The sequence below is a fragment of the Melanerpes formicivorus genome, unplaced genomic scaffold, assembly GCF_026170545.1.
Source record: "Melanerpes formicivorus ecotype bairdi unplaced genomic scaffold, bMelFor1.0.p_v2 SCAF_27, whole genome shotgun sequence".
NCBI classification, from domain to species: domain Eukaryota; kingdom Metazoa; phylum Chordata; class Aves; order Piciformes; family Picidae; genus Melanerpes; species Melanerpes formicivorus.
The window spans coordinates 2,253,227-2,397,405 of record NW_027142379.1 but is presented as its reverse complement, the minus strand read 5'-3'; the positions used below and the strand labels follow the sequence as shown (position 1 = coordinate 2,397,405).

Below are 144,179 nucleotides of genomic sequence, written 5' to 3'. Positions count from 1 at the left end.
GCTTGCACTTTTATTTTGAAGAATGAAAACAAGGCAGGTTTGCCTTTAGAAATGTGGGGTTTCCTGTGCTGATAGCAACTCCCTGTCCTTAGGTTACTGGCTTTTTAATTTCGATTTCATTTATTTATTTCTTTAACATAAAGCAGTATTTCTTCCTGGTCCACAGCACAGAAACCAGAAGAGGCTCGCTGGTTAAAAGCTAGGTTGTTACCTGCTGCTTTCAATCCTGTTCTGCAGTATATTGTCTGTGCAAGTACACTACCATGGTACCTTCATCAGGTCCTGATGGGAGGAATCCTTTGGTCTCCTCTCTGGTTTGTAAATCACTCACCTCCACTGTCCAACCATGCTTCATGAAAATCATCCTGCTCAGATCAACAGATGGACTCAGGTAATGAATAACTCAAGATAGGAAGAGGCAAATTCAGATATCAGCCCAAAATAATTATTGGTACCTAACCACTTCTTAAATATGTAATTTTCCAGTTTCATTGAGTTCTTTTCTTACCGCTAGCATTAGCCTAGGAACCATCATGCTACACCAATCTTCCCTTATTTTTGCTGTGTAGATTACAGTCCCTTTGCAGTGGGATGGGGCTGCATAAGGCTCTGCCATTTAGATCACATAATTTTTACTAATAAGGACTAGAGGAAGCTATTGCCACTGTATTAGATGTGCATCATTCATCATCTTTTCTCCTCTTTCCTAAGCTACGACAGTGCCACTATTAGTGCTGACAAATACAGAAGCAGGGGTATAATTGTTGGTGATGGTGGGCGAAAAGAGGCTGCTTTTCTTGGTTGTAAGAGAGCATTTTCTGGCCAGAAATAGGACTTGCTGCCTGTTCCTTAGGGGCTGTTGGAGGCTGGACATAGATATGATGGCCATGCTTTGTACCTTAGGCCAGCAGGAATACACAATCTTGGCATGATTATTGTTTAACAGGCTATTGTTAAAAGATTCAGCTAGGGATGTTTTAAGAGGGAGCCATGAAACACTGCCAGTAATTAGGCTTCCAGAGCCTGTACATAATTACACAGGCTTAATGGTGGCAAGACTCCAGTGAATACCTGCAACAGGTAACAGTGCTGAATTAGGCTGGGGAGACAAAATATTCATAGCATGGGAAGATTAGCCAGGCCTTCTTTTCACCCTGGAACATCACACTTCTTTTTCCTTTCCCTTCACATTTACTTTTCTTATTTTTCTCTCTGTTTTCTGGTTTATGTTTATCATAGAATCATAGAATGGTTTAGGTAGAAGGTACTTTTAAAGGTCATCTAGTCCACCTCCCCTGCAGTGAGCAACGACATCTTTAACTAGAGCAGGTTGCTTGGAGCCCCAGACAGCCTGACCTAGAATGGGTCCAGAGATGAGACATCTGCTACCTCCCTAAACAACCTCAGACAGCATTTCACCACCCTCAGTATAAATATATCTTTTCATATATCTTGTTTAAATTGACTCTTTTTCACTTTAAAGCCATTACCCCTTGTCTTGTCACAGCAGGCCCTGCTAAAGAGATTGTCCCCATCTTTCCTACTGGCCCTTCAAGTGCTCAAAGGCTGCAGTAAGGTCTCCCAGAACCTTCTCTTTTCCAGGCTGAACAACCCCAACTCTTTCAGCTTGTCCTCACTGGAGGTTCTCATATCCCTCATGTCACCCCATTCCAACAGATCCATGACTTTCTTGTGCTGAGAACTCCAGAGCTGGACACAGCATTGCAGATGGGTTCTTCCCAAAGTGGAGCAGAGGACCAGAATCTCCTCTGCTGTCACACACCATTGTGCCTGCAGCATGCATACTCTGGACTCTTGCTCTCTGCCATCCCAACATCTCTCCCACTTTCCAGCGCATTTGGTGCATCAGAGAGAGGGAGTGCAGTGGGGTTATCAGCATCCCCAGGGATCCCAAATGAGCCAGTGTGAAATGGGCTGCTCCTGCTAGCGTGGGGACTGACATCCTCAGCGTAGTCCCAGTGCACCAGCAGTGTAGTTTGCCTGGAAAATCTGTCAGGCAAAATTTGTTAGGTTTTTCACAGCTCTGATTTCTCTATCCCCGAGAGTGTCTTTGCTAAGAGAAAGCATTGATTTTTGCCATCCAGCACACACACGTATGAATATGATTCATTCCACCCCATTCCTCAGAATAACTTTGGAGAGTTGTTCTCCCTGCTAAAATGAGCCTTTTCACAGTTCAGTATTTCCACCTAGCACACACAAAACAAAATTACCAGAAGTGAAATAAACTTTCTTTGGCTTGAGAAGAAATTTTATGTTGTTGTTGTTGGGGAATCTTGGTGAAGAAATAATCCTTACCTTCGTGTTACATCAATTTATATGTAAACAAAGCATATTTATTTGGTGTATATATATATAGGGTCAGCAGAAGCATAGAATGGCTTAGGTTAGAAGGCACCTTAGAGATTACCTACTTAACCTCTCTCACAACTAGACTCAGCTGGTAAAGGCTTCATCCAGCTTGACCTTGAACACCCCCAGGGAAGAGGCATCTACAACCTCCCTGGGAAGCCAGTCTAAACCTCCTCTCCCTCAGTTTAAAATCATTCCCTCTTGTCCTGTCTCTAGACACCTTTATGAAAAGTCTCTCTCCAGCCTTCCTGTAGGATCCCATCAGGTATTGGAGGGCAGCTCTAAGTCTTCTCCAGGCTGAACAACCTGAACTCCCTCAGCCTATCCTCATAGCAAAGGTGCTCCAGCCCTTGGATCATCTTTGTGGCCCTCTTCTGGACTCGCTCCAACACCTCTGTGTCCTTCTTATGATGGGGAACCAGAGCTCAGTCCATGAGATTGTACTAATGTAAGGAGTATCAGAGGCCACACTCCACCACAGGGACTAAAGATATTAAATCTGGCTACAAAACCAAGGTCTTATTCAGTGGTAAAACAACAATGTTTGTTTGCATTAGGATTTTCCCAAGTGTCTATTCATTTAACTTTGGTAGACTAAAACAAGTGCAATACTTGGTAAAGGTAATCTGGATTATTTAAATAATCAATTGTTTAGACATGGGGAATTGCAAGTAAAGGGCTGAAGAAAGTACCAGCAGAGAATCTGTGTAGCAGGAGCGCTGAAAGCCCTGTAGGCACACTCTTAAAACAAACCCCAAATAATCCAAACCCTGTATTTCATAATGGAGGAATAAATAAAATCATCTGTGCAGCATGGCAAGTGTTTGTGAACAATTACCATGCTGTAAAGATGTTCTAACATAGCAAAGCTTCAGAGAGGGGACCACTAAGGACATGAGCTGCTGAAGAAATCCCATAAAATTGATTGGATATTACATGGAGAGCTGAGTCATCATTTTATCTTATTACAATGCTTCTTATTCTGTCAGTTCAGCTAAACCTACAAACAATTCAACCTCTAGAGCTTTGATATTTTTAAAGAGACATTAGTGTAGAGAAGATGTCTTAAGGTGTTTGTTCCATCAGGCTGGGCTTGATATCCTTATTAAAAAGCATATATGGCTCACTTGATGAGAAAACCTTCTCCAGAGAGGGGGATTTTTCTTCATCTTGAAATCTGAAACATGAAGTTGAGTATAAAATAAAAGTGAAGAAGCAAGTCATGAAGCAAGGGACAGAAGGGGAAAATTACTTTGATCACGTTCAACTGGGAGTTTTTATTTGGAAAAGTAAAATGAAATACTTTGTTAGTAAGCTTATTAGACTTATTTATTATATTGAGGGAGGCCTTCCAATACCTGAAGGTATCCTACAGGAGGGCTAGAGAGGGACTTTGCATAAGGATGTCCAGTGACAGGACTAGAGGGAATGCTTTTCACCTGAGAGAGAGTAGGTTTAGACTGGATCTTAGGAAGAAATTTGCTAATATGAGAGCACTGGCACTCAGGAATGGGTTGCCCAGGAAGGTTTCATAGTTTCATAGTTTCATTCAGGGTTGGAAGGGACCACAAGGATCATCTAGTTCCAACCCCCCTGCCATGGGCAGGGACACCCCACACTAGATCAGGCTGGCCAGAGCCTCATCCAGCCTGCTCTTAAACACCCCCAGGGACGGGGCCTCAACCACCTCCCTGGACAACCAATTCCAGGGTTTCACCACTCTCATGGTGAAGAACCTCCTCTTCACCTCTAGCCTGAATCTCCCCACCTCCAGCTTCATTCCATTCCCCCTAGTCCTATCACTACCTGAGATCCTGAGAAGTCCTTCCCCAGCCTTCCTGTAGGCCCCCTTCAGATACTGGATGTGGATGAACACCTCCATGTGCGTGTTCAAGGCCAGGTTGGATGAGGCCTTGAGCAGCCAAATCTAGTTGAGAGGTGTCCCTGCCCATGGCAGAGGTTTTGAGCAGGTGGTGTCTAAGCCACTCTATGAAATCAATTCATAGAATCAGAGAATTGTGGCTTGAGTTGAAAGGGACCTTTAAATATCATCTAGTTGAAGGGAACTTATTTTGGAGGCTGCAATCTTAAATGTATATCTCTTTGCTAATGAAGTAATGAAGAATTAAAGAGAAGTGTGATTGCATTTTAGTCTTGTAAGGCTTGCATTTTAACAGAGAGAACGTGCTTTAGCATATGGGAAAGACAACTGAATCATAGCCCTCTTGAGCTCTAACTTGTAAAGAGCTATGGTCAGACTCTGGCTGGTTTTGTTATGGGCATGGCTGGGCAGTTACTGGTGGTAAAATATCAGCAGAGTGTTGGGTGAATACTGTGTGGATGAAGTCCTGGGTGCTGAACAGGAGCACAGGAGTGGTACATTTTGTATTCTGTCAACTGAAAGCTCCAGAAATCATGGCACGTGGTAACAGCTGGAAGTACAGGTTGGGAGCTGAAGATTTCAGTAGCACCCTCATAATCCTGTCAGATGTATGTAAATGTGTGTGTGTGTGTGTATAGATAGTTAAAAAGTACAAAAGTCCTTGCATTACATCCTGAAATGTTGGAGTAGCCACCTCACATGCTGTGCTTCTCCATTTCTATGCATCATTTCTACCCTGCTCTGACATGTAAGGAAGAGTGACACCAGGTGCTGGCTGTGGGCCTGCCTGGTAGCAGGAGACATTTGTGGAGAGAGCCAGAGGACGAGCTGCAGAGCTCTCTCCAGGACAGGCAGTGGGCAGACGGCCTGGCAGCCATCCTGCACTGCTGGTGGGCAGCTCAGCATCTGGGGCTGCCTGTATTCCAGCGACAGCACATATTTCATCTGACTTCTCTGGCAGGTGTGGGAAGGGATGTGCTTGTGGAGGATGGCTGTAGCATTCACAAGAAAAGGCAACCTTTTCAAGGATCAAGCATTGAGTTCTTTGCCTTGAAAAAAACCTTGAAGCTCAATATATTTTTTTTTTCTTCTTAAAGTCATAGAATGGTAGAGGTTGGAAGGAACCTCTGGAGGTCATTGAGTCCAACCACCTTTCATGTTAATAATAATTTTCTCTTAAGTTCAGTAGTGTCTGAGCCAAATTTTTGTTTGCTACTACAAAAGGAATGCTTTCTAGAGAGAAGCTTGGCAGGAAGAAAATGCTGTGTTCTAAACTATTTTTTTAAAGGTGCAGTTATCACAGAATCAAGAGTTTGGGGATAGGTGGAAACCAATCCGTGTCCTTTGCATTCAGTTACAGGATTTAAGAACTAAACCTGAGCTGAGGGCTGTGTTTCTCCAGGATTGGAGCTTAGATTGTATCCCTGGATAGAGGACTGTTTTTGGAGCGCTGTTTGCTTAGGTGATGGTTGTGCTGATAAGGTGTATGATTGGTGCTTGTAAGAGAGCTGTTCCATTTCAGATTTGTCATTGAATTGCAGTATGATTTTGAACCAGCTCAATAGGAGCTTCATCAATAAAATGCTTGATCATCCAAAGTAGGAAGCAGTAGATGATCAGTCAGGAAATTCAGAAGATGGATGCAGTTACTCAGATAGACAACCTTATCTCCTATCATGATGGGAGATGGTATGAAATAAAAGCTCATCACTGGCAGTTCAATCTCTTATAGATTTCCCCCCCCCTCCTAGAAATATTTCATAAGACCATTTTAAAATACATGCACTTATCAAGTACCACATGATGAAGTAATACTGAGTGCTCTAAGCTGCCCCCAAAAAAGAGAAACTCTACCTAGCCAAAGAAATTCAAGGAGAAATGGGTTATGTCCACAGACACTTGAGGGCATATTTAACTCTGCAATATCCATAGCAAGCAGTTTTTTTTCCATGTCTTTTAAGATGAGCAAAAATAAGGTGTGACTCCTTCTGATTTTCAGTGGGCTTTACATACTCAGGAACATGAGAATCCCATCCAAGAATGTTGTTGTTATGGTTTTTAAATCACTGATTTTCAATGTTTCACTGGGTGGTATCTAAAGGAAAATGGATGTGGTGTCTCAGAGCAATGTTTTCTTTGAGGAAGCAAACACAGCACAATGTTAGAAATGGAAAAGCAGAGCCTGATGTTACTGTGTTGCAGGATGTGTTCACTACCAAACCTGCTTAAAAAAATAAATAACAACATGAAGTCAGGTTGTCAGCTGTGCAGAACTTTGCCTGAGGGGAGTGTCAGGGATGAAAACACGGCTCTATGTCATCTTCTGCTGCAGCTCTCTGTACTTGTCTGAATATAATTCCAACTAAAACTCTGCTCTTGAGTGTTAATCTCCACTCCTTCTTACTACGGTGTGGATTTGCCATCTTAATGGTGATGTTGTTTCCAGCTCCTGAATTCCATTTTGAGAGTTAAAATACTAAAAGTCCAAGGTACTGAAATTGAGAATACATACTTCCATAATATTATGCAGCCACTTTCCTTGGTTATCAATTTACTACACAAACTCACTCAATGTGGCACAGGACAATCCAGAGTCCCAAAGCTGAAGTCCTCCAAGTTTAAAGTGACTAGAGTAGAGTAGAGCAGGTTGGAAAAGATCTTTGAGATCATCAAGTCCAACCTATCACCCAACACCATCTAATCAACTAAACCATGGCATAAAGTGCCTCATCTAGTCTCTTCCTAAACACCTGCTAGGACACTGCCAGTGGAGAGACTGCTTTGTATACACTAGTCCTCGTTCTATTGTTAGAGCTTTCCTTGCAAGGTGCTAAAATTCACCAACTATACTTAAATAAAGCAGGCTGGTGTTTGCCACTGATGTTTGTAGAAGAAAAGGGTTTTCTGAGGGACTGTAAGGAGCAGTGAACTCTCATTCTAGTCTTGGTAATGCTGTGTCACATATATTTTATTCGAGTTCCTGATCCGTTTTGACAACGTCTTATATATTCCTGCCTTAAAGGTCAAACCTGCTTCTTGCCAGTGATAACTGACAAAGGAAAATATCAATGTTTTAGCAAAATGACATCCATAATAGGTTAATCTCATCTTTATCAACTCAACTTGATGGGATGCTCTTGAAAAGTGATTGGGGATATTCACCATAAGCATTTCTGAGACTTTGAAAAGCTCAACTTAAGCTTCCATTATAACAGCCTGTACAACTGATCAATGTGAAATCTGGAAAATATTGGTGGATCAAGGCAGATGCCAAGTTTTCACCATCACCTAGGATTACTCTGTTGATAAACTGGGCTGCAACTGAATCTGCAAAGGTGCCCTCCAGACCAGAACAGGTTTTTAAGGACTTTACTGTTAAAAGAGCTCAAACAACCAAGCAAAAAGTACATTGTATTTTTCCAGTATGAGTTTCTGGATCTGAATAGTAGACATAGGGATTTTAAAACAGCTTGAAAAAGAATTTGAACTAACTCATTATATTTAATGTGTACCCATAGTGACATTGCAGGCTAGGCTGGTCTGTTCTGGAGAAAAGACTCGGGGAACTTTAGAGCTGCCTTTTAATACCTGAAGGGAGCCTACAGAAGGCTGGAGAGGGACTTTTCATGTGGGTGCCTAGCCACAGGTCAAGGGGGAATGGTTTTAAGGTGAGGGAGAGTAGGTTTAGACTGGATCTGAGGAAGAAAGTCTTCAGTATAAGGGTGGTAGGGCTCTGGAATAGGCTGCCCGGGGGGCTGTGGATGTGGAGTTAGAGATTGCCTGATCTCTAACATCCCTTCCAACCTGAGCCATCCTGTAATCCTATGATATAGTAAAAGTAATATGGATGAAAAGATTGAGAACAAGAATGATTGAGATAAGGAAAAGCAAACTAAATCCTCTATGACTCTTATCAAGGGACCTCTCTAGACACAATGGTTCACTATTTTCCACAGTTCAAGGAGAATGAAGGGTCACCAGATGAAATTATCACGTGACAGGTTGAAAAATGAGAGGTACTTAACCCACTGAACATACCACTGAACATACCACCACAGGCTGCTGCTGAGGCAGGAGGCTCATGTGAATTCAAGGAGCAATCACTCAGACATTCATGGGAAGGAAAAAACCAAAGAAAATCAATACTAACTAATCAGAAATTTCTGCTATGACCCAGTAAATTTCCAGTAAAAGGAGGACTGGAGCCTGGGAGAGATCAGACCACAGCTCACAATAAGATGGCTGTAGATTTAAACTCTCCTGGCATCTCTGTGGGCCACTGCCAGAGACTTGTTATTGGGCTCGGCAAACCCAGTCATATGGCTACATGTTTTTTCTTGCAGCCATTTTACTGCTTTCAGGATGGTAGATGACATGATGTAAATTACAGCTTTTGTCTAGGAAATCACATTCCTTTTATGCTGAGTAGGAAATAGTCCATCTGTTGGGAAAAAAAGTAAATAAATTGTAATTTCCATAAACATTCTTAAAAGTTGCTTTCCCTCCAGTATGTCTGCAAGCCTGAGCTCCCCAATAGCCAGATGAGTTTGGGAATCATAGAATCATTTAGGTTGGAAAAGATCCTTAAAATCATTGAATCCAGGGAATTTGAATCAAACTTTGAGCTTTTGGAATAAGCTGATAGAACATCTCCATCCCTTACTGGATCCCAACTTGCCATCTCACTTCCAATTTTTGTCAGGATCTGAGCTGCAGCATCTCAGCAGGATTTGTTCTTACAAGCAGGGATGGAGTGGGAAGAATCAAATCCCAAGCAAAAGGGATTTCTCTCAAAATTCAAAATGCTTTTAAAGAGTTTGGAGATACCACTAAGCCTGTATCCAATATGTAATGTGCCCATGCTTTTCCAGCCAAGAGGGAAAAACCATGGAAGCACTGCAAGACATAATGCCTGTACATGCAATGACACATTTCACCCATAGTTACATTGGGATTGTATGTGTGCATTGCTCATCATAAAAGTAGCTCCAAAAAGGACAGATGATATTTTTGTATCAACCAGGGCTTGAGCTGCCCACAAAAATAATACAATGTTGGGCACTTCAGACTGGTGAGAATTTCAGCCAGCTCAGGAGTGATGTACGCATCCTCTTGTCTAGGAGAGATATGCTTTGAAAGGTGAGAAAGAAAATGCAGGATTAGGGAAAAAAGAAAAGTAATTTAACTCTGTAAAGAATCAATCTAAAAATGATATACAGAAAAAAAATAACTGTGCCTTGTCATAAATAATATTAAATAAAACAGAGAGTGAATTGAAATTACTCTTTAGGAGTGCAGTTCAGAAAGACTTACTGTCAGAGCCGTACCCTTCTACTGCCAAAAGCAGCCCTTGTAAATGCTGTAAAAGTGCTGAATACAATTTATAGGTTCACTTTTACTACATGGGGATGACACTAACATGGTACCATGATTATTAATTATAACAGTGCAAAGACCATCTGTGACTCGGCTTCTCTTTACTGATAGATGTGCTGAAGGCTTCAGTATAATGTATGGATGCCTTCATTCACCACCATGCTACTCCAGTTTTGAACTGATGCAACACAGCATCCCAGCAGCACAGATATGAGGTACCACAGTGGGGAGTCAGTCCTCTGCTCTGCATTATTCCTGAGGAACAATGAGGAACAAGCAGGTGGCATATGGGGAATAGCTTTATGTTCCTGAGGAGAGATGGGGTAAATGTAAAGTAAGAAGCAACATCTTCTCAGCAATTCCACAGAGTTTAATTTAAAAGCTGTGATCTTACAGCTGTCCAGCAGATGCCCACTAAATATTAGGAAGGTAAATGGTTGTCCAAATCACCCTCTCGTAACTGGGCAGTATTGAGAGACGAAAGTGAATTCTTGCCCTTGTCCAAGTCAATTCCAAATTGCATGTGGGTGTTGATTTGGATGGGGGAATGAATTCATCCTCCAAGCACTCTTCGGTGAAGTCCATCACAATTACTCATAGCCTACATTTCACATTGCTTAGAGAAATGCCAAAGCTAAAATCTTGAGGAGCAGACCTTAATCTCACTATTTAAGTAAATTTAATAATCTCCTCCTTTAGCCTTTTGGAGGAAATCCTAACTGACTTTGGTTTTACATAATCAGAGTTAATCCAGAATATGTCTCTTCAGGCTACTTGCAGTCCTTGGACAGATCTTAAAACACTATTTTCATTTTTTTAATCTTTCTCCCTGCTGCTGAAAAAAAAATAAAGGATTGAGAGATTGAGTGGAGCTCAGCGAAGGCCAATTGCAAAGTTCTCCACTCTCACCTTGGAAATAATGAGGGAGAATCTTGCCCAACAGACAGAAGATTGAACTGATGGAGATGTTTTGTGAGGAACGTATAAGGAACTGTTATATACAGAGACCAAGTGAGTACTGAGGATGTCACTTGCAAATTCACTACAGACATCTTCCCCACACATAGGGAGAAGCATTTTCTGATATTATTAGATATTATGAGTGGTGCCTTATTATTGCTGTTATCATTATAACTTTCACCCCAGGGCTCAGGTCAGCAACAACAATTTCCACAAGGTTATCAGGATTGCTGAATGTTTCCTTTTCTGCTCAGCAATGCTCAACAGCCTTATTTCTGCTCAAAATAATTTTAGTGGGAACTGTGAAGCATAAAAATAATGAGACCAATTTTCATAAAGACACATTTCCCTTGTGACTGCAATGTGCAATCACAGCAGAGCAGTGGCAGCAGGAACTCACTGTGTGCGCTTCCAAAGCAAAGGGTTCATGGTGCTGAACAGCCTGGTGTCCAGTTTGGGTCATCCTACGGTCAGGGAAGAGGAATTAAAACAAAAGTATTTGCAGAGAGGGATTTTAGGTAGAAAAGAAAGGCTGCCATTCTGAAAGACACTCAGGAGGTTAAGTTTGGTAAGGTAATCTAAACAAGGATCAGCATACTTTTTAATACATACATTGTAGAAAGAACTATGCAAGATAAAGCTGGCAAAGGAATGATGATTTGGGGAGAAAACTCAGGAAAAAACCCAGTTTGCTAATGTCTGTGGACTGGTCTTTTAATTTCTGTGGTGATAGAAAATCTTTTAAACTGGATCTTGAGAAGTTTTTGGCGGGTCCAGCTTGACACTGGTGGACCTGCAGACTGGCTTGGTAAACCCAGAAGCTGCTATTCAGTTCAGTATGTTCTAAAATGTAGTCTTTGATAAAGGTTGTGTAGTTGGGCATGCATGTGCTCTGGTATGTGCCCATGGTTGAATTTTGGTCTTGTTCCAAAGGGAGCCTGGGATGTTCTAAAGGAAGCCTGCTCAAATGTAGGTCTGTGTGTGTGTGTGTGTTTGGTGGTTAGTGGGGGTTTTTCTTGTTTGGTTGGTTTTGTTTTTCTGTAGGCAAGCTTAGCACAGGGCAGCTCTGAAAGATTTTTCCTTCCTTTCTCTCAGGCCCTCAGTTTCTAGCAGGAAAAGCATTACAGCAGACTCTGTTCATTTCCCTCGTCTTGGATTCCCAGCTGTAGAAAGAATTAAGCAATGAGGTGAAATAATTGTTTAAAATTACTGAAAATGAACCTTGATCACAACCTCAAAAGGGAGACTCAGGCTCATTACATTTGCATTCTCATGAATGTACATGAAGTTATTGTTGTGTACCAGAGTATATATTTGTGTATTAACTTTATCAAATTTAAGTGTTTGTGATATGTTGGTGAGCATGAAATACAGTTACTTGGTTGCACCTGTTTGTAATAATTGGATTCAATATTCATGAATGATTTTCCAGTAACCATGTGCATGAGCAATGATCATTAGGACAGGCTTCCAGCTCCCCAGATGTTATACTACAAGTGATCTGTGAGCTCTGTGGGGACAAAGGTTTATACAGTGTCAGCTAATTCTTGGTAATGTGTGCACAGGTGGTTGCTTCTCTTGGTCGGGGAAACTAATCCCTGCCTGTTTACTAAGGGAAATTCATCGTCATAGAGCAGTTAGAAATGGTGGTAAATGGAAATGGATCATAGAAAAGAATCATTTCAGTTGGAAAGGACCTTTCAGATCATTGAATCCAACCATTATCTAAGTGCCAAGTCTGGTGCCAAACCAAGTCCTTCCACACCGCATCTCTGCATCTTTTAAACACTTTCAGAGATGGGAATTGAACTTCCTTGCTGGGGATGACATCTAAAGTGAAAAAAATCAAGTCCTGCTAAACCTAACCAACTGTTAAGTGAGCTGAACCAGAAGCAGCCTGGAAAAGGCAGAGGATGAAAACATTGAAAGTTAAATTTGCCAAGACTGTTAAAAGTCAAAAAGGAAAAAAAATCCAGGCAAGCAGAAGAAAACATAAAGATAAAAAGATAATTTAATTTGCATTGTAGCAATGAAATACATACTTGGTATATATACCAAGTATGTATATATACTTTGTATATCCCCTTAGCTTATCCATCATCATCCTGGAGTTTTTGAAAGGTCATGGGCCAAACCAGATCCCTGTTTGAGCTGATAGGAGAAGCAGCTCAGGTTAGATGAGATAATGTAGTAAAGAGAGCAGCCACAGACCCCTTTGTGGAGGGCCACAGAGTCTGGTGTAGAGGTGACCAGGGATCCTGTGGTTCACATCCATTTGTTATTGTCAGGCTAAAAAAAATCTTAGATCTCACCTATTCATTCTTGTTAGATCAGGTTATTGCAACCCTGCTGCTTGGTGAAACATTGTCCAAACAATATTTCTGTTCTCAAATTGTCTAGTTCATCTTCACCTGATAGCCATAGTGGTTCAGCTGTAATTCCTTAATGGTGGAGATATGCTGTTTTCACCCTCACAGTGAAAAAAAAGTCTTCATCTTTACATGGAACTTCCTATGCCTCAACTTCCACCCATTGCCCCTTGTCCTGTCATTGAGTACCTACAATAGTTATTAGTTATGGATGGAGGAAGCTCTAGAAATGGAAAGAATATTTAAGAAGCAGCTGATATTTACATTGGCAAAGAGATTTTAATCTTTTCCCTCATTCCCCTGTTTTAATGGGATTCCCCCTTAACAAGAGTCATCGGGCTCCATAAAAAAATGAACATCACAGAAATAAGACTGAGTTTGTGCTATGGAGGCAACTATAAATTATCATTTTATGCAGCAACTATAAATTATCATTTTAAGCAGATAAAAAAATATAATTAAAAAAACAAAAAGGAAAAAAAGGAAAAAAGTTGTCAAGAGGAATATCCAAGATTGGCTTTTTCCATAAGTGCCTATATCATGGCTCATGCCAAGCATGCCGTCTATTTTTTGTCCCTCATTAGCTGTATTTTTGGCTCACACACACAAAAAAAATAGAAGCACTGACAGAACAGATCTTCCTAAAGAACACAGCTCTTTATTGATCCTGAATTCGGAAAACTTGTGAGCTTTGGAGCCACAACTAACCTCCAATTCATTATTCATCATTCTGAAAGCTGCTCAGGAGTTCCATCATCTTGTTTCACAGCTTCAGCTCCCAAAATGATGAACTTTCGATCACGCCATTTAGTGCAGGAAGAACAGAATGCAATTTGTTTTGCTGTTATCTATTTGATAAAAAAATGTGTCTCATGCTAATGCCAGGAGACAGCAGCAGGCTTTAGCAGCACAGGTTAGATTTAGGTTATGGTAATGAGATTAGAGGGAGACAAACCAGAAGATAATATGAGCAGAAGACCTCATGGAGAAATACAGGGATTTCTGTAATGGAAAGTTAAATATGCATCACTTTTAATTTATCACTTTCATCTCCTCCTGCTTTTGAAATCTAGTTAGTAGCATGATATTGGCCTAGAGTTTTAAGGAAACAAATGTCAGCAGGCGTTATTAATCTCATTTATACATAATTGTATGGGGGGGGGGGGGGGGGGGGAAGGGGAAATAACAGTGTTTATCTTTGTTTTGAAGCCTGCAGATATTGTGGTTGTTTAGCATAATGCACATGGGAATCAGTTGCTGGTTTTTTTTTAAACTCAACATGAATACTAAACACTTATGGCCAGTGTCTTAGCACTGCTTATGGAGTACTGAGCGAGTTCTCCACCTCACTATCTGCACCACTGGCTGCCAGTATAGCTCCACTTTAAACAGGCAGCCCAGACTTGCTCAGGCACTTTGATTGTCCTTCTCCTCTTTGCAAAGTCTGCTGTGCTTCAAAAGAAAGGTGCCATCAAATCAGTTTCATAGAATCACAGAATGATTTGGTTTGGAAGGAACCATTAAAGGTCATCTAGTCCAATCCCTCAGCCATCAGCACAGATACCGGAAACTAGACCAAGTTGCTCAAAGTGACCTGAAATGTTTCCAGGGGTGGAGCATCTGTCACCTCTCTGAGCAGCCTGGACCAGTGTTTCACCACCCACATATAAAATATTTCTTCTTCCTATCTAGTCTGAATCTCTCCTAGAAAACCACTTAATGTTGCAGGCCAGCAACATGGAGCTTTGGCCTCTTGCCAGGTCCTCCTGATTTTGGTCAAGGGAAAAGAAACAAATTCCGCAGTGTGTAGTTGAGCACAGAGGTGTCAAGCCCCATAGCCAAGCCCCTCTGAAGCTTAAAAACATCCCCTAGCTCTCCATGGCTGTATCTCTGACAGAGAAATTCTTTCATGCCTGTAATCTTTTGCCTATAAATCAGTAAGTCAGGAGCTGTTGTTGCCACCATCACGACCTCCACCCCCCTCACTGATGGTATCCAGACAACATTTGTGAACTTGAATTAGCCTATTGACAGTATCTTAAATACTATAACATGAACTTATTGTCTGGTAAGGGAAAGCTCCTCCAAGTTCCTCTTCCCTGTGGGTATTTCTCTGTTTGCGTTGGCTGAAATCCAGCTCTTTGTCAAAGAAATATTAGGGAAACCGCAAGTGATCTTTGTGATCCCATTTTTAATACCATTGTAAGAACTGTATGAGAGACAATAAGATGTGGTCAGCTGCCTTCTGACCGGTTTCCAGTAAATGGCAGACAATGCTGCTTTTTTTCTCAGCTGTCTTTTAGCAGTGGCCAGACTACTTGTGGGCTTCTGTTTTAAAGAGAGTTCTAACATTTTCTGTCAAAATTGGAGCTATTTCACTCTATTTTGTTTTCAGAGAAAGAAAATCTTGGGGTATTCTAGTGTGAGGTGTCCCTGCCAATGACAGGGGGGTTGGAACTAGATGATCCTTGTGGTCCTTTCCAACCCTGACTGATTCTATTTTCTAGCTATCTAAAAGTTGTTTACATGAATCCTAGCTCCATGAGGGGTTTTGGTTTGGTTTTTTTTTTGGTTATTGTTTCACAGTGATGTTCTAAACAGGAGGGAAAATGGCACCACAGATCTCTACAACCATCAGATATCGAATAACTCTTTCTCATCGTTTGTTTTTCAAGGATTCAATGATCTGAAAAGTCCTTTTCAACTGAAATCTTTAATTTCTGGAGATTTTGCAAGAAAACCATTAATTTGTTTCTTTTTCATGGCTGATAGAGGGTGTATTTTTAGCTAGCAGGATCTCTAGGTTATATTCCTTTTGAGGCTCAGTCAAGTTGTTTAAACTGCTTTTGAATTTTCTCCTCTGTGGCCACCGAGATAAATTAAACTCAACCCATTCTGCTGCCTCATCCAGAAATTCAAATGCTGATTTCAAGCAGCCAACATCTGATCTTTTTTAGGTGTTGAAAATAACAGCCCCTCTTAAAACTGTTCCATCTGAGTTATTTTGGACTGGTCTTTTTTTTTCCCTCTGGCACCTCATCTCACAGTGGCTCGCACAAAGTCTTGCGCTTCCCGATGTATCGGAAACAATGAATTCAATGTGACTTGCTGTGAAGAATTGATAGACTGATTATAACGTGCCAGCTCAAAATGCAGAAATTAAACAACCAGTTTTCATCACACCACCACTTGCTTAGGGGAGAAATTCACACATAGGGAAACTTTCAATCCCATAATGTACATAATGTAACTTTAAATGTTCTCTCTCGTGCTTTCTTAAGTGATATATGCCTACACAATAATGCTTGCATTAGAGATGTGCTTGAGCTGCACTACACAGGTTTAGGTTTTGTTTCCATCTAGACATTGGCAAAATGTGAAGAAAATGAACTTAAATAATGGTCCCAAACAGTATATGTGGTGGGGAAAAGAAACCTGATTGAGGAAAGAAAATGTAGTTGTTCTATTACAGACTGGGCCAGCAGGAGCAGGGAGCTCATTCTGCTCTGTACTCAGCACTGATTAGGCCACACCTTGAGTCTTGTGTTCGGTTCTGGGCCCCTCAATTTCAGAAAGATGTTGAGTTGCTGGAAGGTGTCCAGAGAAGGGCAACAAAGCTGGTGAGGGGTCTGGAGCACAGCCCTGTGAGGAGAGGCTGAGGAAGCTGGGGTTGCTTAGCCTGGAGAAGAGGAGGCTCAGGGGAGACCTTATCGCTGTCTACAGCTACCTGAAGGGAGGCTGTAGCCAGGTGGGGGTTGGTCTCTTCTCCCAGGCAACCAGCACCAGAACAAGAGGACAGAGTCTCAAGCTGCACCAGGGGAGGTTTAGGCTGGATATTTGGAAGAAGTTCTTCACAGAAAGAGAGATTTGCCATTGGAATGTGCTGCCCAGGGAGGTGGTGGAGTCACCATCACTGGAGGTGTTTAAGACGAGACTGGATGGAGCACTTGGTGCCATGGTTTAGTTGATTAAATAGTGTTGGGTGATAGGTTGGACTTGATGATCTCAAAGGTCTTTTCCAACCTGGTTAATTCTATTCTATTCTGTTCTGTTCTGTTTTGTTCTGTTCTATAGCAATTTCTGACAGTGAGGGTGGTGAGACACTGGCCCAGGTTGCCCAGAGAGGTGGTAGATGCTCCATCCCTGGAATCACTCACAGTCAGGATGGATGAGGCTCTGAGAAGCATGCTCTAACTGAGGAGCTGACTGCAGGAGGGTTAGACTAGACAAGCTTGAAAGGTTCCTTCTAACCCAAAGCATTCTGTGATTCTTTGGTGGGTGCAGTTCTGGACCAACAGGTGTAAACGGTGAAGCTGTGAATTGTAATTTATTTTCCCTCTGTAATTTTTCTCTGCATTATTGTTCCACCTCCACAAAGACTCTGAAGTCCTCTTTAGCTTTCTAGGCATGCTGAATATTTTGAAGATTTTAAAGTGAAATTTTAAATGCTGGCACTTGGTAGATGCTTAATCTGGGAAATCCAGGGAAAGAGAAGCCTGGCTAACTACAAGTGGGGGAAGGATGAAAAAGTACTAATAAATAAATAGGGAATAATGAGTTACACAGGTTGGGTTAATGCCAAGATTTCCTTCACAAGTATCCAGAAATATAAAATATGCATTTCATGCTCAAATTAAGAAAATCACATTTTCTAGGGGATGAAAACAGGGAAGTCTTAGTAAATGTCTTTAGCTGCAGTAAGATTTGCTGTAGCACCAAAAGAAAACTGCAGCACCTTCTTGCAGCTGGGGAACTACCAGCTCTGAAAGCATGTTTTCAGCACCATCCCTGAAAACATTCTGACATGCTGAATGCATTGGTAGGAAACACATTTTCAAGCACTGCTGAAAAACAACCGAATAAACAACAAACCACAGCAGAACCCCCTCCCCAAGCCCCCCTGCATTAAAATACCTAACCCCTTTGAGACTGGAAATGCACACACATACTCTGTGGGACCACCACGGAAAACATGCCCATGGATCTTTTCTGCTCCTGAAGGAGATAAAACAGGCAGCAATCTCTGCTGTTTACTCTGCCAATATTTAATATAGGTAATAGCTCCCATTCTTCTTCCTTTATTAAATGCTCTCCTTGATCTCAATCTGAATTATTGGTGTACACACCAAGGCAGGATGGATGCAGGACTCCTGGGAGTGATGGATGACTTTGGTGCTTCAGTCCTGGATTGCCTAGCATGGCACTGGTGCAGAAAGGTCTGACTTACTTTTAAACTTGGTAAATATTTTGTCTGTGTCCCAGTCTCCTCAAACATATGCCAAATAACTACTACTACTTGGTTTTTTTTGAAGCATAATGTTAAATAGGGTTAACAACATACCTACCACCCCCTTTCCCCCCCTCACACTTTCACCCCCCCACTTCAGTTATTTTAAGCATGTTATCCTTCCATACCCAGTGGCATGAGGATCTGCTGTGGCTGTTTGCTTTGTGCTGTGATATTTAATGTGGTTTGAATGACCTTCTACCTCCATTAAATTACATATGATCTAGTTTCTCAGCAGGGCCATTTATGATCATTTATCTTACATTTTATGTATTGCTTTTCATTGCTCATCGCAGAAATTGTCTTACTTGCACTGAATAAAAAGTGACAAGAACTGATGGATTATCTTAGAGACACTTTGGAGCTTTTTGTTTCCAGAAATGTTAGCTTCTGAGCTGCAGGCCCTCTCAGGGTGGATAACTGCTTTACAGTGGGATCAGGCCCACCTTGGGGAACACTAACAGGAAGGAGAGGACAGCCCTGCATGCTTGCCTTCATCACTTGGCAGCTGTTGGCAGGGCAACTTCTTGCTACCTGGCTGAGCTGGCTTGAAAGTAGCTCTGTGATGTCTCCTTCAAAGAGTAGCTCATCTATGACCTTGGCTGTGCTGATTGCTAGTGGGGTATCTACAGGCAGGGCACTAGTCCCATAATGTGGGGTTTTAACTTGTTAGCCCTTTCAGGACTTAAAGGGCAGCTATCACAAAGCTGGGGATTGTCTTTTTATCAGGGCCTGTTGAGACAGGACAAGGGGTGATGGTTTTAAACTTAAAGAGAGAGATTTAGATTAGATAGAAAGAAGAGATTTTTTTACACTTAGGGTAGTGAAACACTGGCCCAGGTAGCCGAAGCTCCATCCCTGGAATTGTTCAAGGTCAGCTTGTCTGGGGCACTGAGTAACCTAATGTATTTGAAGAGGTCCCTGCCAACAGCAGGGGTGTTGGACTAGGTGACTTTTAAAGGTCTCTTCCAACCTAAGCCATTCTGTAATTCTATGATTTTAAGAAGGAAATGTCTCCTCACCAGCTTCACCTGTGTTTCTTTCCAAGAAAGACAATGCTACCAGAATTGGGAAGAGAGAAGAGGTCACAAGAAAGACAGAAAGATGCTTTAAAAGTCAGAAGAATTTGAAGAGGTGCAATGAAGAGGAGTGAAGGAGGGGTCTTCAGTGAAGGCTACTGGAACCTGATGGAACTTTGTGACAAATCTGTGTCTGCACTCCATCCACATCGGGGAAACATTTGCAAACTGTCACAGGTGAGTGGGAACCAAAGAATGGTGAACACTGAGTGACCCTCGCTGTCCCCTTTTCCAAATGGAGGAGTCTCTGCTTTGCATGATGACCTTTAAGAGGAGGGCCAGAGTATTAATCTTAATAATATGACATATTGTAATGCTACTGTGATTTTTAGAATCTTGAGCAGGGGTCCTTCACAGAGAGTAAAAACACAGTAGTCTAAAAAAGGGCAAGTGGTGTTTTTCTTTTTTTGGTGGATCAGCTTTAGGTCTTTAGCTCTCAGTGAGCCCAAGTGCAAAACCTCTGCACGAACAAAGCATGCACTGAGGCAGAGACCACCTCACTCTCTGCAACTCCTTGAAAGGAGGTTGGAACCAGGTGGGGGTTGGTCTCATCTCCCAGGTAACAAGTAATAAGACAAGAGGAGGGCCTCAAGTTGTGCCAGGGAAGGTTTAGGTTAGATATTAGGAAAAATATACTCCCTGAAGAGTTTGTCAAACCCTGGAACAGGCTGGTGGTGGAGTCCCCATCCCTGGATATATTTAAAAGCTGTGTAGATGTGGTGCTGAGGGACATAGTTTGGTGATGACCTGGCAGTGCTGGGATTCTGGTACAACTTGATGATCTTAAGGGTCTTTCACAACCAATTCTATGTTTGGTTTTCTTCCCCCCACTCTGGCTGTTTCATAAATTAAAATGCACAGTATGGACAGGAATTAAGAGTTGCTTGTAAATATAGAAACATGAAGCCACATCCATAATAGGCTCCTAACATTGAACAGGTATCAATATTGTTATTTATGTTCTGTGTCACAAGTGGCAAATCCCTAACTGTAGAATTAAAATCAAATATGCAAACAGACCCAATAGGCTTCACATTCCAGTCTCAGAGATACAGGAGGTAAGAAGAGGGAACAAAAGGCCAAAACATATCAATCTTTGCAGATGCTTTTGTTATTTTCTGATGTTGTATTAAATAAGTCTTGATCCTGCTCTCCACTGCTCTCAAATAGCACCATACAAGACAAGGGGTAAAAGTACTGTTTAAAGAAGTACAGAGTCACTTTTTCTGCTTCAGGACAGAGTTTGTAATAAATTGAGTCAATAAGGAGTTTCATTGTTTTGGGAACAGTTGGCTGTAGGGTGTGTGAGTGCTCCCATCTCTGTATTAATTTAGTTGTCTTCAGAGATTAGGAAGACTGAAGGAATAACTGTTTTAAGACTAATGTTCCTATCCCATTTCTGGCAAAGGCCACTGAGGGGTGGTTTGGTTTTTTTGCTGTTTTGTTTTGTTTTTTTTTTAAATCTTAATAATTTTATGACAAATGATGCAGCAGAAAACTTTTTACCTACTTGAGTCTGATATTTCAGCCTAGAGAAAAGAAGACTCTTGTGGAATTTTGGAATTGCCTCCCAATACCTGAAGGGATCCTACAGAAAAGCTGGAGAGGGACTTCTAAGTGTGTCTAGCAATAGGACAAAGGGGAGTGGTTCTAAGTTGAGGGAGAGTAGGTTTAGAATGCATCTTAGGAAGAAGTTTTTCAGTATGAGGGTGGGGGGACTCTGGAAGAGAGGTTGTGGATGCCTTCTCCCTGAGGGTGTTCAAGGCCAGGTTGAGTAAGGCCTTCATCAACTGAGTCCAGTTGAGAGGAGTCCCTGCCCATGGTGGGGAGGTTGGAACAGGTCGTCTCTGAGGTCTCTTCCAACCTAAGCCATTCTATAATTTCATTGCCCCTACCACAAACAGGAGACAGAAGAGAGAATTTGTTTCTTTAGGGTTCTTTGGGAACAACCCAACACATTAACACAACCAGCACAATCCAAAAGTAAATCTGAGGCTCATCTGATTTTCAAGGATCAACGAAAAATGTGAGTGTCATTTCTCAGAGGCTGTTAGATTTGTTTCCTGCTGTTCTGCCATAAGATTTTTTTTCCCCCCCATTATTTTTATCTTCTGTGAATGCAAAACTGAATATGTCCAGAAAATGAATGCAGCATAGCAGAAGACAAACTCAAAAGGTTTTGAAGTGAAACAAAAATCTGCAACACCGGTCCTCCCATTATGCAGAATTAACGTAAACAGTTTACCTAACTATTTTTTATGCCACATTACCTTTCCTGGAGGGAGGAAAAACTCATTCTCTGCTGCTTGAAATGCAGACATTTCAAATGCACATCTCTGCATATCCCCTCTGAAGGTCAGTAGTTTTATTTGTGCCAGGTATGACTGTGCAGTCAATATTTGTTTTATTTCTGAAACAGCTAATGGCAGTTCTTAAGAAATGTCTCTTCCTCTCTCCATTCAAAGGCAAAATGTTCTCACTTTGCCATTAAAAATTGTGATCCAGCACAGAAACACAGTTAAATTAGAGCATAAGTGGTGTCTGTGTAGGAGATCTATGCATGTGCTTTCTAATTACACAAGGAAAGGGAGAGGGTATTTGCATCTTGAATGTAGGAGACCCTCAGGTGGCTTTTTTATTGTTGCCATCCCAGTAGACAGGAATGATCTGAGTGGGTTTAATGTGGTCACTCCTGCTGAATATCCCACTCTATGTACACATGAAGATATTTTCCCTTTAGAGCAATCTGGCCCTTTACCAACCTCCCAATGGCCATGAAGATAAACTGCAGAGCAAATTATGCTAAAAAAAAAATAATAAAAAGGTGAGAGGAAAATCCATATCTGCAGAATTCTTAATTTGTGCTAACAGCCATCTGGTGGTGTGCTCCCACAGGACAGTGACCTCGCTCTCTTCTCTCTGTTGATAGCTCTTTGCCTACCACACTGGCATACGAATGATGCCTTTAATTTGTAACTTCCCTTTCTCTTTTCTCTCTCTCTCCCCCCTCCTTTCTCTCTTCTCTCTCTCTCTCCCCTCCTTTCTCTCTTCTCTCTCTCTCTCCCCTCCTTTCTCTCTTCTCTCTCTCTCTCCCCTCCTTTCTCTCTTCTCTCTCTCTCTCCCCTCCTTTCTCTCTTCTCTCTCTCTCTCCCCTCCTTTCTCTCTTCTCTCTCTCTCTCCCCTCCTTTCTCTCTTCTTTCTCTCTCTCCCCTCCTTTCTCTCTTCTCTCTCTCTCTCCCCTCCTTTCTCTCTTCTCTCTCTCTCCCCTCCTTTCTCTCTTCTCTCTCTCTCCCCTCCTTTCTCTCTTCTCTCTCTCTCCCCTCCTTTCTCTCTTCTCTCTCTCTCTCCCCTCCTTTCTCTCTTCTCTCTCTCTCTCCCCTCCTTTCTCTCTTCTCTCTCTCTCTCCCCTCCTTTCTCTTCTCTCTCTCTCTCCCCCCTCCTTTCTCTTCTCTCTCTCTCTCCCCCCTCCTTTCTCTTCTCTCTCTCTCTCCCCCCTCCTTTCTCTTCTCTCTCTCTCTCCCCCCTCCTTTCTCTTCTCTCTCTCTCTCCCCCCCTCCTTTCTCTTCTCCCTCTCTCTCCCCCCTCCTCTCTCTTCTCCCTCTCTCTCCCCCCTCCTCTCTCTTCTCCCTCTCTCTCCCCCCTCCTCTCTCTTCTCCCTCTCTCTCCCCCCCTCCTCTCTCTTCTCCCTCTCTCTCCCCCCTCCTCTCTCTTCTCCCTCTCTCTCCCCCCCTCCTCTCTCTTCTCCCTCTCTCTCCCCCCTCCTCTCTCTTCTCCCTCTCTCTCCCCCCTCCTCTCTCTTCTCCCTCTCTCTCCCCCCTCCTCTCTCTTCTCCCTCTCTCTCCCCCCCTCCTCTCTCTTCTCCCTCTCTCTCCCCCCCTCCTCTCTCTTCTCCCTCTCTCTCCCCCCCTCCTCTCTCTTCTCCCTCTCTCTCCCCCCTCCTCTCTCTTCTCCCTCTCTCTCCCCTCCTTTCTCAGTATAACTTCCTATATTTTGTATTGGTATTAGTTTTGTTGAATGTGTTTTCATTTAAATCCATGAGTTTCCTCCACTTTTCCCAATTCCCTTTCTCTGCTGGGGAGGGATCGTCAGGCGATAGAGCAACTGCTATAGTTTAGTATCAGATGTGGACTGGAAATAGACAATCCATAGCAAATCCCATTGATTTGAATTTTGCTGTGGTTAGAAGAGCAAATGGGGAGTGTGTGAAAATGCTAATATGATTGTAAGTGCTCACAGACATCAATGCAGCATTTCAATGCATTTCAGTGTATGGAAGGCAGTTCCATGGACCTATCATGAAGCATAATCCTGTGGCTCATGGATTTAGCTACTTGTCCTTTCAAAAGTATGCTACTAAACTCAAGTTACCCCATTTCTAGACTAATAAATTCCTGGAGACCCACACATCCTTAAATGTGAGTCAAAGCAAGCAGAGAGAGCTGAGTCTAAGTGAAAAGGAAACAGGCTATCCTATAGCCAGATATAATTTGAGATAATTATAATTAATTAGAATTATAATTGTAATTCTAATTATGGCTTGATAGTGCAAACTTGGAAGAGTGTTTAGTCATTCCACTGAGGCTGGAGAAGTTAGTTAGGGCTTTTGTATCAATCTGAGGTAGAGGAGTATGGTCAAGAATTAAAAGGAGACTTCTATAAAACATTTTCATAAGTGTGGTTCAAAAAATGGAATAAAAAGATTTTAATAAGAGGTCAGAAGACTAAAGGTTTTTCTGTTGGATTCCTCTCAGTAAGTGTAGGCAGAGAAGTTCAGCTTGCAGAGCTGAATAATATTCAACTGATGTGACATATACCATAGAAAAAGAGAAAAACAGATGAAAGGTATAGCTCATATCATTCCCTGAGCAAGTTCGAAGGAGCCAAGTTCATGGGCACAAAACAATTAAATGAGTAAGACATTGGAGCTGAGTTTTACATTTAATCAAAGTGCTAATTGAAATTACTTTGATAGGGGCTTTGCCATCCTCAACAGAGGATACTCCATGTAACAAAGCTGCTACATTTAATCCAGCACCAGTGACAGAAATCTGCAAACCCAGGGTCCAACGCATGGCTAATACGGGAAAAATTAATTACCTCTGACCACAAGAGACAGGAGCTGGCTTATCAGTCAAGCAGTGTGGGTAGTTTTGCCTCTGTGGATAGATTAACAGCCTCACATCAGGGATTATTGTGTATTTTTCATTGCTGGTTAATGACATCACAGTATACTGGCTTAAATGGTGTAATGTGTTTATCAATACATTTAAATCCCTACATTAAAAGAATCAGCACAAATATTATGTATTGAGGTAGGCTAACTGCATCAGGAAGTCATGCAAATAGGTAAAAAAATAATCCATTGACAAAAGGAGTGGAAAAGCTGCATTATTGTCAATACATGCCATGGAACGTGAGAATACAGGCAGAGACATCTCCCCTGTTGATACTAAAGGTCAAGCCTTGGAAGTGCTCCCAAGATGAAGATTTACAGAAGCATGACAAAGCAAAACATAAGCCAAAATATATTGCATACAAGAGGAAAAAGGAAAGCAAATGGGATCATTGTTCAAGCAGAACTCCAACTAATGTTTGGGTTAGAGCTTAAGTGCTGGTAAAGCACCATTTCTAGGGCACGTGGTGTTTTGTGCCTGGCTGGAAACCATTCCTTCTGGGTTTTGATTAAAAGGCTACGCAGTGTGCAAGGCAGTACAGAACTCATCCCAAGACCTCTGAGTTATTTCTGTTCTGCTGGAAGCTGACATTACACCGACAACCATCTCATACTTACTTTACACTTGCAGGTTTCCCCACTTTCTCATCTTAGGGACAGAGTCCAGAGAAATGCATTTCTTTTCCCTAGCTGATGTACTTTGTTGGTTTGTGAAAGCATATCTTAGGATGTTTGATCTCTTTGGGCTTTGTATTGCAAGCATAGTTTTTCTACTAGTATCAGATCCTATAAAGACTGAAAGATTGACTTCCCCCCCTCCACTTAATGTAGTTTGCCATTCTACTACCCACTTTGTATTTCTGCCATGCTGGATAGAGAGGAAGAAGAAGGAAAGGGCAGAATGCCACAAACTGCTGCTGGTTCTCATTCTAGGTACTTCTGTGTCACAAAGAACCCTCCCTAACTTCCATTATGGGAATACCTGAAATCTGAGGCTCATCTAAAACCAACAGGGTGAGAATTAGGAGTAAAAATTTTCCTTTAAATATAATTTTAGGATTGAGACATAGGCTGAAATTATATGAACCACCTTGGTTTAGACTTCCTGTGGTACATGGGCCTTTAGTTCATCATGTGACATGTAAACAATAATTAATTCAGCTGTATTTTCTCTTACCCTTTAGTCAGTAAAGAACTGAATTCTTCAAATTCCAGGATCATGTCACTTTTCCTTATTTTAAGGTCAACAAAAATATCCTGTGACCTATGACTGTTGAGAAGACGTTATTACATTGAATAAATGACACAAGCGCCCAGGCAGAGTGAGGAAAAGGCAAATCAACACATTTAATCTACAACTTGTCACCTTTTACAGATTGTCTTGAAAAGATGCTAATCACACTGGCTGGTAAGTCACTTGTCTCTCAGTTTCTGCCCCATTAAGCAGCATTATGTCCCTTGAAGTCTATTCCAGGTTCTTCTGCTTTTCACTTTTCCCCCTCCTCCCGCATTTGCCAGCTTTAATCCCACTCTTCTTGCTCCATCATTCCCCTGCCAGGCTCCTCTCCCTTTAGCTTTGGCAGAAGTCTGCTTTTCATTGTGGTTCTCATGATCTGTTTTGGTGCTTAGAGTGTCAGCTTGTTTCTGAGAAGGAAGTGAGGCTCTCTGCTCACTGAACTCCTAATGTAAATTATTTAAACTCCATTTATGTAGGGACTGAGAGCCAGATCTTTCCTCTCTTTTTCCTTTAATCTGCATGATAAAACACAGGTGTCTGTCTCCCAAAGATGTGTCTTACTAAGCCAGAGGAAGCAGACTCAATGCTCAGTTTGTGCACTGAGACCTACATCTGGGCACTGCCACACTTTGGAAACCCTCCAAGCAGGGCATGAGCTGATGGTGGCACCATCTTTGCCACCTTTCCAGTGAGGATGGAGGGGCTTTCCCATCAAGCTAGGGAGCAGATGGAGGAATGAGGAACCAGACTTAATAGCTGCTGCTGCTGTCTTGGGAACAGCTGTCAGCTGGAGGAGTAAGGGCACATGTATCCACTTCCACAGCAATTGCAGAGGTTGAATATAGAATGCCAGGTTGGAAGGGACTTCAAGGACCAAATGATATAAATGGAGATTTTCTTGGGGACAGGGACTTCTGACAAGCAATCCAATCTGCCACTGTATGGAAATGCAATTCCTATCTTCCTCTCCAAGCAGACTTAGTTTGGTTTTGAAGTGGAGAGGCAAAATCATTAAGGAAAAAAAAAAGGGGGGGGGAGGGGGGTTGGGGGGTTGGAAGAGACTATTCTTATTAAACCACAGATAGGATCCTGTAGAACATGCCTAGTGTCAAAATCCTGCTTTCTCTGCTAAGACTGAAAATATACAACACAAAAAGTGGCTGTTATTTACCTCTAAATGTGGCAAAACATTTTAAATAAAGGGCAAAATCCCGTCTGCTCTTTTTATTGCATTAGAAAAAACCCAGTGTGAGCAGATAAAATGTTCAGGCACCAGATGAGAGCAGACAGAATCAATAAAATCAGAAATAAAGATGGTGTTTTATTGTGCTCTGGTGGATGGGTGAATTATACCTCTGAAACATATTTCACCAAGTTACTGTGTACAGGTTTGATGGCAAGTAACCCGCTCTGAAATTGCTGCCTTGTGTTTGCTCAGCGGTGCAGGAGACCACACCAGTAACAATAACCTGTGCAAAGCTCTTCCAATGGCCATCTAAAGACCGAGCCTGAGGTCTCTAATAGAGCTGTAATGACTGTATAAAGAATTACAGCACATTAACAATGACCCCAGGACACCCAGCAGGCCATCAATAAAATAAGCCACTTGCCAGCCTCTTCTGAGTGCAAATAGATGAGTGACAGAGGAAAGGGTCAGAGTGTAAGGTAGAGTAAGAGGTTTTATAGGTGTAAGATCATTAGATCATTTAGACTCACCACCTGGATAACACACAGTAAATAACCTCACCATGGGGCCCTGGAATACATCCAGGTATATTTGTGTGATGTATATCTAACAAGTCCTTGATAGAAAGAAAATCTGACACTTCCTTTGGTATGGTGCTTTGGGGATAAAATATGTGCATTGCTGCCTCCTGAACCAATTCAGCAGTTTTTGAAGATGCCTGTGTCTGTCTTCAGGTGGTTAAATACTTCAGGGAATATGCCAGAAGGACTTGACATGTTTAGACCTTATTAGAAAGGATGAGCTGTGGGAAGCAGGAATGCTAACTGTTAAGAAGAATCTCTAGGACTCAGTTCAAAATTGATTTGTTCTTTGTGAGATCAGTCTTCAGGTGGTGACACATCATCCCTGGGAAAGATGTCCTGCCAAAAAAAGAAAGGAAAAGAACAGAAGGGATTTTTTTTGGTGAGGATACTTGAAGTGATATAAATATTTTAACATGAGCACGATCATCTATTCCTAAAGGGAGTATTAACAGGAGAGTAGGAAATGTTCTGTCTGGAAGTTTAATAATAAAGCTACTGTGCAGAAAAAAGCAACAGTCCAGCAAACACAGATGTATTGCAAGGTGGCTGTGCTGAAAGAGCCATGGATCATCTATAGTTTCTCTAACTAGGATGCTGTCTGTTGGCAGTGGGTTGAGAATCTGGCATGTGTTGAATCAAAGACCATGCACAACATCTTGACTTGCAGACAATCAAGACCTGTATGGTTTCTACCTCAAGCACAGTAAGTGCTTAGAATGAGAGGTTTCTCAGACAGTTGGTGGCTTCCACAATGGAGAAATACATTTTATTTGTTGGTTAACTAAGTGCTGCAAGCAAATGTGGGCATCAGAAATGCAGAACAAAGCTGACCTTGCAGAAATTGGAAGTTGGGAACAGGATTCATAAAGTCCTCTCCAACTACCTGTGAACAAATCCTCAACTTTGCTGAATTTAATGACAAAACTAAATGTCACTTCATGGCTTTACTTTGTTTTGGTTTTGTTTTTTTTCCCCCCTGGATTTTCTAGGCTTGTGCATGCAGACCTTCTACAGCAGGGGCTGGTGACCTCCAGAGAAGCAAGAAGTTGGTTTGCCTTTGGATGAGGCCAGGGATCCCAGTTCCCATGAAACTGCAAACTGAGGATCCACGGTCTTCTTCAGCACCATCAGGTGAAGATGTTTCCCTCCAGCATGCAGATGTCACCATTCCAAAGGCCATGACAAAGTCTTTGCAATGGGGAAAAGATTGTGAAATTCTTGTGTAAGTCTGTAACCAACCTGTTTAAGTCTGTAACTAAATATGTAACAGAGTAAATGTATCTTCACTTATGGAAACACACAAACCTGAAAATACTAGGTTAAGCATTCAAAGACTGAAAATTAGGTAATAGTTTAGGAATTTAGGAAATAAAGACCCATACATGCTAGATTAAAATCTCTATAGTTGGAAAAAACCTAATCATAGTGTTTTCCCAGTTCTTTGATCCTTCAGGGGCCAAAGGATTTGTTCTCACAGAGCACAAAGCAGGCACAGAGGAGGAGAATGAGCTGTGCATTGCTGCACAGCACAGATTTACACATGATGGAATGGAATGGAATGGACTGCATGGACTAACTAGGCTTTTTCTCTTCTGGACCTAGGGAGAATTGCAGGGAGAACATGGGAATTAAATAGCCTGGCTGCCAGTAACACCTTCATGATGGAAAACATGCCTGGACCCCAACTTTCCACAGAGTATCATTGCTCCCTTGCTTGCAGTGAGTCCTCACCTTGCAAGAAGAGCTCCTGGGGATGTGGGGTGCAAAAGGAGGAAGGTAGGAAGCTCTGTCAGTATTTGGCAGGTTTTCAGGTGTCTTTTGCTCCCTTCTGCCTTTTTTTCTTTCTTTTTTTCCCTTTCTTTTCTACTTCAGAGTAGCATATGGCCACTCAATTTCCAGCAGCTCTGGTGTTATTTGAATCATTTAATAACACTGATGGATGAGATGGGGGAAGGTGAGGTAGTCACAGTTTCTGTCTTGCTTAATTTTCAGAGAACTAATTAAGAATCTCTGGAAGGTGGTTTTCTAACTGGAATGCAAACCACCCCACAACTGAAAAATGTTAATAACTAGATGGACTCGTGTGATAGATACATTCAGAACATAAAAAATACCCTCTTGTGAACAGTAAGCCTGGGAAACTGGGATGTACTAGGATGTGATCCTGAATCATAGGTTATGCACAGTGGAGTAAGACTGTCAGTCTCATTTTTCTGCCACAAACAAAAACATTCAAGCTCACAGGATCACAGGATGTTAGGGGTTGGAAGGCACATCCAGAGATCATTGAGTCCAACCCCTCTGCCAGAGCAGGGCCACATAACTATATAATCTAGCACAGGGCTAGTGCAGTTTTTCCTTCTTTATTTAAAAACCATTTTTCCTGACACAAAATAATGGCAGGGAAGAGGAAGTCGACAGGTGACTGCTCTCCTCTTACTGCTGGGGAGAGCTAGGCACAGAAATGAAGCCTAAAGGAAAAACACAAATCATCTTACACACTTAAACTTTGTGTCACAGTATCACAGTATCACTTAGGTTGGAAAGGACCTGGGGGATCATCGAGTCCAACCTATCAACACAGACCCCATGACTAGACCATGGCACCAAGTGCCACGTCCAATCTCCCCTTGAACGCCTCCAGGGTCGATGACTCAACCACCTCCCTGGGCAACCTGTTCCAATGCCGAATGACTCGCTCGGTGAAGAACTTCCTCCTCACCTCGAGTCTGAACCTCCCCTGGCGCAGCTTGAGACTGTGTCCCCTTGTTCTGGTGCTGGTTGCCTGGGAGAAGAGGCCAACCCCCTCCTGGCTACAACCACCCTTCAGGTGTCCAGAAACATCCTATATGTGCATCCCACTGAAATCTGAAGGAATACTCCTGTCTTGATTGGGCTTTCATCAAGCCAAGGAGCCAGCAGGACATGGAATTTTCCACTAAAAGCAGATATTAGGGAGTCTTTGGCACAGTTTATATTTTAAGGGAAAGAAAAAACAAAATCCAAACATATATATTTTGTAAATGAAGCAGCCTTTCAACATAGTTTATGTTGTGTTAAGGAAAAAACCCATACATTTGGTAAATTATGTAACCTTCTCCACACAGGTGGAAAAAAAACAAACAACAACAGAATAGTGTGTAAATTATTTCACTTTTTGATACAGTTTCTATTTTGTTAAGGAAAACCAAAGAAACCAAGCAATATAACCTTGACACACACATATATTTAGTAAATACATGCCAGATCAACGAGGAAGAAGACAAATTTGCAAATATATAAGCCCCAAAAGAGAATTATTTGTAACGGCTGCCATGCCACACTGTGGAATTGTAGAGCGCGAGGAAGCCCTGGCTACAAAATGCCCTGAGGTTGCTGAGTGATGGATTTTCTGTGTGAATAGAAACAGAGCTGAGCACTCAGAAGCTGCTGTTAGGATCACAGTAGGATGTCCCCTCCACACTAATGCATCTATTCCTCCCTTCAGCCACTTCTGGATTGTGACAATGAATTTTCAGTTTAAGGGAACACTTAGTTTCATAGTTTCATTTAGGGTTGGAAGGGACCACAAGGATCATCTAGTTCCAACCCCCCTGCCATGGGCAGGGACACCCCACACTAGATCAGGCTGGACAGAGCCTCATCCAGCCTGCTCTTAAACACCCCCAGGGACGGGGCCTCGACCACCTCCCTGGACAACCCATTCCAGGGTCTCACCACTCTCATGGTGAAGAACCTCCTCCTCACATCTAGCCTGAATCTCCCCACCTCCAGCTTCATTCCATTCCCCCTAGTTCTATCACTACCTGAGATCCTGAGCAGTCCCTCCCCAGCCTTCCTGTAGGCCCCCTTCAGATACTGGAAGGCCACAATTAGGTCACCTCGGAGCCTTCTCTTCTGCAGACTGAACAGCCCCAACTCCTTCAGTCTGTCCTCATAGGAGAGGTGCTCCAGCCCTCTGATCATCCTTGTGGCCCTTCTCTGGACATGTTCCAGCACCTCCACATCCCTCTTGTAATAGGGGCTCCAGAACTGGACACAGTACTCCACTTGCTTCTTGATAGTTTTATTAAAAGAGATTAATTTTTAGTCCCTTTTTTTTTTATTCATATTTATATTATCATGGAAGAATTTAATATCATAGAAATTCCTTAATGACATCAAAAGACATAGAAAAGATTTATGAGGAATTAAAACGGTCCAGTTTCCAAGTTCTACTTGAAATTCACGGCTGTTGAAATTTAATCTATGTGATCTGATCTAGCATGAAATTTTGGCTTCTCTACAGCATAAAACCAGCTGAGAGAGAGATGTTCTGTGGCACGTGGGGAGTAGTTAAATTTTGATTGACAGTTAAGGGACCATTGATGACATGGAATAGTGTGACATGGAATAGTGTGGCCAGCAGGAGCAGGGAGGTCATAGTGCCCCTGTACTCTGCTTTGGTTAGGCCACACCTTGAATACTGTGTCCAGTTCTGGGCCCCTCAGTTTAAGAAGGACATCGAAACACTTGAGCGTGTCCAGAGAAGGGCAACAAGGCTGGTGAGAGGCCTTGAACACAAGCCCTATGAGGAGAGGCTGAGGGAGCTGGGATTGTTTAGCCTGGAGAAGAGGAGGCTCAGGGGTGACCTCATTGCCCTCTACAACTACCTGAAGGGTGGTTGTAGCCAGGAAGGGGTTGGCCTCTTCTCCCAGGCAACCAGCACCAGAACAAGGGGACACAGTCTCAAGCTGCGCCAGGGGAGGTTTAGACTCGAGGTGAGGAGGAAGTTCTTCACCGAGCGAGTCATTCGTCATTGGAACGGGTTGCCCGGGGAGGTGGTTGAGTCATCGACCCTGGAGGCGTTCAAGGGGAGATTGGATGTGGCACTTGGTGCCATGGTCTAGGCATGGGGTCTGTGTTGATAGGTTGGACTCGATGATCCTCGAGGTCCTTTCCAACCTAAGTGATACTGTGATACTGTGATCTATGCAAATCATCTCTATCTCCAAACAAACTCAACAAAAGAAAGTTATGGCATTGACAAAGGTGAGAGATTTGAATGCCCTCTAAAACCTGGCTGATACGTGTCCACAGCAGAAGCTAAAGATTTTGCTAGTTCCGCAACACCAGAGCTTACATTAGAGGGTGTTATAACATGAAGGACTATCATGTTTGCTCCTGCATGCAAGAGTGAGGCTCAGATGAATAAGGCTCTGGTGTGCAGATGGATAACTTGATTTGCTTGGGCAGTTCTGCAGTAGCACTCTATTAAAGGGGTTTATTTTGCCAAAGCACTGTGATGCACTTTCCTAACTTAGCAAAAAACTTTACACACCGAAAAAAAAATATCTCCAAGAGAGCTACCTTAATATTGGGTAATAACATTAAGTAATTGCTTTACAGCTATATAAATGTGTTTATCCCCCACATAAATTTGAACCTTTATTCATCATTTGGGATCTTGCCATGAATTATTCACATTCGAAGAGCCAAGTCAACAGACGGAGAATCAGTAACCCTTCAGCGACCTACTGGGTGGGGAGGGATGCAGTCTACCTTGACAGGAGCTGACCTGTTTGACATTGCCCAGGACTATAAAATCTATATGAAGTGCATTAAATAGAGAACTTTGAGAGTTTAATATCTAAGGTAAGAGCCTCCTCTTTACTCAGGGACTGTATTTTACTGCTGGGGGAAAAAAATAATAAAAAAGAGTGCAATTAATGATTTATCTCCCATGAACAATTTTCAGAAGTAGGCAATCTAGGTGACTTTTATGTCATTGGTTTTTTGCTCTCACAATCAGAGTGTGAAGCAAGGTTCCTGATAAATACAGGTAAGCTGCCAGAAAATTAGAAATGTTGATTATTGTTTTGTTTGTTTTCCTCATGCTTGCTCAGGTAATGTTCAGCAGTAAGTTCAATTCAGCTTTCTGTGCATTGATTCTTCACAAATATCCCAACTTCTAAGTGTTGGCTGATGTTTATTGTAGTGATCAGAATGTTCCCAGATCCTTATTCCTAAATCTGAGCCAAAGAATAAATATCCATACTCATCACTGTAAAAACATTTAGAAAAGGACCCCCCCAAAAAAAATAATTGGGATCCTTTTTGACTGTCTGAACACTGAGCAGCTCTTGCTAATTCTTCTTAAATGCAATTCAAATGGGGATAGCACAAACTTATTTGTCCTCATACATTACTGACAGATGCAAGGCTCTCTTGCAGGACCCTGAAATAAAGCAGCAATAAGGTCTGGTGGAAAAAGGATTTGATTATTAAACAATATTTAACAGTAAAGGGAACATTAAACTTGTGATTGTTAAAATGTCAGATAAACAACAAAGCTAACAAAGGTGCCTGAGGTCTCTGAAACAGAAGGTTTTGACCTTTTTGAAACATCTTTTAGACTTGCAAAGCAGACATATTTTGAAATTAGAACCTAGAGGTTCTGAAAATAATATTCAGAAACTTTTTCATCTAAAACTATGTGGGAAAAAATAATCAGAGATTCCTTAGTAATAAGTTAAAGGATTTGGCCTTTTTCTTGAGATTGGAGTAGGTCTATTCCAACCTGAGCTGTTCTATGATTGTATGAAATGAAACACAGGTGAGCAATGTTCTTTGAAATATTCCTACAACAGATGGGCACCCTTCAGCCACTTGATTATTTCCTTGCCATGGGACACATTATGAGTTTGAAATTTATTCAGACAGTGACTTCATTTTGAGGTCAATGAATAATCTGTAATTCAGGACAAAATGACCCAAACAGGGAAGATTATTCAAGCGACCTGCGTTGGCAAGATGATGGTTTAACTTCAGCCTCCACAAACCAATATGAAACATTAGGCCATTTACAAAACTGAATATTTTTCACTGGCAGAAAAAGGTCTTCTGTGCCATAAAAAACATTCTCTTGGTAAATTTGCTTCTGTTGAACAGGTGCCAAGGAAATTCAATAGAGAGAACACAAACTGGACGTACCTCATTGTGGCTTTGATTTACTTGGATGGGTTCCAGAGACAAATAATAGTCCACATCAGGGTGAATATATACAGCAACCTACTGCATTTAACACATTTTGTCTTAGATAATTAAAACACCAAGCCCCTGTAAATTCTGTAGTGGGTGTTTTATAGTGTAGGAATCAAAAGAGTATGTGCAATTGTGTAATTTCGCATGCTGTTATAATCTTTGTTTTCCTAGCAGCTACATTCCAATGATGGTAAGTAAAATATAAATAATAATGAAAATGTGGTAGTCTTTGTCCTTTTTATTCTTTCAAAAGTCATCCTTCTAAGTACAGAGTAGTAACTGGATGACTACTACTTGGTAGTAAACTATAATTACTATGGCAAGCTTGTGGTGTCCTGGGTGTCCTCAGCACACTACTCAGAGGGATTTGGATGAAAATATAGAAAATGTGCATGTGTGTGGCCTGCTGGTACCATTTCTGGTGCTATTATCAAGGGATAACTCATGATTCTTCAGCCCTGCTCACATGGCAGATCAGGCTCAGAGGGCTCTGAACTAGGCTGAGTGATGGTCCCACCCTAGCACTCTGAAATGGTTGCAGCTTCTTGGACAGGGTGACGCACTACTACCCGTACAGAAAGGACACTCTATCAGTGCCAACACTGACCTGGCCACTGCCAAAATTAATCTTTCATGTATACTTTTACTACCTGTCGTCTGAAGATGCTAAACCTTGGTGGTTTGTTATGATTAGATAGAAGAGACTAGAATAGAAGAGACTAGAATAGAATAGACTAGAATAGAATAGACCAGACCAGACCAGACCAGGTTGGAAGAGACCTTCAAGATCATCGTGTCCAACCTATCACCCAACACCACCTAATGAACTAACCCATGTAACCAAGCACCCTGTCAAGTCTCCTCCTGAACACCTCCAGTGACGGTGATTCTACCACCTCCCCAGGCAGTCCATTCCAATGGCAATCACTCTCTCTGTGTAAAACTTCCTCCTGACCTCCAGCCTGAACTTCCCCTGGCGCAGCCTGAGACTGTGTCCTCTTGTTCTGGTGCTGGTTGCCTGGGAGAAGAGACCAACCTCTGCCTGTTTACAACCCCCCTTCAGGTAGTTGTAGAGAGCAATAAGGTCACCCCTGAGTCTCCTCCTCTCCAGGCTAAGCAGCCCCAGCTCCCTCAGTCTCTCCTCATAGGGCTTGTGTTACATAAAGTCTCCCCATCTCTTTTACATCAGCGTAACTATACTGTATTATTTCTGAGATATAAAGGGAGAAGTGTGAAAAGAAGCATTCCCCATGAGTAAAATTCCAATTTAAGTGTAGCCTTGTGCTCAGCCACTTATTCATGTGAATTATATGAAAGCCATGGATATGCTGTGTGTAAATCCAGGTGGAACCATGCCACTAATCCATGAATGTGTTGCACTCCCGAGAGAAGAAAAACTAAGCCTAGAGAGCTGACAACCTTATCGAAGCGTTCCCATTCTGGCATAATCTCTCAGAGAAAAAAAATAAATCATAGCCCATCTTTTTGTAAATTGACCTGTAAGTTACTGGCAGCAAATCGATGGGATCCAAATGAAAAATAATCATGCAATAACAATGCTGGGTATTATCTTGGACCCCAGCTGAAAACTTGTAAAAACGATCAATATGATACAGATTCGGCGCTGTTACACTGAAATGACACAATGACTTACCGCCTTCAAAAGGTGGCTGTAAAGAAAACCAAACCCAGCTGCCAAGAAATGAAAAGATGAATCCAAACATTAAACATTTCCTTGTTTATTTGGCTTTTCCCCCAGACTTAGATTAATTTGAGGTGGAACTAAAGAGACCGGTTGGTTGCTGCTCGAAGGAAAAGCAAGCTAAAGGATGAGCTGGTTTAATATTAGTCCAAAAAGCTCAGTAGATGAGAAGTCACTTGTTTATAAAAGGAAGTTCCATCTAAACATGAGCAGGAACATCTTTGAGGGTGGTGGAGCACAGGTACAGGCTGCCCAGAGAAGAAGAAAACTCTAGTATCTCTCTGAAGTCATTCACAACCCTCAAGGACACCACCCTGTGAAAGCTGCTCTAGGTGAACCTGCTCTGGCAGGGGGGGTTGGACTAGATGATCTCCAGAAGTCCTTTCCAACCCCTATAATCTGTGATTCCACAGTAGGAATATGAAATCTGGTGGTTCCCATGAAGTACTTATATGCACCAATATTGCTTAATATTTAATTTTAACTGCTGCTGCTCCATTTTTATTTTTTCTGCTGATCTTATTTATGGCAGAACGTTTGTTAATTGAAATAATTAGAATGAACACTGTGCTTTCCAAGAAGCTTGTCTTGTTTATAGAGTGGGCATCTAAAATCAGTAAATTGGTTTTCTGTAGGTGTACAGAAGAGAAAATGAAGAGCAGGAAAAAGAAGAACAACATCCAGAAGAGAGAGAGAGAGGAGAAGAAAAGCATTGAAGGACAATGGGCACACAGCATATGGAGACAGTCTTAGGAGGATTACCTGAAGCTCTGATTGAATCCCTTCAACCATTTAGGATATACAGAGGAGTAAAGGATGTTCTATTTGAAACCTTCCCAAAGAGAACATTGACTGTGCAAACTGAATGGCTGCACACATTGTTCAAAACATCACATGTGACACCACAGCAGAGACTAAGAGGGAATAATTTTTAAAGCCACACTCATGGCAGAAGCCAACAATGCCAATACTAAGGCCAAGAACTACCAGGTAACTGATTAAGTATTTTTTTTACCCTTGCAGGCTTTTAAGGTGCTTTTCAGACAAGCTGAGAAGTAAAAGCTTCATGTTGATGATTTTAAAATGAGTCATAAAATTCGACAGTAATGAGAGAGGGAAGAAAAAATTGACAGAGAAGTGTTAGACCTACACGAGGGCACCATTTACACGAAACAGTTTTGACATTGCAGCTTGTTTTCTTGCAAGTAGAAGGCAAATAGTTGTCTCACCTATTACTCTGCCCAGAGCCACCTCGTTGCAAGGGTTTTGTAAATAAAAGCATGAAAAGCTTGTGGCAACTCGTGCGTGCCCAGAGCTATGTAAAATAACTTCCACAATCAATGCACCACGGCACTTCCCAGTAACCCTTCCATCTCACTTCTGTTTTCCTTTTGGATTGCCAAGTGCAGAGTAGAATGAAAAATGCCTTGAAAGGCAGCCAAAAGCTACAGCTTTCAGATTTCAGTTCATGTTCAGAGCTCTATCACAATTTCATATGAATAAGTTCTTAGCTTAGAAATTTTCCCCCCTTGCTTAAAGGTACATTTAGAGTCATTTATCTCCATGGGGGTGCATTGCTGGAGGAATTGCTGTGGACCTGGGAGGGATGGTGGAAAACAAGTTCACCATGAGCCAGGAATGTGCCCTCAAGGCCAGGAAGGCCAAAGAAGTTCTGCAGTACATGTAGAAGAGCATCCAGCAGGTAGAGAAGAGGTTCTCTCCCTATACTCTGCCCTGATAAGGTCACATTTGGAATATAGTGTCCAGTTCTGGATTCCCCAGTTCAAGAGGTACAGGGAACTACTGTAGTGAGTCCAACAAAGAGCCATCAGGATGTATAGGAGACTGGATCATCTCTCTTCTTAAGAGGGGGTAAGAGATCTGGGGCTCTTTAGCCTGGAAAAGATCAGACTGAAAGGGGATCTTCTTGATGCTTAGCAATAGCTAAAGGGTGAAGATCATGAGGATGGGGCTGTGCTCTTCTCACTGGTGGCCAGTGATAGGACAAGGGTCAATGGGCACAAACTAGGGTGTGGGAGGTTTCACTTGGACTTAAGAACTTGCTTTTTTCATGCAAGAGTGTTTGAGACCTGGAGCAGGCTGCCCGGAGAGATTGTGGAGTCTCTTTGGAGAGGTTCCAAACCTGCCTGAACATTGTGATCCTGAGCAACCTGCTCTGGGTCACCCTGCTTTAGTAGGGGGTTTGGACAAGATGATCACCAGAGGTGACTTGAACCCCACCATGCTGGGATTTTATGATTCTATGAATTTTAAGACATATTTCAATATTAATCCACAGATGGATCAGGGATCCCCATGCAGCTACAGCCACAAGACAGGCCACCACCTACAGGGTGCCAGTCCCCTGTATCTCCCATTAAAAGCTCTGAAGACTTCGAATTCCTGCATTGTAACAGCCAATTGAGATGTTGGAAACTCCTGCTAGAAGACTCTCATCAGGTTATGGTAGGCTTCTTCCATCTTACTACTGTTTTGTTACAAAATAGCTTTTGCATGGAATTTTATTTGTTCTTTTTTATTACAGCATCTCTCTGCTTTAAACAGAATTTGTTGCAAATCACAACCACCTCAAAACTGAACAACAACAACAAAATCTTGCTTTAGGGATGTTTAAAGAATTAAATCCAGATTCTTAGTGGGAATAAGATGAAGCTTTTCAGACAGCTGCAGTGACCACCTGTTTGCAATGCTTTAGGACAGAAACATCCCAGTGTTTCTTTCCAGATGTGCCAAACTGCTTGTTGCATTGTTTCAGTCCTTCTGTTCTCTCTTAGTGTGTGTCACTGTGAAATCTGATGAGATAAGGATGAGAGGGAGGAGATACTTCACACTGAGATTGCCTTTGCCTGTCTCTCTGTGCAGACAGAAGAAACAAGCCCACACTGTTATCAAGAATACACTTTGCCATCAAAGCAGGGTGCTTCCATGTTTTGCTGGACATCAGGACATTTAACAGAAGGAAGCAGATGTCCATTTTATCAATGATAATGGCATCAATTTGGCCATGGTTCCTCTGACTGGAGGTTTTGTTGGGAAGGGGAGAGGCTGCACAGACTTTAATCTTTTAGGTGAATCACTGGACATGGTTGAAACTGTTACAGGCAAAAGTCTGTCACTGCAGCTTTGCCTGATGAAAGAAGGGAATTAATATCTTACCCAGAGAGAAGCTTCAGGCACATGCACCAGTGGCTGTTGCAAATGCAGAACAGGAATAAGGACCAGTGTCAGTTCCCCTTCCCTGCTTGTGTAAAGCCCTCCCAGCACAGACAGTTCCAGGTTTTGCCTGTGGACTTGAACCAGTGAAAGAAAAAGGACAGGTTGCAAGCTAGATAATGAAGAAGTAGGAGTGAACAGTTTCCATTTTAAAAAGCCAGGAAAATGTATCATATAAACATTCTTTTCTACAGTCAGGGCAGGTTATTACCTTGCTATGTTAAATCAGGTATAGATATAGACATAGATATATGCAAAGACCAAGAAACTAACTCTCTTCATCTGCCATAAAAGCAAGCAGCATTCTATGTTTTTTGGTTCCAAGTAAGCTGCTAAATCACACAAACAATTGCTTATTCCTTTTATTTTATACAGTAGTTTTCAGCTGCTCTACTCTTTCTTTTGTATGGCTTGTGCTCTGTCAGAGCAGCCTGAGCTCAATGAACCAGTCAGAGTCCTACACTTTCCTGCCCAAAGTGAGAAGAAACACAACTCCTTTTAAAATCTGTCATAGAATACTAAATTGCCAGTACCTAATTCCTACAGCTGAGGTATCCCTGACTCTTTCAGCACTCTGGCATAATGCTTGAAGTCAAGTGGAACAGCTCCTTAATTTGGATTTTTTGTGCTCAGGTGTTAATATTAAAAGCCTACTTAGTCACAATGCGAAGCAAAACAGTGATAAATCAAACAAAACACCAAAGGAAAGACCAAACCAAAGGAAAAGCAGGGAAGAAGAAAAGGGAAAAAAAAAAAAAAGAAAAAGGAATATCAAAGCCAATTTAGAGTGAAAGATTTGGAAGCAGTTCTGAGCTGTCTCAATCTTTGGAGAAGTCTCAAGAATATATGGGTAAAAATATCACAGGTGTAAACAAAAATATGCTGTCTGCTCTAATTAAGTAGTACAGGAGGAAACCTTTTCCTGCTTCACAGAGTGCATCCTTTTCCTCTTTGTTTAACTACTGATGAGGTTTGGAGAACTGGGAAGACCACACAGTGATCTTCTTGGTCTAGCATCTAGGCTCCTCTCTACCTTAAAAAACAATAAATGCAGTGGTTTATATTTTGTGCAGGAAAAATGGGAATATGTGAGCTGGATTTTGAGACCTCTAGGCTTAGAAAAAAAGCATTTATGTTTTGCATGTAAAACAGGAACTTAATTTATTAATTTCTTAATTTAGCAGACATGAGAGATGTAGAAGAGCTTGCAGTGTTATTTGGCACTGAAATCCAGCAATGACAGTGTAAAGGTGTAGATCAGAGATATTTTCATAGTGATGTAGTGCCTTTTGAAAGTGTTTTCCAAGGAGAAGATTCTGCATTGCAAACCTCAGCCTCTGAGTGTCACAGGTATCAGTAACACACATCTCATAATGAATTAGATGCCTCACCACAAAATATGTGGAGAACTGGGGACTTTAAAGTTGAGCTGCAAAGCAGTCAAGTTCACATGCACTAGAGCTCATCAGCCTCAGAATTCTTGAGAAAAGTGTTCATCTTTATATCAAGACATTGGAAGGGGAAGGGCAAAGGAAGATGTTTTTCTGAAAACATTGGAGCACAAGCCCTATGAGGAGAGACTGAGGGAGCTGGGGCTGCTTAGCCTGGAGAGAAGGAGACTCAAGGGTGACCTTATTGCTCTCTACAACTGCCTGAAGGGAGGTTGTAAACAGGCAGAGGTTGGTCTCTTCTCCCAGGCAGCCAGCACCAGAACAAGAGGACACAGTCTCAGGCTGTGCCAGGGGAAGTTCAGGCTGGAGGTCAGGAGGAAGTTTTACACAGAGAGAGTGATTGTCCATTGGAATGGGCTGCCCGGGGAGGTGGTGGAGTCGCTGTCACTGGAGGTGTTCAGGAGGAGACTTGACAGGGTGCTTGGTTACATGGGTTAGTTGATTAGGTGGTGTTGGATGATAGGTTGGACGCGATGATCTTGAAGGTCTCTTCCAACCTGGTCTGGTCTATTCTATTCTATTCTATTCTATTCTATTCTATTCTATTCTATTCTATTCTATTCTATTCTATTCTATTCTATTCTATTCTATTCTATTCTATTCTTTTGTCCTCAAACATGCTTAAGCACCACTGCTGCAGCCTAGTGTTGGTAGATGAAAAGTGCTATAAAAAATGATAGTCTGAAGTGAGGACCTGGGGAAAGAGCGAAAGGCTGTGCCTCCTTTCATTGAGTTTATTTGCAGCCATTTAAAATGAGAATGCTTAATCCCTAACATAAACCTGCAGAGAACATTCTTTATCTTTAAGAAGCCTTGAAGGCTAATGCAATGCATGCTGAGTATTTTGTCTTTTCATTGTGTGGGGGTGAGAAGAGGAGCTGGTTTAAATTGCATTCAGTGGGTAGTTTAAAGAGGTGATGCAGAAGCAATTCCTTTGAATGATTCAAGTATCACAGTGGTTCTCTTTTAATGAAAGACAGCTTACAGCATACAGTGACAAATGACAGAAATATGGTCACACATTAGTGGGTCTATGGTACCTTGATTATGTTTGTTTGATGCACCTAAAGTAAGGATTTCATTATGGCAGATATATATAAAGCAATAGCTAAAGGAATCAGGCCTAGGTATGCAGTAGTAGGGGACTTTGCTCTTGAAGGGTAATTTTATCCCATAAAGAAGTGTTCATGGGCATCATAAAAAAAAAAAAGACTCTGCATACCTTTCTAGTTAGCACAGGAGACATTTTCCATCCTTCTTAATTAAAAATGAAACCAGCCTCTAAAACATTTGATCACTGCTTTCAGGAAAATGGATCAAGGGATGGTCCTCATTATTTTGTCAAACTTAGATAAATACATTTTAATGAGGCTGGTTTAAGCTTCTGCTATTCCCTCTCCTGGTATCTCTGTGCTGAGGTCACAGATGCATCAGCAATGTTAAAGTATATTATGCATCTAGGCCTGAAACATTTGCAGCCTGTGCTTAAGTTGACATTTTAAAGCTGCAGAAATGAGTGGCTAAAGTAGCTGAAAGAGGATTTTTTTTTTGGGTTTGGTTTTCTTTTTTAATTCCTCCCCCTCCCCCCAGTATGAAAATTAAATGAAAAACACCAGTTGGGAAAAACTCCAACTTCAAACAATTTACTTCTAATTAAGGAGCTAGACATTGTGTGCCTGGTGCTGGCACCTTGCCCTCTCCTGGGTAATTTCTAAACTAATGAACATCTCGCAAGACTCCATCAAACAAGCTGGAGAAATACAGGTGCAGGTGATAGCTAAATAGGACAGGATGGTCCCCTTAGCACTGGCACAAGGAGATAAATACCCCACCAAAACAAGAAGCAACCACTGACTTGTTGCACACACCTCCTGGCCATATCATTTCCCATCAGAGCAGTTTTCTCCACCTGTCCCATGATGCTGTAACACCAGCTCGTGGAGCCAAAACGCCAGAAAATCCTGTCCCAACACAAGATCCCTCTGGCACCAACACTGCACCTCTCTACCCAGCATCACTACTGACAGTTCTGCCATCAGAAGTCCTTCCCTTAACTTTAGAGTGGTTTGGAAGAGGCCCTGAGGACCTAGGCATCCACTTTGAGACGTTTTGGAAATGATTCACTGCAAGGTAAGCCAAATCTAGATGTTGTCTCCAAATGTTTGTCAGCCATCCATTTACAGGAGGATGAGAGTAGTGCTGAAATTAACCCTCTTGATAGAAGGTCTCAAGCTGAGGCTTCCTCAGCTACTAATACAAAAGATGAATCCTCAAACACCAGACAGGGGTGACAAGATAAAAAGCCCAGCACATCAGGTGTAAGATATAAATGGATCCATCTGTCAGCAGTTACTTTATGAGTGAATTGCTCTCAATTATGTTAGAAACAGCATTTAATGAAATATGATTTTAAAGTACTACATGGAGGAAGAAAATGTGCAAAGTAAATTCCTGACATAATGAAAACTGGAAAGAGTGATAGATTCTGCTATGATAATTGGCAAACAGAATGGAGGACTTTGATAGAGGTGACAGTAGAACTGCTTTTGGGGTATCATTTGGCTGGGATAGCAATCTTCTAATCTCATGTCCAGCCTGTCTTCAGAGGTAATTTTCAAGGTACAGGTCCAGAAGAGAAATAGCAGTGTTAGGTGACAATTTCGCTGATGGCTGCAAAGAAATGTTCATTACTTTGCCTTCTTGCCACATGAGAAGGGACCAGTCATGTATCAAATGGTGGATCAGGTGTCAATGAAAAACTGGAGTTTAGGTGTTCTGAATTTAAATCCTTCATCCAGTTCATATGCAGCCCTTTCTCTTTTATGACAGGAAGTCAATGAGCCCAAATTAAGTGGCTGGAAAACATTTTTTGCCCTCCCAATTTCTTCTGGGTTTTGAATTTTTGGATCTTTGGAATTTTCTCCTCCAGTAGTTATTATCCCAGTCATCAAGAGATAGCAGCTAGAGAGCAAGCCCCAGCTGAGAAGGGAAGCTGTAGATATGCCTGGCTGTGAGAGCAGTATAGTCCTCAAGTGAGCAAGGGCTGTAGTATACATATTTAGTGGATATGGTGCATTGGGTTAATGTTTGAATTTGATGAACTTGAGTCTTGATGAATTTGATGAAAAAGACTTGGAGGTCTTTTCCAACCTTAATGATTTTGGGGAATACTGAGGAAAAGTCAACATGCCTGAGAGTTAACACTCTCAGATGGGAAATACTGAAATCACAGGAGTACCTGCTCTGTATGAGTACTGTGTGATCTGGTGGCAGGTTGGGATGAAGGTTTCTTAGATGCCTCATCTGTGGCATTGCACATGATGGCAGACATATTTGCAGGTATGTTTGAACTTACAGCATGTAGGAACTTCTCAGGATTATAGCTGGAGCTTAATTAGGATACTTACATAATGTATTCTACCCAGAATTAATGATACTGTCCAAGTTGCTTTCATCCTCATATAGTTTTTGTCTTGGTATAAGAGAGACATGGACTTCTCAGGTAGCCCCACATCTGCTGAGCACAGATTCAAGGGACTGTGATGTGGTTTTGGAGGCTCTTAAAGCTCTTGCCACAGCCTGGCTGGTGGATTCACACCCTCTTCTCAAGGAAAAGCAGGCACCAGTTTTTCCAGCCTTAGAGGCAGGATTTAATAATGCTGAATTTAAAGGTATTAGAAATACCATTGCTTTCATGAGCACACAAATAGTGAATTAATTACTCCAGCTCTGTGAGATCAGCTAAATTCTGAACAGTATTTCATTGATTGATTTATGTTGGGAATCCACATGTACAAATTAGATTCACCAATAAAGTAGGCTCAGGTAAGACATAGGAGTTATTGCTGTTGCTGGTGCAATGTTTTCCAGTTTGCTGTTTTGTTGCTGGGGATGCTGTACACCAAACCATATATCTCCCCTATGAAATAGCTTTCCTGCAACATCTGCTGCCAGAAAGTTTGTCTGGAACTTGTGGTGATGGATGAATTTTTGACAGGTAATTGCAATTCAGATCAGATGCAGACAGATTTAGTACCTGGAAGCTCCCAGTTTATTAAAATCACCATTGATTTATTTAAGCACCCCCCTCTCTTTTCACCACCATTCAGAAATTAATCACTTGGGTATGGTGTTCAGGGCTCATCCAGCTGCTCATAATATGAAATACATCATTTTCCCCTAACTTTATCTATCTCTTAGCACTTCTGAAGAACCTATCACCACGGTGTCTAGTCACCACCAAACCAAACATGTAGAGTTAGTGTAAATCTTTCACCAAAGTGGAAAGAAGTGTTACAATTCCTGTTAGCTGCATGGTTAAAACTGCATCATAACTATCCATCTTCTCCTTATCTGGACAACTGATACTGTGCTAAGTGCAGAGGTGCACAAACCTGGCCAAAACCTCTAATTGCATCCTGATGAAGTTCAGTCCTGTGGTTACTTCTGCTGCAGCCACTGCTAGAGCAAAAGGGGGTAGAAAATACACTGCACTCTGTCCCTGTGTCCACACCTTCCATTTGACTACTTGAGCTCCATGGTTTGTGATTTCTTATGACTGACCCACCTGTCTGTGCCATTATGGGAGAGACAAATACAGTTGTATAAGCTGTGGTCCACCTCAAGTTACTGGAAGGAGTGTAAGGGGTAATGTTTTTACCTATATTGATTCACCACTTAATGACAAAGGCTGCTGCAAAGAAATTATTCTGGCAGGGTTTTCCAGTTAGGAATGCTCATCAATCTTTTAATGATTTAAAATATAATATGCAGATTCTTCCTCTTTTGCTTATAAATAGTGGTTTACATTTTTAGTAAGCTAATATTTTAAAGGGAAAAAAGGGCCCACAGTGTTTCTGACAAAGCTGATTATAGGACATCAGATGAGGATACACCTCTATTGGGAAAAAAGCTTTATAGGGAGTGAAGATTTATAGAGGTGTTCTGCTGATTCATGAAGACTGGATATGGAAATTAATTTCTGGAAGCCACTCAGTGATGAAATATGTAACATAATGCATTTGTCTGTGAGACAAATACGTCTGTTGGCTGATTAGAGAAGATATATGGCCTTCTGGGGGTTAAAAAAGAAAAAAAGAAAAAGAAATTATTCCCAGGATGAAAGCAGCTAATTATAAACCCAACTGGAAGTGAAATGTATGCATTGAATCTCTCTATAATTATTCCCAAACAATATTGATCTCTAATGTACTTCACATGTCCTGACACAGATACAGTCAAGTGCAAACTTCATATACAGGAACCTTGGAATGTTCCAAGATGAAATTCCTGAAGCTTCTGCCTTGCAACAATAACTGATACTGCAGTGCACTTTAAGTCTAGCATGCACTGGTATGGCATGAAGAAGAACATCACGTTCTTCCACTTTATTAACCAAAGACTTCCAGAATCTGATGTTTGTTTGTTTCCTTGCCTTGTATTTTTCTCAAAGCTGCTGAGATCCCACATCATTGGTGAGGTAATGTCCATCTCACCAATGGACTTTGACATTAAGTCCTAAATGAGAAAGACTGAAGATAGATTGAAGATGACAAGGAAGAAAAGTTAACCAAGGACTCCAAATATCTTTAGGTCTATTTGAAATATCACTTCTCTTAAACCCTCACTCAACTGCAAGTGCTTTTCTTCTGAGCAGAAATACATAATGTAATGAGTATTCTTGTGGAGAAGATGGTTTGATGTCTGTTGAGATGTCTGGGCTCTGATATTGCAGATTAATTTACAGAAAATAGGTTGTCTAATCAAAACTCATTACAGAAGTGTCAGGATTGGAAGGGAGGAGGGCTGGTCATTTCTCACAAGGAAGTGAGCATTACTGATTCTAACAATGTTAAAAAATAAAGCAATAGTTTTCTTCTTTCTTCCTTCATCCTAGGCTGATAGATTAATATCACTGTCTTTGTTCCATTTGTGCTTCCACTTCACCACTAACACTGAAGGACAGCAACTCCCTGTTATTCTCTTCCCACCTCCGTGTCACCACCCAGCAGAGATCAATACAGGGACAACAGTGCCTACCTGCAGCTGTGACTCCCTGATCTGTACTCTGCTGTTTGTATTCAGTGAAAAGACAGCCTGGGTACACATCTGGACAGTCATGAAGCCAGTTCAAAGAATGTGTGATCCAGTCCTGGATATTTTCCCCTTGGACAGTGTTCTTTGGCTGCTCAGATGCCTAGAGAGGGACAAGATGGCAGGAGCTGGGCCAACCCTACCATCAGCAGAGGTAAGATGGCAGTGTCACAGAGGGTCAGCATACCAACTCTTGGATTAAAATACAGAGTGGACTATAGATTGCCACGATGTGACTGCACTACCACAGTACGGTGAAAAAAGTACACTTAACTCTGTGTTTCCTCAATCCTTGGGTCTCATTTTACATTCAACAGTAACAACTCAGAGGTTTTGGAGTCTCATTCTCTGGAGACTTTCAAAACCCACCTGGATATGTTCCTGTGTGACCTGCCCTAGGTAATCCTGCTTTCATAAGAGGGTTAGACTTGATGATCTCCAGAGTTCCCTTCCACTCTCTACTGTTCTGTGATTCTATGAAATACCTGTCCAGTAGTCAGTAAACTGCCCCATCCATGAACTAGATCCTGCCAAGTGTTCCCCGCCGCTGTAGCCAAAAGCTCTTTAAAATCTTAACCTACAAAGTATCAGCCACTGTACAAAAATTAAATACCCTACCATAAATCATAGAGTGCACTGGGTTGGAAGGGACTTTTAAAAGCCACCTAGGTTGCTCAGAGCCCCATTAAGCCTGACCTTGAATGTCTCCAGGGATGGGGCCTCCGCTATCTCCCTGGGCAACCCGTTGCAGGCTCCTACCACCTTCACAGTAAAGAACTTCTTCCTAAAGTCCAGTCAAGATACAGAGAAAATGTACAATTTAAAATTCACAATGACAGGGGAAAGACTTCTCTCAACTTTAGGAAGGATGTTGACTTGCTGGAACGAGTCCAGAAAAGAGCAACAAAGTTGGTGAGGGGCTTGAAACACAAGCCCTATGAGGAAAGACTGAGGGAGCTGGGGTTGCTCAGCCTGGAGAAGAGGAGACTCAGGGGTGACCTTATCACTCTCTACAACTACCTGAAGGGAGGTTGTAGACAGGCAGAGGTTGGTCTCTTCTCCCAGGCACCCAGTACCAGAACAAGAGGACACAGTCACAGGCTGCACCAGGGGAGGTTCAGTTTGGATATTAGGAAGAAGTTCTATACAGAAAGAGTGATTGCGCTATGGAATGGGTTGCCCGGGGAGGTGGTGGAGTCGCCGTCATTGGAGGTGTTCAGGAGGAGACTTGATGGGTTACTTGGTGCCATGGGTTAGCTGTTTGGGTGGGTTGGATTGGTTGGTGGGTTGGACACGATGATCTTGAAGGTCTCTTCCAACCTGGTTTGGTTTATTCTAATTCTAAAGTTTTATTCTAACTTCTAGGCTTCATGTCAAGACCTTCAGACCATTAACAAAGGTGCAAATTTAAATCCACCTGTGGGGACAGAGATGTTTTAGAGACCCCATACACAGATGCTGGGAGGGTATTGCCTGCATTCCACAAACCAACAACTCTGGGTTTAGCAAAGCAGGTAACTGTGAGGTGGTATTTGGAGTAAGAGCAAACAGAACTAAAAATGGTAATATGGTTTGATGTGAGATTTAATAAAAGAACCCAAACAAACAACAAAGCCCAGGTGAATTTACTGGAATTGGAAAGGTTAGGAATATTAGATAAATGGCATAAAAGGCTAATAGAACATATGATGTCATTTTATGTCCTACCCCCCAGCTCATTCCCTGTCTTTTGAAAGACAGCAGCATCTTAGATTTGGAAAGTCAGGAGAACAAGAAGCAGATGATACATTTGTACCCTTTTCCTGCTGCTTCTCCCAGCTCATTGTTTTCTGATTTGTTTGCAGTGTCTTCATGAAAGGCCTGAAAACCAAAATCAGATTTCATATTCAGGATTAAGATATAAAAGAATTTCTGGGGAAACTCAGCAGAACTTGGTTAGTTTTTTTGTCTTTGCAGTGACACTAAAAGAAAGACTTTTTGGACTCATGGAAAATTAGGAGCACAAGATGGTGGCTGGAAAATGAGCACTTAAAAATCTGGGCTTTCTTCTGCCCCCCCCCCCAAAAAAAAAAACCCCACCCAAACCACACCAAACCAAGTGATAGAAAACTAGGGAAATTTCATCTATGAGAAAAGGAGAAGAAACTATATGTGAAGAACAGAGCTGGGTCTGAAAGAGGACCATGGATAGAAGGAAGCAGAGAACTTCAGTTGATGCAAGTGGAGTATGAGGAAACAGTCAAGGGGAAATGTTTGAAGACTATTTGAGACTGGACATTGGGAAAACATTCTTCCCTTGAAGGGTTGTCAAGCCCTGGAACAGGCTGCCCACCAGGGAAGTGGGAGAGTCCTCATCCATGGAGGCATTTAAAAGCCATGTACATGTGGTGCTGAGGGACATGGTTGAGTGGTGGACTTGGCAATGCTGGGTTAACAGTTGGGTTTGATGGTCTTAAAGATCTTTTCCAACCTAAACAATCCTATGTTTCTGTACTTCCATGAGATAGGGGAAGATCATACTTCCCCCCCCCCCCCACCCCTTAAATAAAAGTCCTGTAAGGCTAGAGAATAATTTTTCCTCCTCACTACACCCTTGTTCATTGGGCAAGTATTTCTCCTCTAATGAAAATAAATACATGCTAAATTTCCAGTGGGCACAGTTCAACATCATCTATTACAATTAATGCACCACCTCCCTCCCCATACTGTCACTGAAGCCAAACTTCAACATTTTCTATTAATGCCATTTAAATAAGCAATCCATAGCATATGGTGATGCTAAAGAGAGGAGATGAGTCACTTTATCAGGAGGATGGTTTTTCACACAGAGGAACAATTAAGCACATCCTTAGTGACAGAATCATGAGAATAACTTAACCATCAAGTTTAAGCAGTGTCCACATGTATTTGAAATGCTCAGCTGAACAAAGCCAGTGGGTGATGCAGAGGACTCTGCATGGGGAAATACTCCTGAGATGCTGACAAAGGACCAACTCCAAAGACACTGGATCCTCCCTCTCAAAACAGATCTGAGTATAAGGTGGTGCACAGCTATGCTGTCTGCAGAAGGTTACAGCTACAGAAATGGTTTTGCTGCAGCCCCCAAATGTTTCCTGTTCCAGTTAATTATAACAAACCATCAGAAAAGATCTGCTGCAAGTCTGCCTAAGCACCAACCTACCCAAGACCAAGATATGGCTTTTCCCCTTATGGTTCTTTTCACTTTGAGAAAAAAGTTGCTGCAGCTAACTATATAATGATGAGAAAAGGATCCTTTACTCTGAGGGGGCTAAAACACTGCAACAGGCTGCCCAGGGAGGTGGTAGAGGCCCCCCATCCCTGAAGACCATCAAGGTCAGGCTTGATGGGGCTCTGAGCAATCTGATCTAGTTGGGGATGTCCCTGCAGGTGTGTTTGCCTAAAGGACCTTTAGAGGTCCTTTCCAACCCAGTGCATTCTATGGTCTTGTCTGATAACGGGTATGCATCCTGGACACACGAAACCTGTCAGTTCAAACTGCCCACACGTTAAATCACTGTGATCTGCTCCCCCCCCCTGCAATCCCTCCAAAATATTCAGATCTCCAAGAGCTCAAAAGAGATAGCAAAGAAAGCCAGCTCCTGATCTGGTTATAATCAGTATAATCCCACAGAAATATCCCCAAAGCTCCTATAACAATTGCTGAGCTCAAGGTGGAAAGACTTAAGCAAAACCCACTGTCTTCAGATTCTCAAATCTACACTATTTGATGATAATATGGATTTACTCCAAATTAACAGGTTCAGAAGAGGGATGATTAAAGAAGAGAAAGCTCAGAGAATAATCAGCACTAATTAAACTAATGCTGCCACTGCAATTAATCAGATTTGCAACCTGCAAAATTGAGATAAAGAGCCATAAGATCTAGAGATGAAAACCCATGATGTAGAAACTGTGGCTCATCATTAGCTGAAACACCACTTTAACACCAATTGCTTTTGGGGATGGTTTGTCTTTTGACCCCTTTCTCCTGGAAGACTGAGGGAGAGAGCAGCCCTGCTTCCCCTGGACTTTGGCTCTGAGGCCATTGGAGCCTCTCCAGCATCACACAATGAATCTTGTCCCTCAACGTCTCTTTTTTGCCCTTCCCTCTGACAAATGTGACCATCTAGCATCCCCTTTATACTGCTCTCTCTCAGGGAATATCATACTCCAGGAAAATTCAGATGATCCCCAAAAGATATTTCCATTCTCTAGTTTCACACTTGAGATCACTAGCAAAAAAAAAGGTGGGAAGACTGAGAAAGCAGAAAGTCCCACATTAGTCCATAACACATCACAGGAATATTGAAGTACCCCAGACACTCACAATGTCTGCAGTGAGGTTTGGGCTGGAGGTGAGGAGAAAGTTCTTCCCAGAGAGAGTTGTTGGCCACTGGAATGTGCTGCCCAGGGAGGTGGTGGAGTCCCCATCCCTGGAGGTGTTCAGCGGGGGATTGGATGTGGCACTTGGTGCCATGGTTTAGTCATGAGGTCTGTGGTGACAGGTTGGACTGGATGATCTTCGAGGTCTCTTCCAACCTTGGTGACTCTGTGACTGTGACTCTGTGTGACCTAAGAGGATAAAAAACATTAACCTAATGCAGGCATTCATACCCCTATCTGTGCTCTCAAAGAGCTCGGGTGACAGACTGCTGGTATTTATGAAGCTATTTTTCAGGAGCTTATAAAGTTCTCTCACGCTATGCAGCGGTAAAATAAAGTACAAAAACAATTTCACACTGACATGAAAACTATAAATCATAAGGACAGGAATTCAGGGCTGTATCTTTGTCTAAGGCACTGTCCTTGAGTCCTCCTGTGATGCTTCTATAGGAAATGCTCTGCAATAATCTGTGATTTTACATATTAGCTGTAAAGGGATGTTTGACAGAATGGAGGAGCCAACCACTGCTCATCTTGCATTTCAGCATCAGTTCTGCGTCATCCCAGCCCTGTAAGTTTCAGGAGTATCCTTAGCACTAGTTGGAAGTAGTTTTGGTGACTTCATTTGTTATTTATGTCTTTACTCAGCTGCAAGAGATTTTTCCCCATAAATACCGAGTGTGGCTCTGAATCTTCCATTACAGCTGTAAATTCTTGCAGCAGGCTACATTTTTAGTGATGCAAAGGCTGGCGCTGGCGGGCTCCCTCCCGATAAATACATCAATGTCCGTCTGAACCCTGCCGGGGAAATATGCCTTCAATTTTTTTCTTAAAAACACGGATCAATCACTGTTGCCCTTGCCTATTCTTTTCTGTCAAATGCTTCAGATGTGTTGGAGGATCTGGGAAACGTTTGAGAGGCACTTTGGCTACACGTCTCACAGTCCTATTGTAGGACATTGAATTTCAGTGCTGCTCCCGCTTGCTTCCTTTGAGCTGCAGGAGGAGCTGATCTGCACTTAAAAGATGAATGTAATTAATGAGAATCCAACCAATTCAGCAGGCTTTATAAAGCAAAGTGAGGGCCTTTCTTGCCTGCAGAATACCCTGTGATCAGATTCTAACAGCTGCCTGTCATTGGGCTCTAGGTTATATGTATCCCTGGAACAAAAGCACTGAAAGTCCTACCAGTAGATACAGGGAGAAGAGCTGTAGGTTTACAGATGAGATTACCTTACTTTTCTGTTTAATTGATGGCATGTTTGGGATTACAGTTCCATGAAGAATATTGTGCAAAAGAATCTCAGAAACTGTTTTACTGCACTAGCTAGAAGCTTTTGGTTTTGTTGGGGGTTTTGTGCTTTTTGAATTCAGTCAGTCTTTTTTTAATCATAGAATTGTTTCAGTCCAGCTGTCAACCTAAGACCACCATGGCCATTAAAACATGTCCCAAAGTGCCATGTCTACATGATTTTCGAATCCCTCCAGGGGTGGTGACTCCACCACCTCCCTGGGCAGCCTGTTCCAATGCCTGACCACTCTTAGAGAAATTTTTCCTAATATCCAACTGAAACCTCCCCTGGCACACTTTCAGGCCATTTCCTTTCATTCTATGACTTCATACTAGTGAGAAGAGACCAACAGGGTGCTGGGTCATCTCATTTAAATTACACTATCACCTAGGCAGGTTGGACCAGATGGTCCTTGGGGTTCCTTCCAGCCTGGCATTCTATGATTCTATGACCCACAGCTCACTACAACCTTCTTTCATGTAGTTGCAGAGAGCAATGAGGTCTTGTCTCATACTCCACCCCCCCACCCCTTAAATGAGTAACCTTTAATCAATAATAAAAAAAGTTAATTCCAGACCAAGGAGAACTGGAAACCCAGAAGGAACTAAACTCTTAATTTGGGTCTCATCCACCAGTAATAAAGGAGAGACAATATTTTTCTGATATCTGAGCCTCTTTACAGAGTTGAAGGTGGATTACAACAAAACTATTTTGAATACATTCAAGAAGTTTGTAGCTCACTGGAAGGTAATTGCAAAGGAGAGAAAGGCAGGAGGAGTGAGCTTCCTCTCAGGTGAAGTTTGCTACTTAAGCTTTTTTTTGTCAGCCATGCACTCACATCTCCCTGAAATGTAAAGTGTGGAAGTGGCTTTGATCCTCTTCTCTCTAATGATCTGTTCAGTTAACATCCTTGTCATGGAAATGTGACACTCCTGTTGTCAATGCTCACCTTCTGGAAGGGGTATTCTTTGAATGAAAGCATCAAAGGTGTCCCTTAATCTGCTTTATGGAAAAGTCTCTATTGTATGGCTAAGTCTCTATTTTATAGCTGTGAACGTCAAAGAATTGCAATATTTCAAGCTATATCATTGCACAGAACAGTAAGACCCATCAGTGATGCCTGGAGAGCCTCAAAGTGCCCAGAAACTGACAAAAGCTCTTTGCAAAGTAATATTATCAATAATAACAATGCCAAGGAAATGCTGCCTTTATCTCAAGCAAAACAAACAATTGGTTCATTAATGACATTTCTTTGGGCTCATAACAACATTGTGAGTAGGAATCAAGAGCCTGTTTCATGGCATAACCAAAATAGTCTTTCTGCACTGCAAAGGAAGTATCTTCTGAATGAGAACCTCCTGTGAGGTAAGAAGCAGGTCATGTGGAACTTGGGTAAATGAATGTACTCCATGGCACAGGAGAAATGTACCCTCCTGGAGCAAGGACCACATGCCTAAGTGTGCCAGGATATCAAGAGCTGGTGGTCTCCTGCACAATTTGCTACCAACCATTAGATATTGTGACAGAATGTACAGGTACACAGGAGTCTTTTGAAGGTAATGGTGCCAAAGTATGGCTGATCCTTGAATAATTCTACAAGATCAGTGGATTTCCACCTCAATATCAAAGTGTGCATACACATCAGGCCTACCTGAAATCATGCTCATGGACAAAATCCTCCATCACCTCACGTGGAGTTTCATCCAAAGAAGTCTGCGTGAGACTCAAGCTAATAAATAGCACAGCTTACAAAGAGAGGACACAGTGCTCCTGCAAACAAGAAATCCTTATGGCTTTTGAAACGAGTTTGCTATGATCATAGAGTCACAGAATCATAGAATGCGTGGGGTTGGAAGGGACCTTTAAAGGTCACGTAGCCCAACCCTCCTGCAGTGAGCTGGGACGCTGCTGTGAAACAATTCACGAACAGAAGATTCTAATTCTCAAAAGTAATTTGTTGAAGCAAGTTTATGATGCACAGAGACACAGAAATAACCCAAAGCAACACTATGAGCCCTGACTGAAAACTCTACCAGGACTGCAGGCAGGGCTATTGCACACCTGAGTCCAAAATTCAGATTATCAAATTAAAAATCAAAACCAAAACTAACAGAAAACCCCACAAACAAAACCAAAACCCCCCCAAACCCCCAACAACAACAAAAAGTCTGCATTTGAATATATTATGAATGATAAAAAAGTGAATTAATGGCTTCAACTTCGTGCTGTGAACGGCTTGCCTGCTTCTAGCTGCTCTTGAGCAGATGCTCACATCTGAACCTGCTGGTTTTCACATATTGCCCTTATGCAGTGAGATGATAACAGAAATGAACAACCACCATGCAGCAAACCATAGCTGAAATATTAATTAGCAGCTACCCTAAACATCCTGTGGCAATGAGTATAGTCGGAGAAGCAAGACAGCTTTGGAAAGCCAGACAGGCATGGCTTATTCTGTGCAAAAGAGGGGACTTGGGACTTCTGGTGGATGAGAAGCTGGACACGAGCTAACAATGTGCACTTGTAGCCCAGAAGGCCATTGGCAACTTAGGCTGCATCAAAAGAAGCATGGCCAGCAGGCCGAGAGAGGTGATTTTGCCACTTTGCTCTGGTGAGACCTCACGTGGAGTACTGTGTCCAGCTCTGCAGCCCTCAGCACAGGAAGGACAGGGACCTGATGGAGCAGGTCCAGAGGAGGGCCATAAGAATGATTGGGGGGGTTGAAATACCTCTGCTATGAGGACAGGCTGAGGGAGCTTGGGTTGTCCAGCATGGAGAAGAGAAGGCTCCAGGGAGACCATAGGGCAGCCTTCAAATAGCTGAAGGGGCTACAAGAAGGCTTCAGAGAGACTGTTTGCAAAGGCCTGCAGTGATAGGATCAGGGATAATGGTTGGAAAGGAGAGAAGATGTAGATTGGATGTTAAAAGAAAGTTTTTGACCATGTGGGTGGTGGAACACTGGAACAGGTTACCCAGGAAGGTAGGTGATCTCCATCCCTGGAGATATTCAAGGTAAGGCTGGACAAGGCTCTGAGCAACCTGATCTAGTGGATGACGTCCCTGCTGACTTCAGGGGGGTTGGACTAGATGACCTTTGGAGGTCCCTTCCGACCCAAACCATTCTATGACTCTATGATTGACACCCAATAATGAAAATTGAAATGGAAATCTCCAGTCTGCCTGTACTGTTAATCTTGATAAAACACAATTTAAGAGACAATATTATTTATTGATTGATATTGCTACCATTTTAGGCAGACTGTCCTCATATGGAGCCTCAAAATCCCTACCCAGCCTATTTCCAAAACGTTCTATGAATCTATGTATTTCCTGGAGCTGGATTACACCAACAAACATCCTCAGAACTTGAAAGTACTGAAAGAACCCCGCCACCTAAGCCTGGAATATTTTGCAAATAAAGCTGATTTTGAGTGCTGAAGAAAGGAAGGGTAGTAAGACATACTAAAGGTAGAATATCTGCCTGCAAATGCTCTCAGAGAGCAAATGCAGATGGGACATGATGTTAATGCAGGAATGTAAATGCTGGAATGATGCTGTAAAGAAAATTACTGTTGATGTCCTCAGGTGGCTACAATTCAGTGAGATGCCTGTAGTGAGATGTGAGCCCCAGCCAGGTGAGATGACAGGCACTGGCAGGCAAACACACAAATTTCAGGTGCTGGCTCTGATCTGCTGGTTTGTGGCCATGAGCCCTTCCTGGGAAAGGTCCACCATGCAGCTGCCATGGTTACAGCTCATCCTCTCCCCTCAAGATGATTTGCTCTATGCTGTGTGAGGTGCAGCTGTGGGCAATGCACAGGCAGGATACAAAATGAGTCTTTTTTTTCCCTGAGACCATGTCCCTGAGTACAAATCAAAGCAAATTCATGCAGACACCTGATGAGACCGCTGCCTCCTGGCCAGGCCTGAGTACAGCTTTTTAGCAGTAGCAACATCTTCATTCAAAGGATCAAGCCATAACATGAAATTCATTATACTTGTAATATTTAAATAACTTACATGCCCTCTGGGAGTAAAATGGGTTTTGTGGATGGTCTCTTTGCAGACTTTCCAAGCATCTTTTGCAGTATCCAAGACCACTGCTCACAGTTTGAATGCTTCCTTACAAAACAGGTCAAAAACGCCTCCAGCAACATGGACCTTCCACCAGCTTTCTCACCAACATCTTGAAAGAAGTTTAGTGATACACACACACAAATAAAAGATATAATGAAAGATGTAATTTAGAACATAACTACTAATTACATGACTGAAACTATAAGAAATGAAAAACAATAGATGCAGTTTATGTGCCTGTTGACTTAAAATCTGTCCTCAGTTAGACCTGCAAGGGGCACAGCTGCTGTAAAAGGGTCTGATGAGAGCAGATTTTAAATCATATAAATTTAGAGGCTTCCCCCCCCCCCCCCCCTTCTTTGCAACTTAATAATCATGAAATTATATAACAGATCTGTAAACCAATTACCAAATGTCAGAAGGTGCCCTGATTAAAATACACACAGCCCCTGGAACGTGCCATATTCACAAATTAGCCATGTGTTATTTATAGCTCCTCAAGGCACAATAATGAAGAAAGTGGTAATGAAATCTGAAAGCCTGAATATCTCCCTTATGTTTGAAAGCAAACCCCATGAGACCCATCTGTAGTGCAAACTGGGAGGAAAAAATAATAATGATAAAAAAATATTCCTTTTTAAAACAAACAACCCCCCTACAACCAACCTCTCCTGCTTCCTGAGTTTCATATTTGGCATTTTGTTTGTAAAACGATTTAAGCTGCAGATTTAAACTCTACAATCCTCCTTGCTCCTCCACATTTATTTTAGCAAAAGTGGTCTTTGAAATTCCCTCTTAATTTTCATTCTCCACAAAGCACAATCTGAATGCTTCACAAAGATGGATTCCTCCTCATAGGTGAATAACTGGACGTGAAGATCAAAGGCATGCTTGCATCTATTTCTGTCCATGGAAGGCCTTTGAAGGTAATCCAGTCCAACCCTGCTGCAGTCAGCAGGGTCATCTTCAGCTAGATCAGGTTGCTCAGGGCCCCATGCCACTCAGCCTTGAATATTTCCAGGGATAGGACACCTATCTGAGCAACCTGGGTCAGTGCTTCACACCCTCAGTGTAAAGTATTTCTTCCTTCTGTCCACTCTGAATCTCTCCTCATTCAGTTGTAAATTGTCCTGCCACCACAAAGCCTGCTAAAAGGACTGTTCCTGTCTCTCTCTGATCAGCCCCTTTAAGTGCTAAAAGACCACAAAAAGGTCTCCCTGGAGCCTTCTCTGCTCCAGGCTGAACAACTCCAAGTCTCTCAGCCTGTCCTCACAGCAGAAGGATTCCAACCCTCACATCATTGCTATGGCCTCCTTTGGCCCCTCTCCAACAGGTCTCTCTTGCTGCTGAAGACACTATAGCTGGATCAAACACTGCATGTGGTGTCTCACCAGAGCAGGACTGGGGGGCAAAGTCTTAGTGACCCCCCAGCTGATGTCCTTAGTAAGGCACAGACTCAAGCTGCGCCAGGGGAGGTTTAGACTCGAGGTGAGGAGGAAGTTCTTCACCGAGCGAGTCATTCGTCATTGGAACGGGTTGCCCAGGAAGGTGGTTGAGTTATCGACCCTAGAGGCGTTCAAGGGGAGATTGGACGTGGCACTTGGTGCCATGGTCTAGTCATGGGGTCTGTGTTGATAGGTTGGACTCGATGATCCTCGAGGTCCTTTCCAACCTAAGTGATACTGTGATATTTACACTTACCCTGCAAGACACTTGCTTCCTTCATCGGGGAGATACACCTGGATCTATGGCCCAGTTTCAACATCTATATGTTAACATTTGGGAGGCCTTCACCATATTAACTCTGCATCCCTCACCTTCCTCTCTCCCCAGAACTGACTTTTGACTCTGTATTTTGATCCCATATTTTTCTGTTCATTATTGAGCAGAACTGTTATCCTGTTTCTCATTTCTTTCTCATCTTTAAAATCATGTCTTAATGAGAATATTAATTAATATTCTCTTTTCTTCATTACTTCTGGCCATGTAAACCTGCACTAGCTCACATGCAGAAAAGCCTTTTTGAAACATATGGTAATTACTGCACTAAAATATTTTACACTCACCCAATTTGATGCAGTCAACCTGTAGCACTCTCAGACACAATTAATTCATCATGTTGTAACATGAGTGCATAAGCACAAAACAAGGATAAATGAAGGAGAATGCCTCTTTCCTTTGTGAACCACTCCTCAGAAACACAGGCTGGTTTCAACACCCCAACTCAGCAGCATCCTCCTGCCTCAGGTCTTTCCATAAGAGCCTCAACCCATCCATCCCTACATCTATATACCAAAACTAAAATTAACATCAACAGAGCTTCCTGCTTGAAACTCACTGAGAACATGTTGCCTTCTCTATTTCTCTTCATTATCCTCCTTCTCTGACAGGCTTTTTCCCTATTTTAACCCCTCCCCCTTGCATATAGTCATTAAGGTTGGAAAAGACCTCTAAGATCATCAAGTCCAACCATCATCACCACCATGCCCACTAATCCATGTGCTGAAGTGCCACATCTGTGAGTTTTTTTAACACCTGCAAGGATGGTGAGTCCCTCCACTTCCCTGGGCAGCCTGTTCTAATGCCTGACCACTCTTTCAGTAAAGACATTTTCCCTAATATCCAACCTAAACCTCTCCTGGTGCAACCTGAGGCCATTTCCTCTTGTCCTATCACAGTTACTTGGGAGAAGAGACCAATCCCCACCTCACTATGACCTCCCTTCAGCTTCTTTGCACTCATTAGCTATTTTCTTGTGTTGTTAGAGAGCTCTTTTCAAGCAGTTGAAAAACTCTTGGAGGCATCTGAAGGGGCAGAAAATCATAGTGGAAGCCAGGAGCTGTGTCTTTATATTACTTTTGCAGAGCTGACTCTTAGCCAGAGGGTTAGCAGATGGGCATGAGTTGCCAGAGCATGCTTTGAATTTAAACAAAATGACATTGGCTCTTGCTGGGCTGCTGCAATAGCTCGGTGACCTCAGGAGCCATTTCTACCTCCTCACTGACTTAGGAGGTGAACTGTGTTAAGGCTTAATTTACCTGATTTTAAAACTTCTCTGTGTGTAAGAGATGCAGGTAACAGAAACAAGTCTAAAAAAAGAAATTAAAATAGTTCTTATCTTCCCTGACCTCCTTTTCTACAGTTCTTTTCACCTGTTCTTTGTTATTATGGCTTTTGAGGAGCTCTGAGACACAAGTTTTTGAAGTCTTTCTAATTAATACCAGCCTCTGACCTTTGCTTTTGCAGACAAATGTGGAGCTGTAAACAGTAAAATAACAAAAAGCAGCATCTAAAAGACTTCTGTGTCAGCTGGCTTCAACCACAAAGCACGAGACTCCCATGGGAAAATGTCCCCAGAATGTGGAGCAGTAGCTGAGCACACAACCTTTGGGGTTTGGATTTTAGAGAGTCATGAATATTTTAATCTAAAATCAGAGTGAAGCCACCCCTCCAGTTTGGACTGAGTAGTGTGCAACTTGTGGGGGCTTTAAGCCTGTGGTTACTGTCCCACTGCTAATGTCTTAACAAAAGCAACCTCATCAGTGCTAACTACTCAACAAGTGTATTGACAGATATCTAGTCAATGGGAGGACTTTGCTTAGAGTCACAGACAGGTTTGGGTTAGAAGGGACCTTTAAAGTTCATCTAGTCCAACCCCCCTGCAGTGAGCAGGAACAGCTTAAATGTCTTTTTCAACCAAAATAATTCTATGATTCTTTCATCTAGATCAGGTTTTTCAGAGCTCTGTCCAACCTGTCCAGATATGAGTTTAGGTCAGATCTGAGTCCAGTAAAGGGGTTTCTGTCATGGGGATGGCCACTCATGGCTGCCTCTCCACCTGCTGCTAATAAAGGATTTTTCTTGCTTAGTTTCAGGGCTGCTGGATGGGAGGGTCCTGATTCTCCCTTTGGGAGACCTTTGTGCAAGCTAATGGACTGCCCTGTCAAGGAGAATTCTGCTCCCTGCATTTCACTGCCTGCTCCCCAGGCTGATTTCTTTTCCTGACTGAAGAGCTGACAGAGCAACCTGTGCATTCATTTCTGAGGAGCTTGCACTCTGAAACTTGTGACCTGCTCTATCAGCTTCTGCTCCCTGCTAGAAGCTCACTCTATAAACAGCAAAGGTACTGTCCTGCTGCAAATATCTTTCAGCCTACCTCTGGGTCTGAGAGGTGACATCTACTCCATCATTACATCCTGTCACAGCATTTGCAGAAACCTTCCAAGTTATATACTTGTCAAGGGACAGGGGAGTCTTTCCAGAAGGGATCCTGCTGTCCAGAAAATCCCTTCATACACTTTCTCTGCTGTATCAAAGTCACAGAATGATAGGGGTAGGAAGGAACTTCTGGAGATCACCTAATCCAAACCCCCCTGCCAGAGCAGGATCACCTAGAGCAGGTTGCACAGGACAACATCCAAGTGAGTTTGGAATGGCTCCAGAGATGGAGACTCTAAGACCTCTCTGGGGAGCCTGTTCCAGTGCTCAGCCCAATGGCTCACTCCGTGCTGCCTGCAACTCTGCCCCAAAGGGCTCTGACCACATCACGGCAGACTGCAATGGCTCCCCCAAGAATATCCAACAAGGCTATGAGGAGGATAATAAATCAAGAACTCCAGCCAGGGACCTATTCTGGGCTTCAGGCTGCCTTTGGCATCTTGCAACAACACAGTGTCAGCAGACAGAAAGTCTCTCTTGTTACTGGGAGGTCAGAGTTGAAGTGTCTTAACTTCAAATTCTAAATCATTGTTGTAAAACCATGTTTTTACCCTTTAGTTCCTTCCAGAATGCAATTACCTTTTCTTTCCAGTTCTGAATGGAGAGTGAGGTGGTAAAGACTGCCTTTTGTTAGCAGAAGGAGACTCTATAAGCTATTGTGTTGTTAATTTTGCAGTTATCTTGGCTCCCTTAATATCATTTAGCAGTTTCTTTTCTTTATGGGTACCTCCTTCTGCTTGATTCTGTTTCACTTTGAACCTCCACTGACGCTGAGGATTTAATGCATTTTTTTTTTATCACACTGTGCAAAATGCTGATGGAATCTTTGTGCAGACTCTCTGGCGACAGAGAAAGGTTATTATTATCATCCCCTTTGCATTGTATCTCCAGGAATCTATGCACATGCTTTGTAGCCACTCACTTTGCAATGGAGCATGAAGAAATCATTTTGTTTTATTCACTCCAAAAGCACTTTCAGAGAGATGTGTCTTTATAATTGTCCTTTTTAAAAATGTGTGCATGTATAATGCATTGCTTTTAAAAGGGACCTGAATGATTTGCTCCAATTACACATACCTTGCCACTCAGGCTGCTTCTTAGCTCAAAGGTGAAGCCAGCTGCAGCGAAATCACAGCATCTATATTAGACCTGAATGTGGAAGGATAAGAATTTCATTCACTGAGGGCAGTGACAAGAAAAAAAGAGTCCTGTCCCAGCCTGAACCCATCATCCAATTTCTCTGTTTCTGGCATTCTTAGAACCATAAAGGTTGGAAGAGATCTCTAAGACCATCAAATCCAACTCAGCAACCCGACAGCACCATGTCAAACAATCCATGACCCAAACATTTTTCCATCCACCCAATCCATGTCCACACATTTTTTGGAACACTTCCAGGGATGGTGACTCCAGTGCCTGACCTCTCTCTCAGTAAAGATTTTTTTTTTCCTAATACCCAATCTAAACCTCCCCTGGCACAATTTGAGTCTGTTTCCTCTCATCATGTCACCAGTTACTTGGAAAAAGAGACCAACCCTCACCTTGAGGATGCTAAACCCACTTGGACTTTTTATGACCCTAATCCAAAAAATCCTTGATTTGTGAAGGGAGAGGAGGGAGAGTGAGCTCCTTTTTCTCCCCTCTTGACTATTTCCACAATTCCATTAATTCAAACTCTCCTCTATCTTGACTTTTCAACAGTCTATGGCAAGAGTCAGCAACTATCCAAATTAAGTGGTGATTGACTGAAAGTGTGCAGAAATATCCCATGGAAGCAGCAGGTTCACTCAGTGTATTCCAGTCATCCAACCATGCAGCCACTCCCAATTCACACACAGATCACAGCTGGAGGAGAGAATGCTCTGGGGAGACCTAAGAGTTGCCTTCCAGTACTTGAAGAGGGCCTACAAGAAGGCTGCAGAGGGACTAAGGCCTGCAGTGAGAGGATAAATGGCAATGGTTTCAAATTAGAGGAGAGGAGATTTAGATTGGATGTTAGGAACAAATTCTTTGCTATGAGGGTGGTAGAACACTGGAACAGGTTGCCCAGGAAGGTAGTTGAGACCCCATCCCTGGAGATATTCAAGGTGAGCTCTGAGCAACCTGATCTAGTGGAGGATGTCCCTGCTAACTGCAGAGAGGTTTAACTAGATAAGCTTTGGAGGCTCATTCCAACCCAAACCATTCTATGATTCTCTGATTCTATATCAGAGTTTCTTTCTCACCTTTATCCCACTTTCATTCTCTTCTATTTAGACAATGATTTCTATTCCACTTCTTTTGAAACTCTGTGACATGCAAACTTTGTGTTTGGCTGTGGGCAGTCTGAGACGTTTTAGTGTGAGTTTGATATGTTGAAGCTGGCAGCACATCTGTAGTGATGAAAACCCACACTTTTATAGATTACACACAAATACTACATTAAAAATCTCGTGACAGGTGAAATAAGAGCTGTCCCATCACCAGCCCTGCCTATTTTTGTGTTAGGACTTCTTGGAAACAGCATTTTAAGAGCAAAACTGGGACAAATTAAATAAACTTTCCCATTTTATATAACACCTGAGCAACACAGCAACAAAATATTTGACATAGTCAGTATGAGCGCTGGGAAAAAAAAACCCAAACTCTTTCTTGAGTCCATTACCTTCACTTTGCCAAATGCTTGCAGATTATGTGTTTGAAAAGAGCAACTCTGCCTTCCAGATGCAACCCAAACAAAATAATTTCCTGAGAAAATCCTATCCATGCAGCATCTCCCCTGCATTTTTATTCTATGTATTCTTCTTACCAGGCAGTGACAGCACCTGTGAGCAAAACAAGGGGAAATTACCTCTTCTGCAGTAAAAATCCACCTCATCCATCAAAACCACAGTGTCACTTGCTCATATATTGTGTACTGTTTAGGTAAATTTGGCAGATATTGGATACTACAGAAAAGTGCATTTTTAAAATGCACTCAGTAATAAAAGACAGTGATAACAACACTAGGAAATGCTTTTAAGGAAACCTGGCTCCTATCAGACTCTCCTGGTTTCAGATGCTGTTAGTGTCTCAGCAGAAACTGGCTCTGACACCGGTAAGAAAGGGCTTGGAGTCCCAATTCTTTAAATAAGATCACTAAGCAGGATTGTCCCTTTCACTTCACATGGACTGACTCAGGAGAAAACCTCAGGCAGAAGAATCTTCCTGGCAAAAGTAAGCTCACAGAGTGCAAAATATCAGCTGTAGCAGCAGCACTTATATTTCTCTTCAACATATTCGTTGATGATCTGGATGAAGGGGTAGAGTCAGTCATCAGCAAGTTTGCAGATGACACAAAGTTAGGGGCAGATGTTAGTCAATTAGAGGGTAGAAAGGCTCTGCAGAGGGACCTCGACCGACTGGACAGATGGGCAGAGTCCAATGGGATGGCTTTCAACAAGTCCAAGTGCCGAGTGCTGCACTTTGGCTACAGCAATCCCATGCAGAGCTACAGGCTGGGGTCGGAATGGCTGGAGAGCTCCCAAACAGAGAGGGACCTGGGGGTGCTGATCCACAGCCACCTGAATATGAGCCAGCAGTGTGCCCAGGTGGCCAGGAGGGCCAATGGCATCCTGGCCTGTATTAGGAATAGTGTGGCCAGCAGGAGCAGGGAGGTCATAGTGCCCCTGTACTCTGCTCTGGTTAGGCTGCACCTTGAGTACTGTGTCCAGTTCTGGGCCCCTCAGTTTAAGAAGGACATCGAAACACTTGAACATGGCCAGAGAAGGGCAACAAGGCTGGGGAGAGGCCTTGAACACAAGGCCTATGAGGAGAGGCTGAGGGAGCTGGGATTGTTTAGCCTGGAGAAGAGGAGGCTCAGGGGTGACCTCATTGCCCTCTACAACTACCTGAAAGGTGGTTGTAGCCAGGAGGGGGTTGGCCTCTTCTCCCAGGCAACCAGCACCAGAACAAGGGGACACAGTATCAAGCTGCGCCAGGGGAGGTTCAGACTCCAGGTGAGGAGGAAGTTCTTCACCGAGCGAGTCATTCGTCATTGGAACGGGTTGCCCAGGGAGGTGGTGGAGTCATCGACCCTGGAGGCGTTCAAGGGGAGATTGGACGTGGCACTTGGTGCCATGGTCTAGGCATGGGGTCTGTGTTGACAGGTTGGACTCGATGATCCCCGAGGTCCTTTCCAACCTAAGTGATACTGTGATACTGTGATATCTACTAGAGATTATCAATACTCCTGTTAAAGATGAGCTGGAGATAAACCAGGATTCTAATATCTAATTATATGTAGTCCTCCATGCCTAGACATAGAGGAAAAAATAATCAATGGGAATGTTCCTTAACTCCAGTGGAGCCAGGATTTCTCACTGAATATTTTAATTTTCAGAATGTCAGCAGCAAGCACATCACTAGAAAAAACCTTAATGATTTTCAGTGCAGTTTAAAAGTAATTAGGGGCAGACCAATTGTCCAAGTTACACGCTCATACTAAGGGAAGGCTGAGAAAAATCACACAAAGCTTTGTAACCCAGGGGCAGAAAAAGACCAAGCACAGGGGTGTGGTCTAAACCAAATATGAAGCAATCTATATTTTCCATTAAAGCCGTTGTGAAATTGGCCATTTTGCAAAGGTCTTGATTGAAAACCATATGAAAGTTAATGGTTTTGACTCCTCATGATCCTCAGCGCTCAAATAAGAAGCAAGGAGAAAGCAGCTCCACAAGAGCATGACTTGAAAAAATAATGACAGCACAAAGCCACATGACATAAAAGAAACAATTTCAGTAGCTCCAGGAAATAGCCTAAATCACCTTCTTCCCACGACTAGAGAGAGAGAGTCAACAAAGCAGATTTTAATTTCATCACTATTTCTTTTTCTTATAAACAGCATATCAGTAAGATATCATTATCAATATTGTTTTAATATGCTAGAAACTTTATTATCTATTCTTTGCCATTTGGTATTGTTCTAGTTCTTTAATTTTAACATAAAGCAAGAGAGATGTGTACTCAAGACTTCATTTTTTACTTTGGCTGATTTCATAGATTCATAGAATGGTTTGGGTTGGAAGGGACCTTGAAGATCATCTAGTTCCAACCCCCCTTCCACTAGCCTAGGTTGCACAGGACATCCACCCTGGCCTTGAACACCTCCAGGGAGAGGGAATCCACAACCTCCCTGGGCAACCTGTTCCAGTGTCTCATCACCCTCACTCCAAAGAATTTCTTCCTACTATCCCATCTAAATCTCTCCTCCTCAAGCTTCAATCCATTCTCTCTCATCTTTAGGCTAATTAGAACGTTCATAACTGTCAAAAAAAATCCAATGTCTTTTGTATTCCTATTTCTGGGTTCTTTTGTGGGCAGTTTAATTACATTTATTGATAAAATATTTGATGAATAAGGGAGGACTGAAAAAACCCCTCAATCATTTATTAGTCTAGGGTAGGTTTTTCAACCCAGCATTGTCTAGGCACTTACCTAGTCATAGAATCATACAATTGTTTTGGGTGGAAAAGACCTTTAGGATTAGAAAGTCAAATTATCAACCTAAGACCATCATGGCCATTAAATCATGTCCCAGTCTGCCATGTCCAGACATGTTTTAAACACCTCCAGGCACCATGACTCCACCACTACCTTGCCATTAAACTAAAGAAGACTGGATGGGGCGCTTGGTGCCATGGTTTAGTTGATTAGTGTTGAATGATAGGTTGGCTCAATGATCTTAAAGCTCTTTTCCAACCTGGTTAATTCAATTCTATTCTATTCTGTTCTATTCTAAACCAGCCAATTATTTTTGTTTAGGTTTATTTTTAATATATTCCTTAAAATTGTAGCACCCTTTAAAATAGTAATTAGGATAGAGCAAGGAGCAGCCAGGGTCCAAAGGAGCTTCCTCTCTTCTCCTCTCCAAAAAGAACAAGGCAAATAAAAATAATAAAAGATATGGAGATGCTGCAAAACAGGAGTTCATCCTTTAAAAGGCTGCTGACAACCTCTTATGACACTCTGTTTCAAAAGCTGTGATTTCAAGGGTGAGCAAAGTGGGTCATAAATGCTACTGATAGCTGAAAATGAGAAGATGAAGAACACTTCAGAAGGTTTAAGAGCAGTAGGTATGATTACAGCAATCACAACGCTGTCCCGTTTTGCTGCAGTTCAACTGCAAGGTTAAGAAAAGGAAGAGAGGGGGAAAAAAAAGGAAAAAGAAGGAAAAGCAGCAAGCTGTATGACCCTCAGTTGTGCAGTATGCATAAGCATTAGCAACTGCCCTGACAGAAAGCAGTTGACCCAAAAGCCAACATGGCATTTATCTTGTTCTGTGCTTTCAACCAAAAAGATTCCTGCAGCCTCTTCAGCAGTTTCTCTCTTCCTTTATGGTTGGTTGGTGGTTTGGTGGTGTGGCCTGAACTGGTTCTCACAAGATATCTATGCAAAAAAAGGTAATCCTCATTCACAGTTCTAACACTGGGATGTTGGCCAGGGTGTTTGTATATGAGATTCACTGGCCTGTAATGACTCCACCAAATCATTTCAGTTTGAAAATACCTCTAAGATCATTGTGTCCTACTGTTTACCTAACACCACCATGGCCATCAAACCGTGCCCTGACATACCATGTTTACACAGTTTTTGAATGTCTCCAGAGCAGCTTCTTCCAACGGCTGACCACTCTTTCAAGAAAGAATTTATTCCTGATATCCAATCCAAACCTCCTCTGGTGCAACTTGAAGCCATTCCTTTCACTTGATACCAGAGAGAAGAGATCAACACCCACCTAGCTCCAACTCTCTTTCATGCAGTTGTAGGGAGCAAGGTGGTCTCCTCTCAATCTCCTCTTCTCCAGACTGAACAATCCCAGTTCTCCCAGTTGCCCTTCATCAGACTTGTTCTCCAGACCCCTCATAGGGTAGATATTATCACATATGACCAGTAAACCAGCAGTGACATTTGTCATATGACCTGGGTTGGGTCTCATGACCATTAACACAGCCTCTGTTGCTCTGGAGTGAACCTTACCTAGGCACTTATACAAACTATAGAAGTTGTAGTTTTTCCTCTTCTTTCAATCTGGTTTTGACTACCTGGGATGTTTTCTCCTTTCCTCCTATTACCTTCCCATGCAGTTTCAAAGCAGATACTTTTGCTCTTGATCTTTGTTAGGCAATTGCTCCACAGTCTAGGGCCATGGCTCATATCAAGGGTGGCAATAAACACTGTCACCTCTTTCTTCTCCTATGAAAACCTTCTCTTGGCTGAAGACACAACATCTCCAAGGATCATTGCATAAACCTTCCCTACAAAGTGCAAAACCACTCCATAAATACACAGTGACACAAACATTAAAACCTCCAATTGAGGCCATCCACAACAAGATCTCCTCTCTCTGTCGAGGACAGGAAAATAAACAACAGATGACAAGTGTTAGGTCATTTTCATCTTCAGCCAGCAGAGCTCTGTGCTGCTGCCAGACATGAATCCTCTCTTCCTTGTGTCAGCTTAATCAGCAAGCTCATCTCAGTTCGTCAGGGAGCTTTTAATGGACAAAGAAGGGGTTCAATCATGTATAATGCATAATATATTAAAGGCATATATATTAAAGACAAGAAAAAGACAAAGGAAAAACCTTCCAGCACTGATAGTAGTACCCAAAGCAGATGAAGATAAACCAACAAAGTTTATAATCCTAATACTTAAGGGTGAGTTTAGCATGAATGCCCCCATGCCCTTGTTCACCATCCTCTAAGGTGAAAGCTCAAAGAACTAAAATAAAGTCTTAAAGCAAATAATTAAGACAAGACCATGGACCCAGAAGAGCTAATGATAAAATACAAATTAAACTAAAAACGGTCTCATGAGGTTAGGAAGCAACAACACACCATTCCAAACAACTTCTAGCAATGGAAGGTGAATCAGCACAAGCCTGTGAAGCTCTCAGCTGAAGATCTGTACTCCAAGCACAAGAGGTAATTAGCAGCTAGCTTCTTTGCAATGGATTTAAAGATTTTAGGAGCCAAAAGGATCAGCTTGATCGACAGATTTGACCTTCCGGATAACAGAGGCCAGAAAATGTCATGCGGTAATTCTTACATCAAATCTAAAAACTTTCAGGCCAAAGGTGAATACAAATCCAGCTAAAGGTGTCCAGACCCAGCTTTCATGATTTACAGAGATGAAGTGTTCATTGCCAGCCTTTTAAAAATTGACCTATCTGCCCTTGTGTCTATGAAGGTTTCCCTCATATCCAGTTCAACAGAGGTCCACTGCTATTCAACCCCAGCTTATTACACCTTCATTTTGTTTAAGCAGTAAAATATAAAGTGTATGGTCAGAAGCAAAATAATGAGATCAAGTAAAAAGAGGTACTCAGCAGTCTGCATTGTGCCCTTGCAAGGTGCTTCTGATTTCTGCTGTCTGGGAGAATCTGTAGTAGATATTGACATGAAAATAATCATTGAGCACAGAGTGCATTAGTAATTGCTTTAATCATCTTCCAGACAATAGCTATCATGGCTCTTCTGTGTGTTCTCTGCTCAGACAACTTCAGGGACCTGCTATTATTTGTTCATGTCCATTGGAGTTGAAGGGAAAACATATGTTAGGATAGCAAGCAGCCCAGCAGATGGGCTTGTCAAACACCCTGGATAACACAGTCAGAGATTTGTGCAATTGTTTAGGCTGGAAAGAGATTTTTGATAATCCAGTCCAACCATTAACCCAGCACTGTCAAGTCCATCACTGAACCATGTCACTAGCACCACACTCTGGTATCAGTCATTTACACAATAGCTAAAATAAAATAGTTTTCCACCATCTTTGCCCTTACAGCAGACCCACAAAGCTAGAAGCTGCCCTGAAAGGCAATTCATAGAAAATTAATGGACAACTCTTTAGTAGAAATATAAGCCTAGGAGATGTTAAATCATTGCTGTAGAGTTACAGAGGTTCTACCCAGAAACTTTTGTTCAGACCTAATTACCAAACCATCAGAGTATTTCCTGCATCTTTCCTACAATGACAGGAGAAACACCACAGAACTCATGGCACCTGGGTTGTGAGGACATATTTCAAGGCTACTGAAAAAGAATGAGATGAATGTATCAGCCTTCCAGAGGACTGTAAACCCCTCTGTGCAGACCGCCAGCTGATAGCTTCACATCCCACCTCATGGACCTGCCCACGCAGGTCTAAGCTTCTGTTTGCTGCCCTCTCCAGCAAAAGCAAGTGTTTCATGAGCTACATGTCCTGATCCTGCTGGAAGTGTCTTCATCATGGGGATATCTTGGAGATAAACTTTCCATCTGCACAACCAACAGCTCCAGCCTCATGGTTCACTATATCTTGCACAGATTCTTTCCCTTCTTTTGTTTTTTCCTTGGACACTGGTTTATAATCTCAACTTTTATGGTACCATCAATGTTATTTTTCCTCCCTGGTGTGCTCCCTTCCCTTGTCAGTGGTTTCCAGTCCAGTTCTTACTCACACATGTAACCACAGTGCTGAATCTCTGTTTTTCCTCTGATAAAGCTATTGTGGCAGAAATCAGTTTGTGTGAGATGTCCAGCCAGAGCTGTGTCTCTAAACCTGACAAGTATTCTATCTCCCTGATTATTTTGTCAGTCCATCCTGGAATTTTTAGAAAGCAGAGAAATGCAGTAAGAGAAATCCCTGCTGTGTTTCCTTTTCCCCAGAACATTACAGCAGGCTCTTTCACTATTCCCTTGGTCAATGAAGCAGCAATCAAAAATCTATTTTAATTTCTCTCTTAACTTGCCCTCTCCCTCCTCCATGTGAAGCATGCAGTAAGCAGTGTGCTTGCAGGTTTCAGACTTTCTCTAAAGCCAAAAGCCTTCAGGCTCAGCTTAAATCTGGATCTACCAAGAAACCAAGGCTGCAATTCTCCAAGACACTTACCTGTGCTGTTGCTTCTGTTGCTGTCCTCAGAAAAAGCCCTTTTTCTCTTCCTTTTATTGCTCCTGAGGCCTCTTCTTGTTTTTCTTCTCCTCTGCAGGTTGCCCTCACATGGTACCTGAGGCTTCTGCTACTGCCTGTATTTTCCACTGTCTTTCTGACTCTTCTGACTTTCTGTGCTACACACACAAAAAGAGGTCAACATATCCGCCATGGGGAGGAACAAATCTGTAGCTAGTCATGCATCTTTTGGGATAGACCTCCCCCCCCAGAAAATCTCTTATTATACCCTTTATCATTTCTATCATTTCCCCAATTCACTTGAGAGCAGGAAAGTCCATTTCCCCAATCCATTTTAACTGAGAATATCACACATGGAACAGAGAGGTGAAGAAACCTTCCAAAATACTGTCTACCTTCCTTTCTTCACTGGAAAACAGGAGCAGTGTAGATTTGTCTTTGCAAGGCCCTGAAGAGGGATGGCTTACCAGTGCATGTAGAAATAGGACAGGTGGCAATGGTTTTAAATTAGAGAAGGGTAGATTTAGATTGGACATTTCTAAGATCTTTACTCTCAGCATGGTGGAACAAGTTGTCCAGGGAGCTAGTGGAGGCCCCATCCCTGTGACATTCAAGGTCAGGCTTGGTGGGGCTCTGAGCAACCTGATCTACTTGGGGATGTCCTTGCTGACTACAGTAAGGGTTGGACCAGGTGACCTTTAAAGGTCCCTTCCAACCCAGTGCATCCTATGATTTGATGATTTTCTTTTGCAAGGCAGCAACAGCTTCTCATGGAGCACCTTAACTCCTGGGCAAGCAGTACTTGTCTGCAGTACAGCTCTCTGGGTTCTTTGCATTATGGTGTTTAGGGAGGAGCCCTCTTAAAACCTAATTTGATATCTACCACAAAATTTCCCTCAGGTGCAGACCAAGCACAGCAGGCAGCAATGGTTTTCATTTTATGCTGTAGGCATTTCTACAGGTTTAGCAGTTCTAAAATAGACATTAAGCTGTTATTTCTTGGTTTGTTTTTTTTCAGCTGTACAAATGTCTTTAAGTCTCCTGAATATGCATCATCTGACCTACTGAGCTTAATAATTTAATGGTGTAAGCCCTCAAATATGAAGTCCAACGGAGTGCAAATGGTGTGTAGGCATCAAGCTGACACAAATCCTACAGAATTTAGCTTTTCAAAAAAACTTAATTCCAGGGCTCTCTGAAAGATCTCTTTTGAACCTTTCCACAGCCTTCAATGGCTCCTTAAGCTATGTCAGCAGGCTCAGCAGTAGTTTATAGGTATAGCAAAGGAATTGTAAGCAAGCATGTAAAACCAGAGTGTGAGAACATCTCCTAATATGAGCTGTCCAGAAAAGCAGTACCTTTGCACTGAGGTAGCATCATCAGTGAAAGAATTTTACTAAAGCAGCTACAGCAAAGGAATCAAGACTAATCACCAGCAATGAGAGCAAATATATTCATCACCAATCCTCTTTAAATGACCTAGCGTTTCACCATCAGCTGTACAGCTCCACGCAGCCCGCTCTGGATCTCAGCTCTGTCTTTATGCAGTTCCATCTTTGTGTACTCCAAACAAAAAAAATCAATCAATCTAATTCTCAGAAATTCAGGGGATTTTTGTTTTATCCAGCCATTGTGGGTAGTTCATAGAATCACAGAATGGTTTGGAAGGGACCTTTAAAGGTCACCTAATCCAACTAGATCAGGTTGATCAAAGCCCTGTCCAACCTGACCTGGAATGTTTCCTGGCACAGGGCTTGATTATCCTAAAGATATCCTCAAAGTAGAGTAACCACTGGGAGCTGCTGCAGGTTCTCACAACTGTAAATGTGGAGGTCACTGTGGTTTGAAAATGTGCATATAATTTCAGAGCAAACGTCCAACCTTTCCTCTTATCCTAACCTGAGGTGGAAATACCAATGAATCAACATTTTCTTAATTAACTTCATTTTAATCCTGGTATTACAGTGATCCTTGAGGAAGGGAAATCTTTTTTGTTCTTTTTTTTTTTTCCCCCCCCACTGACTTCATGAGCAGCAAACCAGGAGCATCTGAGGGTGTTTTTAATGAAGTTGATACTGATTGCAATTTTTCAAGCAGAGAATTGAGGTCTCCATTTAAAGACAGATTAGTGTTCTTTCTGCCAGAGCTACACAGTTTTTTACAATGAAACTTAATGAAGCAGGCTCTAAGGTATTTCTTGCAATATATTTCAATAAAGAGAAAATATAAGCCCATAAAGTTGCTCATGTAAACATCCAGGATTTAAGGAACTGCTTAAACAATGAACACATGAAATTACTAACCTTTCTGGAGAATTCAAAGGTGCCACCACATGATGAATCAAAAGCAGCAGGCATTTCAGGTTTGAAGGATTGATTTCATGCACACAACTGAAACACAATTGAGACGATGAGGAATTATGTTGTATCTATGGAAAATCTGATCATAGATTCATAGCATGGCTGAAGTTGGAAAGAGCCTTAGAAATCAGATACTCCAACCTCCCTGCCATGGACAGGGATGCTTCACAACTAGACTCAGCTGCTCAATACCTGGCCTTGGACACCCTCAGGGAGGAGGCAGCCACAATCTCCATGAGCAGTGTATTCCAGAGTCCCACCATTCCTGTACTGAAGAGCTTCTTCCTAACATCCAGTCTAAACCAACTCTCCCTCAGCTAAAGCCCATTCTTCCTTGCCCTGGCTCCAGACATCTTTAAGAAAAGTCTCCCTCCAGCCTTCCTGTAGGATCCCTTCAGGTATTGGAAAACAGCTCTAAGGTCCCCCCAGTGTGTCCTCTTCTTCAGGCTGAACAACCCCAGCTCCCTCAGCCTATCCTCATAGCAGAGGTACTCCAGCTCTTGGATAGTCTTTTGATCAGACCTGTAGACCATCAGAACAGCTTTGCAACAGCTTTTCCTTGGTGTCTTCATACCCCAGTTACTTGGCAGTAGCATAGACTCAGGAAGATTGTATTCTAGCACTTAGCCTCCAGTAAAGTGACAGTCTAATGATTTTTAAGTCTTATTTCTTTGCAATATTCTGATGTAGTGGGAACATCATAAGCATCAGTATGGCTATGTAAAATTTTGCTCATGCATGGCTTATTGCATTATAGCAATAGCAAGAAACCCCCCTGATACCAGACTAATCTGTGTACAGGTTATCTGTCTCTGTCAGGTGTTTAATGGTGTATTGTATAACAGCAAAGCTTAGAAAATGTATAATGCTTTCTCTCTGAGACAGGTCACAGGAATGTTCTCTGTTTAAACCAGCTGGAACACTGACACTGTGAGATTAAATATAACATAGAAAGGAGAAAAGAATTACCATCTATATAAAACAACACACAAACAACAACAAAAACAACCCAAAACCCAAACAAAACCCAAGCAATAGAATAGAGTAGAATAAAGCAGGCTGGAAAATACCTTTGAGATCATGGAGTCCAACCTGTCATGAAACAAACAAGGAGAAATGAGAATAAAAGGTATTTTTTTCAGCTCACTACATTGTCCTGCTACTTAAGGTAGTCCTTCCTGGTCTCATTTTGCATGTCTCAAATTTTGAGCATCCCCATCAATTCATTTCCCGTTGGAGTCATGCTTATCTCACAGATTCATAGAACGATTTAGGTCAGAAGAGACCTCAAAGACCATCCATTTCCACCCCCCCTGCCATGGGTACGGAGACCTTCCATTAAACCAGGCTGCTCAAGACCTCATCCAACCTGGTCACAAACACCACCAGGAGGGCACATCCACAACCTCCCTGAGTACCTGGTTCCAGAGTCTCCCTGCCCTCACTGCAAAGAATTTCTTCCTAATCTCCAGTCTAAATGTCCCTTCCTCAAGCTTAAAGCCATTCTCTTGTAACTGTCAATAAGGAATGCAGGAGATCTTCAGTTTCTCTGGAAGAGGTTACTTGGCCTTCAGATAATATTAAAACATCTTTATCACACCCTTTTCTTACCAGATGCTTATGAGTATCCACATTCATTACATTGCTAAGGATATCACCTGTTGCCTATGTACTACCTACACAATTAATTAGAGGACCACATGCAGGGACCATTTTTGCTGTCTGCATGGAGCTGACTAAGAGCTCCTGAACAAATGGTTATTAAACAGCATCTTACAAACCTATGCAGCTGCTTGCTGGCTGTATTCAAACAGTTCATTTGCAGCATCTCAGGAAATGAAACATAACAGGTTGACTTTTAAAACAGGGTTCAGATCTGTTTGGCCTCCTGATAAAAGATCTTCCTGAATGACTGATTTAAAGTTTTTTCAGCCCACTCTATTGAACACAAGAGAGATGTTTTAGAAGAGAAGAAAATCTGGGCATCATCTAGAGTTAATGAGCACCTCTCTGTACCCTGTGCCTGTGAAAGCTTTGTTAGGGACAGAGATAAATTATTATTTGGAATCAGCCAGGAGTTCCCACTACCTTTGTGCCCCGTCTCTCAGAGCACCCTGTAATGAATGCTTAAAAGGATGCAGAAATAGGGCTCAGTGAAGAGGTTTCCTTCATCCCATCAGTGTTGCTGTCACTATTTGTCTCTGCTGACAGCAGGGAGGGCTGCCACCACAAAGCTGCTATGATCATAGCCACTTTCTTAAATGGCAATTTCCCTATCAAGAAGTCACTCCGCCTTTATAAAAGCCCTTTATTATTTCTGAGGAACCAAACTGGACTCAGGAATGATTACCCAAACACATTAAGGGACTGTTGTGAAAGGAACCTACCCACTACTTCTGATCCTTTTGCTCTGTGAGCAGAAACAAATACTTTCAAAACAGGTTCCCAAACATCCAATGAAATAACCTCCACCACCTTACAAGGAAGAAAAGCTGAGCAGTGTAAGGAAGCCACCTAGGAATGATTGCTGAGGTCACCTTCCATTCAGCAACTAATTACATACCTTACAGGCAAGGCTTCCTGGCTATCTGGGTGCCAACCCTCCCCCAACCCTCTTCCTGACAGAACAGTGTATGTTTATTCCAACATTCTGTGTATAGCAATGTGTCACTTCTTGTAGATGTCATGGATTTGGGCCAGCACACACTTCAGCTTTTGCCTGCAGTACCAGGTAATACACAAACCCAGCTCTTGGCCAGATCTGCCACACTGAGCAAATTTGACAGGGAAATCATTGGAGCAGAAGGAATGCAAATCAGGGCTCCAGCTTATTTTCCAGTCAGGTCTGCACATAACTAGGATCTAATCCAGTTATGGTAAATATTCAAGATGTGGATGTAAGGGTGAAACATATGTAAATTGCCACTGGGATTGTTTTTAAAGTAAACTACAACCCAGCAAATCCATCTCATTTCATAACTCTGCAGCAGAGAAGAAAATTCAGTTGCCAAGAGCAAATTAAAAATTATAAGAATACTAGCAACACTTATTTTACAGATGCAGAAGAGGGCTCCTGGATGCTATGGAAGGCAATAAATGATGGCACAGGCTCTATGCAAAGTATCTCAGCACAAAGTCGATTAGCTGCTCACATGTAAGGGTATGAAACTGTGCCACTTTGGATCTGTGTACCCTGCTGTCAGTGTTTTCTACTCTTTTAATGACATTTTAGGAGTGATCATTGATGACTGTGCAGAAGTCATCTCTGCTTCCAGAGCTGTCAGTTCCCTTAAACACCTCATGGGGAAAACCAGTATTAATGGTTCAAGCTCCTCTGTAGCCTGGAGCTCTGTTTGGTTCTTGAGGACAGGATGAGCAGGAGCACCAAGCTCTCTGCCCTGCCAGCTTGTGATGCAGCTTTGGGATGAGTGCCACAAACAGACAGGAGTGTGTCTCTGACTCTTCTGTCAAGGTTCTTAGGAGGAAACTTGTTGACCAGCAACTGAAAGCTGAATGGCTGGCTGGCCAAAATTGCACTGTGCTGCTGAAGGCATTTTAAATAGAGGAAATGCTGAGAGCTCACTTTGCTTCTTTATACACCATGGCATGTTGAGGTAAGTGACAACATGATTTAGGAATGCAGATATAAATACCTAACATACAATCATTAAGGTTGGGAAAGACCCATGAGATCATCAAGTCCAACTGTCCTGTACCAAATTAAGCCAGATTAAGGCTTTACCAAACCACAGCTGGTTTTGTGCATCATTAGCCAGTTTTTAACCAAAAATAGTTATGCAGCTAGATACAGGAGGAGACCAAAAGCAGAAGTTTGCTTTCAGAGAATTTCATAAATGCAATGTGTACTATTTTATGCTACAGAGGTTAGTAGCTTAGTACCCAAACAAAACCTAGGGTTATTTAACTGAGCCAGGAATTGTAAAGCCTCTCAAATGTGGGTTGGGTTTCAGTTTATTTAAAATTCCATGGTGCTTTATCAACAACTCAATATTTTGTGACAGAAAATAAGGTGATCTCTAGGGAACCTAAATGATTCCAAAAAGCAGAGTGGTGACAGTACCATGTAGCTCCTGAGCTTTTTGTGCGCACACACACACCCCACCCGGTGTTTCACTATATAGCCCTGTTACACTGAAGAAAAACATACCTGTGCAACTGTCACAAACATAGGTACCTACAGACAAACTACCTTTTCCTGTTGCATTTTTCTGCATTGCCTTCTTTTCATTCTTTCTCAGTCCTTGAACAGAACCTGGAGAAGCCAGAAACAAAGATTCTCGCTAGCTCCACTGGTGGAGCTATTTGATTTGGGATCCTATGCTGTGCAGTACTACTCAATGCAAATTATTAGTAGTTAACACTCAAGACAATGAGCAATTTCTCCAATAACAGATATTGTTAAATATGTAGAACAAATAACAACACTCCCTGTTTCAGCTGCCTCTTGATCAGAAGCAGAATATAGCTCATGAGAGAGCGGAGCTTCCTTAGGTTGAGAAGTAGTACCCAAGTACAAGACTATTGTCTCATGGACAACAGGTAAGCCTCCTTGTTTGCACAGCAAACTTCCTCTGCTTTCAACAGCCATAAATCAAAAGGTTACAGAGTTTAAACCATTTCCCAGTTATGATATGTCTACCAGGCAGAAACAGCTGAGCAATAAACTTTCAGCCATAAATGTTTCTGCAAGTGGTAAGTTCATGGCCAAAGCCATAACCACAGCAGCATCAATTGATGTCCAAAATACAATCTTGCTGCATCGTTCCCTTTAACACGAAACGATAGCTTACATTGCAAGGTACTTACCAGCAGCCTCCAGGTTAAATAAGACGGGTTAAGGTCAGGTGGGATGGCTCTGAAAGGCTTTGTTGAGTCAACCTGAGATTTGTGGCCGCCTCTGAGCGTCCCGCGTTCCCTGATTTCATCCCCATTCTATTGAACACTCACAATATCACTTTAGACTGGATATTGAAATCACTTAACAGCAATAAAAGAGAGGACTGCTGCAGAATTGAATCCCATTTTGGTCAGCAGACATCTCTAAACTATTACCAGTGTGAAATGAAATCTAATGTCTCCCTTAGCAATCCCATCTTCTTTGTCCTTTTGTTTTTCTAGGAGCGTTATGATACACTAAATCCATTTGGACACACAATAGTACAGGGTTTGCACCACAGATTGCAAGGAGAGATTTCCAAATTTGTATAGCCACTGCAGCAGGTTGCTTTCAGCCATTACACTCCCAACAGAGAAACCCATTAACTAAGGTAGAAAGAGACAATGCAAACACCTCAGATGAAAGACAAACTGATTAGAAGCTGCAGAATGGTGAAGCTACCTTAGTAAAATGGTTTTATCTCATCTGCAGAGAACTCTTACTAGTCTGACTTCATGGGAAGTAAGACAAAGCTCTTTGCTACCATTTCACATAGTATTATTATTTCATACAATATTAAAAATGAAAGAACTTTCTGTTAGGGTGAGTATCTAAGGCCAACCTGCCATCTCACTTTCTGTTGCTAGGAGTTTATATTCTCCTTCCAGATTCTGAATGACTGTGATTTAATTTCCAGATGAGTTGCCGTGAAGCTTTGGTTACCTGTGGCCCATTTCCTTTTCTTTTCCTTATGCCAGGCCTCATGCTAACAGAGAATGGAAAATGTGTCCAAATCTCTGCAGTCTCATCTGTTGCCCCCTTTAAGGACACAAGGGTACAAACACTGTACAGAGAATGTGACCAGCTGAAATCCAAATGCCTTGACTTTCATGGGGAAAAGAGGGCAACTGCCATGAGCCTGCACTGTGTGAGATGCATCCTCCTACTACAACTAAATGGTCCCTGATTTTCATACCCTTGTTTTCGTGTTGTTCATGATGCTCCCCTCTTTCTCTCTAACCTCATCTTCTCTTCCACAGCACTGCAAGTTTTGTTGAAATAATGTACAAGGAAGGTGACTGATCTGCAGAGCCAACTAAGTGATGAATTTTCAGGGCAAACAAGGATATAACATGCCCCAAGGAGGAGTTTTGGGGGAGGATTCCTGTGTGTCAATTATTGAGAACAGATGTAGCTTACAGAGCTTGGGAGGAAAGCTCATCTGATTGCTCTTGGCCAAGTTTAGATGATGGCTAGTCAACAAAATGTGATGCCCAAGAGACTGTGAAACTAAACCCTCCAGAAACATGTCCAAAGAATAACCCAAGTGTAAGGCAATACTGTACTAATAAATCAGCTGAGCCTCTTAACAGTAACAGAGTCAGATACGCGTGTAACGATTCTGTTTAAGGCATCTGAGGAGCTTGTCAAAGCTGCTCTATCAAAATAATGCCTATAATTATTTCTATTAAATACAGAGCAATAGTCAGCTTCTAGCTTCCCTCACATTTATTAAATGTTATTTACTTTTATGTAGTTCGTGTTAGTAGTTTTTCTGCTAATGAAAACAGCAATCTCTTTAGATGGCTGCACTTTACAGTTGTCATGGATAACAATTTTAACTCCTCACTATTATTTCTGGAGTGCACTAGTTCAAAAAACATCACCAAGACAGGATCTGGCATGGTGAGTCCTTGATGCAGCTCGTAGAAATTACAGCCTGACTGGTTATAAAGTAAAAACTCCTAAAGAAAAGTAAAGCAGTGTTGCTTGTAAAGTATCTCCACTGCCAACTCTGGGCAGGCAGTAGGGATGGTATACAAACTATCAAAGTATACAAAATCAGCAAAATGCAAGCTAAAGATGAATGCTAGTCAATGTGTATGCTCTAGGGAATGCTACAGAGTGAATGTGTTACCTCTTACAAGGTAATTAACTATTTCATGGTAGGATCAGTTTGTAGGCTCTCTCCATGAGACTTTCAAATAGAAAGAGCCAATCTGTGCTACATCAGAATACAATCACTGCTAGACCTGAATATGAAGCAATCCCTTGCATGAAACAATATCTTATCATAGGGATTAAAATCATCATGATTAAAAATATCACAATTTCTCCTTTCATTCCTGCTTAGAAGTTCAGCAAAAACCTACTGGAAATTGTACTTTAACCATTGTGTCCCTCTTGACCCACCTTGGACGTCAAAGCCTCTTCTCTGTCAGTTTTTGAGCTAGGATTTCATCATGATTCTCCATAGCCCAGATGATAACAAGATTTTTTCCTCTTTCCTGAGATAGCCTTCTTTCTAGGATTTTCTTTAAACAAACAATAAGGTCAAGAAAATGAAACCAAGTGCCAAACAAAAAGAAAAAAAGAGTTCTTGTTTTCTAGCCCCAGCCTAGACTGCAGGATGCAAAGTAAATGTTTGTTACTTTCCCCTGATTAGATTTGAATTACTATTATTAATAACCACTGCAACTTGCACTTAGCTCCCTGGAAGGAAATTTCACGCAGAAGTCATTCATCTTTCTTTAGTTCTTCGGTTTCATAGGCACTGTAATATAGAGCAATAAAAGCTCTCAGAATTCCTTGGGTGATGAACAGATGGGTGGAAGGAATGGTAGAAGCATGCCTTCCTAAAGTGCAGGTGTAGGGGTCATACCTACACCACTTCTATCCCTTCTCCTGGGTCATATTTCCAGGAGGTGAATGTTCCAGATTTTTTCCCCCTTTCTTATTTGCGCACGTGTATCTGGGTGAAAACCTTTTGCTCATCTGCAAACAGTTGGAGGTTGGACTTGATGATCTTAGAGGTTTTTTCCTACCTTAGTGATTCTGTGATTTTACCTCATTCAATGGAAAAGTATTGTTGCATCAGGTACAAGAGGTTACCCCAGCACTAAAGGCAACAGTTACTGATGCTTCCCCTCAGTCAAGGTTCTTGCTAATTTGTGTCTCCAGGAGAGGCTTATGGTAGACAATCACTTACAGGTTATGGAAGTTCTAACAGCATCCTGATGTCAAAAATGAAATTTTATTTCATAAAGCATTGCCTCTTAAAGTGCCTCTTAGACACAAAAGTAAAGCTAGACTATTAGCATGGCTGTTAGACCATAATAAAGGATGTTCATGACTTGTCTCTTAATTATGCTTCTTAGCTATCAATCTGTGGCAGGACAATTCCCTTTCCAGCCACAAACCCTGTTCATGACATCCACATAATGCAATCAAATTGACACAGATAAGAGCAACAGGTCAGATTATTCTGTCTGATGGAATCAGAAGACGATACCACTGCAGAGAATGTGTAATTCAGTCAGTCTCCCTCAGAAGATTTTGAAACAAACCAAACAGCAGTAAATGACACCATTGCACAATACCTTTTTTTTCTTCTAAAATGACAAGAGAGCTTCTCTTTAGCTACTGATTAAAAAGACATCACTGGCATTTATTAACTGGGTCAGTGCTGATTGTAATTTAGTGTCTGTGCTTTTCATGCAATTAATCTGATACAGGGGGAGAAGGAGCATCATGTCTTGGGCTAGTGAAAATATTGGGTTGGTCACCAAAAGCCACTTGCTGCTGATACAAGTGGTAAAAAAGGAAAGAGCACACCATGGAAGTACTCACATTACAGAAGAGCTTTGCACCTTTGAAGAAGTTGAGGATAGAAAGCTTATCTCAGAAATCCTCCTGCTCCAAGTAGCACATTTGGTTACATTTCATTAGATGGCAGAGTGATGGATATGGAAAAGTCTTTTGCTCTGGAGAAGATAAAAATGTTCTGAAAGGCTGAATTAAGGAGCACCAGGTGAGAAAAGTGGCCATGAAAAAGCTTCAACCTTGGAGTGCTAACACTTCTTGACAGGGCATAGCAAAGGGCTACGAAGATGATTAGGGGACTAGAAAATCTCTCTTATGAAGAAAGGCTGAGGGACTTGGGGCTTTTTAACCCAATGAGAAGACTGAGGGGGGATCTTACCAATGCTTATAAATACTGAAAGGGTTGGTGCCAGGAGGATGGGGTCAGTCTTCCTTCAGTAATGCCCAGTAACAAGTCAAGAGGTAATGCGAACAACCTTGAACACAGGGAGTTCCATCTAACCGTCTAACTTTGAGGATGGCAGAGCATGGAACAGGCTGCCCAAAGAAGTGGTAAAATCTCCATCTCTGGAGTCCTTCAAAGCCTGCCTGGATGCTGTGCAGTCTGCTCTAAGTGAAGCTGCTGTGGCAGAGGGTTTGGACTAGACAATCTCCAGAGGTTGCTTCCAATCCCTATCTTTCTGTGATTCTGTGTTTTGCACTTACAAGAAGGGCATTTGTCTGCTTAGGTATGAGAAAATTGCTGATTGAATTCAGTCACAGCAATGATTTGTCTTTGAAAAATGGGTTTTCTAGACCTATTCCATTGGAGACAGAAATGGGGGTGGCAGGTGGTGGTAGAACTAGAATTAAAATATATGACATAGTATTGGAATTTTCCTTGTTCTATACATGTCAGTAGAGTGCAGTTTTTTGTTCTGCAGGCAAATGTCAACAATGTCACTGCTTTTCTAAGCTGGATAATTCCACATCATTCTTAAAGCAATGAAGGAAACTTTTACTAACTGTTCTCTAAAACAAGATGATGTTTTGAATCTGTTTGGGAGACAGGCACAGTGCTGAACCAGGTATTTCAGTTACCACATGGTGCAGTCTACAGAGACAGATGTTGAGCACTACCTCTGAAACCCCAGCATCTCTAGGGAATTTTGCTGTTTATTTGGAAAACATTTTAGTTTAACACAAAACTAACCAAACAACAAACCACAAAACCAAACCCAACAAAACCCTTTAAAAAAGCACAGCCTTTAGTGATCTGAACCAGCTGAGCCAGAAGGTCCAAGGAGGTTCTCCTCTCCCTCTACTCTGCCCTGGTAAGGACACATCTGGAGTATTATGTCCAGTTCTGGGCTTCCCAGTTTGAGAGGGACAGGGATATGCTAGAGAGTGTCCAACAGAGGCTGTGAGGATGATGAAGGGACTGGAACCTCTGTCTGATGAGGAAAGGCTGAGAGACCTGGGGCTGGTTAGTCTGGAGAGTACTGGGAGGATATCTTGTTGATGTTTATAAATATCTGAAGGGTGGGCATCAAGAAGAAGGGCCCGGGCTCTTTTCAATAGTGTCCTGTGATAGAACACATGAGGTTCCACCTCAACTTGAGGAAGAGCTGCTCTGCTGAGAGGGTGTTGGAACCTTGGAACAGGCTGCCAAGAGAGTTTGTGGAGTCTCCTTCTCTGGAGACTTTCAAGATCCACCTGAATGCATTACTGTGTGACCTGCCCTAGGTGATACTACTTTTGGGTGGGGGAGTTGGACTCAATAATCTCTGGAGGGCCCTTCCAGCCCTTGCCACTCTATGATAACACCACATATTCTAAAAGAGGTTGTTGGATGCATGCACCCATAGGAACAGTATGTGGGGTTTTGCATGTTCAAGAATAGTCCCACAGAATAAGGTGAGGACTACGAGGTTGGACTTTTTATGCTCTCATGCTTGCTTTCTCTGTGTGAAGGCAGTAGCACTGGATTTTTAAACTATGGAGGACTTATTTTTCATCAGGCTGAAGATACCTGCAAATTTAAAAGGTCACTGGCATTGGTTATTCATTAGTCTCAGCTGTCTTTTAAACAGACAACAGCCAAATCATTGCCATTCTAAATTGGTCTACAATACCATCAGCATATAAAGATAAAAGCTCCGACTCTGGCCATGATCCAGGGGTTATAATACTTCCAACAACACTAGAAAAAGCAATATTCTTTAGACATATACCACCTGCTGGGTTTTCCCTTTAATCTAAAAACTTACTACTATTTACTACAAACCATTAGCCCAGCCTATCTCACATAAACACCAGGGTGGGAGAAGAGCTCACTAAATTACCACTGCCTTTCGTGTTCTGAATATTGGTTTGAATAAAACACTGAAAGTGACATCCAGGGTCTCTTCTGTTTCTGATATTTACTTCTAAAATACAGATCCTATTAGATAAAATAACATTTCTGTTTCAGGCAGAATGAGATCTTGAAAGGAACAATGTGAAGCCAGGGAACAGCGACTGCAATACCAGTTCCAAGTGGCAGGCTGCAAATAAAGCCATACCTGCAGATGATGCAGGACTTCTTTGCAGGCTGTAAATGGGAGTAGAATTTGAGCTACTTTTTGCAGATGAAACTGGCTGTAGCTGTTTCTTAAATGGTCAAATAAAGCAGGCTCACTGCGCCTGTCAAACCTACCCTGATGAATACACTTCGAGCAAGTGGGTAGTTCTTGCTGAACTCAAGTCATCAGTGAAAGCCAGAAAAGCAGAAAAAACAGGATAGTTGGAGGGTGGGGTTTTTAGGAGGGGTGGGGAGTGGAAGTCAGAAGAAGGAAGAGCTCTTTTGTTATGGATTTATCATTGCAGTGTTATGGCTATAAACTTAGATCTATTGGGTATAAGTGGGGTCATTATAGCTAGTGTAACTCTTTCCATGAGGACTAGATACCACACCACTCTAAGTATGATCTGATGGAAAATAGAGCAGGGATATCAAATAGCCTTTAGCTGTTATCCCCAGGAAGCACCTTTAAAAATACTGTATTTGTTACTATAGCTGCTAATAGTTTCCAAAAGGATGACTCCTAGGACTGCAAGAGCTTGTTGACTTCTCATACGTACATCCGCCTCTGAGGTCAAATGGGAATCATTCATGAGCACACAGTTGAGAGAAGAATTACCTAATGAAGTGCTCATGCCTCAGCACATCCAGCTCAGGCAGTGCTTTCTTGCAAACATAAAAAGGAGTTTTTAATGTGAAAACCTAGTTTTGTTTGAAACTCAGAAATGTTTATGGGAAATTCTGCCCTTAGGCTCTGAGACACGCAGAGAGCATTGTTCACATTTACATCTTTGTGGTCTCAAGGGCAAAAAAGGTCTGAAAAACAAATCTGTATTTATAAAGAGACTGGAATGAAATTATCCAAGTTGGAACATCTTAGTGACAGCCAAAGGTACTTACCAAAGCAGGCTTGGTTGAAATCCACTCTGCTGATAGGCTCCTTAAGAAACAAGACACAAGTGTCAAAAGTGTGCATTTCAAAGTCAGTCCTGCAGAACTTAGTGTTGAGCTTCACCTATTCAGTGAGGAGAAAAGAGAGCAGGACAGTCACCAGATTGGGTTGTCTACCAGTATTTAGAAAACTAGCTAGCAAAGATCCTGATGAGCAATGCCCACAAGTTTAGATTTGTATTTCTGGATCTTTTTGGTTTTTATTGAGCTCTTGAGAGCATGTAAGTTAGGAACAGGCAAACAACTTCTCTTCTGCAGCAAAAACAGCAACAGCAACATTCTCCTAATTTGTTACAAAAGAGAAGTGTCAATGTTTAAACCACGGGGGAGTGAAATGCAGAGAGACAAGAGAGACATCAAGCCAGTATTATTATTAAGTGTTTTAAAAAGAGAAAGCAAATACTTCAAACCTGCCTATTAAGCAATGCTGTTTGGGAATGCTGCCCTTGCTTGTCTCTAATTGCTTCTCCATTTAGAGGAGGGTGGAAAGCATGTGCTGATTTTCCTAACATTTCCTCCTAAACAGGCTGTTTAACTTTTAAGTAACAGTGAAACACAAATAACCTCCCTCAATTTACATACAAAGTACTCTGACAGTTCAAGTGCCTTCCCTTGGTGGTAGCTGAAGCAACCCAGTCTATGTCTGGAGTGTTTCAGATGTCCTGCTCCTTCAGTGCTGCCCAGACACTTCCCACTCTGCAGCAAATCAGGATATGGTTACCTATAACAGAGTCCAGAATAAAATTCAGTCAGTTTTAAGCCTTTACATGGCCAGTCTCAGCTTCCTCCTTAATATTTTGCTTCAGCAAAGCACTCAGGTGTAGCTGTCAGGGAGGAGAACCAGTAGTGTTTATTATTCAATATCTTTTTAGTTGTGTTGTGAACTAAAAAAGTTAAATTATTTGTTGGTGCACAGTCAGTTTCCATCCAAAAGCCAAATCTGGTTACATTTTGGGGTTAGTAGGTTTCCCACAGAAAATATCTCTCCTTTTGTTCTTAATCCATTCAGAGTCCTGGGCTTGCTTATTCTGGAGAAAAGAAGGTTCAGGAGGAACCTCACTGAACTCTCTACAACTTCCTGAAAGAAGGTTGTTGTGAGGTGGGGCTTGCTCTCCTCTTCTGAGTAACCAGTAACAGGACTTGAAGTATTGGCCTCAAGTTGTGCCAGGGGAGGCTTAGATTGGGTATTAGGAAAAATATCTTCACTGAAAGAGTGATCAGGGGTTAGAACAAGATGTCAAAGGAAGTGGTGGAGTCACTGCCCCTGGAGGTGTTAAAAAATCTTGCAGATGTGGTACCTGGGGACATGGTTTGATAGCCATGATGATGTTGGGTTGATGGTTGGACTTGATCACCTTAGAGCTATTTTCCAACCTTAATGCTCACATTCTTAATGTCATTAATTATAAAGCCTTCTCCCACCACAGCATGCCTGTCTCTTTAAATGGCTTGTTACGTTTCTCTTCCTCACTTAGCCTGTGCTGATGGCAACTCACCATTTTGTAGTGAATGGTGAGGGAAAACTGCCTGTTCCCTGGGATTCCCCTCTGCAGAGAGAGCAAAGCAGTTTCACTCAGAGCAGATCTGTGCAATCCAGAAAGGGTTATGGGTTGATTTTCAGGCAGAAGTGCCTCTCCATCCATCCTCCCATTTCTCAGCAGCTATGTGCTTGCCAAGCAGGAGAGTTAAAGCCAGACCAAGAGCATTCCCTGAACACCAGAAATGGAGAGAAAACTAGCACAACTCTCTGGTGCATTAGCTGTGACACTTACTTAGGAACCATTTTGTTCAATATTTAATCCTAAGATTCTTTTAGCAGCTTGCTCAATTACTGGATATAAAAAGGAAAGAAAGGAAGGGGGAAAAAAGCTCTCCAGCCTAGAGACAATTAGCCAAGACTTCCCATCACCACCACCATTCACCAGCAGCTTGAGAAATCACATCTTTTTATTCTCTCCTACTCATGTTTAGCATTTCTATGTCAAACAAAGCAGATTCAAAAGGAAAGATTGGGAAATACTTTTTTCTCAAGAAGCCCAGTGATTTGAGTGCTGTTTTGAATGGTGCAAGCTCTCTTTTGCCTTAGCTGAACTACACATGAGCATTAAAGCAGCATGTTAGGGGAAGCAGAGGAAAATCTCACTGTTTCTCTGCAGGTTCTGAAGCAAACAAACAAAACAAACAACAACAACAACCACCCACACCAAAAAAGGTTAACACTCACAGAATGCATCAGGGAAGGGACTCTCAAAAGACATCTTGTCTGGCCCCCCTGCAGTGAGCAGGGATATCTTTAACTAGATTAGGTTGTTTAGAGCCCCATCAAGTCTGGTGTTGAACATCTCCCAGGGATGCAGCCTCCAACACATCTGTGGGCAACCTGTGCCAGTATTTCACTACCCTCAGAATACCCAAGAAAAGACTTAGATATGTACTCCAGGAAAGGCTGTTGATCCCACTAACATGGAAGTACCGGGAGTTAGGCAACCTAACACTGGTCAGGAGCAACATAATCCTTTTCTTGTGGCCCAAGCCCCTGATCTCAAGTGTGTTCCAGCAGGGGCACATATTCCATAGCTTCTAGTTCACAGGTATGATCAAGCCTACAGGTATGAGCATTTCTGTGGCACCATACAGAAGTCTAACACCTTATTAACTCACTTTTCAGGAGCCTCCCCTGGAGAAACAAAAAAGGCTACAAGTGCTGTGGTCTCTCTGAGAGCAGCCCAACCATGCGACGTTTTGCTACTGCAGGCAACATTTTCTCAGCAGTGCCACGGAAAGGAGCAGCTGCCATTGTCACTGTGCATCATCTGCTTTAACAAATACTAGGGAACCACTGCCAGGATTAATCCCTCTCCTGACTGTCACAACATGTACAATGAGTCTTCTCTTTAAGCAGCTTTTTCTCCTTATCTCTATTTTTTGCTACAAAAGCCATGTCTACTCAAGCAAGGGATGGTGTGCAAGAAAGAATAGGCTCTGATTTATGCATATCATATCAGACAACCTTTCAGAGACTCCTTCTGGGTCAGCATGCTCCATTAGTCCCCAAATGTCACAGAAAGGTATTTAAGTCAACAGTCAGCAGAGCATGGATTAACAAGCAAAGAAGCACACCGATGGATATCAGAGCAGTCACTGCAGCCATAGTGAATACTGCACACCCTTGTCTCCACTGGCCCCGTCCAGCAGCAGCTGGGGAGGCTGCAAGCACACATTTTTGAGATGGGAACTGGATGACAGCAGTTTCTACCTTCCTTACAACTATTCCTGATGACTGAAGCCACTGACCCTGTGGCTTTTGAGGTCTTGGCTCCAAGGCTACCAACAGAATGAAGTTCTATGAGCTGGGACACACCAGCTTCACATAGCTTTCCACCACCAGTCCACAGCAGGAGCGCTCATGTTCATTTTATTTCCAGGCATCAGGCCTGTAATTGTTAATTACTATCACCAACTGATTAGACACTGAGCAGCTCCAAAACTACCAGTCTGGGGGTGAAAACTTTGTGCCATGTGAAATGTGACATCTCATCAAAAAATGATGTGTGCTCACAAGCAGGCATTTCATAGCTCTGAAATATTAGCACCAACAATGATTTCTGCTTCACTTCAGCTACTTTTTGCAAGTTTTAATTATTTAGGGTTCAGCCTCTTCAAAGATTTATTTTATTTCATTTTGTTTTATTTCTGATATTTACTTTTTAGCTGTCACACCTGCTTTGTCACAGCCTCAAACACACTGCAGCTTCTAACTTCCCGAGAATGTACCAAGGGATTTGGTGTTCATGGATTTGCTCATTCTGTGGTCTTGTTTGTGACCTTCAAATGCCATTGAGATGCCCTACTTAAGAGTCCTCTCCTCAACCATTGCTCAGGTGACCTGTCTTTGTTTTTCTCTGAAAAGAAGTCAAACAAATCTAGACCAAAATTATTTTTCCATATTTTTCAGAACAGAGAGACTTTAAGTGTACCAAATTACAGGAGGTGATATCCTCAGGATTATAGTCAGGATCAGAGTGACCTGCTCTTGGTTCTTATAGAAACGAGCTACTCACCAGAAAAACAGAAGATTGCTACAGGATGTCAGGTTCTAAATAGAATAGAATAGAATAGAATAGAATAGAATAGAATAGAATAGAATAGAATAGAATAGAATAGAATAGAATAGACCAGGTTGGAAGAGACCTTCAAGATCATCGCGTCCAACCTATCACCCAGCACCACCTAATCAACTAACCCATGTAACCAAGCACCCTGTCAAGTCTCCTCCTGAACACCTCCAGTGACGGCGACTCCACCACCTCCCCGGGCAGTCCATTCCAATGGGCAATCACTCTCTCTGTGTAAAACTTCCTCCTGACCTCCAGCCTGAACTTCCCCTGGCGCAGCCTGAGACTGTGTCCTCTTGTTCTGGTGCTGGCTGCCTGGGAGAAGAGACCAACCTCTGCCTGTTTACAACCCCCCTTCAGGTAGTTGTAGAGAGCAATAAGGTCACCCCTGAGCCTCCTCTTCTCCAGGCTAAGCAGCCCCAGCTCCCTCAGTCTCTCCTCATAGGGCTTGTGTTCCAAGCCCCTCACTAACTTCATTGCCCTTCTCTGGACTCGTTCCAGCAAGTCAACCTCCTTCCAAAACTGAGGGGCCCAGAACTGGACACAGTACTCGAGGTGTGGCCTAATCAGTGTAGTATACAGGGGCAGAATGACCTCCCTGCTCCTGCTGGCCACACTGTTCCTGATGCAGGCAAGGATGCCATTGGCCCTCCTGGCCACCTGGGCACACTGCAGGCTCATGTTCATCCTACCATCAACCAGTACCCCCAGGTCCCTCTCTGCCTGGCTGCTCTCCAGCCACTCTAACCCCAGCCTGTAGCACTGCCTGGGGTTGTTGTGGCCAACGTGCAGAACTGATGCTGGTATTAAATCCTAAAGTGTTTGCTGATATAAAGAAAAGACAGAATTAGTGTTTAAACTTCACCACAGAGCCTTAGCTGAACTCTTACTTTTCAATGAATTTGTTGTCATACCGCAAAGGAAGAAATAAACAATCAAACCCCCAAGCCTCAAGCACATCACTTTACCGTTATGAAAACATGACTGGTGCTGAGCAGTCTTCTGACCAGGCTAATGGATAATCTGTCTTTAATAACAAGAAACTTGTCAGATTATTTATCTTGTTACTCCAGTAATGCAATCTTTCACAATTGTGGTACACCAGAACAAAAGTGTATGACAAGATCCACTGCCTGCAAATGTTGGATTTAAATATTCCATGCAGCCATATTGGTGGAGAACTGACGTGGAAAAATCCTCTGCTCTCTCTTCATCCTCGTTCAGCAAATCAGGCAGAGGATTTTGAGTATAAATTCAGAAAGCATTTTCATAGATAGAATATTTCTAGCAACAAAGGCTGTGGTTTTAAGCAGCTCTGATTCTTCTCACTTTCTCTCCCTGTGTCTTGATGGAAATAAATCAAATTGTTAAGCTGCTGCAATAATCTCTAGGAGGCAATACAGATTGGGGGGATGGGGGAGGGCTAAGGTACTGCATGAGTAAGATTTTGGCAATGCAAAACAAATGTCTCTGTGCCTTACCTAAATGTTTAGACTTGCAGCTGCCAAAACCAAACTAAAACTGTGCTGCTTGTTGTTTTGTTTTTTCTTCCTTTTATATGTGGTAATTTCATATATAGCACATTTCATACATTAAACCTAGTAATATAAATCTGCACAGGGGGGGGAAAAAAATACTCCAATATTCCTCACTGGATTTTGTAACAGACTTCCAGAAAGAACAAAGGTGGTGCATACACAGACACATCAGCCCTTCAAACCTTCAGCACAGATCCACCAGCCTCATGCATAGGATTGTGAAGGACAGATGATGCTGAGCAGTCCCTGAATTGCTCCCATCAGTAATCAGTACTGGGATGAGCTCATGGGGCTCCCCAAAGAAGAAGGAGGACACACCAGCTCCCTCCTGGGTGGAGAAACAAGTTGGGCAGGATAATGGTGGGAATGACTGCATTGATCAGACATGGAGCTGCTTGAGAGCAGCCTGAAGCATCAAGTTTTACTTCTTTCATTAATTTGTTTCCCTTCCCATGCTCATCCCTTTCAAACCCCTTGTTTCTCCCAGTTACACAGCTTCCCCTGTGTCCTCTTACCCCTGTGGCCCTGGTTTTGCTGTCCTAACACCCCTGTTTTGGTATTTATGGGTTTTCTGATAATCCCCCATAGCAATCCACTACTTGCCCATGTTAGTATTTACAAGATTTGCCCATTTCTCACACTGTTATCTTGTTATTGCAGCCATAAAGCAGGGTTAGCCTGGACAGCAAGAATTTCTCTGATTTCTAGAAGGTTCAACAGTTTATTTCTATCTTGTTTGTACAACTCCATGGCCAGGGCAGGTCACTCACTTGGGCATTATTTGCTTTTGATATTGGTAGTTTCTCACTCTGCTGTCTCAAACTACACTCTCAGGACAGGTTGTTTGTCTGTGCATCTTGACACAGCCACAGCTCATCCTTTTTCCTCTTATGGGTCTTTTTGATTTTTCCCAAATAGCCAAGCAATTTTGCCAAGGAAAATTTATTTTCTTGTTACTCACTCAGTTGCAGCTTGGGCAAACTCAGCCCCTGCAAGCAGCTCTTTGCTAATTGCAAAGAATTTAAGTTTTATAGGGCTGGATATTGTGCCTGCAAGGCATTTTCTGGCAAAATAAATTAGAAGAAATGGGTAAAACTACCATATTTCTAGTCTAAATGCAATAAAAATCATAGAATAGAATGCACTGTAAGGGACTTTTAAAGGTCATTGAGTCCAAAGCCCCTGCAGTAAGCAGGGACATCCCCAACTAAATCAGGTTGCTCAGAGTCCCATCAAGCCTGACACTGAATGTCTCCAGGGATGGGACCTCCAACACCTCCCTGGGCAACTTACACCTGCTGAGTTTTCTTGGCTGATACAGCATAATCCTCCCTGACGGGAAGAGCACATGATTTTTTGGAAGTCTTTCTGAATCGGGTGATGAAAACCAGCTGTCAGAGAATGGAGTTTTCATGCCTATGTATAATTCTAATATGTACTAGGAACTTGCAGTGAGGTTTATCAACCTGGATCATTGCCAATACTCTGAACAAAATAAGACTAAAAAATGGCAAAGTACATACCCAAGGATCCCTGGGCAGCCTCTGACCTGCGGACTTAAATTCTTGCAGGAAGTCTGAAGATACGGAGCTAATACCTTGGAAGAAATCCATTTGAGGGAACTTATTTTGACTAAGAAGAGGGGGAAAAAGAAATTAGAATTAGAGATTAGGGAAATAGGAGCCCACATTGATACGTAAGTAAGAATGTGTGCATATTCTTATGTGTAGAGTCATGCAACTTAAAAGCACACACAGCTTCGGGGGGCTTTCGGTTACTTGGTTTTAATCTGTTCCAAGTCGTGAGCCTCAAATTGTGTTCTCTATAATTGGTTTTAGCTGAGCCATAATGCACTGAATTGAGAAACCTTAAATCTCCTTCAAGTTATGTTGGTTTAGGAGATTAATATTATAATAAAGTTTGTATCATGCTAGTAACAACAGCAAGAATCAACTGAACTGCTTTCGGTTTTGAAGCGGAGCAGCTACAGAACCGCCTGTGAGTGTTTGTCATTTTTATTTCAGTATTAATAGCCAAATTTTTATGACCTCATTCAAGAAACCCACAAGAATCTGGCTGCTCTTTTTATATTATGTTTCTGCCTTTTACATCATTTCCTAGTTCTAATAACTAATGATGATGGGTAATTACTTAACAGATGGTAAAAGCTCTTTAATTGCTTTTAAGGACTACTGAGCTTTGCTGTGTTTTGGGAGCATTAACTTGTGTGACTTTTCATCTTCCTCAGCTTATTCCAAGTTTGTTCATTAAATATTCAAGGGCCTGGGCTTTTTATTTATTTATTTATTTTCCCCATCACCACTGTATAGTAGGTTAGTAACACACTGCTTCAAGTGCAGTGTTATTTTAAAGACATTTCTGGTTTGAGGTCACTCTCAACACTGAGAAAGCATCACCCTTCTCTTTTCTCTCCAGATCTGACCAGCTCAGCAGTCCAGGGCATCTGACCTTCAGTTACCTGGGATGCATCTTTCTGTCTTTCCTGTGTTGACATATTATCAGGTCATTAGGAGGAAGCTATAGGGAATAAAAAAGTCAAACCTCAGAGCTAAGTGGACTGGTCTCATTCATGTCTTACATTGCATTTACATTACCTCCTGAGTAACACAGGTAAGAGAAATTTCCATATCAGAGTTGCCAAAAATGAGGAAGGAAATTCATAGTTTAACACAAACAGAGGTCATAGATGCGTAGAATGGTCTGGGTTGGAAGGGACCTTAAAGGTCATCCAGTTCCAAACACCTGCCATGGGCAGGGACACCTCCCACTAGACCAGGTTGCTCAAGATCTCATTCAACCTTACTTTCAAAACTCCAGGGAGGAGGTATTCACAGCCTCCCAGGGAAACCTATTTCAGTGCCTCACCACCCTGACTGTAAAGAGCATACTCCTAATATCCAATCTAAATCTGCCCTTCTCAAGCTTAAATCCATTCCCTCTCATCCTATCACTACAAGCCCTTATAAAAGTCGCTGCCCACCATTCTTGTAGGCCCCTTTCAAGTACTGGAAGGCTGCTCTAAGCACTCCCCAGAATAAATGCTGTCCTAATTACTCAAGGTACACCATAGAGCAACAACGACTCTGCTGATTGCCATTGTTTGTCTGGGTTTGTGTGTAAATGCGTACCAGGAGGGGCAGTAAAAGATAGAAAATTGACTGAAATAAATTTACTGCATTACAAATTAGCAAAGAGCATGTCTAGAAGTGAATAACTCAATTTTTATGGCTGTTGCTAAAATAAACTATAGGGCTCCTGCATTTTGCATGAGGCTGTGAAATCTGAAATAATAAACAAATAAAGTCAGAGTGCTTTCTTTACACTTAGGATCAACAGCCCTCCTGGTGCACAGCTAAGGTTATAACTGGTTAAGGTGGATGTTTTTCATTCAATGCAAAGAGCTGGGCATGGAGTACTGGATAAAGGATAAAGGAGTTTGGGTTAAGTGTGCCCAGAAGTGTGATTTGTTATTAAAAATAAATGTTTATAACAGATTTGTTGGTTGGAAAAAAAAATAGTTGTGAAATACAGCAAATGGATTATAAGATAGAGGGTGTGAAACTTCTATGTGAAGCAGACAATGTAAGGGTTGGATGTTGTTTGGGAGGAACTGTGAGTCAACCCTGAGCAGAGGAAGGCTTTCTTCAGCTGAGGGTTGGCCATTTATCACCTTCCTACATCAGTGTGCACATGTATTAAGGTAGCTGTCCATCATTACATGGGTCTCAGCAGCACTGCCACCTCTTGCAATGTTTGGTCATTGTTTTAATACTTAAGTAACAGCTCCTGGAGTTACTTAATACGCTTATCCTCATCACTAAGAAAAGCACAGGGTGAGGTGCTTATTTTCCTCTTTACACCTCTGACTTGCTCAGAGCACAGACACCAGCTTCCCATTTGTACACATGGAATCCGAGCACCTCCTGTAGCATTGCAATTTCCTTCCTGATTGAGAAGAAAATGATAGTTATTTGCCCAGTGAAAACCCAAACACGACCTCAACTTGTCTTTTGTTCAATAATCTCTAGTACATTTAGCAAGCTGCTGCTCTGAGCCGATTATGTTCAAACACAGAGTGAATCCTTATAATCATCACCACCAAAAAAAAGGACTCACTAGGTATTAATTTTTGATGTACTAAGCACTTCCTTTGCAATTCCATTGTCATCTGGCATCATTGTGTCATAAATTTAAAGTGTTGCCTGGAACAGCTCTGCACTGTTTTGTAACATGACTCCTGATGATTTAGCAGGTTTAAGCAGATACAGGGGATTTTAGAAGCCATTTGGATGTTACTACTCTTTAGGAAGATAAGAGATGCAATCTAGAAACTTTTAAAATAGAACTATCTTTATGGTGCTTAATAAATTATTAGGAATAAGCAAAATCCCTGATTAGGTTCCACTCCAAATTAGCCTGGGCTTTGCTTGAGTTTGTAACTGATAGCGAGGAAAAAAGGAACAAAACAGATAATAAACCAACTGTATGTTTGGAAGGTGCCTTATGAGTAAAGCAGGAGAGGTGATGGAACAAATAACCACAGTTTTGGGGAGACACTGGGAGTAATTATTATGACATATTTTGCACTGATTTTCTTACCTGCTACCTGAACTGTGGATCCTGAGGTGATAAACAGCATTCCCTCTGGAAAAGGACTGTGGGATTTGGCTCTCATTTTCCTGAAGGTGGATAAAACACTGCAGAGTACAACAGATCTGTGTGGCACTGCAAGCTTTCTAAACACCACTGTGTGCTGCTCTTTAGAAAGAGAGGTGAAAATCAAGGCTGAGGAGTCAGCTCTTTGTGCAGACAGATGAGATGTGCTCACAGCCTGATTGCAGCTGGGGTGTGTGCTCCTCAGCCTGCCAAACTCTTCAGCTTGTGCTGCCCTTTTCACCATCTTCTTTGCAACCCTCTTAAATGACTGAGAAAAGCCTTCTCACATGAAACACTCTGTGGCAGAGATAGCTAAACTCTCTTCCACATGGGGCAGCATCCAAGCATGGCTTTGGAGGGATGAAGCCCTACATTCACAGCTCCAGGAAACCTGAAATGCAAGGGAGAGAAAAGCAGATGTTGTGCCCCAAAAAATCCTCCAGGATGCTTCAGTCCCTTTTTTATACTTTACATTTTCATGAACTGGTGAATCAAGCAAAATCATATCATGAGATCCTGCATAAATAGCAGGTGTAAGTAATACACAGTATTTACTCTGGCAGCCTGACAAAAGAAATGGAGTTCCTCTTACATACCCCTTTTTAAAAGATGAAACATAAACCAAATATTTTCCCAGCCTGAAAAAAAATCTAAAAGGGATACCCCTGGAAAATTAAGCTCTCTTCCTCAAGACCAAGCTGTAACATGGAGACCTTATTGCTGTCTACAACTACCTGAAGGGAGGTTGTAGCCAAGTGGGGGTTGGTCTCTTCTCCCAGGAAACCACCAACAGAGCAAGAGGACACAGTCTCAAACTGTGCCAGGGGAGGTTCAGGCTGGATGTTAGGAAGAAGTTCTTCGCAGAAAGAGTGACTGGCCATTGGAATGGGAGGTGGTGGAGTCACCATCACTCGAGGTGTTTAGGAAGAGACTGGGTGGGGCACTTGGTGCCATGGTTTAGTTGATTAGATAGTGTTGGATGATAGGTTGGACTCAATGATCTCGAAGGTCTTTTCCAACCTGGTTAATTCTATTCTATTCTATCACAGAAATCTAACAGAAATCAACATATATGCATTAGAATTTGTGTACTTTTCTCTGTTTTCCCCCCTTCAACCCTCATGTTCTTTGAAGCCTTCCAAGATCCACTAAAGCCAGCACTTTGCAGGAGGCTCCCCAAACCTTGCAGAATGAGACCTGTGACTGGTCTATCGCCTTAGTCACAGTAGATGATTTCCAGCCTCAGCAAATGCACTAAGCTAATTCACAACAAACCCCAGACTTGCCATCACTCTGAGAGTGCCAGGTCAGAGCCATTTCAGAGACAAAGCAAAATTCTGAAGCATTTCAGGCTTTCCAACCTTGATAAAAGCAAAACATATGTAGGAAGGGGAAACAAAGAAGTATGTATGGTTTAATTAAGGGCTGAAAAGCCACAGGCATCTTCTGACATTTGAGCTAATCACAATATAAAACTTTCATTTGCTGCCTTTTTTTTTTTAGAGTTGCTGCAATTTCATGGCTTGGGCAGAAGGCATGTGCATGACTGTGTTGTCAAGGTTCTTAGCTAATGGGTTTCTTTCTGTCTTGATTGTACTCCTTTTGATTGAAACAATAATATCAGAACTGCTTCTACAGCCTCTGGGTACCCCAGCATGTAACTAAGACTGTAGCAAAAGTCCCTCGGTGCTACAACAATCACATTAGCAGGAATTTGTCATTATAAAGAAAAAGTCTTTTCAGAAAGCAAAAGAAGCAAACTGGCATTATGAAGAGTGACAATAGGTCAGTCTGCAGAGAGGACAAAAAATGAGTTGTAGATACATTGGTAAATAATATGTGTTTACATCACTTGTCCAGCTGAAATTGTTTAAAGCATTGCTAGAAGTCATTTCTGAGCCATTTCTGATGCTTAGTCTAGAGAAGACAAGAGGGACACTCAGCTGGCAGAGTCACCAGAGCATGCTCCTCTCTTCCCATCAGGTGTGTGCTTGAAGCATACTTTGATTTTCTATCATTCTTCCAAGTACATCTGGGAAGAGAGAGGAAAGGAGATCTCATCTGAAAGAGTGCTGATGATACCTGGGATGTCTGGATTCAGGGGCTCTCTGGGACTTGCTGGTGCAGAATTACAGGGCCAGCTGCTGGGAACCATCTGTATCTTGATAACAAACTCTGGAGATAACATTCAGTACCCCCCACAGACACTGGAGTATTTGAGATTTTTAATTCAGACTGCTGGGACTTGGGAAGTTGCCATGACTAGCAAAATGCAACAAGTGGGTCAAGACAAACTCAAGAGATCTTAGTCCTATTGACCACTCATGAGTCAGTGTAAGGAAATACAATTCAAATCAAGCTACCATGAAACAGATGTTTGATCTATGAGACACTCTAAGGTACTTTTCACAAGCTAAGAACTTTTCTTGCATAATTAAAGCTTCTGTGGAAAGGTACCTGCTTTGTAGAAGAGCACCAAGCTGTGCTGCCAAAGGACTGTGAAAGTTTGCAAATTTGAATGATTATTTTGAAAGCTCCAACAGAAAGCTTGAAACCTGTGAGATAATCTTTGTAGCATTGATTCATCATCCCAGTGATCCTCACAAAATAGAAGCTGTCAATCTTTGTCAGACTGGGAGGTCAGGGAGAAGAACAAGATGTTGGAAGTACCTGAGTTCCTTCTGTATTCTCAGAGTACTTTTTCTTTTTTTTCAGAAGACTTGTCTCCATTCTACTGGAAGGAAAAATAATTAGAAAGAGGAGAAAAATTAGATTAAATTAAATCACAACTTGATTGTTAGCTAGCAGCTGGGATTCTGACGGTCTGCTGCTTAAATCCACATGATGCTTTCAGGAGCTCTGTAGTGCAGCCACCATCTGTAACTCCAAAGCTAAAATAACAGCATGATTTGAGATAGATGGTATGAAATAAAGATAACTCATGGCATTATGAGCTTACCCCTCTTTTCTTGCTCTGTTGACTCTTCTATGGGTGAGGTGACCTAAGAAAAGATAGGAACAGGTGGATATTTATTCTGGTTGCATTTTTTAGCAGCTACAACTTGAAACATTTTGAAAAAGCATATTACTGTGGCTGTGTGTCTATCCCAATGCTCTTGAACTGCATCCACCTGTATTTCTGTTTAAGGAAGTATCACAGTATCACAGTATCACTTAGGTTGCAAAGGACCTCGAGGATCATCAAGTCCAACCTATCAACACAGACCCCATGCCTAGACCATGGCACCAAGTGCCACGTCCAATCTCCCCTTGAACGCCTCCAGGGTCGATGACTCAACCACCTCCCTGGGCAACTTGTTCCAATGATGAATGACTCGCTCGGTGAAGAACTTTCTCCTCACCTCGAGTCTAAACCTCCCCTGGAGCAGCTTGAGACTGTGTCCCCTTGTTCTGGTGCTGGTTGCCTGGGAGAAGAGGCCAACCCCTTCCTGGCTACAACCTCCTTTCAGGTAGTTGTAGAGGGCAATGAGGTCACCCCTGAGCCTCATCTTCTCTAGGCTAAACAATCCCAGCTCCCTCAGCCTCTCCTCATAGGGCTTGTGTTCAAGGCCTCTCCCCAGCCTTGTTGCCCTTCTCTGGACACGCTCAAGTGTTTCGATGTCCTTCTTAAACTGAGGGGCCCAGAACTGGACACAGTACTCAAGGTGCAGCCTAACCAAAGCAGAGTACAGGGGCACTATGACCTCCCTGCTCCTGCTGGCCACACTATTCCTAATGCAGGCCAGGATGCTATTGGCCCTCCTGGCCACCTGGGCACACTGTTTGCTCATATTCAGGCAGCTGTTGATCAGCACCCCCAGGTCCCTCTCTGTTTGGGAGCTCTCCAGCCACTCCGAGCCCAGCCTGTAGCTCTGCATGGGATTGCCGTAGCCAAAGTGCAGCACTCGGCACTTGGACTTGTTGAATGCCATCCCATTGGACTCTGCCCATCTGTCCAGTCGGTCCAGGTCCCTCTGCAAAAAAAGTAATCTTGTTTAATCTTGGTGATGTCCAATAACAAACATTTTGCAGCAAAGAGAGTTCTGAATTTCAAACACATGCTTCTGTCTAATATTGTTCCCCATAGCCTCTACAATTATCATTATCCATCTGATGAAAAGGGGATCCTGTTTGCACCAGCAGTAGCAAATGATTTTGTACCAGAACAACTTTGTACGCATCTGGGAGAAAGGGCTCAAGTACCAGAACAAGAAGACACAGTCTCAAGCTGCACCAAGGGAAGTTTAGGCTTGAGGTGAGGAGAAAGTTCTTCACAGAAAGAGTTATTGGCCATTGGAATGTGCTGCCCAGGGAGGTGGTGGGATCACTGTCCCTAGAAGTGTTCAAAGAAGGATTGGATGCGGCATTTGAAGCCATGGTTTAGTTAGTCATGAGGTGTTAGGGAATAGAGTGGACTTGATGATCTCTAAGGTCTTTTCCATCCTTACTGACTCTATGATTATAAGTATGGACAAGGACTTCTTACTATGGGAAAAGTTTTCTATCACCTCATGGCTGGGGAAAAAAAAAAAAAAAGCCAGGAACAATCAGACAACTATCTTTAAAGTTCAGATGTTGGATGCTTTTTAATCCTTGGAAATCCACCTTCTCCTCTTCTAGCTTGGAGATTCTTTTTGTTAAGTAAGGACAGATTTTTCTTACTTGTATAAAAGTCTGTGGAAAGAAAAATCCTGCTAAATTCTTCACAGCAGATCTTTGAGCACAATTCCATTCTACATAGGTCTGAAAAGGGGGACCAAAGGTCTGCTGCTCTAGACAGATACTGTAAGTAGATAAGGATGAATCTTATTATGCTAAATCTCTCCATTTCTATCCTCGCACGTTCAGTGTGATTTCAAGAAAGATGAGCTTTGCACTTTCAAAGAACATTTAAAACCTCTTTTTTTTTGATCTGGGAATACAAACTGTGGCTGGTGTCACAATGCAGGCAGAGGAAGAAGCACCAGGACACACCTGGGAACAGCTGAAGGAGTTTAGACTTCCATGCTGCTGACAATAATAATATTATTTCGCCTCATTTAACAGTGGGTGCTCAATTTCCTTTGAGCAATATTATTGTTGCTCCTCTGTCTCTCATGTTTGGTTTAGGAAAATGAATTACTGTGTGGTTGACAGATGTTTGAATCAAAAAATACATGATGCTTTGGGGACAATGAGGGATTACATTCTTCACCCATTTACTTAAGGCTCTTTTGTACCATTGGAAATGTGCCTCACGTAAGCTGAATGCACCATATCATCTCATAGAAGTAAAATTTGATTTTGAATAAAAATTACATGTATTACAATAGATTTTTTATATAAAGACAGTGTTGTTTTAGTATTCAGTATTCCTAAGGTTGGAAGAGACCTCAAAGATCATCGAGTCCAACCTGTCACCACAGACCTCATGACTAGAGTAGAGAGGACACTACTGCCCGCTGCAGGCTTGAACTCACGACCTTCCCATTAAGGGTCTGATGCGCTACCAACTGAGCCACCTCTAAGATCACTGAGTTCAAAGGTGAACCCAACACCACCAGGGAGGGACCAGAATAAGAAGTGCAAAAATCATTATGTATGTAACAGAGGTGCATTCCAGCTTAACTGGAGACTGGGGTGGACAGGATCACACTCTTTAACAGCCTCTCACCAGTGAGAAACACTATAACAGAATGATAGAATCATTGAGGTTGGAAAAGACCTCAAGATCAACAAGTCCAAGTGTCAACCCAACATCACCATGACCATTAAGCCATGTCCTGAAGTGCCATGTCTACATGATTTTGGAACACCTTCAGGGCTGCTGACTCCACTTCCCTGGGCAGCCTGTTCCAATGCCTGACCACTCTTGCAGTACAGAAATTTTTCCTAATACCTGGTCCAAACTTCCACTGGTACAGCTTGAAGCCGTTTCCTCTCTTCCTCACTGTGTTGCTTCTTTAAGATCATGTCAGCAAACAATCAAATTATCACAGAATCTCAGAATGTTAGGGGCTGGAAGTGACCTCAGGAGATCATCAAGTCAAACACCCTGCCAAAGTAGGATCATCTAGGGCACACAGGAAAGCTTCCAGATGGGTGTTGAAAGTTTCTAGAGAAGATGACTCCACCACTTCTGTGAGCAGCCTATTCTAGTATTCCATCACCCTTACAACAAAGAAGTTTTCCTCATGTTGAGGAAAAACTCACTCATTTAAAGCCACTGTTTTGTTGGGGTAACAACCAATCATACCAATCAACAGAGCTTGCTTCTTTACCTCTTCTCTTTGCCCATGGGTGGTGTCTTTCCTCATACTTGCACTGAACTGGAGCTGTGGGGATCTGGAGTTATATTTTAGTTCTAGGTGTGGGCAGGCAGGAACCCACTGGGGTCTGGCAGTGCTTCATATATTTCAAAGCCTGAAACAGTAACAGCAACACATTATTCAAAGACAGTTTTAAAACTATACAGCAAGAAGTACATCACAGCAGCACACAAAAATTATTGCCCTAATACATTTTTATCCAGAGAGAGGGCACCTCACAGAGCATGGAAAAATTGGTTCCTTTGGAGAGTGCAATAGTTTTGCAAATGCAAGAGCTTAGATAACACAGAATGTAAGCTTCCAGCATTTTACAGTCCTCTGAACTAGAAATCTGAAAATATCAGTTTGCCAATTACCAAGCAGTGCATTTGCCCTGACTGCTAACAGAAATGGGTGTCACAAAAAAATATATCTGCTCAGGATGCTTCTTAGCATTCCCTTAAACACTTGCAGAAAAGGGAGAAGAAAGAAAACTTTGAATTATAAACAACAGGATTTAAATAATCATGACCAGGGTTTTAAAAAAAAACAACCTGTGCTTTGCAAAAAGCAGGGGGGAAAAAAAAGCCCAAAACATTTCCATGGATCCAGGAATTTAGAATATGTAGTGCTCAGAAATTTTTCTGCCAGAGGGGCTCTTTCTCCCCTTCAAGATGTTTGGATACATCAGCAGCCATATGCTTTACTGACATTTTGCTTCTGATGAGAGAAATCTAAGTGGTCTGAAAATCTTTGTGATGTTGCAAAATGAGTTTTCACTTAAGATGCACAATGCATATGCACAAAGCTTTGGGAAGAAGATGGATTTTGAGGCTGACAAAACTTCTCCAGGAACACAGTGATGACTTGTAAACTTTGTACTACCGAAAAGTAAGTAGAAGTCATGAGAGGGGAAGAAAAATTGTCACTGGAGAACACTGAGGCTTGGTGCTACAGAAAACCCTCACTCATGTCAGGGCAATTATTACTTTTTTCCCCACCGGCCGAGCAACATCATTGCAGAATTCTTTTTGGTCAGGATGTAGAGGCCATGTTAGATGATGCTGAGATTAGATGAGCTCTTGAGATAATTTCCAACTACAAATTTCTTTAGTTTTATGTTTTTTTACTGATTAAACTGCTTCTTATTTCTTAGAATAGAATAGAATTAACCACGTTGGAAAAGACCTTTGTGATCATCAAGTCCAACCCATCACCCAACACCATCTGATCAACTAAACCATGGCTCCAAGTGCCTCATCCAGTCTCTTCCTAAACACCTCCAGTGATGGTGACTCTACCACCTCCCATTCCAATGGCCAGTCACTCTTTCTGTGAAGAACTTCTTCCTAACATCCAGCCTGAACCTCCCTTGGCACAGTTTGAGACTGTGTCCTCTTGTTCTGGTGCTGGTTGCCTGGAAGAAGAGACCAACCCCCACCTGGCTACAATCTCCCTTCAGATAGCTGTAGGCAGCAATGAGGTCTCCCCTGAGCCTCCTTTTCTCCAGGCTAAGCAACCCCAGCTCCCTCAGGCTCTCTTCATAGGGCTTGTGTTCCAAACCCTTCCCCAGCTTTGTTGCCCTTCTCTGGACACGTTCCAGCAAGTTGACATCTTTCCTAAACTGAGGGGCCCAGAACTGGACACAGGACTCAAGGTGTGGACTAACCAGTGCTGAGTACAGAGCAGAATATCCTCCCTGCTCCTGCTGGTCACATTGTTCCTGATCCAGACCAGGATGCCATTGGCCTTCTTGGCCCCTTGGGCACACTGCTGGCTTGTGTTCAGCCTACTATCGACCAGTACCCCCAAGTTCCTCTCTGCCTGGCCACTCTCCAGGCACTCTGACCCCAGCCTGTAGCACTGCATGGGGTTGTTGTGGCCAATGTGCAGAACTCGGCATTTAGATGTGTTAAATTTCATGCCCTTGGACTGTGCCTTTTGAACCTGTGGGATCTTTTGCTTTATGTTTTCCAGTAAAGAGGGTGCTGTTTCGAACAACTTAATATCAATACTTCTGAGAATGAAAGAAAAAGGGAAATTGTACTCTGGCCTTGATTTAAGAAAGAGCTTGCATTCTAGTCCATCCATAAAGAATATATTCTTTTTTTTTTTTCTTATAGAAAAAGCCAATTAGGACATTTTTCCAGATACATTCTGTTGAATGAGATTCAACTACTGCCATCTATTGATATATTTCTGAAGGGTCACTGTAAAAGTGCACATCTCTACATTTTCAGTGTACCTTTTCTAAGAGCACTGTAAAATACCAGGGCTGAGAAGAGGATGCTGAAAGATGTTTCTCCTTCCCAGCAGAAAAAAAAAACAGGGATTTTGAGAATCAAAACCAGTAGTGGTTTGAAACACCAGTAATGGCTTGAGAATGCAGTAAAGTCATGAGCTGCTTTTATTTGTGAGCTAACTTTTCAATCAGGAAGGGCAACATTCACATCTATAGGGGTGGCTTGCCACTAAAGGACTTATCTATCAGACATGTCTGAGCTACATCGTTAATTTGGCCTCTGTGGGTTCTGTTTAGGTGAGTTGGCCAACATTCAGTTCTGTAACAGCAGCCAAATCTCACTGGACATGCTCGTTCTCAAAGTCTTTGGACAGCAGCCTGCATCCAACCATCTGTGGAAGGAATGCACTGACCTGAATTAATGAACTGAAATCAAGCCAGTTTTGTAAAGGAAGGAAACCAAAGAAGGAGATGCACTGAATCAGAATAAGCAGCGAGCTGTGACTTTCATCAGAGCCCTGACCATGCAACCGAGATCAAACTGTGAGCTTGAGGAAACTGCCACAATGGCTGAAAGAAGCAGCTCAAACAGAGCAATCTCAAGAAAGCAGAGGAGAATACAAGGAAGGGGCTGAAAGAGAATCTAGTAATTTCTTCTTGTTTCAGACCACAGCAAATAACAAATACTGCCATCCCCAACACTTCTCTTGGTTTCCCCTGTGCTGAGCAGCAATAGCTGTTGTTATCTCCTACATCTTAAGACCCAAGGTCTGACAGCTCTATAATACACCTAAGGCCTTTTGGAATATCATTGCCCTCACTTTCACAAACGAATAGCGTAGCTATTGCCAGGTTTTCATGAACATTCCTTCTCTTGCTGCCTCTTTCATCTTCATCCAATCACAGAAAACAGAATTTTTTCCATCCTGAAAGCCAGCTTAGCCTGTCTATACACAAATTTGCTTTATTAATGTTTTCAGCTGAGATACAAACTATCTACTGCACTCTTCCTGCGTGTTGTCAACATCTTGCTAATTACTTAAATGATGCAGTTTTCTCCTTTTCTTCTTCTTCTTTTCCTTTTTAAATGAGACATGTTGGGGAGAGTCTATCTTCAGTTACTCATTTAATTTATTCAAATTACAGCTTTCCAATCCAATACTGCAGGAAAAGTGCTCCAGGGTAAATTTGGAAGTCTGGTTCATTATGATCCCTTAAGTATAATGCAATTAGAACCACGGCATGAATGACTAACAGTTTTGCAGCAATTATTTTATGACTAGGTGAATTGCTACCTCACAGCAAATATTTCTCACATTTTTGAGTGTTAGTCTTTTCAGCTGGTGCTAAGAAGATTAGAGAGGTTAAATGAGCATTTATAATCAGGAAAGAAACCCAACAGCAATCTTACTCGCTTGAGGAAGCTGAACAAGAGAAGTGAAGGATTCTGGCCAGTTGCACATCCTTCAGCACAAACTATGTGAAGGAGACCTGAAGACAGTTTGCTGGATCAGGCCCTTCAGTTGTTGTTAATCCCATTATCCATGGTCAGGCTCTCTTGGATGAATGGAAGGTGAGAGGTGAGGCGAAGGCTAGGAAGGAGGTGGAAGCATGGAACAACATCGCAGTGTGATTTAGCGCAGAAGCATGATGGACACTGGGGTTGTTCAGTCTGGAGAGGAGAAGGCTCTGGGAGACCTTCCAGTACCTGAAGGGGGCTACAAGAAGGCTGCAGAGGGACTATTTGCAAAGGCTTGCAGTGATAGGACCAGGGGCAACAGTTTGAAATGACAGGAGATGAAACTGGATGTTAGGAACAGGTTTTGCACCATCAGGGTGGTGGAGCACTGGAAGAGGTTGCCCAGGGAGGTAGTTGAGGCCTCATCCCTGGAGATATTCAAGGTCAGACTCAACAAGGCTCCGAGCAACCTGATCTAGTGGAGGATGTCCCTGCTGTCTGCTGGGGGGTTGGACTAGATGACCTTTGGTGGTCCCTTCCAATCCAAACCATGCTATGATTCTGTGAGTACTCTATTTCCCTTCTAAAACGAAAGTTACACCAGTTGCTATTGTAACAGACTGCACATAATCTGCTGAGAATAACTCCCCATGTAATGAGCCTGCAATGATATGGTAATTTCCTTACTCAAAATAATTACATGGCTATTTGTGCCCTCTAAAATAAGGTATTACTCATTCAGCCCAAACAAATTGCTATTTGCCCAGGTTTTGAACTCTCGTAAACAGTAGCACAGCAGTCATCTGAATACTGAATCTTGAAACAATGTCATGTTAGATGTTTACTCACACAGAAATGGAAACAAATATTTGTCAAGGCAAAAAAAGCAAATTTTAGTGCACTAGGGGAAAAACAACAGAAAGCCCTTGAAAATAGGGCTGAAGTCAGAGTGCTACAAGGGCACCAGATGGCTCAAAGTCACCTAGGTGCCCTCTACAACATATCACAAGCTTAAAAATATTAAATAAAAGAACAGGATTTGTTTAGTTTGGTTTGCCTTGTCATTTGTGTCTGAGTCAATTGCCTATCTCCCTGTATCAAAGAGAGGACAAGGAAAGAGAGAGAGAGAGAGAGGGGACAAGGAAAGAGAGAGAGAGAGAGAGGGGACAAGGAAAGAGAGAGAGAGAGGGGACAAGGAAAGAGAGAGAGAGAGGGGACAAGGAAAGAGAGAGAGGGGGGACAAGGAAAGAGAGAGAGGGGGGACAAGGAAAGAGAGAGAGAGAGGGGACAAGGAAAGAGAGAGAGAGAGGGGACAAGGAAAAGAGAGAGAGAGGGGACAAGGAAAAGAGAGAGAGAGGGGACAAGGAAAGAGAGAGAGAGGGGACAAGGAAAGAGAGAGAGAGAGAGGGGACAAGGAAAGAGAGAGAGAGAGGGGACAAGGAAAGAGAGAGAGAGGACAAGGAAAGAGAGAGAGAGGACAAGGAAAGAGAGAGAGAGTGGGGACAAGGAAAGAGAGAGAGAGAGGGGACAAGGAAAGAGAGAGAGAGAGGGGGGACAAGGAAAGAGAGAGAGAGGACAAGGAAAGAGAGAGAGAGAGGGGACAAGGAAAGAGAGAGAGAGAGGGGACAAGGAAAGAGAGAGAGAGAGAGGGGACAAGGAAAGAGAGAGAGAGGGGACAAGGAAAGAGAGAGAGAGAGAGGGGACAAGGAAAGAGAGAGAGAGAGGGGACAAGGAAAGAGAGAGAGAGGACAAGGAAAGAGAGAGAGAGGACAAGGAAAGAGAGAGAGAGTGGGGACAAGGAAAGAGAGAGAGAGAGGGGACAAGGAAAGAGAGAGAGGACAAGGAAAGTCTTCCACAGGTTTCCATGGAGTCTGGAGAAGGCCTAGATTTCAGAGCACTAATATTTAAGTTCTTAAATATCAATAAAGATATTTAAGTCACCTCATTCTAAGCAGCAGTAGAAGTTCCATCCCACATTTGTAACAGTACAACTGATGAAGATTTTTAACACCTTTGCCTACAATGTGCTATTCTGAGGAGCGTAGATTTAGACTAGATATTAGAAAGAAATTCTTTACATTAAGAGTGGTGAGACATTGGAACAGGTTGCCCAGGGAGGTCATGGATGCCTCCTCTCTGGAGGTGTTCAAGGCCAGACTGGATGAGGTATTAAGCAATGTGATCTAGAGAAAGTTATCCCTGCCCATGGCAGGGAAGTTGGAGCTAGGTGATCTTTAAGGTCCCTTCCAACCCAACCCATTCTATGAATCTGTGGATTCAACACTCCATATCCTGGTACATGTAGCTGTGTTGTTGTCCATTTTGAGTGATGGTGTCCAGATTATCTTAAACACATCAGTTAAATCTGTGGCTTTTATTCTAATAGAAGTGTAATTATATCCATGCAAATAACTGTATTTATCCATCTCCATGATGTTGCATGTTTCAGCTTGTGTGATTTTAATTCAGGCCTCAGCTGCTCCAAAATAATTTGTTCAAGTGTATGACATTACACATTGTTGACTAATAGCTTCATTTTGCTGAGTTTCCATTTATTACTGTCACTATTACAGTTGGATTTGAATTTTTGTAACTTGCCTATCCTAGCATGAATGTAAATTCATTGACATTTAACACTGATCCTGAGGGCTCCTCTTTGACTGTTTGTCACCTAAAGATCAAATACTTTTGCTGCTGACTTTTAAAATCAATTATAATCTCCCAGGATTTGGCTGAGAGGATAACCCAAAGTGAAAGGATGTGAGTCTTCAGAGAAAGAGTTCCCCAATGTATTAAATAAGATTGATTTTTCCATGTGCAGAAACAAAAGGTCTGCTAAAAGGGGGGGGGGGGGGGGGGGGGAACCAAACCATCACCACCACCACAACAATAAAAAACAAACAAAACACTCCCCCCAAATAAAAACCAACCAAACCAAACAAAATAGCCCCCAAATTTCACACCAAAATTCCCACAGCCCAAAGTTGTTGTTTTTTTTACAGTACCTATGAAAGGTTCTTAAATCTGTATTGCAGCTGCTGAATTTTAGGATCTGGTGTAAAAGAGGAACCACCTCACAAAGAGTTGGAAGGATTCTTTCGTGAAGCCTGTGCACAAGTCCTCTTAAAGGTAGCTTCCTCTCTTAAGGACTTCATTTTTTCCTGTGACATATTCTAGCTTTGGTTCAATCAATAAAAAGAAAGAATCATAGAGCAGCCCAGGCTGGAAGAGAGCTCAAAAGATCATCTGGTGCAACCTTTTGTGGAAAAGGGAGTCTAGATGAGATTATCTAGCAGCTTGTCCAGTCACATCTAGAAAACCTCCAGGGATGGAGACTCCACTATGTCCCTGTGAGGTCATTTTAGTGACTGATTGTTGTCACTGTGAAAAGAATATTTTCTTTCCTATATCAAGACAAAACCTTTCCCAGTGCACCTTGCACTCATTAACCCCTTATTTTCTTTGTGTGGCTCCCTGTTAGGAGAGAACCTCTCTCTTTTTTGTAGCCACTCTCTAGGTACTGGAAAACTGAATCCCCTGAGCCTTCTCTTCTCCAGGGGGGAAAAAAATTCATCTCCTTCAGTCTTCCCTCATAGTGTAGATTCCCCAGCCCTTTGATTATCCTCACAAGCCTCCTTTTGACCCTCTCCAGAGTCCATCCAAATCTTTTCTTCAGTTATGGGGACTAGAACTGGACCTGGTGCTACCTGATAAATGCTGAGCAAAGAGGGATGATCAGACTCCTGTCTCTGCTAGTAAAAGCCAAACCAAACCAACAAAACAAGCAAAAAAAACAACCCCACAAAACCAAATCAAACCAAACTAACAACAACAAAAAAAAAAGAAGTTAAATAAATCCTCAGCAACAAATCCTTTATGTTTAACTTAATATTAAGAAAACAATTATTTCCACAACATTGTTCCTCTCTCTGCTTTCCAATATTCATAGCTTCATAAAAACTTAACTGAAGTTCTTAAGATCCTTGAGTTTAAACCTTTGAAAGGAACTATTCACACATGGATAAGCATGGAGGGTCCCTCAAAACAGCTAAAAAATAAACAAATAAAGGAAAATAGATAAATAAATAAGTAAAGATAGAGAGAGGACTAACTAAATAAATATTACAGCTCATTTTAACAGCATGCTGAATAATCACAGGCATAAAAATGCAAAGTGTTTTGTCTGTCTTGCAGTTCTTCCTGATGAGTTGCTGTTATTTGATCAATATAATAGGGAAATCAGAAATTGCAGAGCCAGAAAGCAGAAACGTGATGGAGAAGCAGCTCTGGGGAAGATGGAAGAGCTGCAAATAGATAACTTGCAGAAGTAGTTAAAGGGAAGACCAGATGGGCTGGCAGAAAAAGCTACACAGAGAAGCCTTAGATAATGTAATTGCTTAACTGGCTAGCACGCCTGAGCCAGGAGCTGCAGGATTGCCCTTTACTTGTCTTTCCAGGCTGCAGGTTGCTGTAGGTGTCTTCTCTGCACCCCTTCTGCTTCTCAGTTTCTCCTTCCCACACTTGAGAACTTCCACATTAATGAGAAACAGGCATTACAGAGCAATCCAGCAGTTCCCAAGAGAGAGAGGGTGACCTTCTCAGGTGTATATATTGACACAGAGTTCAAATTGAGAACTACTAGGAACTAATTGTACCTAAAATTATGTTTGGAAATATTTTCTTAATGCCAAATTTTTCTTCAGAACATTGAGTCCTGAGGTTGTTTTAACCAAACTGGAACAATTTATTATATTAAAGAGAAGAATACCTTTGGCTTAAAAAAAAAGAAATCATTGTCAAATGCATGGAGTGAATCCAGAGCAGGGCCACAAGGATGATCCAAGGGCTGGAGCAACTCTGCTGTAAGGATAGGCTGAGGGAGCTGGGGTTGTTCAGCCTAAAAAGGAAAAGGCTCTGGAGGATCCTTATTGCTGCCTTCCAATACCTGAAGGGATGCTACAGGAAAGCTGAAAGGGGACTTTTCCTAAGGGTGTCTAGAGACAGGACAAGGGGGAATGGTTTGAAGCTGAAGGAGAGTAGGTTTAGACAGGATCTTAGGAAGAAGTTCTTCAGTACGAGGGTGGAGAGCTCTGGAATAACTTGCCCAGGCAGGCTATGGATGCCTCCTTCCTTGGGGCATTAAGGCCAGGTTAAATAAGGCCTTAGGAAACCAAGTCTAGTTGAGAGGCATCCCTTCCCATGGCAGGGGGATTGGAGTAGATGCTCTCTAAGGTCACTTCCAACCTGAGCCATTCTAAGGTTCTATGATAGCAGTGGTGAGCTAACACAGGCATCCACAACCTCCATGGGCAGCCTGTTCCAGAATCCCACCACCCTCATACTGAAGAACTTCAGTACTACCTGCCATTGGAGCATTTTCAGATGGTCTCAGTGCTGCCCCAGAGATGAGAACTGGCTGTTCAATAATCCATAATGTGGTATGTTTGCATTTTCCCCTCTGTACTGCATCATTAGTGCTTACCTCATTTTTACAGGCTCTGTCATCTCTAGGTCATTTCAATCATTTCTGCCTTCTGTGCAGTTTTCTTCTGTGAAGGATTTAGGCTTGAAATAATTCTCTGCTGACCAATTAGTTTGGGATGTACCATATTGCATTGCCTTTTGTTCTCTCCCTCATGGCCATTTGCAGCTTCTTCCATATTGCAAGCCTAACAAGATGATATAATGACAGTATTAGTATCTCAAATGGCATCTGAGAGCTTGCATCCTCATATTTATTTATTGTGATTACTACCACCAGTTAATTATTCCCCCTCCCTCTCCCTCCCTCAGTATTGCAAACTGGTCTTTTCAATACTTTATTATATTTTTAAAAATCAAAAGAGCCTTTTTAGCATCCTGGAAATGAATATGTGAAACTTTTGTCTGGGAAATCTCTGTGAATATAGAGATGTGAAATTAAGACCTGGCTAAAAGAATTCAAAGCCTACTTTTCAATTATTGTCTTTCCAAAATAAATTTCTGCTTCATTAATATGTATGATACAGTCAAATTGACTCTGACTCATTCATTTGCTTCACAGAATATCTGTGGTTGGAAGAGACCTTCAAGATCATCTAGTCCAACCTTTAATCCAGCACTGCAAGGTCACCACTAAACCATGTGCCTAAGCACCAGGTCAACACACTGCTTAAATGCCTCCACCACTGCCCTGGGTAGACCATTCCAATGTTTGATAACTCTTTCAGTGAAGAAATATTTTCTAATATCCAAGGCAGTATTTGTTTTAATAAAGCAAAAATCTCCTTCATAAGTTGTCATAAGATGCCCACTCTTTTTCCAGCTGCTTATGAGACCACCAGCACAGTATGTCCTCTACATTCTGCAAATCTAACAAGGCTGAAATTTGATTAAAAAACCCCAAACCAGGCAAGCAAACAGACAAACAACCCAACACAACTTGTAAATTATTATTAGCCCTTCAGAAATCCATCAGCTTACACCCTTCATATTTCTGTGGGCTTTTCAGGACTGGGATATTAAAGGAATTGGTCTTGATAGCGTGTAAAGAAAGGGCTTAAAACGTTGCATAAAAGTCGTGTCCTCAATTTTATGAATACAGATTCACTCTGAATAATCTAGCCAATGCTGTGACTAACATCCATGCACTGGTGTTGAATTTTATAGACCACAAATACTGAAATAAACCTGTTGAGAAATGAGACAGCCTGAGCTGTTACTGGGGTGTCAACACACACTGGTCCTAAAATATTAGTTTTCAGTAGAGGTCAAAGCTTCACAAACTTTTTACAATGAGATGGGCTAACTGTGGGTTTTGTGGTTTGCAGCCTCACTGCCTGTGGTTTCAAGACATAATCCGTAAGGTGTGCTCCTGTATGCAAGTAGCCCTTTCTTCTGGCTATGTAGCCAAGCAAATGTCCTATTCAAAGCACTGAACATAGCTTCAAACCACTGAATATTAAGGAAGTGCTTCCTAAATGAGCTACTCAGAATGCCTCACAGGGAGGAAAGAAGGACAGAAGTATAGAAATCCTTTCTGTGTTTTGTGTCCTCAAAAGAGAATTAACCCTAAGAAATCCCAAACTGAGCTTCAGCTAGAGTTTCTCTTTAGCAGCAAGTTTCTTCCAGAGCTGCTCCCTGCTTTGTGACTTCCCCTTCTCATTTCCATCTACCTACTCTGCCCTTAGTCCCTTCTACCACTATCATCCCTCCATGCCTCTGAGTATGTGTTATGTCAAGATGCAGGTTATATGAAGACTTGTTTTAAAGCACTGGACCATTTAAAAGGGGTTCAGACTTCCTGTCGTGTGTTAAAGTACTGTAATTATCACAGCAAATGATCCTTAGATTGAGAAGCTGACTGAGAAAAGTCAAAGTCCAGTCAAGATGCACTGATTTACAATAAAGCAACTTGCACACTCACTGATCCATTTTCTGTGATTTGAATAGTTCAGAGCAGCATTTTTACCTCTAAAGTTGCTCATGAACTAATAGAAAACCCTACTTCAACAAGTCTTTACACCGGGTTCTTTCCAAAATGAATGTGCATCCTACTCTCAAGGGAATCCAACTTGTCAGATTTGATCTTAGTCCAGCCTGAAGTCAGACCATGCCTTGGAAGTCTTCTCTGGTTCCACAAGAGAGACAAAAGCTGCAAAATGCTGGCTTCAGTAGAAATTTGGCAAGAAATTTCAGGAATCAAGAAAGGCTTGTGCAAGAAAGCTTTTTCCATTTGAATCTTCAACCTGAATATTCAGTTTCTAGATTTATTAGAATAAACCTTTATTAGAATAAACCAAACCAGGTTGGAAGAGACCTTCAAGATCATCGTGTCCAACCCATCAACCAATCCAACCCACCCAAACAGCTAATCCATGGCACCAAGTACCCCATCAAGTCTCCTTCTGAACACCTTCAATGACGGCGACTCCACCACCTCCCCGGGCAGCCCATTCCATAGCGCAATCACTCTTTCTGTATAGAACTTCTTCCTAACATCCAACCTGAACCTCCCCTGGCGCAGCCTGAGACTGTGTCCTCTTGTTCTGGTACTGGCTGCCTGGGAGAAGAGACAATCATCTGCCTGTCTACAACCTCCCTTCAGGTAGTTGTAGAGAGTGATAAGGTCGCCCCTGAGTCTCCTCTTCTCCAGGCTGAGCAACCCCAGCTCCCTCAGCCTCTCCTCATAGGGCTTGTGTTCCAAACCCCTCACCAACTTTGTTGCTCTTCTCTGGACTCGTTCTGCCAAACATTCTTTCATTCAAGTCCATTCACATTTTCTGGTAGGTACTGACCCAGAACAGGAGTAAGAACTTTCTTGGGAGGCTTCAGCCACAGGAACAGCAGAAAAAGATTGAATACTTCCAAATCTGCCCAGGAATAATTAATATAAATATAAGGGGGGGGGGAACAGCAAAATGTTCCAGTGTTAAATTTTGACTAAAAGCTGAGTCAATGACATTCTGAACTTGCAAGCAGGTCTTGAACTGCAACAACACTAAATGCATTTCAGCTCTTGTTTAGTCACATGAAAAGAAAAAAAAATGTTTATTCACATTTTAATCCTTTATTTTGCCAATATTCTCTATTTCTGAAATATAGAAGTATATCACACAGTCTGTCAGGATGTTCTTTTGATTCGTAAGGCAATATCAAATCTCCACTAACCAATATAAATAATTCCCATCAGTGATGGAAATATTCATTGTTTAATATATTGAAGATATATTAAACATTGAACACATATCAATGGGCACAGGTAATAGCATTGTGGTTCATATATTATGGATTTCTACAACACCCAAGGGTCATGGATGCCCCCTCCCTGGAGGTGTTCAAGGCCAGGTTGGATCAACCTGGGGCTGTTCAGTCTGCAGAAGAGAAGGCTCCGAGGTGACCTAATTGTGGCCTTCCAGTATCTGAAGGGGGCCTACAGGAAGGCTGGGGAAGGACTTCTCAGGATCTCAGGTAGTGACAGGACTAGGGGGAATGGAATGAAGCTGGAGGTGGGGAGATTCAGGCTAGATGTGAGGAGGAGGTTCTTCACCATGAGAGTGGTGAGACCCTGGAATGGGTTGTCCAGGGAGGTGGTCGAGGCCCCGTCCCTGGGGGTGTTTTAGAGCAGGCTGGATGAGGCTCTGTCCAGCCTGATCTAGTGTGGGGTGTCCCTGCCCATGGCAGGGGGGTTGGAACTAGATGATCCTTGTGGTCCCTTCCAACCCTGAATGAAACTATGAAACCTTGAGCAACCTGGTCTAGTGGAAGGTTGGGGACTGGGACTAAATGATCTCTAAAGTCCTTTCCAACCTAAACCATTCCAGGAATCTATGAATTTATGAGCAAGACATTTTTTACAGCTGACATTTAACATTGTCACTAATAATGTGCAATTGGGATATTTCTTTCAATGCAAAGCATCAACAAACTCTGTGCACAGGCATATGAGTCTAAACATATATATATGCACAAGTAATTATCAGTGGGTTACATTTTTACATTGTAGAGTTTTACATTTTTGTATTGTCAATGTTTTATATTTATAGTACAAAAATGAACCAAGGCTCTAGTCCTGTTACAGTCTGTCAAGTGGCTTCCTAGTGCTCTACTCTTTTTCAAATCAATTGTTTGGTGGGTTTTTTTCCTAGTTTGCCTCAAAATATCTGCCCAGGGTGGTGAAAAGGGGCACAACTCTGTCATCAGGATCAAGCTGTTCGCTTTACAGCCCTCAATCCCTAACCATTAACATCAGTGAAAGCTTTCTATTGATTGGGGTGGACTGCAGGACAAGCTGTACCCAGGTTTTGCTGCAAATTGTGTTTGATGTGCTCTGGGTTTTCCTCTTTTGACACTTGTGCGATCACAGCCATAGAAAGTTTACCTTAATTTGTTACTGACTTCGAAGTGGATTTTTTTTTCCAAAAGATTGCCTTAAAAGAGTTCTTTTTAATATCCACCTAGTTCCAAGAATCAAACCTCTCTCTGGTTTTCTTTTGTTTTTCAACTCATCAGCAAGGTACTGCTCGAAAGGACTTTGCAGACTTTTTTTTTAACCCCCATAGCTGAGAAGAAAACATTTCATTTAGACCCAAAATAGTAACATTTTAAATGACAAAATAATTTTACTGAAGGCTTGTGTTGTTCTTCAGTGAAACAGAAAACAATAGAAACCGGGGTGGGGTGGGAAAGACCTTCATTTTCCTTCAGTGAGATGGAAAATAGTAACAAAAATCATTCTCTGTGAGTCACACTTAATTAAAATGCTTTAAGATTTGAATGCAGTAGTCAAAGAAAGAAATAACTTCTGAGCAGCACTAGATAGTAACAAAAGAAAAGTTGTGGTACCTTCAGATCTCCAATGTCAGCCGTCCTGATTGGGTTTTGTTTGTTTGCATAGGCTTTAAAATTGGAGTATATTTTTTGTGTTTAAAAACATTTTGACTTTTTAAAGCTGAATCACGGCTGGAAGTTTTGAGAACATATCAAATAAAGTGGGAATTTTGGGCTACAGAACATTCTTGTGTGTGTGCCCATCCCAGTTTTTTAATCTTTTCCCTAATAGCATTGTCATTTCTGTTTCGTCCAAGGGTAACAGCTGTAGGCACGTGTGCCTGTGAGCACACAGAGCTGGGATTTTATGTTGACAAGGTCTATACAAAGCAGATAGAAAGGTTTGCCAGAGGTTAAATATTTCTCATCAGCATCCACCTCTGCTATTGATCTGGAGATTTAGGGCTAAAATTGAGTAAATTATGTGACCTTGAACTAAAGCTCCTTGGATATAAAATATGGCTTGATTCAGCCTTATTTTATATATTATTTACTTAAGCATCCCTTTTGACTTCTAAACACATAACTTTGCCTGTCTTTTGAGGGAGAGAGGAAAATGGAACCATGATGATTACAGGTGAAAATGTTCAGCTCTTTCTTTCATTCATTTTGAGGTGAGGCTCAGACATTTTGGCCTGAGTATTTTGATGTTTTTACTGTTGTAGACACTGAGGTATTCAAAGGCTCTTCTTACAGAATGAAGCAGGAGTTTGGCAATTCCCCTGCTGATGTGCTCATTCCTACAAAGTGGTGAGTCAGTCAGAAAACTCAATGGCCCATAGCTGCATTTCTAAGCAAATATTTTGATTAAAGACAGTTAGAATTTTTAGAAAAAGGATAGAAAAAAATAATGAAATAACCAGGAAATGAGAATTCCTACAGTGCCATTGCAGGTCACTTTATATCTGCTATATTTGCTCCCTCTAATGTGGTGGGTTGAAGTTTCCCCCCAGCATTAACATGAATGAAGGTTGGGGTGATGTGGGGGTCAGTTTCTTCTCCCAGGTAATAGGATGAGAGGAAATGGCCTCACGTTGCACCAAGGGAGGTTTAGGTAAGATATTAGAAGAAATTTCTTCACTCAATTGGTTATCAAGCCTTTGAATAGGCTCCCTAGGGAGGTGGTTGAATCCTCCTCCCTGAAGGCACTTAAAGAAGGCAGAGATGTGGTGCTGAGGGATGTGCTTTACATCAGACTTAGTAGAGTTAGAGAATGGCTGTACTCTATGATCTTAGAAGTCTCTTCCAACCAAAACAATTCTATGATAACCACTTAACTGCATATGGTAATATATGACATGACTGTGCATGAGGGGAGAAAACACATCATTTGCTTTTAAGAGAAGTCTGAACCCGGTATTTCAGCCACAAATATAACAGTGCTGCCGAAGAGCTTCAAACTAGCTCTCCTGCCCTGAGTTTGCCTGCAAACAAGGAGATTGATCGATGTAATGTGATAAGAACATCCCCAGGGACTGACCTGCCAGCAGCAATGGCTTCCAGTGGAGCTTGGACGAGGTGCTCAGGTGAAAAGATCTTGAGCTGCTGTTAGGCCCCTTGAGCCACTTAATCCTCCATCTCAGGGCTTCTCTGAAAGAGGAGGAACAGATACACCAGTGAGACTCGTGCGCGTACGGGAAGAGTCTGGCTGAACAATTAAAAATGTATGATAATGCTGCATTCCCCACAAGACTTGAAAATAAAGTGTTGCAATAATGAAATATTAATATTTAAAGTAGAGGACTACAATCCCAGAACATAATATATCATGCTCCAATTTAGTCACTAACGATTACTGTTCGGCACTTCTGGACTAAATGTGCTGACACACAAAAGATAAACAAGTGAGGACTTTATTTTTACTTCCCCACACCCAAAATAAGATTAATTTTAATTGAATTTTGAGCTATGTGACAAAGGATGGTCTCTTTTTTTTTTTTCTTTTTTACATTTTTACTGGTCACCTTGAGTCCAAAATTTATTTATTGCATAAATCAAGTTCAAAGAGCAATGTTCACAGAAACTTTTAGATATTTCTTTGGAAAGATCTTCAGCTGCTGTTGTGTTTTATGCAGCATTTACAGGACTGCAAGAGATATCCCCTCAGCTCTATGCATTTTGTCTTTACTCAGGACAGCACAGTTTTATACACAGCAAAATCTAGGGAGTGTCAAAGCACAGAGCTCTGGTTAGAAGAACCACATTTTGAAGCATTTCTTATACTCTTCTGTGTCCAGGCCACTGCCTCTGCTCACACAGATAGAGAAAATAAATCCAGCAGATCCTCAGAATCAGTGCTAAGGTTTGGTTTTCACATAAAAGAGGATTATTTAAATAATTTTATGTTTCAGACTTATGTCAGCAGTATGATTCCTTGAAGCAAGAGGGAATGAGAGGATAAAAAGCAGCTGGTGTTGCGACACAAAACAGTGTAGTAGCAAGAGTGAAGAGAAGTCATTTCAGAGTGGGATGGTGAGCAGGGAAAGGGCAGTTTCTGTCTTAAATTCTCCTTATATAATGCAATCCAAATGGAAAAGAAATAAACAGCCTCCAAATGACCTGGTAGTTTAGCCATTAGATTTGACAAGAGCATGGAAATTTCACGGCAACTTCAGGCAACAGCAACCAGAGCATCTAGTGAATTAAACACATCTAATACTCTTTTGCCGAGTTGGTAGCTTTAATTGTTCTGGTTTGGGAAGTCTAGAAGATAATAAAATCTGCAGCAAACAAATCTCATAATATAAATATTCTAAACCAATTTATATGAAATCTAAGCAGCAGATATGAAAACTAAGCAATAGATATAGAAAAACCCCACCCAAGAAACAGATAGGAAAAGCCAGCTAAGTAAGGCTCTGAGGAAAAATAGATGAGTAGAAAACCCCACCCAAGAAACAGATAGGAAAAGCCAGCTAAGTAAGGCTCTGAGGAAAAATAGATGAGTAGAACATTGTACATTGTATTGTAGAAGCTGGAAAGTCTGAGTAATGAGGAAGCTATATCCACCAAGATATAAAGTGGCAAAAGTCATAAGGTTAATTGAGGATAGTGATAGGATTAGACAAAAGAGACCAGGATTAAGATTTGGAGTGATAGATACAGCCTAACTCAATGTAACAGTGATAAAATCATCATCAGAGAGGAAAAGTGTCTGAATTGAAACAAAAGAAAAACCCAACAAACTAAAAATGTCAGTAATGTGCACCCTGAAATAAACAAAAGCAGTGAGAGGGTGACTGCAGAGAATACTTCAAATGCAGCCTTTTGGAAGGTAATAGCTGTTGTTAGAACTGTCAGCTATATACCAGTAAAAAGACAGCTGTAGTTGAAATGTCCTGTCCAATAAAGATCCCAAATGTCACTCAAAATGATCAGGCTATTTATTACAGAATCTGTAATGGAAACATGAAGGCAGGCATGGGACGACACAAGAGAGACAGATGGACTGGTTGCTACATATGTCATTTAGTATCAATCAGTGACTAGAATTTATTAACACACTGGATGCTTAAACGGATTGAGCAAGCTTAAAAACATTCAAGTGCACTAAATGACATAACATGATGATAATTGAAATGCAAAACATGTGGCTTCAAAAAGTGTGATCATCACCTCATACTAGTTATTCTCAGGAATTTAAAAATAAACAAATGAAAATAGACCTCACACTTACTTACTCTTTTTTTTTTTTTTCCCCCTGAAGAATTAAGGTTGTCATGCTACCAGCATCCACTGGAAGATGAACACAACGTTGGCATTCTTTACCATGAGGCTAGTGGAACACTGCAACGCGTTTCTCAGGGAGGTGGTTGAGGCCTCATCCCTGGAGATATTCAAGGTGAGGCTTGACAGGGCTCTGAGCATCCTGATCTAGTTGAGGATGTCCCTGCTGACTGCAGAGGGTATTGGACTAGATGACCTTTGGAGGCCCCTTCCAACCCAGACCATTCTATGATTATATTGATAACACTGTTTTCTTCTTTCTCTTCACCTAACTGCTAGCTCCTCTAAAAATCTAAGCACACTCCTGGCAAGAAATCTAACAGAAACAGGAGAAGGACAGCTTCCAGCAGTACAGGGGAGAGCCATTTGAGAGGCAACACTAAGCTACTGGGGATATAGAATCATAGAATGAGCTGGGTTGGAAGAGACCTGCGAAGGTCATTTAGTCCAACCCAGCTACCATGGATTTTGATATTATCATAGAATGTCTTAGGCTAGAAGGGACATTAGAGATCATCTCCTTGAACATCTCACAACCGCACTTGGCTGCTCAAGGCCCAAAAACCAACTAACGTGTGGTGGTTTTAAGGCCATGCCTTTAAAATTTAGTTACAGATTTTGAGCAGAAAAGTAGGAAAATGTAAATAAATCACTATTGGGTGTCAACAGGAAAACTAAAGATTATTTTGAACAAATTAATTGGAGGAATATCTGCCATAAAATAGACTGTACCAAAACCAATTCTTTGTCTTTTCTGATCTCTCTGCTTGCTTCATTTGGGAGAGGTTAACCTGCCTCTCAGCTGACCTTGGCTTGGCTGCATTGTTTAGTTAGGTCTAACCCGCTGCTCCTTTCTCTCTTGTGGGATGGGGTGGAGGGGGCAGTGGAACAGCTTCCCTGATCTCTGACCAGGGTTTTTTTGGTGGTGCTTGCTAATTGTAAATATATAATATTGCAAACACTGTATATTTTGTACATATCCATTGCATTCCATTGTAGAGTGTAGTCTTGCCTGTAAATACAGCTTCCATTTGCTTCTGAGTTGGTCTGGCAAAGTTACTGCTAGGGGGGTGTGGAGGGTGGGAAATTTCAACCCCACCACACAACAACAACAACAAAAAATTACAACAACATATCCAGAGCATACATAGAAATCTTTCTCTTCACATAAACTGAGGCTCTGGCCTTTTCCTTCCAGCTCAGTTGCTTAGCAACTCGTGGAAAGATTTTTAAGAGGAATTTTTAGAAAACAAGGGCTAGTTGTTCAACAGCAGAGTTTTAAGGTTTTCACTTTTGGGGGGGGGGGGGTGTGACGTTAAAAGCTGAGGCTCACTGGTATAAACCTGATGGAGAAAATCATATTCCCACCAAACATTCACTCATTTTCAGAGATAAGATTTCCTGCTTGGGGTGTTTTCTGTTTCTTTTTGTTTTGAAGACAGCATTGGTCAAGATCTGGAGCGTGTCTGGAGCAGGGCAGCAAGGCCTGCGTGAGGGTCTGGAGAGTAGTCTTGTGGGGAGTGGCTGGGGGAACCGAGGGTTGCTCAGCCTGCAGAAGCAGGGGCTCAGGAGAGACCTTCTCACTCTCTGCAGCTCCCTGAGAGGAGATTGTAGTGGGGTGGGGGTTGGTCTTTTTCAAAGAACTGGCCATAGAAAGGGAGGAAATAGCCTTGACTTGCACTAAGGGAGGTTTGGGTTGGGTATTGGGACAGATTTCTTTGCTGGGGGAGCAGTTGGGCATTGGAACAGGCTGCCCAGGGAGGTGGTGGAGTCACCACCCCTGGAGATATGTGGGTGGTGTGTAGACGTGCAGGATATAGTTTAGTAGGCACGGTTGGACTCAATGATCTTGGAGGTCTTCTCTAACCTGGATGATTTCATGATCTACAGCTACTTTCCTGCCTCTCCTCAGCTCTTCTTTAGAGCATGAAAGGCACTGAGCACGTTCATGGGCTTCATTTGTGCCTTCTCTGAAAAGGATCCTTACCCTGAGTACCTGGGAGAAATGACAAATGACGTTCGTAATCCTCTGTGTCACTGCAGCACTAATCAAATTAGACTTACTACCTTTGCAATCACAAGTGGGTCTTCATGTTTTATATCCCAACACAATTTGAGTCAAGTTAGCTTGCCAGAACATTGCTCCCATCCTCATAAAAGTCTATGACAGCTATAACAAGCATTTTGGGAGCAGGCAGGTGCAGTACAATACAGCCCCAGGAAGTCTAATGAAAATGTACAGCAGGCTTCTTTCCTTGCTAAAAGCTGGATTTCCATCAGCAATTCAGACAAATATCGATGGCAATCAATTAGGAGTCATTTGGATAAGGCATTCTGCAGGTGTATTAGATTAATTATGAACACATTAGTTTAGTGATGTGCTAATTCTGTGTATTTATTTAGACAGCATAGGATGGCTTCCCTCTAACATTAATGGCTGGGCTATATTTCCTACTGTGTGGAATGAGAAAGCCAAAGTGCTACAAAAATTTGTTTTGCCTAATGAAAAGGCTTGTGCTCTGGTGCTTACAAATTGTGACTCAAAAACCAGGGATGAAAGATATCTAAGATATACATCATTTACTGCTTGATTAAAACACTTAAATAGGTCCTGAACCATTAAGAATAATAAGTAGATTCTCGGAGCATGATTTCTAATCCAATTATTGCTAAGAACTCCTAGAAATATAGCTCAGCATTATCACCTTTAGCCCCAAATCATTCCAGTGGCACAGCAAATGAATAATTCAGGGAAAGAGTATTAGGAATTAAATTATAGCTATCCCAGGAGACTCCACTATCATGTATCACTTAATAAACAGGCACAGAAAAATAAACTTCACAAGTGTCTGACCAGGTAAACATGTCACATGAATGAAGAAATGGGAGAATGCAGGACTCAAGTGATTGAAACCCATTGAACAAACACCATGTTATGGCTTCTAACTGACATTTGCACTGTGCCATCTGAAAGTACACTTTATACATTTCAATGTCTTTGTGAATACTAAAACAAATTAGCCTCAATCAGTGAGATTTTGATTCCTGTTGCTTAATGGGTGTACCTTTATGGTTACTGGTTTAGAGCAGTGTCACATTTGGATCTGATACAAAACATCCCAGCAGATTCTTCTCTCAAACAATTTGATTAATTTAGCCATCTTTAGCTCAAGGAAATGTTTTGAGACGAATAGAATAGAATAGAATAGAATAGAATAGAATAGAATAGAATAGAATAGAATAGAATAGAATAGACCAGACCAGACCAGACCAGGTTGGAAGAGACCTTCAAGATCATCGTGTCCAACCTATCATCCAACACCATCTAATCAACTAACCCATGGCACCAAGCACCCTGTCAAGTCTCCTCCTGAACACCTCCAGTGACGGCGACTCCACCACCTCCCTGGGCAGTCCATTCCAGGGGGCAATCACTCTCTCTGTGTAAAACTTCCTCCTGACCTCCAGCCTGAACTTCCCCTGGTGCAGCCTGAGACTGTGTCCTCTTGTTCTGGTGCTGGCTGCCTGGGAGAAGAGACCAACCTCTGCCTGTTTACAACCCCCCTTCAGGTAGTTGTAGAGAGCAATAAGGTCACCCTTGAGTCTCCTCCTCTCCAGGCTAAGCAACCCCAGCTCCCTCAGCCTCTCCTCATAGGGCTTGTGTTCCAAGCCCCTCACTAACTTCGTTGCCCTTCTCTGGACTCGTTCCAGCAGGTCAACATCCTTCCTAAACTGAGGGGCCCAGAACTGGACACAGGACTCAAGGTGTGGCCTAACCAGTGCAGTGTACAGGGGCAGAATGACCTCCCTGCTCCTGCTGGCCACACTGTTCCTGATGCAGGCCAGGATGCCATTGGCCCTCCTGGCCACCTGGGCACACTGCGGGCTCATGTTCATCCTACCATCAACCAGCACCCCCAGGTCCCTCTCTGCCTGGCTGCTCTCCAGCCACTCTGACCCCAGCCTGTAGCACTGCATATCCCAATTGTGCTATGCTACAAATTTTTGCCAAAGAGAATGGAGAAAAGGAATAAAAAGCAGGATGTAATATTCAACATAACCAAGATCATCCATACCCAAGGGGATAGAGGTGATACCAGTGAAAAGGCTGACAAATTCAGTTTAAAGTGAAACCTGTGTCGTGGACTGCATCAAAAGTGTCATCAGCAGGATGCTGCTTTGTCACCAGTAACTTACTCCTAATTTTTGCAAGAAATTTAAGTGAATTCTTACTAAAAAAACCCAAAAATGTTCACTGCCTTATGTCTTTGCAGAATTGCTCCCTTGTTTGTTCCTTCACAAAAAAAAATAACCATGTGGGTATTAGATCCATGTGGAAGCCATCAAAACAGGGCTCAATGCATTCCTCAAAACTGACTTGGAAAAATTACAAGAGGAGGATGAAGAACGGCTGAATAAATTGCAGTGAGAAAAAACAAAAACCAACATAAAACATGTTAACTCTTCTTTGTATTGTTATTACTCAACTTTACTGCTCTGTGATAGTTTAAGAATGAAAGGATCAGATCAGAGCAAGGACATCAGAGTTTTAAAAATGCAAAGTAATCTTCAGTAGAATTAAAAACAGTAATTAAATAAAGTCGTTCAGTGATGTACACTCTGCCCCTCAGTTATCTTTTGGGAATGTGCCAAGCTGTGGTTCCAGTTTTTCATTTAGAAGCTCTGTTGTACACTGACTGAGTTTACAGCATTTAAAAAAATAGGTGCAGTGAGCTACAGTCATTCTCCAGCTGCTGTAACTGATTTCAAAATCTCACTCAAAGCTCGTGTGATAGTCTGCAAAGACTCAATTTGAAGCACTAAGTACAAAAAGCTTAGAGAATCACAGAATGGTTTGATTTGGAAGGCACCTTTGGAAGGTCATATATCCAATGCCCCAAGGACATCTTCAACTAGACCAAGTTGCTCAGGCTATCAGACCACCTGACGAGGAATGGTTCCATGCATAGGGCATCTACCACCTCTCTGGGCAACCTGGGCCAGTGTCTCACTACCTTCAGTGTAAAAAAAGTCTCTTCTCTCTAGTCCAAATGTCCCCTTAGTTTAAACTCGTGACCCCTTGCCCTGCTAAAAAGTCTAGCCCCAGCTTTCTTATCACGCCTTTTAAGTACTGAAAGGCTGCAATCTGTTCTCGCTAGAGCCTTCTCTTATCCAAGCTTGCCTTAGGCACCAGTTACTCCAAACACTCATATCTCAGCATTATTCCCCACTTTGCCATTACAATATGCAAACTTTTAGAATCCAATCCTATATAAAAAAAAGGCTTTCTTTACTTCAAAATACAGCAAGATTAAGACACCTACCAGGGAAGAAAATTAAATTTCTAAATGATGCTTCTATTCTGGCAATTCAAAACATCCAGAGAATTAGCAGTTGCACCTTCAGAAGTCATACTTTGGGAATGCAAACTTATTTCTGTCTCTCAGAACTTGGCATTTCCAAGCTTTTTCCTGACTTCACAAGGATTAGAGTTTCCAATAAAAGCATGAAGCAGCAGCATGATGTCTGTCACAACCACCTTCTCCAAGCTGTATCACAAAGTTGTATCATTCTCCCTATTTTAGACCCAATATGAATCAATGTTCTAACCATTTTACATCCCTGCTCAAGGAAATGTGGAAATATTTACAAACTGCCAATACATTTTCCTGTTTTTCTCAGTTTAAATAGATGAATCCCTACAGATTACCAATTGCTCACTTTAAACCATGGTAACACGGAAAAGATGGCCTGTGTCAAGCTGATGCAGCCTACACAGGTACTTCAAACCCATTTAACCCAGATGAAGTTAAACAGCTGAAAATCCAAATGTCAAAGCCTCTGAATAGATGCTGCTCCCATCATTTCCTTCAACTCTTTTATAGAAGTTGTGCAGTCAACTGACAAATTTTACAGATGACCCAAATATTTTCAGGTAGCTCAAGAATGGAAAAGGGCTTTAATAAATCCATAGTGATCTAACAAGGCAGAAAACATGAGCACAGGAACAAGCAAAGAGTATGAGCACCGCATAGGAGCCACTGCAGCTGAACAATCAATAAGCAATTATTAAAGCTAACCTACTTAATTTAGAAGCAAATAAAAATACCAACTCAGAAAAAAAAATAAGGAAAAATACAATAAAGCCTGATATGATTTTATAGGCCTAAAAAAGAAAAGGGATTAGCTATTCTCTGCAGAGGAAAAGAACACTCGGTTTTGAAACAGAAATTGTTTCATAACCCATAATTGTTTCATACCCAGTGCATACACCACTTAGTTCTTTCACTCATTTCCCAGTTTCCAATTATTTATTCAGCTTTTAGCAGTGGAGTTCTGAACTTGTGCTGGCTGATCACAAATAATCTCTAACCTCTGATTCCAGAGCAGGAGCAGTTCTATAATCATAGCCCTTGTTTTTAATACTAATCCATGTCCAGAGTTTGGTTTTCATTTTTATTTTAGCTCAAAACTAGAATCAAATTAATGGCTGTTTTAATTTACTCATTCTGTTCCCTGGCTCCATTTTCTTATTAAAGATGTCAACTACTATTTCAACACTTGTCAGAGAAATGGCAACCTCTTGGGAAAATATATGTAAATTTTGATGTATTTCAGGCTGACAAAGCACCAGCAAGATGAGGAGTTGTAGAGAGACTTCACTGTTGCCAGCCTTCTGGTGCTTTATCAAATATGACATTAAAAAATTAAACATTAACATGATTCAAAATGCTATTTTTGCAAAAAGAGAGATTTTTCATGTGCTTACTTTCATAATCACAAGAGTTGCAGTCAGAGTTTCCCAAAAAAAAATCAGAGCTCTGCATGGGGGTGGCTCAGAAGTCTACCATCCTTTCAGTTTTCTTTTCAAGTGGAAAGGGTTTCATCACGTTCTCTGTTAACATTTGAGTTCCAGTGCCACGTGCTCCATGTCCTGCATGTTAAACACAGCAGTATATGTCATCTTAGATGATCTGCTATTTGAGGGAATGTGAGAGACCTGCTCTGCACATCTTTCCTTGCCTTCCTGTTGGTTGAGGGAGGCAAATTGATACGGACCAGGTTTAAAAACACCCAAAGTAGAATTAAAATCCCTCTCTGAATACAAGCAGGTCAAGCTGTCACACAACAGTTTCACATTCCTGCACCAAGCCCTAGGACCAGTAAGTTTTCCAAGAACTTGCTTTCTTTTCTTTAGCTTTTTTATATCTGTGGAAGACAGAGCCCAGATTGGCAAAGATCTGCAGCAGCATGGTTGGTCTGCAAACACTATTAGTGACCCAGCATACTCAAGTTATAGAATCATAGAATCTACAATCTAGTCCAATCCCCCTGCAGTCAGCAGGGACATCTTCAACTAGGTAAGGTTACTCAGAGACCTGTCCAACCTGACTGGGAACGTTTCCAGGGATGGGGCTTCTATCATTTTTCTGGGCAATCTGGGCCAGTGTTTCACCACTGTCAGTGTAAAAAATACCATCCTTAGATCTTGGTTCTAACCTCCCTTCTTTTAGTTTGAAATATCACCCCTAATTATATCCATTAGTAAATGATTTCCATAAGCAGATATCTATATATTAGCTGTGAATACATTACAGAATGCAGTACAAAAACTCCAGAGAATTTTTTCTCCTGTGTCACGTTCCACACTCCCATAACTTTCAGCTTGTTAACAGTACCACTAAAAATTCATGGTGTAGTTGGAGATCAAATGCTTTGCTGAGTTTTAAGAGAAGATCCTCTTAATGCTTCATGGTATCACACACAAAAAGAAATTTGCAGACAACTGAAAGAATAAGGGCAAAGCTAGAGATCACTTGGCACATCCCCCATGCCCAAGTCATTCCGCTGACAGATCAACTGTGGGTAAAGAGATTGAGTAGAGCATGCAGTGGTTGAGAGAAGCAGAATGAGATTTTGGATATGGGGAATTGATAAAATTTCCACATTCATGTTTTGTTTTTCACAGAAAGTATCTATGACTTAAAAAAAAAACCACCACCACACAACAAAATACAACAACACAACATTTGAAAGCCTTCTACTGAGACATAAAGTGTGCTGCTGTATCAGCCATTCAGGTGGTGGTGTGGCAACACCTCCATTAGCTACATGTGCTTACCAAAAAGCAAAGCAGTAAGGTATGGCACATGGCAAAGAGCTAAGGTGAAAACACATGGAATAACGTGTACATTTGCAATAAACTACATTCCCAAGCTTCCTGCTCATTCTGAAAGGAAATCCAAGTTTATTTATTTTCTAATTTACCTTGAAGTCTGCACACAGATCAATTGCTCACGGAACAATTTCCTCTGCAAGGACGTTCTGCCCAGTTCCCAGCAGCAGCAGATTTATGTCAAAGGCTGCCAACAGATGATGTTGTTGAAGGAACCAATTTCTATTTATTGGAAAATGAAACAATCTTGCAAACATCTTTGCATTTAATCCCAGAAGTCCCAATTCTCCTGCCTATGTTCCAAACACCCATGAGGATTAAGAGCATTATAAGAAAGAACACTTTGCCCAAACAAATTATTCTGTTACAGACATAGAAAATAAAGAACACCAGATGTTAAGAGAAAAAAATAAATGGTATAGATGTAAGAATCAAAAAAGGATGATGAATATGGACCATGAAATAAAGCATTAAGCAGTGTGATGAGCATCTGTTGAGTAATAAATCTAGTCTTCATAGGGTTCTCTTTACAAACTGAATTCAATGGGGAAGTTTTCCAGCTTGATGGAATTGTTGTCAGGTCAGAGAAAACACTGGTCATTTAAAGAATGATCCACTGACACAAATAATCACCCACTAATAAATAATTTATCTATGGAATAGAAATCTGCATTTTTACCAATTACTTAATTGCACCAGAAGGTGCTGCTGCTCATCTTTCATCTTCCTTGAGAGGGTATAGCAAAGGGCTAAGAAGATGAATAGGGGACCAGAACATCTCCCTTTTGAATAAAGGCTGAGGGACTTGGGGCTTTTTAGCCTGGAGAAGACTGAGGAGGGATCTAATCAATGCTTACAAATACTTGAAGGGTGGGCCAGAAGGATGCGGCCAGTCTATTTTCAGTGGTGCCCAGTGACAGGACAAGAGGTGATGGGCACTAAATTGACCTTACAAAGCTCAGTCTAAACATGAGGAGGGTCTACTTTATTTGGAGAGTGATAGAGCGCTGGAACTGGCTGCACCATGAGGTGGTGGAGTCTCCATCTCTGAAGTCATTCAAAACCCACGTGTCTATCATCCTGCACAACCTGCTCTAGGTGAACCTGGTTTGGCAGGGGGACAGGACTAGATGATCTCCAGATGTCCCTTCCAACCCCTATCCTTCTGTGTTTCTGTGATTCTCCCCTTTGGATGCTTCCTCATTACTTAATTTTGCGTGTTCTTATTAATGTTTATCTATGCTCTGCAGGTTAATTGATGAGTTTGTTCATCTCTCACTGAACTGTAGATCACCAGCTGTTACAGCACTTGTAACAGTTGCACTAGATTGGGAAAATCATTTTTCATTATTCCTTAGCTTTTGGGAAATGCCCACATCATGTGAATGCCTCAGCATCGAGACACCACAACCATAATCTCTGCAGATGCAGAATTAAGCTGCAGTATGGTTTGAGGTCAGGCATCACAAATTTTGTATTAATCAGCACTCAGAACAACATGTATCTGCTACACTCATGGCATAACAGTTATGTTTTCTGCTTTGCTAGATTCAATTTTGCTTAAAAGAAAGTGGATGTTTCTGCATGATCTGTGCAGCATAGGGCAGGATGGGCATAAACATTTCTGCTGCCACTGGCAAATGTGAAGTTGTTATTCTCTTTCTATGAGGACTACAGTGCTGATAACCAAAAGTGCTGATTATCAGACTTTTATCTTATCTGAGCACAATATGGGAGTTCTCAGCTCCTGCTAAGAACAACAGCTCCTTTGCAGAGCCAACTCTGAAGGCAATGGCCCTCAGGTTTTCCTGAGATTGTACCCAAGTCAGAAGGGAAACTGTCTTGTTCAATCGAGGTGTAACATCATTTAAACAATTATCTATTGCATCTTACCCTTCAGGATGCAGCATCATCAGGCTTGGAGGGATTCATCATGCTAGCTAAAATAGTTAATCAAGGAATGAAACCCACATTTTAGTATTTCTCTAAAATTCCCTGAAAATTCACCAGAATACCTCATTTTGTAAACAGAGATACAATTGAGCAGCCTGTGCTAGTGGAGGGTGTCCTTGCCCATAGTGGACAGGAGATAGGTGATCGATAAGGTACCTTCCAACCCAAACCATCCTATGAATCTATGAATTGTTTTTCACTCTTAAAGTTCAAATTCATGAGGCTCTCTCTTTCTCCTCTCTACCAGCAATCATCTTTTCTCCACATACAGAATAAAATACTGCAGTAAAAAATTAGATTTGAGTGCAAACTCTCTCAACTATTTAGAATAGAATAGAATAGAATAAACCAGGTTGGAAGAGACCTTCAAGATCATTGCATCCAACCTATCATCCAACACCACCTAATCAACTAACCCATGCAACCAAGCATCCTGTCAAGTCTCCGCCTGAACACCTCCAGTGACGGCGACTCCACCACCTCCCCGGGCAGTCCATTCCAATGGGCAATCACTCTCTCTGTGTAAAACTTCCTCCTGACCTCCAGCCTGAACTTCCCCTGGTGCAGCCTGAGACTGTGTCCTCTTGTTCTGGTGCTGGCTGCCTGAGAGAAGAGACCAACTTCTTTCTTTATCCTTTTCTTTATCCAATTTCTTTATCCTTTCTTTCCTAGAACCATTTCAGATCCAACTTTGGATATCTTTATGCCTTTTGAGAGTACTTTCAAGCAAAATATTTGGTTTGATTTTGTTTACAAAGTGCTTCACAAGTATTTGGGGGGAAAATAATAGTCAATGGCTACTATATCCCCACATTTTCAGGAAATACTGAATTCAATCTTACAAAGCTAATGCAGTTTTGCCAGAGGGATGTTACTCTTTAGAAGGTTCACATGGGCAACCTACTTAATAATATTTAATTAATGTGATTCAAACAAAGCTAATCTTTATCAAGACATTGCTTCATTTTTAGAGAGTCTAAATGCTACATCATTTGGAAATATGTTTCTTATTGTTCTTGCCAGGCCCCAAAGATGTAGCTGGTGCACACAGAATGGAAGCTGTTTGTGTGGGCAGAGGATTGTCCAGCTTTGCTGCATAAAACTCCAGTGTTTGCTGTCTGAATGCTTGAGATCACAAGATTCAGAAATAGTTTGTCTCAGAAGGAAATCCCTGAAGGAGTGAAATTTGGGAGAAATGCTGTCTCTGCAGAGCTATGCTATCAGGCTTCCCTGGCACACTTTACTCTGACGCTGCAGGTCTGAGTTTGTTTTATCCAGGTTAATATTGTTTAAATTATTTGCTCCTTGTGCTAATTCATTGTGTGTACAAAGATAAAGGTTAGCTCATTTTCATCTCTTAAAGAGAGGCATCTTATATGATTTTTGTAGTGAAATTAGATTCTGTGCACATAGGGACCTAAAAACTGTATTTCTGTTTATGTATTCCAGCATAATTATGCAATTTAAAATGTCAGGTGCTGTAGATGTTAATTCTCACATCATACACCCAGACACACAGTAGAGTTCTTCAAGTGCAGCTCAGGGCTTGCACAGTCCATGTTAATTAATCCTTTTCCCCCTTAAACCCGAGTTTCAACGTAATTCCTGTTGTTCCAATTTTGTATAAAACAAATGAAGGAAAGTGAGAGCCTCTGTTTACAAGAAGAGAGGAATAAAACCAACTGCTGGCAACTTTTGGAGCCGGAGTTCTGAACGCACATTTCTCTTATTCATGAATAAACAGAAGAATCATTTTATTGAACATTAATATTCATAAGAGCGGGGCTAAACAACATCAAATTCTTCCTAGTGCCTTCATCTAGAAGATTAATTAAATTAAGTTCTGTAAGGGCAGTGATTTCTTTTCAGAAGTTATTTGTAAAGCAAGGGTCTCTTTATCCAAATGTTATCTTTCAGCAGTACATTCAGGCGCATTCCTGCGGGCGACACCGCTCAGGCTGAATTAATGGATTTGAGAGCCTGATACTTCTTAATGAGCTTAATACACGGGGAAATTATTTAAGTCAAGATTTTTGTTTGATATTAAAATATGCTGATTTCAGTTGGAAATGAAGATGGTAACGTTCTTGAACCAGGAAAAACAAACTGAAAACCAAACCAAACCCAAACCACAGAATCCCTACACCACGTTTCACAATGAGAAAGGCTGATAAGCAATGTTTCATAGGGAAAAAAAATATTAATTCATTAAATGAGACACTTCATCATGTTTTGAGCAACTTCCTAGACAGGAGTCAAAAGCCCCTCAGGCTGATGAATGGCTTGAACCCAAGTTTCATATTTCTTAAGCATAAGTATCAATGCTGGCCTTGCAGATCACAGTGCATCATCACCACTGCCTTATTTCACTGTAGTAAGCAAAACTTCTGTTTATGTGATTTAAAGAATGAGTGTTTCAAACCATGTTGCAAATATTTTTTAACTCCTCTTTTACTTCATTTGTGTTTTTGTCACAAGCTTTGTTAGAAGTATCTTCTCAAATCAAGCCTCTCCATAAAAGGTTTCTTAAATTGAAATGTAACTTTATATAGTCTCACTCCAAACACTGGTCCAATTCATCCTACCCTCCCTCTTCTTCCTTTCCTTCAGTTATTTGTTCATCTCTACTCAGCACTGGGCAACTGCCAGGGTCCATGGCTAAGAAAAGCCAATGCCCAAATTACTAGCTGATAAACTTCACCAAATTTCTTGCTTACAAGGAAACTTTAAAAAGCTCTAAAAACATTCATTGCCTGGGAAAATAATTTCTCATCCTCTTCCAGCATATATGCAGGGATGAAACCTTCTCTACTTCCTAAGGTAAAGTCTACCTTAAGAAAAAATAACATCTCTGCAGCTTAGAATTTTCAGTAAAAGCAGAAAGGGAATGTGGTCCTTCTAATATTGATGATATCTTCCAATTAAGAGTGGAAATGGTTTCTTTATAGTCAGACTGTCAAATATGCCTCCAAAATCTTTCTGGTTGTATGCTGTCTTGAATTCATACAGCTCCAGTAGTTTTTCTTTCTGCCTGGGTCTTAATGGAGATTCATTTTAGGCTGTGAGGCTTTAGCATCTATAATCCTTGTGTTTGTGTACATGGAAAGAGAACCTATAACATGCTCCATTTCAAGATTAAATAATTTCCAAAGCCTTTATGTAACCCAGATATGCACATCTAAATGTAATAATTGCTTCTAGCTTCCAATTCCACTCCAGTACACACCCAAGTAGTATGTAATGTCTTTGTCTAACATCATAATGCTATCAGAGAGTAAATCTAGGTCAGCAGGCTAATGGCAGAACACAAGATGGCTCTTTGACTATGATGATTTTCTTTCTTAATCTACAAGTTATCCTCCCTGTTCCATCTCCCAGAGAGAAGCACCTGAAAACCATGTCTAAACACCTCCAACTGACTCTTCTGCTACCAAAGCACTTTGTCCCACAGGAGTATTCTTATTTTTGCTCTTGTTCTTTGGGAGCAAAACTCTCAAGGAATGGATTTTCTCTTACCAGATAAGGCCTTGAACTCAGTTTTGCGTCTCTAGGTCGCATTGGGGATAGCCTCTTTCTTCTGCTGCATGTAGGCTTGCAGTAGCTTCAAAGATGTCTAAATGGGCCAACACATGTAGGATTTATTTCATCTGAAAGAATGAGAACATGACCAGGTTATCATGGTTGAATTCCTGCTCAGTATTTATGCTGACCCCTGAGAACTTTATATTATTGCTCTCTCTCTTTTTTTTTTTCCTTTTAAATAATGCAAAAAGAGGGTTTTGAGTTAGGTCCAGAGCCCCAGTGCTGGGGCTGTAATGACTCTTGGAAATGCTGGCTCTCTACAATTTCCTTAACTCTAATTTCATCTGCAATTATTATGAAGCAATGTTACAAAAGATAAATGAAAACCACTGCCAAAACCATGCAGAAATATCAGTAATTATTTTTATTGTAACAGCAACTGCCAGCATTTATCATGCTCCCCAGAAGTACTGATTTTTCAGCACTGTGCATGAAGCAACCTTTCTTAATGCTTTTCTTAATCACACTGCTATCAAAGATTACAATAGGAATCTACTTTATTGTGAGGCATTACGTATTCATTTCAGTTACTGGGGGAAAAGATGGAGAGCTAAAACTAAAATCCTACTTAATTCTTGCAAACACCAGCATTTTCATTCATTTCTGTGGCATTCTGATGTGACATTTGTAGCTGAAGTGTGTTTCATAAATTACCACCACCAGTTAATATCTCTGCATTCGCAAAACATCATGTTAGAAATACTCCCTGGTTGTATTTTGTTTTCTCATTCATTGAAACATATGCTTACCTAATGAAAAGAAAAGCTTTGAGTGTCCTGGGCAGCATCCAGAGGAGTGTGGCCAGCAGGTCAGGAGAGGTGGTTCTGCCCCTTTACTCTGCTCCGGTGAGACCCCACCTCAAATACTGAGTCCAGTTCTGGTGTCCCCAGCATCAGAAGGACACAGAGCTGTTGGAGTGAGTCCAGAGGAGGGCCAAAAGATGATCCAAGGGCTGAAGCACCTCTGCTGTGAGGACAGGCTAAGGGAGCTGGAGTTGTTCAGCCTGGAGAAGAGAAGACTCTAGAAGACCTTAGAGCTGCCTTCCAGTATCTGAAGGGAGCCTACAGGAAAGCTGGAGATGGATGTTTCATAAGGATATCTAGAGACAGGACAAGGGGGAATGGTTTGAAGCTGAGGGAGAGCAGGGTTAGACTGGATCTTAGGAAGAAGTTCTTCAGTATGAGGGTGGTGAGACTCTGGAACAGGCTGCCCAGGGAGGCTGTGGATACCTCCACCCTGAGGGTGGTCAAGGCCAGGCTGGATGAGTCATTGAGCAGCTGAGTCTATTTAAGAGGTGTCCCTGCCCACAGCAGAGAGGTTGGAGTAGATGATCTCTAAGGTCCCTTCCAAGCTGAGCCATTCTGTGATTCGACGAAAAATCTAACCAGGAAAATGTTGGACACGTTCCTAAACGCTCAAAATCTGCACCATGATATACCACGACAGACATTCTATGTTTGCTTAGTATTTTTCCATTCCCTTAGCATGAATTTAATGCTCAAACTTTTTGTGAACCCAGTTCTAGGCTTAAGTGCTCTTTTGAAGTCAAACCAACACAGCTAAGTTTATTGATATAAATGTATCATCGTTTTCCTGAGAGAATTCATCTCAGACGAATGCTGTATTCTTTTATGAGCAATTAAAGCTGCTCTGAAACAGTATTTTTATTAAGGGAAAAGTCAATTTGTTTTGAATTTTTAACTAAGAGTTGCATTCAACATTACTTATATAAATATGCTAATAGCCTGAAAACTAATCTTGTTTAAAAAGAAAGAAAGAAAAAGAACACAGACATATATTTATCTTATTAGAATGTAAAGTCTAATTGAAAAACTACAAACTTTTTATTCCATTTCCATTGTTTCTTAGTAAGAATAAAATCCTGCCAGCACTTTGGAGCAATCCAAAGCAAAAATAATTGTTGAATTCCTAGAAAACTCCAACAGGATCACAGAATGTTAGGGACTGGAAGGGACCTCCAAAAATCATCCAGTCCAACCCTCCTGCCAAAGCAGGATCACCTAGAGTAGGCTGCACAAGAATGCATCCAGGTGGGGTTTGAAAGTCTCCAGAAGGAGATTCCACAACCTCTTTGGGCAGCTTGTTCCAGTGCTCTGTCATCCTCACCATCAAGCAGTTTCTCCTCATGTTGAGGTGTTGAATCTCTGAAGGGAGGTTGTAGACAGGCGGATGGTGGTCTCTTCTCCCAGGCAGCCAGTACCAGAGCAAGAGGACACAGTCTCAGGCTGCGCCAGGGGAGGTTTAGGTTGGATGTTAGGAAGAAGTTCTATACAGAGAGAGTGATTGCCCATTGGAATGGGCTGCCCGGGGAGGTGGTGGAATCACCATCATTGGAGGTGTTCAGGAGGAGACTTGATGGGGTGCTTGGTGCCATGGGTTAGTTGTTTAGATGAGTTGGATTGGTTGATGGGCTGGACGTGATGATCTTGAAGGTCTCTTCCAACCTGGTCTGGTCTGGTCTGGTCTATTCTATTCTATTCTATTCTATTCTGATCCAACTTGTACCCCTTGTTCCTTGTCCTATCACCGAGCACCACTGAAAAGAGACCATCATCTTTGTCTTGAGACCCACCACTCAGATACTTATAGATGCTGATAAGATCACCACTCAGCCCTCTCTTATCAAGACTATACAGCCTCAGATCACCCAGTTTTTCTTTGTAGAAGATATGTTCAAGACCCCCAGTCATTTTTGTAGGTCTCAGTTGGACTCTCTTCAGTAGATCCCTGTCTTTCTTGAACTGGGGAACCCCAAACTGGCCACAGTATTCCAGGTGTGGTCTCCCTAGACCTGCTGGAAACACTTTTCTTGGTGCACCGCAGGATGCCATTGGCTCTCTGGGTACCTAGTTTGGTACCACCAATGAACTTGCAGGGTCCACTCTGCCCCTTCATTCAGGTCATTAATGAAGATATTGAACAAAAGTGGGCCCAGTACTGTCCCCTGGGGAACACCACTGGCCATAGGCCTCCAACTAACCCTAATCCACACCACTAATCAGAACTCCCCTGAATTCTCTTGTTGATCCAATCCACCTCAGAGTCCAATCATCCAACCCAAAGTATGTCTTTGTAAAAAGTAATACTTTTGGCAGAGACTTCATATTAACATTATACATTTCTGCAAGAGCAATTTACTTAAGTATTATTTACTTGTCACAGTCTTTAGCAGCAATATCATTACACTCTTGAGATCTTGATATATTATGGCATTAGACTCCTGATATCTGTCACATGCAAAAACTGCTCTCTTGCTGTAATTTAAACCAAGTCAGGTTTATTGATTTGCTAATGACTTGTAGTTAACCCACATTCAGGATCACTATCAGTCATACTATGCACATACCCAAACATTTATGACATGTTAACAAGCACCCACATATTTCTAAGCACATTCCACAGCCTATCATAAGAGGTCATAGTGCAGCACCTCATGGCTGCAGGCTGGTGGAGGTATTTAAACACTGTGTGGACCTGCTACTTGGGGACATGGTTTAATGGTGACCTTGCAGTGCTGGGTTGAGGGTTGGATTGGGTGATCATGAAGGTCTCTTCCAACCAAAGATATTATGTGATTCTGTGTGATTCTCTGGTTCCACCTGCACAGTCCTGATGTGGGTGCCAACCCTAGAGTGAATCACAGGGTCCCATGGGTCAATGCCCTGGCTGGCCTCCACTAAAGAAGATGCCTCCTGGTGTTACAGAATCACAGAATGGTAGGGGTTGAAAGGGACCTCTGAAGGTCAAGTCCAACCCCCTCCCAGAGCAGAATCACCTGAAGTAGATCACGTAGGAACACATCCAGACAGGTTTGGAATGTCTCCAGAGACAGAGAATCCACCACCTCTCTGGGCAACCTGTTCCAGTGCTCTGTCACCCTCAAAGTAAAGTAGTTCCTCCTTGTGTTTAGATGGAGCTTCTGATGTTCAAGTCTGTGCCCATTACCCTCTTGTCCTGTCACTGGGGACCACTGAGAAGAGTCTGGCCCCATCTTCCTGAGGCTGAGGGAGCTGGGGCTGCTTAGCCTGGAGAACAGGAGACTCAGGGGTGACCTTATTGCTCTCTACAACTACCTGAAGGGGGGTTGTAGACAGGCAGAGGTTGGTCTCTTCTCCCAGGCAACCAGCACCAGAACAAGAGGACACAGTCTCAGGCTGCGCCAGGGGAGGTTCAGGCTGGAGGTCAGGAGGAAGTTTTACACAGAGAGAGTGATTGGAATGGACTGCCCAGGGAGGTGGTGGAGTCGCCATCACTGGAGGTGTTCAGGAGGAGACTTGACAGGGTGCTTGGTTGCATGGTTTAGTTGATTAGGCGGTGTTGGACGATAGGTTGGATGTGATGATCTTGAAGGTCTCTTCCAACCTGGTTTATTCTATTCTGTATTTGATACACAAATTAGTTTCAGTAGTTTTTGTTATTTCAGCTTTAAGCCCTCCCAGAAATGTGTGCATAAATAGCTTTGATCTTTATTTGGACATAGTGGGGGGGGGGGAAAAAAACACCCTCTCAAAATGTTGAGAATCAGACTTGCAAAATCATAAAATGGCATTTCTCAGCAATCTGAACAAATTGAAACTTCATACATTAAAAAAACCACCAAAACAGTAAGCTGCAATATTCCTTACAGATGTTCTCCCCCATTCTTATCATGGTAAAGGATTTATTTCTTTACTTATTTTGCTGAGGACAGGCTCCAAGGAAACCTACTGCTTGAGCATTCTGGATTTCTTGCAGACTGCAGCTGTCAAAGTGACTGGGAAAGCACAGCAGATTTTCAGCACGTGACAGATAATCTAAAAGTTGTCAGTTATTGAGTGGTTATGCTGATAATGGAAAAACAGTCTGATTAGCACTTGATACAAAATCATTCCCAGCATCCCATCAATTAGCATTTATGCTGCTGTCACCAACTCTTGCGTACATTGTGTTTGACACTCTGAATTTTGAATCTGATTTTGGACCCATCTTAAAACCTAGCAGGGAGACAGGTTATCTCTACAGATCAAACCATCTCTTGACTGAGTTTTCATGAGATCTAATGATCCCTGATACACTTTCTCCAAAAAGATGTATCTATGCTAAAAGTCAAATAATTTTCTGTTCCTGCTTGGCAATATTCTCATCAATGGAACATTTATTTGTATTTTGGAGGAAAAATTATTCAAGGAAGTTGTTAGACTGAAGCAAAACATGAGATAAAATGTAGTGGGACTCCAGAAAAGGCTGTCCAGGGAGGTTGTGGATGCCTCTTCCCTGGGGATTTTAAAGGCCAGGCTGGATGAGGCCTTGGGCAGCCAAATCTAGCTGAGAGGCATCCCTGCCTGTGGTGGGGAGGTTGGAGTACAGGATCTCTTCAAGGTCCCTTCTAACCTGAGCCATTCTATGATGATTCAGATTTTCCTCTCTCATTGTTTAGGAAAACAATGGCATTGGTCTGTGCAGGTGTGTGGTGCATTAGGGTGTTCCTCTCCAGACTGCAAGATCCAACTGTTCCATTTTCAGGGGAAAATTAAAAGCCAGAACTATTGTTTCCAAACTGTCTTGGAAATATCAGTTCTCATTAACAGAATTTAGTCATGATTTAAAATCTAATCCCCACAATCAGACATCCCAAACTCTTAGTTTTATTTAGGGACTGCTCTGTGATTTCAGTCTTGATATATCCAGAGAAGGTAATGAAATAACTAATTTTGGCTAAATAAGGAAAGAAAAAATATCACTTCCAACTAAGCTCTGTGTTGAGGTCAGTGGTAGACAGGGCAGCAATGCCTCAGTGGCATGGATGGGGAAAGAGCTGGGACATGACAGCTAGCAATTGTGTTATTTTTTATTAAGAAATGGTCCTGTTGTCTTTAACAGGATTGATTCTGAAGCAATTTCTCCAGCCTGAGCTGCTGCTGCATTAGAAACTTGTTTATATCCCTCAGTTAAAGAGCAGATTTCAATCTATCTTGACTTTTTAAAAAGGATTATAATTAGTAACAGCATGGTTTTTTTTTTTTCCCCCTATCTTGCAATAAATTTGCATTGTAAAGCACAATTGCATTGATATTTTAGTCACTGCATGACAACCTCAGATTTTCCTTAGGTTCAAAAGAGCACAGAATGGGTCATCACTGTAATTTGTTGTTACAAACACTGCTTTAAGATTTTAACAAATACTGCTTTTACTGCTTTAATATCACACAAAAGTAAATGAAAGCTGCAATTTCCCCTGCTTTTCTCTTTAAAGCCCTGGAACATTCACAGCTTCCTGAATGATGTAGCCTATAAGCATCTGTATTGTGTGATCTACAGAGTCTGCACACAGATGAATATGGGCCACACTAAGCTTGCACTGAAAGCCATGAATTTTTGCTTTAAAACTGCTGCTCCCTGCTGTTATGAGCCATGGCATGCATGAGACAAACATCTTGGGGAGCAATTCCAAACAGCCAGTGATCTCACTCTTTGTAGGTCCTCCTGAGGGTGAACTGATGTGGGTGAAGCTGGCAGGGGTATCTTTTGGTTATGAATTTGGCTTGGAAATCTTAAGCATGAGTTTAAGTCCTACAGATGCCTGAGATAATCACTGTAATGGGGGATCTTCTGGAGTGACATTCATGGTATTTGGGATATGAAGAAAGTCTGCTTCATTTTGAAGGGCTGAACGCTCACAGAATTTCTGCTTTTTGAGTAATGAGAGACTCTAGGATGATTTCTCTGAGTCTAATAGCTTTCCAGTGAAAGCAGTATGGATATGACAGATCTGCCATGGCTCCTCTGTTCATCAATCTTAGTGAAAAGGTAAAGGCTCCTAAAGTGATAGATGCTAAATTAGGTTGGTCTGCATTTCTCAGAACCTTTTAACAAAGGATTTGATGCTGTGGTTGAGTCATTTTTAAGACCATACAGAATCATTCCATTTACACCTGCCACAAACCTTGACACCCAAACTCTTTTCCCTAACAAGCAAATATTTGTGAGCCATTGAAACTTCATCTTTCTTCTGAGGCTGATGAAAATAGAATGGCAGAAACATATTTTAAAGGGCTGTGCTCAACGTTTTTCCACTGGTTGGTGGAAGTGTAAAACAAAATGATCATTTCCTTACATATTTAGTACAAACAAGAGTAAATAAACTCCAGTACTCGATGCTGTTCCAGGCTTGCTTAATATCATGGATAATTATAGAAATAGGGTGGATGTCTTTGAGTGAGAGAGTTTGTGTCTTGTGCTTAAGGTCAGAATGTGACCTGACTCAGAATTTTGTAGTGTATTAGTTTCAGCAAATATAATCTAACAAGAACTTTCAGTTAATGCTGTGTATGGAATTAGCTATTAAAACATAGCATGGCTTTGCCTCTGTATCAGATTCAGTTTAAGCCAGGTCTAAACAGGATCTAGTTTACACTACATTGCAAATTAAACAAATTGTATGTTTGATAACAGACCCCACAAATAAACATACTGAGGTACTTGACTAGTAAATCAAATTTAACAGAGTGGCACTTTGCATTCTATACTTTCATTTCTTCTTCTCATGCAAACTCACTTTTTATTAGGGGCACATTTACAGCCTTTAAGTCCACAGCTGCAGGTCAGACCTTCCCAATTTGCAAAGGGTCAGGGCTCCACATTGCCAGCTGTCAGCATGAAGGATACTTGCTCACTGCAAAGCAACTTTCATGTGAGGGCTGGAGAAGGCAGATGCCAAGCCTGGCTCTAGGATGAGCAACAAACCCACAGTTTACAAATTGCTTGGACGTTATGGTTCACAGATGCTTTTACCTTCATTTTATGAAGTGTGACTTTAAGATAGACAAATATTGTCACATCTTCTTCCAGGACAGATTTCTGTGTTTCTTAATGATATTTTTCTCCAATTGTTACTAAAAGCATGTGTTGTGTTTTCCAGAATTCATGTGGTAATCCATTCTAGAGAATTTTTTGCCTACTTAACATCAATAAAAGGGAAGTTAATGTCATAGCTCACCAAAACCATGAAAAACAAAACTATCAAGTGAACAGTGGGAAGCCTGCTGTAAATGGATATGGATAAATTAGATTGGAAAAAAAAAAGAGAGATAAAATTGCTGAGAGAACATGTTGAATGTTTTTACAGAGCTCAGCAGACAAAACCAGAATTCAAACACAAGATTAATTTTCCTGACACCTTCATTAATACCTACAGGTTTCTTTAACCCTTCCACTTTCACTTATATCCTCAGGTTTCTTAGCTTAAGTATTCCTCTGAGCAGGTTCCCCAGAGAGAATGGCAAAGTTTTGTTTGAAAGGCAAAGGAGAGAAAAGAGGGGGGAGGAAAGAGGGAGAAAAGAGGGGGATGGAAAGAGGGAGAAAAGAGGGGGATGGAAAGAGGGAGAAAAGAGGGGGAAGGAAAGAGGGAGAAAAGAGGGGGAAGGAAAGAGGGAGAAAAGAGGGGGAAGGAAAGTGGGAGAAAAGAGGGGGAAGGAAAGAGAGAGAAAAGAGGGGGGAGGAAAGAGGGAGAAAAGAGGGGGATGGAAAGAGGGAGAAAAGAGGGGGATGGAAAGAGGGAGAAAAGAGGGGGATGGAAAGAGGGAGAAAAGAGGGGGAAGGAAAGAGGGAGAAAAGAGGGGGAAGGAAAGTGGGAGAAAAGAGGGGGAAGGAAAGAGAGAGAAAAGAGGGGGGAGGAAAGAGGGAGAAAAGAGGGGGAAGGAAAGAGAGAGAAAAGAGGGGGAAGGAAAGAGAGAGAAAAGAGGGGGAAGGAAAGAGAGAGAAAAGAGGGGGAAGGAAAGAGAGAGAAAAGAGGGGGAAGGAAAGAGAGAGAAAAGAGGGGGAAGGAAAGAGAGAGAAAAGAGGGGAGGGAAAAAAGAGGGAAAAGAGGGGTGAATAAAGGGGGGGGGGGGGGGGTAGGGGGGAAAGAGAAAAAAAAATAGGGAGGAGGGGAAAAAGGAAAAAAGAAAGAGATTACAAGCTGTTCATAAAGATTTGAAGATATTTCCTGTCTGGGTAATCAATCACTTGAGCAGTCCACTTGCAATGTGGTTTATGCTAAGGAAATGCTAATAGTTTGCTCCTGTGCCCTGTGGGTATCTGTGCAGTGGGACCAATGCAATATTGATCTGAGGAGGCAGTAATGCAGTTGGCTACAGGGATTTCCTCTGAAAGTCATTTCTGGGAAGTCCAGCAATTTTAAGCAATTCTTCTGCAATTATAATAACTACTTAGGGGTCCTTTTACCCCAAGGACATCTGTAAATATTTCTTACTTCTAACTGTAACAGGAACAGCACTAATCACTACAGAAAAAGTGTTCTTAGCACATCTTTGTTCCCCTAGCCATGGTAGATATACAGAAAAATGGGGAACAAAATGTTTCGTGGGTTCAACGTGCAGACTTGGCAGAACAAGAGGACACAGTCTCAAGCTGTGCCAGGGGGACTAATTGTTAGGAAGAAGTTCTTCATCGAAAGGGTGATTGGCCATTGGGATGGGCTGCCCAGGGAGGTGGTGGAGTCGCCCTCACTGGAGGTGTTTAGGAAGAGACTGGATGGGGTGCTTGGTGCCATGGCTTAGTTGATTAGAAGGTGATGGTAGGTTGGACTTGATGATCTCAAAGGTCTTTTCCAGCCTGTTAATTCTATTCTATTCTATTCTGAGCATATCTGAAGGCACAACTCTAACATTTCTTTTTACAAGTTTCTACATGCATCTTTCTTCATGCTCTCAGACACCCTACACTACTTCGCAGGGTTAAGGTTGGTTGGCTTAATACAATGTTAATGTTATTCAAATGACTCCCCCTTTTTTGTTCCACCTAAGCACACACTAAGGAGATCTCCTGCAGCATAGTGCTCTCAAATTGGAAGTCCACACAGGTCGTAAGACTTGTTTTGCATCTGTGTCAGCTGGTATTTGTCACTGTTTCCAGCCGGCATATCGATCACCCAGCTCAGGAAATATGAAACCAGCAGGTTTCAAGAACAAATTGTGGTGCTGGGGTATTTTTCTCCCCTCTTTCAGCCTCAGCTCCTGAGCAATCAGAAAGCTTTTTGACTCTGAAGACCAATTTCAGGAGTGATATAGAATTTTATGCAACAATGTTCTCTGAAACCAGAGAGACATGGAAGACACCATTTCTGAGCCAGGATGATTGTTGCTATTTGGCTCATCTCATCCAAAGCATTCAGCACCAAACTGCTTTTTCATGACTATTTCTGACCCCGCAGCTCAACTTCACAGTAATCACATTCTTCCTGGGTGTGAGGTGGGAAAGCTACTTAGTTAGGAAATGCATTTTCTAAATATAATCTTAAATCAGCTTTAGATCAAAGAAGAAATTCAGGTTTTTAAAATAAATTAAGATAAACTATTAATAAACCTAGAAGGGGAGTGCTCACAAAAGTAAGAAAGAGCTCTTTTCACTCTTCACATCCATGCCACTGGAAACCAAGAATATTTTCTTGCTGAACTGCCTCTGTAAGTGAGAGATGTGGAAACTCAGGCACTCTCACTGTCATATTGAAAGAAAATATATTCAGGTTTGAACAGTTAGCTTTACTTTGGGTTTTTTTGTCTTTTGGACTTTAGCTTCACATGCTTCCCTAAATATTGTACCAATGGAAATTTGTGACTTTGTGGAGAAGTTGTTTTGGTTTTAATACATAGATTTGGGGCTGCAACTTTATAATTTGATAATTTCTTTTGCTGAGAGTGGCTGACTTGTTCTCCTGAGGAGTTTCAGCCTGAGTCTGACTTGTAACATGATTTTGAGACAGAAATATTCTAGGGAAAAAAAGGAGAATTAAACCACAGTTAGTCTCAGTCTTAGATACATCTTTTTAAACATCACACCTGTTAGTATTTTTCACTC

The 144,179-nt window shown here is 41.9% G+C and overlaps 2 long non-coding RNA genes across 2 annotated transcripts; both read right to left on the bottom strand.

The window, feature by feature from the left end:
• Window positions 1-27,071: 27,071 nt before the first annotated feature.
• Window positions 27,072-54,435, bottom strand: LOC137449010 (uncharacterized). The gene is made up of 3 exons (XR_010989288.1): window positions 54,357-54,435; window positions 51,358-51,602; window positions 27,072-27,842 (listed from the first exon to the last, which is right to left on the bottom strand). It is a non-coding gene; the product is annotated as an uncharacterized lncRNA (long non-coding RNA).
• Window positions 54,436-56,810: 2,375 nt separating this feature from the next.
• Window positions 56,811-74,831, bottom strand: LOC137449009 (uncharacterized). The gene is made up of 6 exons (XR_010989287.1): window positions 74,340-74,831; window positions 73,213-73,299; window positions 70,892-71,067; window positions 63,645-63,804; window positions 62,078-62,149; window positions 56,811-56,891 (listed from the first exon to the last, which is right to left on the bottom strand). It is a non-coding gene; the product is annotated as an uncharacterized lncRNA (long non-coding RNA).
• Window positions 74,832-144,179: the final 69,348 nt, after the last annotated feature.